This window comes from Cyanistes caeruleus, chromosome 20 (assembly GCF_971803275.1).
Source record: "Cyanistes caeruleus chromosome 20, bCyaCae1.hap1.1, whole genome shotgun sequence".
NCBI lineage: Eukaryota > Metazoa > Chordata > Aves > Passeriformes > Paridae > Cyanistes > Cyanistes caeruleus.
In genome coordinates, this window is record NC_141720.1 from 10,441,252 (window position 1) to 10,583,900 (window position 142,649).

At 44.2% G+C, this 142,649-nt stretch overlaps 5 protein-coding genes, 2 long non-coding RNA genes and 1 pseudogene across 19 annotated transcripts; 4 read left to right on the forward strand and 4 right to left on the reverse strand.

Annotated features, from left to right (window-relative positions):
- Positions 1–1,032: 1,032 nt before the first annotated feature.
- LOC111937139 (glycosyltransferase family 92 protein BAH-4-like) lies at positions 1,033–4,855 on the forward strand. The gene is made up of 2 exons (XM_086858560.1): positions 1,033–1,116; positions 1,973–4,855. Exon 2 carries the CDS (start codon positions 2,283–2,285, stop codon positions 3,060–3,062), a length of 780 nt encoding a protein of 259 aa, XP_086714686.1. The 5' UTR covers positions 1,033–1,116; positions 1,973–2,282; the 3' UTR covers positions 3,063–4,855.
- FBXW2 (F-box and WD repeat domain containing 2) lies at positions 1,926–15,078 on the reverse strand. 6 transcript variants are annotated; one of them, XM_023938424.2, is made up of 7 exons: positions 14,743–15,078; positions 12,662–13,079; positions 11,490–11,684; positions 10,567–10,700; positions 9,879–9,965; positions 9,105–9,204; positions 1,926–7,222 (listed from the first exon to the last, which is right to left on the reverse strand). In XM_023938424.2, exons 1-7 carry the CDS (start codon positions 15,076–15,078, stop codon positions 7,131–7,133), a joined length of 1,362 nt encoding a protein of 453 aa, XP_023794192.1. In that variant the 3' UTR covers positions 1,926–7,130. The 6 variants fall into 6 exon arrangements, with proteins under 6 accessions (XP_023794192.1, XP_086714680.1, XP_086714679.1 ...); XM_086858554.1 differs by having other exon boundaries at positions 9,035–9,204; positions 12,662–13,171; positions 14,411–15,048; XM_086858553.1 differs by having other exon boundaries at positions 9,035–9,204; positions 14,671–15,047.
- Positions 15,079–15,123: 45 nt separating this feature from the next.
- On the forward strand, positions 15,124–15,809 carry LOC111937143 (uncharacterized). Its single transcript, XR_015278269.1, has 2 exons — positions 15,124–15,257; positions 15,491–15,809. It is a non-coding gene; the product is annotated as an uncharacterized LOC111937143 (long non-coding RNA).
- A 786-nt stretch (positions 15,810–16,595) lies between these two features.
- On the reverse strand, positions 16,596–54,110 carry GARNL3 (GTPase activating Rap/RanGAP domain like 3). The gene is made up of 29 exons (XM_023938420.2): positions 53,767–54,110; positions 51,479–51,548; positions 50,085–50,159; positions 48,397–48,496; positions 47,855–47,973; positions 47,106–47,170; positions 44,610–44,673; positions 44,336–44,362; positions 43,873–43,948; positions 43,187–43,285; positions 42,556–42,659; positions 41,290–41,398; positions 39,913–39,958; positions 37,401–37,507; positions 36,449–36,570; positions 35,688–35,792; positions 32,667–32,741; positions 31,625–31,736; positions 30,782–30,880; positions 29,740–29,856; positions 28,888–29,060; positions 28,424–28,582; positions 26,557–26,623; positions 25,830–25,937; positions 25,290–25,408; positions 24,930–25,065; positions 23,687–23,896; positions 23,270–23,381; positions 16,596–22,537 (listed from the first exon to the last, which is right to left on the reverse strand). The coding sequence occupies exons 1-29, from the start codon at positions 53,820–53,822 to the stop codon at positions 22,381–22,383; spliced, it is 2,988 nt and encodes a 995-aa protein (XP_023794188.2). The 5' UTR covers positions 53,823–54,110; the 3' UTR covers positions 16,596–22,380.
- Positions 54,111–55,070: 960 nt separating this feature from the next.
- LOC111937160 (uncharacterized) lies at positions 55,071–59,295 on the forward strand. The gene is made up of 4 exons (XR_002868464.2): positions 55,071–56,347; positions 56,436–56,760; positions 56,839–56,880; positions 56,975–59,295. It is a non-coding gene; the product is annotated as an uncharacterized LOC111937160 (long non-coding RNA).
- A 29,279-nt stretch (positions 59,296–88,574) lies between these two features.
- LOC111944904 (uncharacterized) lies at positions 88,575–92,636 on the reverse strand. The gene is made up of 8 exons (XM_086858533.1): positions 92,107–92,636; positions 91,746–91,810; positions 91,363–91,629; positions 90,202–90,392; positions 89,996–90,118; positions 89,613–89,727; positions 89,303–89,440; positions 88,575–88,925 (listed from the first exon to the last, which is right to left on the reverse strand). The coding sequence occupies exons 1-8, from the start codon at positions 92,222–92,224 to the stop codon at positions 88,911–88,913; spliced, it is 1,032 nt and encodes a 343-aa protein (XP_086714659.1). The 5' UTR covers positions 92,225–92,636; the 3' UTR covers positions 88,575–88,910.
- A 3,879-nt stretch (positions 92,637–96,515) lies between these two features.
- LOC111922548 (serine/threonine-protein kinase pim-1-like) lies at positions 96,516–113,535 on the reverse strand. 8 transcript variants are annotated; one of them, XM_086858542.1, is made up of 9 exons: positions 112,812–112,901; positions 112,638–112,744; positions 112,376–112,426; positions 111,314–111,673; positions 110,488–110,664; positions 110,084–110,231; positions 109,675–109,894; positions 109,000–109,134; positions 100,582–100,794 (listed from the first exon to the last, which is right to left on the reverse strand). In XM_086858542.1, the coding sequence occupies exons 2-4, from the start codon at positions 112,659–112,661 to the stop codon at positions 111,368–111,370; spliced, it is 381 nt and encodes a 126-aa protein (XP_086714668.1). In that variant the 5' UTR covers positions 112,662–112,744; positions 112,812–112,901; the 3' UTR covers positions 100,582–100,794; positions 109,000–109,134; positions 109,675–109,894; positions 110,084–110,231; positions 110,488–110,664; positions 111,314–111,367. The 8 variants fall into 8 exon arrangements, with proteins under 8 accessions (XP_086714662.1, XP_086714661.1, XP_086714668.1 ...); XM_086858536.1 differs by lacking the exon at positions 100,582–100,794 and adding an exon at positions 96,516–96,836 and having other exon boundaries at positions 109,675–109,852; positions 112,638–113,376; XM_086858535.1 differs by lacking the exon at positions 100,582–100,794 and adding an exon at positions 96,516–96,836 and having other exon boundaries at positions 112,638–113,376.
- LOC147649748 (endogenous retrovirus group 3 member 1 Env polyprotein-like) lies at positions 107,101–108,726 on the forward strand (annotated as a pseudogene).
- Positions 113,536–142,649: the final 29,114 nt, after the last annotated feature.

Sequence of the window (142,649 nt, forward strand, 5' to 3'; positions counted from 1 at the left end):
GAATGCTTGGGGGAAACCTGTACTTTAGAACATTTCATAAAAAGACTTAAAATGTTTGAGTTGTTTTCAGTCACAAATCTCCAGCGGGAAGTTGTATGGCAATAGCAGACTCTTACTATGTATTTGAAGTTCTGCTCTCAATTTTAAGGATTTATGGGGAGGACTCTCCATATTCAGAGATAGAAGATTCAGTATATTCAGAGATAGAAGATTCAGTGATTTCTGCTACTCCTTTTCTGCTTTGTGCCTAGTGTGATGTAGTGAGATTTTTGGTGCCCCTATGACTCTTGTCTGAAAAAAAGTTATTGGGAGCTATCAAAGGCTACTGTAAATCACATCAGCCTTGGCATATGGGACATTCTCAAGGGTGTATTGTGACTGTGGTTCTCTCTAGTTCACTTTTTCATGAAAGAGCAATTGTGAAAATATTGTACATTATTTTGAAGGCATGGGTAATTATTTTTCGCCTGCTAGAAACATTTTCGTCATCTTGTGCAATAACATCAGTTCATTCCATGCTGGCATTTTACTTCACGCTTCCTGCTGGCAGTTGGCTCTCTTCTACCAATCCAGTTTTCTGATCCAGTTTTCTGATGTGAATTTGATTAATCTGGGACACTTTTTCCCCAAGAATCTGTGGTACAAGCAGGCATTTGAGAAGACTTGCTGTCACTTTTCTGTTTATGGATCATACCTGAATACCTAAAGATGAATTTGTAGAGAAAACTTTCATCTAGGTTCCACTTGCAGAAATGAGTGCTTCAGAGTGCCATAAATTCCACCCACTCAGGCATTAACACTTGGGGCACAAGTGCTGCTGAAGACTTCAGTCATCCTACCTGTTCCTGCAGCAGCAGGAGTTGTAAGCCGTAACCCCCAAATCATGCCAGGAGCTCAGCCAGCATTAATGCAGTGTGAGGAGGCCCAGATCTCTCATAAGCATTAATATGAGATAACCTTTCCTGTAACTCCTGCCATGTACATGGCTACGTAGGGTAAAGTGGCTAATTGAGACTGAGTTTTATACCTGCATAGGTTTCACCTGCCTTCTGCTGGATTGTATGAACTGACTTTCTTCTGTGTGTATGGTCTCATCTGTGGTGATCTGCAAGTTAGGTAACTCATAAATTAGTGATTATATCTGGATCATCATATGTAATCCCCATGTAGCATGCTTATTATGAACTTGATTAATTCTATATACTTTTAATTTATCTGTCTCTAGCCTGTCTGTGAGAAGTCTGGTTGAATTTGGTTTTTTTTAAATGTAATTTACATACACACTGTGTAGGTGGAAAAAAAGAAAAGCTTTAATTACTAAATTCTAATTTAATTAGAATTACTGTCTAGTTATTAAATTGGATATTCTAAAATTTAGATTATTAAAAAAAATACTCCTTGTATTGCTATATATAGGTCTCTTATGTTATTCTGCAGAACCCTCCACTGTACAGAAACTGCTCCACACATCTGACAAATAGAGGACTGTCACATACAGTATCCTACGTATGGGATACTGATTCTGTGACTGATTTTTCATAACAGCACAGTCTCTGAGTAAGTCAGTGCACCATGATAGAGACTTGCCACACGCTTGTTTTGTGAAATTCTTTCACAATTCTTTGAATTGTGAAATTCTTGAGCAATGATCATGGGTCAGTATTATCGTGTCATACATTGTCTTTTCTTTTCTGCAGATGCGGCAGCATAAAGTACAAGGACAAAGAAATTTACATGCACATTTAGATACATACATAATGTTGTGTGCTGGGAAAAAAACTTACTTTGCTGCTGCTGTGTGCATTATTACTTTAACTTCAATGCTTGCAGTTTATCTGAGGTTACAGGGACTTTCCCATCAGCCAAAAGTAATTCAAGAAGGCAGAAGATGTAGAGGGAATATTGCCAATAGCACAATAACAGCATTAAAAGATAACAAAACTTTTATTATATCCCCATACTTTGATGACAGAGAAAGCAAAGTCACTCGTCTGATTGGGATTGTTCACCATGAAGAGGTAGAACAACTGTACTGCTGGTTCTGCTGTCAGCCCAATGGAAAGATATATGTATCAAAAGCAAAAATTGATGTTCATTCTGATAGATTTGGATTCCCTTATGGTGCAGCAGATATAATTTGTTTGGAACCTGAAAACTGTGATCCAACACATGTATCAATTCATCAGTCTCCACATGGAAATATCAATCAGCTGCCAAGGTTTGAAATTAAAAACCGCAAGGCTGAGACCTTTTCTGTTGACTTCACTGTGTGCATTTCTGCCATGTTTGGAAACTACAACAATGTCTTGCAGTTTATACAGAGTATGGAAATGTACAAGATTCTTGGAGTACAGAAAGTGGTGATCTATAAGAACAACTGCAGCCATCTGATGGAGAAAGTCTTGAAGTTCTATATAGAAGAAGGAACTGTTGAGATAATTCCCTGGCCAATAAACTCACACCTCAGGGTTTCTTCTGAATGGCACTTCATGGAAGATGGAACACACATTGGCTACTATGGACAAATTACAGCTCTGAATGACTGTATATACCGTAACATGGAAAGGAGCAAGTTTGTGGTCCTTAATGATGCTGATGAAATAATTCTTCCCCTTAAACACCCAAACTGGAAAACAATGATGAACAGTCTTCAGGAACAAAACCCAGGGACTAGCGTTTTCCTCTTTGAGAACCATATCTTCCCAGAAACCGTATCATCTCGTATGTTCAATATTTCATCTTGGAATACTGTGCCAGGTGTTAACATACTACAGCATGTATACAGAGAGCCTGACAGGAAAGATGTAATCAATCCCAGGAAAATGATAGTTGATCCACGAAAGGTGATTCAGACTTCAGTCCATTCTGTCCTACGTTCTTATGGGAAAAGTGCGAATGTTCCCATGGATGTTGCCCTCATTTATCACTGTCGGAAGGCCCTTCAAAGCGACCTTCCCAGAGAATCTCTCATCAGGGATACAACACTGTGGAGATATAACTCATCATTAATCATGAATGTTAACAAGGTGTTATCTCAAACCATGCTGCGAGCTCAAAAGTGAAACCTTGGTTATAAGGAGTGAAAGTGGAGTGCTACCTGTATTGTGGGAAGACAGAGGATATCCTTTAAAGATCATATTAAATTGATTTCCCCACAGAGTTTACATTTTGCTGCAATTATTTAGGGAATCTATAGCAAAGCCATGAATCATTTAATGATATTACAGATCAATGTAGATTGCAGTATTTCTTCTGGCAAATGTACAATTTGTTTTCACTTAAAACAATAATAAAAATCAGTATCTGTCAACTGATTCAAATAATGCAGGGCAGTTTTCAACCTATATACAAAAAGCACAAATACAGTAATTTGATTAAAGGTAGCATTGCTTAATTCTTGCAGTTTGTATGTCACTGGGTACCAAATTTGTATGCATCAATTTGAGTAAAAGGTAGACAAATAATTGAGCACAATATTCCTTTCAGTTGTAAAAAAATTACCCCCTTATGTTCTTGGAAATAGTGTATGTTAAAGACGTGATGGATTGTAACACTAAACACAGCTGTTGAAGTTTTGCTGATAAAAAATGTTTTGTTCAACTGGGCTTTGCAGAGATGTAACATTGAGAAGAGTGATCACACCTGTTATGAATTACTAAAGCGTTAAGTGCTGAGTTGTGTTGGAAAGCTTTTAATAGAGGCAAGGGATACAGATTGATATTAAATATGATACTTTTGTGGACTTTAAACAACCTATTTCGAGGAGGGAAAAATAGATGGCCAAACAACTTTTATGAAACTTAATAGTTTGTTGGGTTTTTTCCCGGCACCTTGAAGCCTCATAGGAAAATGTTTCATGAAATTTAGACACAAGATGGATTTTAGTCCTTTATGTGATGGGTAAGTTAAATTATATTGTTTCCTTCATAGGCATTAAGGATACAGACGCTGCATTTTTTCCAACCTCTATCTGGAAATACTGCTAAATAGTGACTTTTGCTGAAGGGTTGGATGGAAAACAAAGCAAACCATAAAAACCATTTGCTCACTTCTGTTTTCACAGTTTCAGTTTCATAATTTCAGTTTCTGTTTGATAAACCCCCAGAACTACATGCATTGCATATGTTGTGGTGATATAATTAGAATCTTCCTACTGAAGGCACATCTGAAGGCAGCAATAGCCTGACACTGGTGTCTGACAGAGAGAAGAGCATGTCTGAGCAAGTATGCTTTTTAAAATTTCTAGATTAATGTCATGCTTTCATTCCTTTATCTACTTGGTAGTGGCACGTACCTGTGCTCTTAAGGAGCTCTGTCACTAGTGGATTAGCATCATTAGCGGATGTCCAAAAGAACTTTTACTGTGCTTCACAGTGACTGCAGCATCTCCCAGTCTATATCAACAAACTTGCAGCTATATTACTATCTGAAATGCCTGCTGCTGTCAGTCACACAATCTTGTGTAGCAACAGGTCCATTTAGAATTTCAGACTTGTTATTTAAAAGGGGCATCTGAAAGTCCAAGTCCCTGTTTACAGCATGGTGTGCTCAGGACTTTGGGAAGTCTGGGCAACGTGTTTCAGTCTTAAACTAACTTCACTGTGGAGAATTTCTCTTGTAAGAACACTGACCATTGTCTTGCTGCATGATGCTGAAATGAGTCTCACATTGTTTTCTTCATAGCTTACTAGCTGGAGACAGTAGCAGTGCTTCCCCATCCCATGCCCACCACCTTCCCTTTCCCCACTATTCTTTCTGGAAGGCCCAGCTTGGGTCTCAGTTTCTCAGCCATCTTGTGCTCCACCTCTCTGTGGACTTTGCATGATTAAGGTCACTAATAAAAGTAGTTAATCAAGTTTTCCTGTTTTACTGATTTGGAAACAAGGACATTTCTGTCACACCTCTGTTTAATCTTTCAAGTTAATGCAGTTCTGTATAGGTGGCTCCTTCAGAAGAAGCTGAGTTACTGCACACATAACAATACTGTTGCATTACTCCTACATTAAGAATGATGAGAACTGGGTTTCAAGACAAGTTATTGAAAACTTTCTTTTTCACGGAAGCTTTTTTCACTTTGTAGCGAGACAACAAAAGCTCGCTTTTGCTAGCTCATCATTTACACCCCACACAGTGCAGTTTGAAATGAGAGTTATGAATTTGGCTTCTGGTTGATAAAATCCTTGAGTACAGACAAGATTTTTTCAAAGTAAATTGGTATGCATAAACTGAGTGCTTAAGAGTCTGGCCTTGTATTTAAGAGACTGCTCCACTTGTGCCTTCATGCAACTCCTACAGCATTGCTCAAATTACTGATTCTTGCATATGAAAACTCCCCTTCATTGGTATAATTCATACTACATACATTTGGGAATCTTGGCCTTGATTCAATATTAAGTATGAAATCAGGTCTCCTTGAATAGTGTGAAGAAAAAAGTCACACCAGTAATGCTACTAGATAGTTTTGTCTTTTCAAGGGGAGCTAGTCTTCATGAAAACTCATGCTCTCAAGTTGTGTAAAAAAAATTGACAGGGAAGGGGAGGGGAGGGGAAGGGGAGGGGAGGGGAGGGGAGGGGAAGGGAAGGGAAGGGAAGGGAAGGGAAGGGAAGGGAAGGGAAGGGAAGGGAAGGGAAGGGAAGGGAAGGGAAGGGAAGGGAAGGGAAGGGAAGGGAAGGGAAGGGAAGGGAAGGGAAGGGAAGGGAAGGGAAGGGAAGGGAAGGGAAGGGAAGGGAAGGGAAGGGAAGGGAAGGGAAGGGAAGGGAAGGGAAGGGAAGGGAAGGGAAGGGAAGGGAAGGGAAGGGAAGGGAAGGGAAGGGAAGGGAAGGGAAGGGATCAACCTAAAGCATTTCTAAAGCATGTGATGTAACAGCTTTTAAGTACATGTCAAATAGCACAAAAGTACATGGACAAGTATTTGCTACTCAACAATTATCATCAGATCATCATCAGATGATCAATAAGACTTTTTTCTACCCTTGTGCTTTTCTTCAGACTCTTGATTTGTTTTTTCTCCAGGCATGTGGCATTCTGTCATTTGCCCCTGCTTTTCAACTCTAGATGTAGCAACTGTTTTTAATACATTATATTAACTGCAACTTTTGGAGAAAGTGAGTGGCTGGTAGACATCATCTAATGTAAGAAAGCGACTCTCTGTAAAGACTGAAAATCACCTTCCCCTTCATGTGAACTAAATTATGTTTTAACACAAACTCTAGGAAATAAGGACTATAAAATACCAATCAAGCCATTCTGAGTTCCTGTTAGCAAGGATGACAAATATGTCAGAGGTTCTCCAATCACAAGCTCTATCAGATAGATGAAAATGTGCATCACTCTTGCTGAGGACAGATTGTACTGACATATTCCTGAACTTGAATGATCAGGTATCTGATCCTATTTAAAGGAGTCATTTAATTCTTCTGTTTTAAAGGTTTTTAAACCTACCATATGGAAAAACATTTTGAAGAGAATGATTCTGGAGAGAGAAAGAGTTTGCTATTTTCTCTTTTTTGTTAAGCCACCATGCACTGTAACCACTATTTGCTGTTACACGTACAAAAGCCTATGGTTCTAAAATACTAGCTTCACCTTCTGTTTCAACAACAAAAAAAAAGGTCCGAAGTCAGGTCAAGCACAACTTGATTTCAGACTTGATAGCAGATTTGAATGGTTTAAACATTACAAGCTATACTTCAGAGCCCAAATAGGTATATTTAAACATGAATATAGACAAAAATTTGTGGTGAATACTGATAGCATGCTGCATTGCATTATGTCCGAAACAACCCACTCCCAAATGCCCAAATAAAAGTAAATGATTGTGCATTGCATGATGATACCATTGGGTGTGCAACTTTGGTTCATGCAAAGTCTTGTTTTATGGACACACTGCCGATAGGCCATATATTCCTGAAGATTCTGTATGTGTGAGCTTTTCAGCCATGTTCTTTCCATAACACCAAATGGATACTATGGTCTGGCATACTGGTGGCAAAAACCAAGCCCGTATCATTTTGGCCATTTAGTCCATTTAACCAAGACATTTCACCAGCCAAAAAGCTTGAACCTCTCTTTGACTTTCTATATTCTGGCAAAGGCCAGCGGCTTATCAGTTTTTCTGTCCTCAAGTCCATTATATACAGGTATCTGTTGTCAAACAGTAGAGCAAATATCTCTCCAAAGCCCAGCAATGACACATTTGAGAAGTCTGGAGGTTTGATAACCCTAGAAGACAAGAAAATGGTATTAGAATCTCCCTTAAAATTTAGTCATGAGCTTGAATTACTAAATTAAATCCTGTGTGTCTACAGAAAATGTGTCTAAACTCATCATTCTGAAATACTTTAGAAAGAACTGGATGCAAATCTTTCAAATTAAGCAACTGAACACTTAGCTACAATCAGGTCTGTGGTTTCAGTTCTGACTTTGTGCTTTCAGGACAGACCCATCTGAATATAAGTAAAGGCTAAGGTTTGAAAAGGATTATTCTGCAGAGCACAAGAAAAATATTTCCACATACAAACAAAAGAGCAAATCTACTTGTGTTTTACAGTAAATTTCCATATGGATTTCATGCCTCAATATCTTTACACTAAGAGGTAAATGCTGTTACTATTCTTTTGATCACTCTTCTAAAATGCAAAGTGAAGCATAGACATGCCTTGTTGTGATAAGCAGGTTAGATAAATCATCCTTGTCCTTAGAGTTCTGTTTTACTGATGTTTTATGTTAAATTAAGCATGGGGAGAAATTGAAGTATTTTTTAGTTCCCCAACACCTTTATGATGTCTTCCCTTAATAAGTAAAATTTGGAACAGAAACTGAAGACTTGAGTCTTCCACAACTGCCTGCATGTTTGATCATAGCATTACATAAAGCAAAGAACTGAGGCACAGAAATGTGTGGGGATGAAAATGTTCTCAACAGTAAGAGACCATCTTTTGTTTCGAAAGATGGGAGGGTAAACTAAGAGGTGAAATTACTCAGTTATTCTTACTGATACTTCTGAAGATCTTTCAAATATCCACAAATATTCAGGCTATTTGAATTAGAGTCTGCTAGCGGTTCTAAAATGCATTTTTTTCTTTAGTAAGTTACTGTCTTTGATGCCACCATTTCCTACTCATACAGCCTGATTCTTTCCTGTGGAAATTGAATGCCATCATGTTTATGTCATACTATATTAGGAACAGAGATAGTGATGACATAGACTCTCTAGCCTTAGCTGCAGAAGAGAGCACTTTTTGTTCTTCCAAATCTTTTTTTAATAGTCAGTTCTGAGAAGGTCCGAAAAGGTAAACCTCCAATTGGCCATCAAACCAACACATCACCATCATTGGACAGTCAAGAACAATACCCCTTGACAGTTGCTTGCAAGTAAACAACAAGGCAACAAACAACACCTGCAAAGGTTGTTTTCCTTCTCTAAGGACTGTTTGGACTCCTTCTTATGATTTCTCAGGCCAGAGTGAGAAAATTGTGTACTTGACTTTCCCATAGGCTCAAGATAGTGCCTGAAGCCTAAAAATCTCTTACTTGACCACTGTCAGTCCCCACATGTTTGGTCCCTTACTGCAGTCTGATAGATTTCACTATCATTCCACAGCATTAGCAGATCAATAGTGCTATAAGGAAAAATAGTCTTTTTAATTTCTTGTCCCATCAAAGGACTCCCAGAAATGCCTGCTTGGTTCTCTGTCCAGCAGTCCATGGTAACATTAGCTCTGGGTCACTACATTTTCACATTCACAACTACAGTTTTGCAGTCTGTGTAAGTCTATACTGAAACACTTCAGCTTACAGAATGAAAATATGGAAGACAATTAGCATGTGGCCAGAAACCAAAACAGCAGTGAAACGATTCATATTATCAGATGGCAAAATTAGAATTAAAACTGCTCAGTATGTGTAAAGCAAGATGTTTACAGAATTTTTATCAAGATTCTTTTGGTCTACATATAAAGTAAGTTACTGAAACTACTATGATCTACTTCTTACTCATTTAATGAAGACTGAATCCTAAACTGAATGGTTTACCTGAGAATATCATAGCTGGCAAAGTCCCACTGGTATAATCCTAGTGCTGAACTGCACACTATGTATTTACCATCAAAGTGCAGTCTGGGCTGTAGGGAGATGCTTCGGTCTTCAGAAACAGACAGTGTTCTTAAGCACTTGCAGTTTATTTCCCTTCCAATAGGCCAAATCTACAATTAAAACACAGTTTAAGGCCATAAAAAATTCACATTATAAACTGTTACATAAGTAGAGCAAGCCTTGCAGTCCCTTTTTAATAAAACAATAATAAATAGTAATAATAATAAAAAATAATAGGTAAATGCGTGCATAAGTTTTTTTCAGAAATATCTCTTTCAGGTAGGAACATCAATTCTTCAACTGACTTGTCTTACAGTATTGGTACAGCACGTGTTGTTTCTAGCCTAAAAAACCAGTGAAAATTTAAAATTTTAAAGAATGGGGGGGGGGGGGGGAAATCAACCATCCAATTGGGACAGAAATGTGTTTCAGTTACAAAGCACTTCTATAGCCACAAACTTACAGCACTCTCCCACCCCGAAGTCCCCAACAGTAACAGTATTTGCAGTTACCTGCCTCACTGTCAAGTTAGCACAATAAGCATGACCTGAAAGCACTGATTCTTTACATTACCATTCTTGTAGAGCTATCATTTAAAACCAAATGCTAAGGCACGCATTGAAAAATTAGTTTCCAATGAGTTTCATGTTCTGCACGCAGCCTCTAAAGCAGGAAATGTGGGGAAAAACTAAAGCCTTCTATTATTAGTAAACTGCAGCAAAATACTCAAGGTTTTTGTTTCTCAATGTACCAAAATAATATATGCATGATATATGGTACATACCTTGATTTCATACTTATCTGCACTTAGGAGAATATAATCCCCAGGACTATGCATAAGTGATTTGACTTTGCACTTCTGCAAAACGACCTATAATTGAAGGATGGTAATGATTTATGTTGACGCTGTTAAATAAACAAATTTTCATTTGTATTTTTCACTTCACTGACCACCTGCATAGTGTACGCATGTATAAAGGCAGTACAAATAGTTTTGGCAACTGAAGGAAAACTACAGTTTACACTCCTCTTGCTCCTACTAGTGACAACTTACTGTATTAATAAGGAAACATACATATTTCACCTGTACAGTCACACCCCCCCACATTTCAAGTTCTGAAATAAACAGAAGAAAAATATTGTTTCATGCTCAGATTTTTGTTATCAAGCTCATTAGATTTTTTTACATAATTTTTAAAGCTGTATTCTTTCAGAACCAGTTTTTATTCAGGCTTTGAATCAAAAGGTTGCTTTCTAATATTATCCCAGCTGCTTTGGAATTGAAGTATCTTCAATGGTCTGAAAGGTTTAATTACAGCTTAAATATTTTTTCTGTTGAAATGTTTTTTGCAGTATTTTCAGATGTTTTTCAGATTCTAAACCTAGTTGCAGGGTTAGGAAATAAAAATTTAGAATGCTACAAATTTAGTGTAAATAAGTGTGTGAGATTAATTATAAATCAATATTCCCACCTTAGTGACCCATTCTGTGTGTCCAGTAAGGGTATTCAGGCACGTTCCTGTTGATAAGGCCCATACTTTCACAGTGAAGTCTGCAGAGCCACTGACCAGAATATCAAGTTCATCATTGTAATCCACACTAAAAACTTCAAGCAAAAATGGAACTAAATAAGGAATACCAGTCTCTAAGAATGCATTTTTCTGTGAGACACTAGTAGCCTCTGTATGAATTTAGTTGCTTCTCAATTCATATGCAACTATATCTTTAATTGTTCTTGAACTGTATACATGAATTGTTACTCTGGATGCCTAAATTTACATTGCAAAATTACTGGGGTTTTTTGCCTAAATTAAGAGCATGTATATATATCAGTGGTTCCTTTATGGCTGAATTATGACAAAGTGCAACTTAAGCTAGCTCCTATTTCCAGAGTTTTAGTAAGACGATTCCACAGGATTAGTACATTTTATAAATACAAGGGAAAAAAACTAAGCTGAGCTGAGGATATTTCTAAGTACACAACAAAGAATTTAATAATGAGGGCAATACAAATACATATTCCCAGGTCCTATTTTACTCTTTGCTTTAAGCTCATGTCCAGTCTGGGAATAGAAAGAATGGCCATGATCATGTATGCCTTAGCTACCTAACATTTGCATTTCTTTGAGACTTGAAGCTACTGAAATAGCCATGGCATTTATTGTTACTTACATGCACTTGCAAAACACTACATGGCTAAGTTTTGGCATATTCAAGGACAAGTGTATATCTGTTCTGGTCATTTCCTCTGTCAAGAAGAACTGTGACTCAGGCGACAGAGAACAGAGGCTGAACAAACAGAAAAAGCAAGTGTGCAAAAGCTAACTTATATTTTGTTTGATGATGATGTACGTCACTTCACTGGTGAAATTACAATTTTTAAATTTTCACCTACCTGCACCAGTATGTCCTCTAAAATGCTGTGTCTTTGCCCCAGAGCTCCATTCCCAGCAGGCTACTGTGTTATCGAAAGATCCCGTTACAAGCTTTTGTTCATCAAACTTCACTGCAGCACAAGTGTGTGTCTGGATACCATATATGCACTGACCTGTGCTTACATCCCACAGTTTTGCAGACAAGTCATCTGATCCTAGAATATAAAAGAACAGGATAATTGGAAGATTGGTAGGTTCTAGCACTACCTCTGATTGACAGTGTCTACTGAAACAGAAGCATGGAAGCTTCACGTAATACATCACTCTCAGGTTTGCAGAACCACTGACCATACTGCAAGCTTTAGTTTCTTTCAGGAAGGAAAGGGGTCCACCAAATCTTGAAACCAGGCCCCATATCCTGCCACTTTCTTTTCTCTACCTGAAGGTCCTCTTTTAAAAACTGCTAGCTTTGGAGAGCAAAATAAAACCCTGTACTATTTACACCCACTTCTTCTCCTGGGGATTTCAGTACAAAAGCTGTCAGACAAGTTTTGACAATGCTGTTTTCTGTGTATAACATTCACTGTTGAGTAGGTAAGTGAAACACTGGCTCGATTCTAGTTGTTGGCTTCTAATAAGCATCCTAAATCTAGTTTTACAGCGCTTCATAAAGCACTTACATTAAGAACTGGAAGTGCTTACAGCCTTGTTTCCAGGAAGAAGATACAACTTTTTCTTCCACACTTTGGGAGACTGAAATTCTCTCACAACCCAAAGTCTTTTTATTTGAAAGCTATCATCTAAGAGGATAGCTAACATATCTGTACTTCTCAAATGGGCTTAATTATAGTAACAGCATGATCAAAATCACAGAGAAATCTGGATTGGAAGGGCCCTTAAAAATCATTTCATTCCAACCACCCTGCCATGGGCAGAAACAATGATGCCTGCTGTTACTATTTCTTTATCCAACAAAGACATCAGTCTCCTTGTGTTCTTATTAAAGTGACTAATGAGTTTATTAGTACACCAGGTGTTTCAGAAATTGAAAAAATAAGTAATTTTGAATCATCATCTATAGTCACACTATGAAAACAATCTGTCTGGTAAAAGAAAAGTATATTGTCTTTAATCTTGAGGGGGAAGAGAAAACAAAGAATTTTATGACTCCCAAGTTGTCTGTCCTTCCTACCTGTACACAGAAGTCCATCTTTATAGTAAAGTGCATATACTCTGGCACTGTGTCCAATTAAAGAGGATGTCTCAAAGGCTTCGTGGTCCTTCAGTTGCTTCATCCTTAAAATAGCTTTTAGGTAAACCTTCTTCCAATGTAGAGGATCCTGAACAGAGTCGTCTATCTGCCAACCCAAATTCTTACAAGCAGTCTGCCACACCTCTGTACAGGCACTTATAACCTTGTTCCACTGCTTAGAGACGAGGCAACATGTGAGTAAGGTCTGAGGATCAAGCCATTTTAACAGATAAAAACTAAGTTCCAATGGAAGAAGTTTGAGGAAGTCCCTCTTGAGGAGAATCTCTAGATTATTGGAGAGGTGCCTGAGCTGGACTGCTCCACTCAAGCTAATCAGGTGATCCAGAGTTTCATTTTTCTGCAAGTCCGTCAGAGAAAGAAATGCAATAGAAATGTTATCAAGCCATGCTTCAAAGTCCTTTTTCTCCATAAGGTTATGGAAAAATTTACCTGTGATACATCAAAATACTGTATTAGTTCCGTTCAGAAAATAAGGTATGAATCACATCTTTATTACTGGTACATAAGTATTCCAAATGGCATGTTAACACATAGATTTAAGTGACTAAACGCATTTTAAAATATCCTTTAGGTCAGGACTAAGCATTTGCATGCACCCTGAACTATCATTTGTCCTACAGCAGACTTACAAGTAAATTGCACATAGCTAGTGAATGTTAGCATTCATTATGAATGTTTATATATTTCTTGTTTTAGATTAACACTTTCAGATTCTGAGTCCAATAAGGTAGGGGTTAATTTAAGTTTTAAACCTATTACAACAAATAAACACAGTCTTAAGAGTTTACCCATGGATAATTCTGATAAAAGGAAAAAACCAAAGCACATAAGCAGTGATAAGCTAGTTACTAACATAATTTACTCATATCTTTGTCCTGAACTATGTTAAATACAAAGCAGGTAACTAGTTAGTTTTTAAAAAAAAACTATAAAAGAGATGTCTGACACACTGTGCTGGAGGATACGTTAGTTGTCTTTCTTTTTGGCCCATGTAAAGACCTGAGCTTGTGCATCAGTTTTGATGTGTCTGCACCACTTTGACCTAAATGCATAAAAAAGTCCTCTTTTGTTTTTTTTTTTCCTTTCCTATTTTCTCAGTTTATTTCCACTGAGACTTAACTGTGAAATTGAATACCACCTCCTGAACTACATCCTGTATGCACCAATACTATCCTATGACATCTCAAGTTCCTCCAGAGCTCTGGGACTACTGATTAACAACATAGACATCTAACAAATGTTTATCAAATTTAAGAAACATTTAAAATTTACAACAGTTAAACGATGTAACAGTTAAAATAAAACAAAATTTAACAAACAGTTAAAAAATAATATTTATTTATTTTCTCTGGAAAGTCTAATTCATTAGACGACTGTCTTAATTTCACAGCACTCCCAAACTTTAAGAATTGAGGTACCTGAGTGAGACTCAATAGTATGTTTAGTTCCATACAGACATTTTACCATTGTAGAATAAGATCTCAGAGTACACCTCTTAAGAGTACATAGGAGTACAAAAAAGTACAGTCGTCTCTGTAAAAGGCTGCATATAGCATGCAATTGTTGGTAAAACACACAAGAAGATTCTGGATGTCAAATGCACAAAAGCAGCTGCTCCTGTTAAGTCACAAGTTCATTACAGTAGCTTTTACTGGAGACAGCACTTACCAGCTTTCCTCAGCACATACGGCAGTGAATACAGTTGCTGTTCAAACAGGCATGTGTTCTCTTTAAAATAAGTGAAAAATTCTAATAGGGCGGCTACGAATAAGAACTCCGTAAGCCCCAAGGCGTTTGTTGTGTTCAATACGTGAAACTAATACTGAAATTAGGGGCTGCTGTGAGGCTGCTGAAACCGATGCTCGAGCCTCTTTTCCAGGTGTTACGCAGCCAGCCCCATCCGCTCCCCCCGCCCGCTCCCAATATACCTCCACACGCAAAAAGCACAGCGAGGACCGCAGACTCAGCGCCGCTGCTGCCGACAGTTCCGCGTCGCTCACCTCAGGTAGCAGCCCGGCGCGGGGTGTCCGTCGGCGGGCAGTCGCCAAGGCTTGCGCGGACTCCCGGAGCCCAGCATGGCAGGGTGCTTCCCTGCGGCCATCGCTCCCACCGCAGGACCGGCTCTCAGCACTTCCGCAGCCCGCACCACAATCTGCGGGCACCCGCGACAGAAGGGTCACCTTCAAGACGAGACTAGGCCACTCGACCACCCGGTACTGAAGGGAGGGGAGGGCTGGGCCGAGCCCACGCCGGGCGAACCGCCGGCACTGGAGAGAAGGCGCTCCCCCACCCGACGCTCTTAGGATTAGGCGGCTTCCGGCGCATCCGAACGTCATCAGTCCCCGCCGCCCTGCTCCCGCCGCCCGGCGCTGCCCCGAGAGGCGGCCCCGTGGAGGAGAGGAGAGGCGGCCCCGTGGAGAGGTGCGTGGACGTTTCCCCTCAGGCGAGACATGGCTTCTGAGGAATCTAGGTACCTGCTGGTTCACGCCGCTTCCGACTCATACCCGAGGTTTTGGCAAGTTCTGTTTGTTAAGAATATTCTTGTAATTATTATGATGAAAAATGCACTAGCGTTTATCATACTGACTTAAAATCACGTGTTCTCTCTCCTTCTGGAAGAGGTACGGTGTTAGTAAAATCACGCACAAATCTAACGTGAAAACCGCATCCCCTTTACTTGATTAATTTACACATAATTTACTTTTTCCTACTTAACTTGCATTTATTCTCTTCACCTTGTAATTGCAGGGTTTGCCTTTGTCTGGGGTCCAGCTCCATGGTTGCTGATACCTGAAGTCTCCTTACTTAAAGAGAGAGGCATAGTGAACCCTGCTTGTGTGTTAACGAACTGGGTTATGGTCTTCTTAGGAACCCATCGAATTTCAGGATGTTATAGTAAGCACCATTAATTACTCTTTATTTCTTCAGTTCCTGTGTTTTTTTTAACCTGGTGTACTGACTGTAATGGCCACATGAAAATATTAATTGTATTGGGGCCAGTATCTTTTTCTAAGATGTAAAATAAAACCCAATTTTATAAATAAATAAATATAATTTCCTTGCTGCACTCTACCTTTTCCTTATGGTGTACGTTACAGTGAAGAAGTGCACAATGCAGCCTGGGTAATGTTAGTTTCAGACTGCAGTGCTTGATGTTTGTGTGGCTGTTTTTTCTGGGATGCCTGACCCCAGAATTAAGTCTTAATCCCAAATGGAGATGAATTTTTGGCTTTCATGGATTTAAGGTTTTTTTCCTATTGTCAGGTGGCTAGGAATACATTTAAATCACAAGAAAGGTTGTAGCTCTTACAAGAGAATATCTTTGATACTTCAGAAAAGATGATTGGTTTTTCAAAAGGAATTGCAAGGTCTTGGAGACAGTAAGAATACACTTTACCAGAAAGGGAGAAAAACTGTTTTGTAGTGTTAGTTTACAGAGTAAAGATCTCCAACTGAAGCAGGTCTCTGAAAGTCTAAAAGATGCCTGGAAATGCAAACCAATGCTAGATTATGGCTTTTGTCAAAAATGGGTAAAGCTTAAGACACAAACAGCAATCTCATAGTTATGATACAGCACTTCAGAAAATTCAAATGGAAAAAGCAGTCCTCTGTGCTACATCTACATCCTGTCTTTTTGATTTCTTGTCTTTTTACTTTCCAAATTTCAATGTCATTAGTCCTGTGTGTGTGAAAGAAACGGTTGGGTCAAATTTATAGTTTATTACAGATGAAGGAATAACTCATGTTTCCTCTTCACAAATGTGATAAATAGCACTTAAAACAGTTTCAGATGTGATAGGACTGTTTCTGCTTGCATGTTATATCTAAAATACAAACCATACGTGCTATCATATGACATAAAAAATAATGGTAATACACCAGCATTTAATCTGATTACCATCACCAGTGATTAAGTCTTTGATCACAAATGTAGCAACAGTCTTAACAATATGCCGTTATTAAATTACAAAGCAGTCTGCTACCATTCAAAGACAATTAAACTGACATTCCAGATTGGTAACACTCCGCATAAATCTTTAAATAACATTTTCCATTCAACCAGGTAAATACATAATAGAGCTATAAATAAATTTGCAGAAAATTATCTCCATTTTCTCTTCAAGCCACGTGCTAGTACCACAATTTCCACCAGCAAATAGGAGTCAGTTACAGTCAGCAACAAAGTGAAGCAGCTAAGCAGTATACAGGCTGGTGAAGTTGCTGTGCTCAACTAAGACAAGTAAAAATACTTTCTAACCTGCATGCAAGTACAGCTGTTCACTGCATAATCTCTTGAGCCATCCCATATTGTTAATATTAGGTTCCCAGGGTATAATTTAGTCCTTCACAAAACCAGATTAAGCCTGAGAAAACAGTGCTTTAACAGAATAAGCAAGCACTGTGCATATGAACCATGATATTGAATTGTTAACGAGAACAGTGTGATACTCATTGCCATACACAGAAGGCAACAGAAATTATTCTGCAATACCTTATCACTTGCTGATGGGATTTTTCCTTCCCCTGCCTTTTGTGATCCCATTACTTTAAGTTCATTTATATATAACTCAGGATTTTTAATCCCTGAAAATTTATGGTAGAAATTACAAATATATATACCTATATATGTATATATATTGAAAACCAAATCCATATGAAAAGGGCTATATATTTCAAATGCAGACTTAAGTTAACGGCTCTGGAAAAGCCACTACATCTGCAAGTACAAGTTACAGACCCACATTTTTATGAAAACATTTGAGCTAGCCATTACTGGTTAAATATACATAGTATGGCAGAAAATATATGTCAGGAGTAGCAACCTTAACCATATGTAATTAGTTAGGCAATAATGTTACTCAATCCCTGCCCTCTTAAGCACTGTTTAAATATTAATTCAGTTGACTGTCACAGTACTAAAAAAATCCAATTGGAATCTATCAATTACAAGTACTTGCACATTTACAGAAATAATCACATGAAGGCAGAGAACAAACCTGTTATTCATTCCAGGTGTGTACCTGTGTGTATGTTATGCATTGAAAAACAAAAGCAAACAAAAATAAACAGAACCCCCAGCCAACCAAATCCCTCCTCCAAAACCTGAAAAAAAAAAATCCCAACCAACAAAATCCCTCCCATGCCGCCAGCCTCAAGAAACCACACCAACCAAAACAAACAAGAATCCATGCCACACCCCCAAACCAGTAAAGGACTATAACTAGAACAGGCCTTCTTTACAAAACAGGAAACTGAATGTATGTGTGCATTCACTGAACCTAGAGAGCAGTTCTCTTGCTACCATGAATAGCCATAGCGCTTTCAAATTGCATGTGAGTCTTTATTTCTTATTGGAAGGAAGTACTTTGTTACTTTCAAACACATATAAAATATGTAAGTGTACTGCATTGTCACTAGGATAAGAAACTGGACAAAAATGACTCTTAGCCTGTACTAGTTTCTAAAGCCCAAACTGAGCTTTAGGGAGCTTGGGAACGGTTCATCAAAGCCTTAGCCTTAAGGGCTCCATATTGTGTGTGTGTGAGTATGTGAAAGAATTAACTTAGCTCATGTGGGGTTCTTGAGTCTAGTCACACTTCAGAGTTGTGGTGATGGTTTATATGCATGCTGTAATTCAAATGCAGGACAAAGATGAGTAGCTCAAAATGTTTCATACCCATTTTGAAATGGTGGTGCATGGGTGTGTGTATTGGACTAGATGATAACACAATGCTCCCCTCTACCCTCAACTATTTTGTGATTTCATGCATCATTATCTATGCTGGTGAGAATGCACAAGTACAATCTAAATTAAGTGCCTGTACAGTCTAATGGTTGCACCATGGTAAATGACAGTGGTGACACATACTATTTAGACAGAAGGAGTTAAGAGGCCTACCACTGCCAACAAATCCAGTACATTAGGATAGAAAGTATTTATTGCAGAAACTTAGCCAAGAGTCTAGAACAGGCCTTCAGTTAAACTTAGCTTGATAGCAAGTGTTCAATCTGGTAACAATTCTTCCTTCACAGAAACAATTCCTTCCATCCATCTGTAGCAATATTTTTCAGTTTTCCTATTAAAACAATACCCATCTTACTAGTTGTAGATTCAAAGGTTATCTTTTCTCCTAACCATGAGCTGGTCAGCCAGCATCAAGAATGCAGCCTACAGGCAGCTTTAACATCCAGTGTGAAAGGAGAAAGGGTTCTGCCTACAGTGGACACAGCTACAATTTGTGCCTAAGACTACTTTTTAAGTTTTAGAGAGTATATGCATGCACATGCTGGAAAAACAGAGGGAAAACAACATGGTTCCAAGTCCGGAGAGAACAACACTATAGCAATCCCAGCAGCCTTCTGAGAAGCCTTGTCATCTTACACCAGTCTTAAGGAGAGGTTCTTCAGATGCGTAAGAACTTTGCCTTTTATAAATGATGCACAAGAGCTTATGTATCAGTATCACCAATGGTCTCTAGATTTTAATTAGCAGTCTGAATGGTAAGGATGATCTTTTGAGAGAAACAATGGCTAGAAGCTAGTTCTCACATGAAAAGACACAGAAATCATGGTGGTCTAATCAGACTATTAAAAACTCAGTGAAGCCATATCCTTGTACAATAGAGGTTTCTCCTGTTACACCAGCAGTTTCGCATGATTGTGTTGGTATTTGTTCTTTTGATACAGTGTGATAAAGATCTTTGCAGAATTTGGTTCCTGTGGCTTGTGTCAAATAAAATTGGAATATTATTTCCATTTTCTCTACCTTCTACCTATATTCTGGGCTGCACTCATACAGTAAGTAGGTAGTAAACTACATATACATGACTTTAAAGCCTCAGCTACCATCTCTAAGTGTATAACTCAAACTAGATGTTGTATTCCTCTGTAGTTCTTTTGCCACATTAGGTATTATCTTTCTACAACACTCTTGATTAAGTAAAGAAGCAAAAACTCAAGAAGTCAAAGCCTTGTTAAGGGACTTACTGGAAACATTAAGAATTAAGACATTAATTTTTTTCCATATTTCAGCTCCTTCCTGTCCTATATGAGTAATGGTCTGTTAAGGTCTGGCTGTCCCTAGTGTGACCTGCTTAACAGCTTTTACCTGACCCGTTAAGTCTAGCTATAGCATAAAAGCAGGTGGGAGGTGGGTGGGATGCAGTTGCTGGGTTTCTCTCTTCAAATGATACCAACATCCTGTTCCAGGTATGTACCACAAAGCCAGTAAGATCTGGTTTTGTCTAGTTTCAGTAATCCAGTTTCTGTACTCCTTATAGTTAATTTGCTAGATGTCATCATTGCTGTAACTACAGGCATACCTTCAAAGGTTCTTTCTCTCTCCCCACTCCCCTCCATTCCACCCCCCAACAGTCTCTTATTTCATGGTAATACTTTACAGCCACTGCTTCACTTATGATTCAAGAAAATAACTCCTGCTTTATAGCCCTTTCTTCAATAATCATGTTTATGATATAATGCAAATGCTGTATCTATATGCATTCTGACTACCATCATAGCCAGTAATCAAGCTTTCTGTCAAGCTCATTCTTGCTCTCCCTAGCGCTCCATCTCTAAGGCTAGTCTTTCAGGATACCTAAGTATGTATTTGCTCAGGTTCTTCAAAACAAGTTTTAAAATCTCCATATATTGCTTCAACTGTTATCAAACAATGGTTAATCATTTTAAATCATGCTATAACAGCACAGGTGAACATCTGCAGTATATTTAAAATCCAAAATTCTAACAGGATAAAGCAAATTAAAAGTTAAAATTTTAACTGAAGCCCCAGTTAAACACGCTGGTACAATCTTCAAAAATAGCCACAAACCAGAAATCAAGTACTACATTGAGAAAGCTGTTCATAGAAAAAGCTGGTTCTTTTCCTTTCTAAAAATAAGTGCCAGCAGTGACCCTAGAAGTAGATTCAGTGGATTCAGAAGTGTTTACAACTTCCTGGAAAATAAGTACCACATGATACTTTCTTATTGATTATTTTTTTAAACCTTAACTGTCTAAATAAATACGGATAGGGTAAAATAGCACAATCACTGGAAACAACATTCTCAAAAAATAATTACAAGTTTTTGCAAAGACTTGAATCTGGTACTTCCTTTTAGATGCTTATTAAGGTTCACCCCAAACATCTATGAGTGCAAAACCCACTAAAGTAGTAATAGCCTGCTGCTCCTAGACTAATTACTGTTGAAAATATTGCTTGTTGTGTTGATTAGCCACCCCAGTTGAGTGTAAGAAATTATGCTTCCAGGTAAGACCTTGCATATTTTCAAGTGAAGCAATTCAGCCATTATATACAATAAACTAAGAAAAAAATCACTTTGCAAAACCAGTTTTACATTCAGACTGACGGCAGCAAAAGGCACACATCTGCAAAATGATCATACTTGAACAAAAGTGAAATCATGACATACAAGTGGTATTATGAAATAAAATCAAGCATACAGAAGTATTTCTGCAGATGGAACAAGAAACACTTGTTAGTAAAGCTAAAAATGTCCTATATACAAAGGCTTTCATGAAAAAACACCAAAACCAAACAAAATCTTAGCAAAGGTGTTCTACAGGAAAGGGTAAAAAAAAAATCAAACCTTAAATATAAATCCCTGTCCTTTAACACTAAGAGACAAGATGACTATTTCATCATAGAAGACTAGCTTATTAGCAGTGAAATTTGAGTCTGCATCCAATTACAAAAATACAACTATCTGAAATAGTGACTTATACTGTTGGTGCAAGTGCAGACAACAGCTAATGATGATGTCTGCATAAGAATCTTTTTGTAGTCAAAGACAATTAGGTTTAGCTCTTCTGCCTGTAATGGAAAAATCTGCAGATGCACTACAGTAAGAGTTTTTCAGCAGATGGACTGGGGTTTTTGTTTTGGCATTTTTTGTTTGTTTGTGGGTTTTTTATTTTTTTTTTAATTTCCAATTTTCGAGAAACATTCTGAAAGTTTGTGTTTCCTATAGAAAGTTTCTCTGCTCATGGATTCTTTATGCCAGAAGAGTTTTCTAAAGGTTCAGAAGGTTCTCTAAAAATGAGCAAAGGAAACACCATCTTCATATCTCACCTGATTCTTCAGTAAACATACCACAGATGCATCAGTTTAGGGACTGACTGCACTGCTTAAAATAAACTCACTTGCAAGCCTTTTGTTGTTGTTGTTTTCTTTTGTTTTTTAAAGACCAAAAGAATTAAAGTAGTGATCTATGTTATAAAATTCCTCTTCCAACATGACATACACTGTTGTAAAATAACTCATGAATAGTAATTACAGCAATTAACTTTGCTGCGTGTCATTTAGGTAAATCAAATTAATAAGCAGCTTAGAACAAGTAATACTTTTTGTTTACTTCAGTTTCAGCCTAAATTTCTCATTGATTACCTATTGTTAGAATGCCACGAAAAGTAATGCTTCATTAACTGAGAAAACATACCTATGTCAAAGATAAAAGCATCACCAAATCAGGCTGTGCTAACCAGAACAAGGGTTCTATAAGGATATATCACCAGTACTTCCAGCCACATTTTACCACCAGAAGCAGTGTTTGTGACATTGCCATAGAGCTTACAGAGTTGTAAGAAAATGTGTAGTAAGGGAGGTTTTAAAAGTGTCTTCATTTTAAGTCAACGATGTCTTCATCATATAAAGAAATCAGCTGAAATGGATAGTTAGGTGGTGAGCTCTCCTCCCTGTTTGCTAAAGTATCAGGATCTGAACTAGTGGAAAGATGACGTCTTTCAGAATAGCCTTCAAACGAGCTTGAGATTATCCTGCAAAGAGGAAGACAAAAGTTACTAAAAAAAAAATACACAGATCAGGGCAGGAAGGAGAAATGGCTACTTCTAGATTCAATCAAGTTATCCTAAAGACAGACACAGACATTACAACTGAGTTTCTTCCTGTTTTACTCTACAAAAAATAATCAAAAGGCAGTATTAATGAAGCCCCTCACCCAAATAATTTCCAAATAGGGAAATATCAAACATAGTTTTACACTGCAAGAGTTTAGTTTTGCTTTGTTACTCTCAGTCTCCTGCATCTTGCAGGTATTCTGTATTCTGCCAGTATTCTGTGTAAACATAGGTTATGGAAACAGTGAAAACAAGAGAATGGCACTGCAGTCAGTGCCAAACAGACAAATACTGTGGTATTTTTTCACAAAATTTATTCTGAAAATAGCAACACAAGAGCATACAAAGAAAACAGCAAAAGAGTCTGCACAGTGCAGCTGCAGAAGTCCAAATCTTTGTAACAGGTTCAGCTGCAGCAGGTCCTCTCAAAATGCCATTTAGTCCTGCCTTGCTCATTAACATGTCTTTAGCAAAAAGTGTAATTGTTTCAGTACTTACAGTATTCATTTACTCTAACAAACACAGTAGCATGAAATGCACATAGATATACAAAGGTCTCAGTCAGTCTCATGCCAACTGAGATATACATGAGCAATCAATTCTGAAATTTATTTGCAGTCTAACTTAGCCTTTTCTCTAAAGTATATTTACCTGTCACTACTAGATGATCTTATGGCTCCCTGCTTGGGGTCTGACTGTCTTCGAAAAACCGTTTTTAGCTTCTGTGCACTTTCTGTCTTGGGTATAGGCTCATCCAAGAGGCCTCAATAAAGGAATAAAAGACTTAATACTTTCAACAGAAAACAAAGCATTCATGAAAATGTTAAGGTATTCGTTGCTGGTTTCCATTATTAACTATTTATATCTGGCTTAGAATATGGCCATCTTATACATGATCAGACAATGGCTATACTATTTGCAAATAATGCTTCCTCACTGTTTCCTTTTCTTATTTTAATTATTTATGAATACTAGCTGCATGTTACAGACCTACCTGTGTCGGTACAAAGATTAGAAAGTATATGCTTGACAACTGATAAATAACACTGAGGAATGAGGAGAGTTTACCCAGCAATTCTTTACGTGTCCTGCTTGCAATTTCTTTAATTTCCATACGAGATAAAGATCGTGACTGCATAACTGGAAGAGAAGTAATGCTACTTGATGTTGTAGTAGCGATGACCTTGGGAACCAAAGGTGACTTCAGAGGTCGTTCAATGCTTCGCCCAACCAGATTGCTGAGAGGTATTTTGTACAGGTTTTTGCATGGAATTTCACCTGAAACACAGAAAGAAGAAAGAATATTACACTTGCATGATGGAATCAGTTCTTAATAATTCCAAAAGAAAAGTTATAAAGACAAGCTATACTTGTTCAGCTGCGCACTTCTTAACTGAAACTACAAAGATCTTTCTTGCTCTAGAGATCTTTCAATACAAGTAAGCTAGGAGAAGGAAGAAATACAATCAATTTGACTTAGAGAGAAAAAGAAGATTGACTCTTGGCAACATGATGAATCAGGAGAGGAACCAGGAAGTAAATTTATATGATTTGCGCCTGACTATTACATGGCACACTGTTCCCATGTTTTTTTATACACTGCAAACATACTGGACCCTGGATTCCAAGTGGTTTAAATTATGATTCCTCCTCTTAGGTAACACAAAATACCACGTTTTCGTAATTCATAGAAAAAAAACAAACCAAAATCCCAAACTTGCTATCAAATAGTACTGCCTTTAAGAAATTTGTGACTACCTTCTCCTTTTCCTTTCTGCAAATAGTAAAGCAGCAGTTTTGAGGAAGAAAGGTGTACACACATCTTGCATTATCTAGTTCCCTTCTTTCTGCTTTATTGTTACACTGTAGACTGACTGTTCACAGATGTTGTTACACTAAATTATCTGTGCAGAGTTTTTCAAGGCTTCTTACTTTCGTTTTGCAAAAGAGCTTCAGTGGTCTAAGCTTTTCTTAAATGAAAAGAATACCATAGGTGAAATGTCAAGCTTTCTCACAATTTTATGCCCCTTTTTGCATTATTACTTGTGGTCACATTGCCAAAGACTCATCAAGCTACCGAGGCTTAATTCCTCCCTTCCTACAGAAATTATTTCTTCAAAACAATGCTATCATATATTCAGAAAAGATACTACTGTCAAAAGCTCAGCCAAGTGCTTTATATGTGTGGAAAATAGAAAATTTCTTATCATCCACACTTTCAGGTAGGAACTCACATATCTTTACCATCTTTACTGAAGATCAGCCACACCGAGATGTGATAGGTGTTGGAACAATTAGAGATCACATATACCTTCTAGAGAAGGAAGAGGAAGTTCTGGCTTTTCGTAAGCTGTCGGTGTTTGAGGAGAGCTCTTTGAACTCATTTCCTTAGAGCTGCTGTCAGATGATCCACTTACTGCAGCAGTAGCTTTAAAATAAATATCTGACTGAAATGACAAATAACCCATCATTAGTCAGTGAGAATTTCTTAGCTATTTTCTGATTCTCTTTGTCCTTGATATAAACCAGGAGCACACAGATGAACAATTATTGCAGATAAAGTAGCACATATTTCAGTTTTGTTTGTTGCGTTTTTAGCGGCAGCAACTTTTTATGTTAATTAGATCCAAACACATCACAGAAATAGTCAAACATGATTTTTCCGTCTTACCCTTGATGCTACAAGCTGAAGCTCAGGCACAACTGCTGTGTGGACTAAGTTCCCATTCACCACTAATCGGATCTCAATGGAATCAGTAGTGAAGGCAAGAACATAAGGGAAAGCACAGACTGCAACGAAATAGAAGTTATTTGCAAGGAAGAATGGTTAAAGAAAAAGTTTCTTGGATGCTCCCTGAAAACTGTTCTTGACCTCTTCCATTCATAATCATCTTCCATTCCTATGAAAAGTGTTGTCCAACATACTCATGTACACCAAGCTACATCGAGCCTGAAGAAATTTCATTGTCATGCCTGGCAGAATGTAGAGTGAAAGGAAAACGAAAAACACAAAAAAGAGGGAAAAAGTACAGCAAAGGATGAACTTGCTACCAAGGCTCCACTTTTCAAAATTATCATATTCAGAAACTTAAGTCAAATGGCATCATGAATATAACATGCTTATTCCCAGAATACTGTAATTCCACCAAGAGCCAAGTGCAGGCACAAATGGTAATGATAAAACGTCTACTAAAAAGGGATGTTTTCTTACCAACAGCATAAGGAACTTGATTCCAGCTGAAGTGGAAGTCATAAGCTGATGGCTGGACCAGTGGAGAACCTCCACTGAAAGGAAATACCTTTCTGTATTGACAAACATCTATAACAAAATAGAAAAAAGAAGCATCCATCACTTTACACTGTAAGCAACCACCACCCATTTTATAGGGAGATTTTGCAGAAGGGTAGACATTACACACACAATCAAACATTCATGTCAAAGTCCCTCTATAGCCGAACAGTTAAGCAAAATTTGCTTTCTCTGTCAGCACACTGGAAAGACCAAAATAAAAGACCTATGTTTTAATAAGGTGTCATATTTCACAAAGTATTACTGTTTCAACAGTTATCAGGTCCCTAACTTGTCTATAGATAGAGGAACAGGCAAGAAAAATTCAGAAAGCAGTGTCTGCAGAATTGTACCTCCCCACCCTTCAAGTAGCCATATGTTCATGTAATTTACATTCTTTGAAGACTCTAATGCACATGGTCATTACAGTCACCAAGACTTCATGAATCATATAACCTGCACATCCATAAAACAGCTGATGTGACTAAAATACTCAAATTTCTAATTTTTCCAATATGCATTTAAGTTCCAAAGAATGTATTAGGCAAACTCTCCATGAACCACTAAAATTTATTTTCAGATACAATGAAAGAAGACCTACATATGCAGACTGACCTATTACCGTTTCTGGCCTTTTCTAAACACTTACAGTTATAACACAAAAGCAGACCAGCTTCACCATCTTCATATACATCAATTGCTGCAACAAAATTAACCTGCAATGATAACGGAAAAGATTAACAAACAGACAGAGGATACTGTGGTCATTACAACTGGGTTGTGACTAACAAGCAATACAATCAGCTGGGGAACTGCACAACCACAGGTAAAAGAAAAAAAAAAAAAGGAAAAAGAAATAGCCTCTTTTGTGATGTAATTTTCATGCTGTTCTCAAGATGAAAATTAGTTTCTTTTGTATTTCATTCTGTACAGTACTGAACATTCATAACTACACCACAGTGTAAAGAAATAAAAACATAACTTATTTAGAAATACAAATTTTGGGAAATAGGATGGTTTCAGAAAGCTGTGAATCAACATGGTATGTTAAAGATAACAATTATTTTCAAAAAGTGATCTTCAAATGCACATCATGACTAGCAAAAAGATCAGTACACCAATTACTGGCTCAAAGCCACTAACATTTACACAAGTCAACAGGAATGCACCTAAGGATTACTGAACAGTCTGAATTTACAAATTGAGAAGCAATGCTAGTTAAACCACAGTATATTTTACATAGATTAGGCTACATAAATTCACTTAATTCAACTTTGGTTTTGTCTTTTACATTTAGATTAAAACCAAAACAAAACAGCCATAAAAAGTAGGATATCTGTTCAGAAAATGAGACCGTATTAGTAAAATACATAAGGTTACATTAGGCAAATGCTTCCCAAACCATCTCCTTGGACAGGGAGAGGGCTGAGAGACTGATTCCATGAATCAACAGTTCTTTGACGTTCTTTGATTTAAGATTACTGTGCAGATCAAGAACTGTTAAGCAAACCTGAAAGTTTACACATCCATACCAAATGCATTTTGACCCATCTTCTGTAGTGACTGAAACCCATTGCTGCTCTGTTGTCCAGAGAAATAAGCAGGCAACCCATTTCAACATCATAAAAATCACTAGCTCAGCTCATCTCTCCATCCCCATTCATCGTACTTCTCCATCCCCATTCTTTACTTCTAGCTCCTCCTCATTCAGATTAAGATTGATTCCCAGGGCTGTGGAGAAGTTTACATTTGATCAACCATGCCAGGAGCACCTCTTCATCACCAGATCCAATAAAAGTACAAACGATTTAAAAAGAAAATAACTTATTAAGAACTAACAAATGAAAAAAGTAGGCCCTTACCTCATTAACAACAACAACAGATTAACTGTGCAAAATCTTCCTTTTTTCTTTTTTTTTGTTCTAAAAATACATGTCCACATCCCTATTTAGAAACTATCCTTTTCTGGAGCAGGAAATACTGGAATTTTTTTTCTGGAAACCAAGACATTTATCTAAATCCCAACTCTATATCCTAGACAGCTAGATTCAGTTATTAGCTGACTGGACAGCAGTTTCTTAAATATAATTATAAGCTATATGTAAATATTTTAGCTACAAATAGGCAAATCTGAGTAAGATACTGGTGGTCAACCACTGAAGTTATTTTGATGCAGTTTTTTAAACAATAAAACATTGATACCACAAAAATAAAGCAAAAAGCTAACTACTGGCTAAGAAGAAAAAAATATATTTGACAACAACACTCCTGAGCCTGAAACACAGGCTTTCTCCCAATGTTATATCTTATAACTACTTCTCTTGGGAGCTATTATTATGTATCTCAAAAGGAACAAATGTCTCAGAGTGCCCTAAGCGGTTGTAGAAGTAAAAAGCAACACACATGAGCATCTCCACTAACTACACTCCTAAAAGGCCAGCACAGCATGCACTGAGTCTGCAACAAACTATGTTCAGTGGGTATCTGCAAAAAATGTTTCAATGATGAAAACTTACCCTGTTTGTTTCAACATGATGGAATCTATAGGACTCCCCTGTACTCTCATTGACTAAATCGAACTGATGCCGATATGCTACACAGATCATATTGTCACTGTCTCCAGTAGGTCCATCCACCAGCGTCATAACCACCGGAGGGTCAGAAAGGCATATTTCCTATAATGTAAATAATAGAATTTCTCTCTTTTTCAAGTTCCTACTCGGAGTGCTGCAGGTTCTCCATGATTTTAAATATATGTTTTCTAAGCACAGAAGCATAACAAAGAACAAGCAGAAACAATTATAAAAAAATCGGAAAGTTTTATTTAGCATATATATGATTGAACTCTACCATACTTTTATTTGTCTGTTCTGTTCTGGTTCAGGAAGATGATAATGCATACTCTGCCTTCCCTGCACCCCCCACTCTAGCTGAGTGCTGCTCAGTGTGTTAAGATAATTAGTAACTAGATTACACATACCCGGATGTACTGGAACTCCTCTACTGGAGATTCAGGAGATGATAGCAGAGAGGTGCTGGTTAAAGTGTTGTGTGAATTATATTTCTTTGTGACGAGAAGTAGTTTGTTCCGAATAGCCACAACAATCCTCAGTTCGCTTCCATGGTGAGTATTAATGGCATACAAATGGCAGCCTGAGGAAATAATGTTCTAGACTCTAAGTGGTTGGGGTAGGGTCTGATTTTTTTGTTCTGTATTTGTATGATGAGTAGTACAACAGGAGTCTGATGGATGACTTGGCAACACAGAATTAAAAACTCCTCAATAGGTTTACATCGACTTCTAGGAAAAGACAAAAGCCTATGACTCTTGAAAACTACTTTTACCCTTAATCCTAAATGCATGGGTTATCACTATTCTGCAAGTTCCAGCTTTTCAAAGGACCTTGCTTCTCAAAACTAGGAAACATTTTTTTTCTACAAAATAAATGGCAACACCCAGACTAATCTAAGCACTACTATTTAATGGGGGATTTGCCAGTGTTCCTCCAATTTAGAGTGTGCTTTATTTCAGTCTAATATTCCCTCAAAATTCTTCTCTTAGCTCCCAACCCTGAAGTCCTATTTTTCTCTAAAGCTTCTCATCATCAGCAGTTGCCAAGTAACATGTGTTTTTCACAACATTCAAAAACGTCACGCTGGACTCTACAAGAGTAGTTTTCTAATATAAGCTTGATAAAGTTTGAATTGACTGTCCAGAGAAAATACTAAAGGGGAACACCTACACCTGCCTAAAGAGAGCTAATAACCCCCTGGCAACTACCAGCATCAAAGCACAGTGGATGTTTTTAACACAAAAGGATAACAATATCACCTTTTGTTCTCTCCAGTTTATTTTCTCTGCAGTCATATTTGCTTCTTATAATTTTTTTAGTCTCTAAATCTTTTTGGACATCACTGAGTCTGAAGACAAGGATACGAGAGTCTTTCCCTGACAAATGGAGAGAACCAAGAAAAAAGAAGTTAAAAAAAGAATGTGGTAGTTTGAAATTAATACTTCCAACGAGAAGTAGCACCTTACAAACAGAGCAAAAGTAAACAAAACGTAACAGCTGTCTGGGGAGAGAAGACTTATGAACTCTTTAGGATTAACAATTCTAGTAACCAACCCCTTCAGTACAGTAGCCAAGTTTCTCATTAGGTGGTGCTGCACCAAAGCATGATCTGAGAGCTTCCGAACAGTCAAATGCACAATATTTTGCAAATATATAAAATCTTGGAAAATAACAAAAATACAATAGATATAAACTGCAGAGCAAGAGTGAAAGGGTTAACTTTAAGAGCTGGAACCATCCAGATAAGCTACCGATAACTGGATCCTTAACAGAATTTGAACCCTTCAGGATACAGAAGGATTTTCTCTAGAAATTTCACAAACTAAATTGATACAAGTACACTTCCCAGATCTTCAAAAATGTCACCCATTCTCAAGGTGTCTTGAGAGAACTGCAAATGGCTCTCACATAGTTTGAGCTAGTTCTGTAAGATCTCAAGGTGAATTTCATCAGATGCAATCAAATTGGGAAACTCCCAGTGATACAGAAGATACCACGTTTTACCCAAAGCTTGGATAAACAACTTCAGCAAATACTGAGGAAACAGACAGGGTGAAAAACAATAAACCAAGCATATCTGTAATGTTTTCCTGAGTTATATATAAAGATCCTATTCTTGCTTTGTATATGTTCTCTTTATGAAACTCAATCACAGACTACTGGGTAAAAAACTACCTCACTAAAAATATGCACATTTTATGCACATTTAATCCTTCTAAATGAGACACAATTGTCATGAGCCATACATACCCAGCAACAGCCGGAGTCATGCAAGAATCCAAGAACAGGGACCTCTCCTACCTTTGTCTGTTCGGGCAATCAAAAGATCCAGAGCTTCCAACACATTCATCTGCTTTATTTGGAGAGTTTTATCAAATACTTGCACTGACGGTTGACCATCTAAAAAAGAAATACATATGTATTCAAAATCCTACTAAAACTTGCTAGATGCTGGTTTTGAACCATTTCTTTCTTCTAATTAAAGTCTTGGGTTTTTTTCTTCCAAAAATGAAGAGAAAAAAACTCAGAAAGAACAGCACAAAGCTCCTACATGTGCCACAGCATCATAGTCAGTACTTCCTCACAGGAGAGTTTTATTATTGTCATGAATCAGATTAAGTGGCTGAAATCTAAAAGTGATATTCCTTTGGCAAGTTTGAGAATTATGACCAAGAACTAACTTCATTCCCTCAGTTCCACTGGCTTACGTAGCACACAGAGGATAATAAGGGGTCAGAGTAGCACTATCATTGCTAAGGGAAGAAGTAGGATTTCATTGTCACATAAGCCCTTGCCTTCATGCTCACTATTATCAAGGGCTAAGAAAACCAGACAAGCCATTTAGATACTTCTTGAACCTGGATGCAACCTCGTACGGCTTTTCAGATGGTCAAGAAAACAATATCTGAAATAAGAAAATATTCAGAAATCTGCATTAACACTAGCTCCCCAATATGGCTTGATTCTAATGCAGAATGAATTTCTGCAACAAGGTTACATAAATGTAATAAATTTACCTGGATTAGTAACTATGCCCCTACATAAAGATTTACTAATACCTGAACAGAATTTATGAACACACATTTTTAAGAAAATGGTCAGATACATAAAAATTGACACAAAAACACTAGATCATTTACTAACCATCTATTAACAAGATGCCAGCATCTGTAGAAACCAGCAAGGACTGGCCCCAAGAATCTGCACAGACAACCTCATGAGGAAAATTACTGCAGAAAGACTGAGATTCCCAAGGCTATGAAGTAACATAAGGGATACATATTAAGTACACTAAAAAATACAGATCATACAGACACAGAATGTCATGGACAATGGCAATAACATGTAAATGCTTTTGGCAGGACACATTTCCAAAGAGTATATTGTTGGAATTTGAAATATCAAAATTGAATTAATTTTCTTGCAGAGGACTTTCTGCATCAATTCTGGTTTGGAGACTAGTAAGTGTAAGACACATACTTGAAATGCTAGAATTAAAACACATGCAGCTGAAACTCAGTGCAACCCTCATGCAGTAAGTTTTTTCATTTAAAAAACCAAAACCTATATACTTAAAATGTATGTACCACTATGCATATGCATTTTGCTTACATTTTATGGTTCGGTTTGTGATGTTTAGTGACTAGCACATGGTAGTTAAAACTGCCTTTCTGCCAAATTTTTCTTCCACCCTGTGTTCTCTGTACTTACCTCCCAGAGCCTGCCCCTCCTCTCCCAATTTATATATTAGTTGGAATCTCTGTAATTCTAGAAGCACTTTTGAAGCTTCTGTATATAAAACACATGCAGAAGAGTGCAGCTGGGATATTTCACACCCTAATGACTTCAAACAAAATCCAATATTACAGGAAATGAAAACACAACTGAATCTTGTTTTAAATGTCCTGAAATTAAAATAAAAGATGACTGCATATGGAAGATGTCACTTTCATTGAATTTTTTCAGGTTAATAAAAATGGACATAAAAATGTCCACATTTGCTTTAACTTGAGAAGTGCTTCTGCCCCCAGGCTCATCCTTTATTAATCTAATAGTGACTGCAGAATCACTTTGACACTGTACCTTTTATCTTTTCTGCTGCAGCATCTAATTACAGAAGTAAATAAATAGATACCATACTAGATAATGTTTCATGTTTCATAACTTCTCTGGCAGTTTCACTCACCTCCTTTTTACAAAAGCTTGTGGTTGCCAAGTTAGCTGTGGTATCCCCTTTCACAGTGGTTTTCAATTTCAATGCCTAATACAAACAGATGTTTTATTTAAACTGAGTTTTTGTCAGCAATACCCAAACTAATGACTATATAAAAAGGACAATGTAGGACTAGAAAGCAATTTTAGTTTGGAATTCCTATGCCATTTTAAGTAATGAAAAAAAAAGCAGAATTCTGTATCCTCAACGACATCAGCATAAACCACTAGATGGTTACTAGGATCTTCTAGTAACCATCTAGTAACAGATGGTTACTAGATGGATCTTTACAGCCAAAGCATATGTTGGCTGTTTCTTGTTTAGTTTTTTTTTCCTGTTTGCTTGCTTTCTAAATGGCAACTCAGAAGAGTCACACATAGTAACAGAGAAAAATCTCCACCTAAAACTATGTACACAGTTTACTTTATAATCTAGCCAGATAGAGGATCCTCTTGTCAATTATACAAACTGACCTTTTATTTGCAAAACTTCCTAACAAACACTAAGGCAAACCATATATATATGTCTGTCTCTACATACCACCAGGCATCCCAAGGACAGACTGTCACTGGCTCACAAATAGTTCAGTTAGACGTAACTAGAAGCAAACTCTTTTGAAACAGCCAAAGACTCCAGAGAAATATCATATATACAGTTTCATTGACTTACACAGTAAGTCTGTTAGTGTAGCCTATATTCGTTTATTGCTAGCTTTCATAGCAGTATTCCTAGAAGAATGTGATACATGGCATTTTCACAGCATTCCTTAATGCAAAGTCTAGAACTAACCTAAACAAGCTTACTGCCCTAGAGTTTGCCTACCATCAAGCATGGCTCTCTGTGAAGTGGCAGTAAATACCTGCATGCATCACTTGCAAATTTGCTCTAAGCATGGTTGTCAGAGATGCACAAAATACTTCATTATATGAACATTTAAATTCCATCTCACCAGTCAGAAGAGATCATCTTGACAATAAATAAATTATTCAAATACACTGCTGAATCAGTCATCAGTGAATTTTGTCGACCATCTAAAAGAGTCAGTTGGCTATAACTAAAGGGGAAATATGTTCCTAGTTTGGTAAGAATGATTGAGATACTTGGAAGGTATCTTGAAATATGGTCAAGCCTACAGTTTGTAACTTAGAGGAAAGATCTTTTAGGGAAGGGAAATAGTTAAAAGAATCTCCAAGAAAAACACTAACAGGTATCTGCAAATTTATAACCCATGTAATAGGTTTCCCTTTGATGAAGACCATATTTAGGATGGAAGTCTTGTTTGACAAATGGGTCCCAGCTAGATAACTAGACTTGGGTGTCTTATCAGCACTTAATCTAGGGGAGGTGGAAGGGGCGTTAGCCTGTTTTTCTTTACTTCTGTAAAATACACATTGGAATAAATCATCAGTTAATTTTATCTGAATATTCCCCATTCGGCTTTCATTTTTTTCTCCAATGCCTGCCTAAAGTGACTAGTTATTTCAAGGTGACTGGGGAAAGGATAGGAAAAGCACAGAGGAGATTTTGCAGCTCTGCCAATGAAAGCTTCAATAGCCCTGAGATTTTTTTGGAACCAGCTCTCAACTGCCTAGCTCCATTTTCTACCTTTAACCACATCTAGAACTTCTCAGACTCTTCTATTCTTTAACTTACTAAAAGAAAAAAAAGGGAGAGAAGAGAATTGTAGCAGTGTGTTTTTTTGAGGTTTTTTTGGTAGGTTGGTTGGGTTTTGGCTTTTAGTTTGTTTGCAGTGGGTTTTTTTTGTTTTTTGATTTGTTTTGTTTTGGCTTTGTTTTTGCTCTGTTAACTCCTTCTGAGTTAAATCAGCTCAGGAAAGAAGTATTCTTAAGATAAGCTGCAGATCTATGAGACCAGTCTGGATCAAGAAGAAACAGGTGAGAAAGGACAGGGGAACTGATGAGCATAGGCACTTGTCATCAGCTGGGTGATGGTGGGATGCTGAGGCTCCACACCTTCAAAGCTGCTATTGTGATTTCAGCTCTAGACTTTAGCAAGGCTGTGTGAGTGAAAACAGTTCATCAGGGCAATACGGAAGAAAGAGAGACTGAGCTCCATTTGAGCTCTCTTTGGGTTTTAATTCAGCTCTTGCGTCCCAGAGACTCCAGCAATGGAAGCTCCTGGAGTCAGGGACAACTGCCCTTTTATACACTGAAGGTCAAGGCAAGGCAAAGGGAGCAATCAGTGAGAAACACTGAAACTATGTGAACTGAAAGGCATGCTGGACAGGAGGCCTCTTTACCTCGCTGCACCTGTAGAGGTGACCAGCCAGGGTCTCTCCCACAAAGTGAGGGTGACAAGCTATATCTTAAAGGCTCTCTTCCCTCCAGGGAAGAATGGCCACATCACTGGCTAGATCCCCAGCCACTACAGGCACTGTTGGCTTTTTTTGGCTGCAGTGAACTGTCAGATCAAAGCAGACTAATCTAAGTCATTCTCTCAGAATCAAAAAGTTAATAAGCCCATAGAAGATTGCAGTCCACATTTGGTATGTTTGAAGATGGGTGGCAAACTGTGATTTAACAGACAGACCATCAAAATTTCCTCCTGACTAAAGAAGTCTAAGCACTTTCTAAGAAATTCAATCTTAAAAAAACATATGGAGAAAATCCATGAAAGATTATGTTTTTCCAAAGCACAGAAAAAGACCCAGCACTCTTCTGCTTGGAGAAAGCATCTGCTGCATGAAGCAGGGAAAGACCTTTCAGGTTTCATCCCAAGGTACAATTTTTATAATCTTCATTTAAGTCATGTAAAATATAAATATTTGTACATGTATATCTCAGGCGTTACAGATAAATACTTCTATTCATATTTTATTTTAATGTAACTTAAAATAATGCAATACTACAAAACTATTTCTGATCACAGAAAACTGCATTAAATCACAACATAACTGTAAGCTAATCAAAGTCTAACAAAAGGAGTGACACAGTCTTTGTAAACATAGCTGCATACCTTCTAAACTGCTCCTACCTGACCAAGCCGAACAAACTCTGCTTGTCGAGCTTCCTCTTTTTTCCGTGTTGATTTTGGGGACTCTGGTAACACATCACTGAAGGATCTTCTATTAAGCATGTTCTAAAACAGAAAATGTTTCTTTCTAACTGCATAGCTTCTCATGGAAGAGAAACTGCAACTTTTCCAATCCTTGAGTGCTTTACATTACAACTTGTCATAGTCTACCACAGTCATGTTGTGTATCATCATACCACATGAATATCTGACATGAATATATGAAAAGGAAAGATTAAGCAGTTTAAACAATGGTGGAAAAATAGCACCTTGTTTGTTTTAGAAGTACTGACCATATTATTAGTTAAGAATTACCTTAAGAGGAAGTCTTCATCATCTAAATAAATAAAGTTACCTCACAGCTACCCGGGGTAAGAATCATCCAAATTTACACATAACAGAACAAATGCAGATTTTATGGTGATAAGACTAATGCCTGTATTTGCAGTATCTAAATTCCCTATTCCCTTGCCACAGGTATGCTTACACAAAGTATGACATTTTTATGCTTCTCCTCACACCTGGCAAAGAATCCTGTCCAGAAAGGACTCTCTGTTAGCTTTCATATAACTGTAAATTAAGTTATATGACAATCTGTATTTAGCTTAGCCATATGCAATTCAGTGCTCGTTAGGATTACAGTCCTTAAAAGTAACAGAACATTCAAGCTGCTAGTTAGAACAGGACACCACATATGAGGGATGCAGAAACTTCTGACTTACATTTCCCTTGTGCAGGTCAGGCATCATGTCTTGGTACAAAGAGCGGATCAGCATGTCTAGAGTGCGTTGACGTTTCTGAGAAAATGTTGGTGTTTCCAAGGTGGCCTTTTCACCATTTATTACTAAAAGATTATGGAAAAAAGATATATTATGTAAATGAACTTCAACCATCTCCACTGACTCTAGTTTGCCTCTGTACCAAACATCTGCTCTGCCCTTATTAATTTAGAATTGCCTCCTTTTTGCCTTTTTAAAGTGAATAACTTTCCCTTAAGTTAAAGGAGAAAAATTAGTAATAGAGGAATTCCACAAGACATCAGAATAAATACCTAACTAATAAAAAAACTAAAGGCAAACTGCCAGTCTATTTAAGTACTAAACAATTGAAATGGGCAAAATGATCTATCAAGCTCCTGTCAGGTCTAATAGTAATCAACATGATCAATTCTCAATGATTTCTTTCTTGCTGATTCAGAAGGGCAAATACAGGTCAATGAAAACTGGAACTGAATGATTACAGAATTAAAAAGTGTGGCATAGGTGTCCTTCAGCACCTTTAAAAACAGATTCAGAAAAGCTGCTATTTTCAGGTATTCAGAGCTACTCAACACCTTCTATTACTAAATAATGAACACCATTATAAGTTACTTCAGATCTCCCAAGCCCTTTACAAAAACGCAAAGCTAAATATGACCGCACATTCTGCAAATGCAAAAGTCAGCCTCTGTCTAGTAGCCTAAGAAAAGAAATTTTTTTGTTAATATGACTGTAACGGTTGATTGACAGTTTGATGGAACTGAGATCTCACTTATGCTAGAAATTTAAAAAGAATAATTTTGTATAAATCAGCAGAATACACAAGAAAATGTGTATACATTTTTAGCATCATGAAATTTAATCTTTTAGCAAAATTATTAAAAGAGTGTTTCTAGCAAAACAAAAACTGACTTACATTTCACCAACACAAAATCCCTGAATTCCTGGTGATTTGTAAATACAGGTGGGGATGGAAGGGGAGGCCCAAAGAGAGGAACACTTTCTTCTGAAAATATTTTCAGCCTATTGAAAATACAAATCTTTATCTACATTAAAAGTCACATTCAAACCATACCTTTTTTATAGATATTATTCAGAACCAAAGAAAAAGAATGGAAGCTATTATTTGGGTATGTCTTACATAAGAATTTCAAAGGGTCTAACAAAAAGGGTTCCCTTGGAATTACTCAACAGAGGAAAATTATGTTTCTTTTACACAAACCAACACTAGGACACAGAATTAGAACAGAACTTTGCAGTTCTACGCATGCAGCAATAGTTTTAGTGGCACTAGAAAATACTGTCCTGTTCAAAAAAGTCGTAAAAGGACAGGTTTTCATCTACAAAATATGCTCTCCTTACAGATTTCCACTTCAGCTATGCATTCACCACATGCATGAAATATTTGATTCTTTCTAAGTAACAGTGGCTTATGACATATGAATCTGTAGCTTGGGAACAGCAAACTCATTTTCACTGAGGAAGACAGAGTCAGAATAACTTCCATGACAGCTGGACCTGCTGAGATCTTTTGATCCATAAGGAATCCAGCATAGCAATAATGAATAGCTGATACAAAACCCATGCCTATTTGTTCATCAGGGAATATCTTCTTTAAGATAAGTAATCATTCTTGGCTATTTCAAGTGATAGTTTGCTGACAAAAGTCTTCCAAGTGGCACGTGCAGATGACAGGTAACAGCAAGTTAAGTGACAAAGTTATAGAATCAACCCTGCCACTTTAGAAAGCAGCCAGAACTTGTTTTCTCAAAAAACCAGCAGCGACTGACTGATATTGAGTCTAATGGATTAATATGCTTTCATATGGTCTTTTTTCCTGAAAGCTTAGAAACTGCATACAATATGAAATGTAGTACTACATTTGCATGAAAATTGATCATCCCAATATTTGTTTCACATATTTGAGGCAGAGTTTCATAGATGCCCTATGTCTATGTCATTACATCCAGGTAAAAAAGCAGTAATTTATAACTACAAAAGGCGTGAAATGTTCCTTGACTAGATTAGAATGAATTATGACAGGGAAAGCCATAACAAACCTGACTAAAACAACAGATTTATTGAGTGATGTAAAATATAAAGGCATTCTAAGCAGAAATTCAGTGTCAGACCTCATAGTGGCACTGCATTTCAAACAAGGAAAATTTGTCTCAAAAGCCTACAGCATCCCCTGTCTCTTTTGACTGGAATTTTGGCCGCTTGGAAGACTGTCTTCACACACATACGAAAGTAAGAGAAGGAATGAGCTGTATTCAGGCCTACAATGAAAACACAGAAGGAAACATAATTGGGCCAAGCTGAAATATAATGTTCTAAGGTTTTCAGATAGGAAAAAAATACGTGATATGGACTATGGCAAGATGTGTCAAGACTGGCAGAATGAAGCAACTAAGATAAGATGGACTGATCTAGTAAAAGCAGCCAGTTACTTAAGGTAAGACAGACAAATTTATCTTATTTACTGCAACTTATTTCATTCCCCATATAAACAGCAATATAAAAAGCATTTTACCATGGCTAACCCATCTACTATTAATTTACAATCAGGACAACAATCACTTCTTAAAGTGTAATGAGGGATGTATGCCCAGGTTTCTGTCCCAAAGCAAGAAGAAAAAGAAAGAAGTAACTGCATTTTTACTGCACGTTGGAATCATTAACATGTTCTATGTTTCTCACAAACCTGGGAATGCTGAAAAGCAGAAGCTATGAGGACAATCAATTTAAACAAATTTGCAAGAGAAAGCTCACAAGATCTTGAAGCAAAATAAAATGATTCCTTTGCTTAACTGCATTACAGACATTTTCCAAAAGAAACCTTAACTATAAATAGGAGGCAAGGGAAAAAAACCCACATACACAAACTGAAGTATCACTCTTCTCTGGAGTTAAGAGTTAATGGCACACTGGAGAAACACAGTAATACGTAAAATTCCGGCAGGTTTTCAGTACATGATGTTCAACTATACAAATACTCTATAAAAATCCCTAAAAATGAACTAGTTTGCTCAGATACAGCCAAACTGTGATTTGTAAGGACTTGTAGTCCGTGGCTATCACAACATCACATACATTAATTAACTTCCATCATCCACGTAGTTTACTATGTCATTGATCTCACCAGGTCTGAAAGTTCCAAGTGTATTTTTCATCATTTTTTATATTTAATCTAAAAACCAATTTTGGGTTTCCTCTTGGCTTATGCCTGTTCCAGAATTTAATTTTTCTTTTGGTTAGAAACATGCTATATATAGCCAGTTTAGTGACATATGCATGCAGGTCCATATTGCTCTTCAGTTTCTAAAGTGGACCTGTCCAGAAAGTTTTCCAATTGACAAAATGTTTTCTCATATTCTCTAAACCATCAGTAATTCATTGTGAAATTATTTGTTACAATCAGCACCTACCTGTAACTATCATTCTGCTTATTGTATCTCACTAAAGCAAAAATATCTGCCATATAGTTAAGGAAGTTAATCCAGTTCTAATCAAGCTGACATGTATTTTACTAAACTTTTCCTGCAGTACATTAATAAAGGTAAAATATACTAAGCAAGTCAAAGCAAATATATAAACAATTATACACTATATAGATTTTACTGTTTATAAAGAAATCCCTATATTAAAATTTTGTTGTTTGATCAACAGTTCTAAAAATCAAGCTACTACCACAGACACAATATAAGACATAGTATAGAAGTTTGTTTTATTTGTATTTGATATATTTGTGATTAAAAATTATTTCAGTTGATAAAGCAGTACTGATACTGAACTTTGTTTATACCAAAGCTTCCAGTGAAGAAAAGACTCCAATTAAATAATTTAGCCAACAGAATTTTAAGAAAATTGAGAAAATTATTTAAAGTGCAAGTTTACTAAGGTTGATGCTCTACCAAAAGAGTTACATTGATGTGGCAAACAACTCTTCTTAGTATTTAGGTTACTTTGACATGTAAAGATTTTTATTTTTTCAATCTTTATTCATTTTTATTCACCCCTAGCAAATGGGTTCTAAGAACATTTAGTCTGCCTGAGAACTAGGTGTAGAAGTCTTAAGCGTTGTGATAACTTTTTAAAACTCAGCAACAGAGTATAGCTCGAAATTAGAGTTTTCTTCTTTTCACCCATTTTTCCCTCATTCCATTCCATCTCGTCTAACAGATGCCTGATCGAGATCTACTATCTACTGATAACTACTTGTGTGACCCCATGATAATTCCAAGGGATTTCCCACTGGTTTTTGGAATCATACAGTCTTCAAAATGTTTTCAACCAGAACTCTGAAAAACACAGGCTATTAAAAAACTGGAGAATATATGGTTAATGTTCTGAAAAATTTGATAAATACTGATCAAAAATACATAAATATTTAAAATAAACAACATCTAAACATTGAAAGGCAGTACTGAGTAAAATACCAAAATTTAATGCTAAAATAATTTACATAACGGAGAGAAATAAATTAATAAGTATTTTTTTTTAAAAGATATAAAATTAAATTAGTGAAATGATACAAATAAATGCTTTCAATAAAAACATGATTTAAAACTCACATTCTTGCTTTTAGCTTATTTTCTAAGGGATTTAACAAATACTGTTTGATGTTCAGGACTTGGAAACTCATAGTCAAGCAGCCAAAAGTGAAGACTGCAAGAATGCAACTGTCTTTGTAAAATAATTTTCACTTCCATAAACAGCATGCAGGGAGGACTTAGGGCAGAATTAAAAGTAATATTGATCTTAAAAAAAAAAGAAATCATTAGAAAATGTCAGGAAAAAGATACGTGTAAAATGAGAGCGAATCATGGATGGCTTGAATGCTGGAGAAGACTCTTCACCTTCCTGAAATATGATAGTGACAATGTCATTTCCAATATGTCGCTTCCTTTCTACCTGGAAAAAAAAAGGAAAAGAAAAAAGGGAAAAAGAAAGAAAAGGCAAAAAAAAAAAGAGACAGACACAGTGAGTTACAAGACATAAATAAGTATTTTAGCAATTCTGTGACAGAATAGTAAAACAGTATTCCTAAACTGCAAACAGAAAAATTACAGTCAGTATGACAGAGGGCAATATAAAATCATTACTTAAGTATAAGCAAGTAAACCTAGAAACAACATGGTGCACACAAGGCAGGTTCTAGAAGAACAGATACTGCGTATGTTTAGAAACGCACTCATAGTTTCCATAATTAATATTCACAAATCAGGCATGGAAGCCCGAGCATTCCAAAAAAGCTAATCTACTGCTTGAAATGAAAGGACAAAAGATTCTGGTGCTAAGTTATTATCTAAAAAAAATATCCTGGTTGGACTCCATTTTCTTCGGTGATCTTGTCATCAGCCCAAGCAAAAAGCACAAGAAAACTGACACAGGAACAGGAAAAGTAAATTTTAATTATATCATTTAACTATATTACTGTAAGAATGCACAGCAAATAATAAATCAAGTAATTTGTAAGTAATTTTGGTAAATCATTATGGATGCACGATGTATGGTAAACAAATGCGCCTATAAGGTATTTTTAAAATCATAGATACAAAAAAAGCCTTCAGCAATGAATGACAGCACATTTGAACAAGAACCCATCAGGTTAATCCATAAGAGTGTGACAGCACTTCTTTACAGTTACCAACATTAACATGCTCACAAGGGGAATTTCTTTCAGGCTACACTAATTACTACTCAAGCAAGAGTTATGTGTTACACATGTGAATATTCCTACAATTCACACAAACAGCTAATTTCCAGTTTTTCTAAAATCTTTGAGGTAGTAATTATAGCAGTGAAGCTCTGAACACCACACTTAATCACTTGTTAGTGAAGCAATTTAGATCTTCTTCACAAGTATCTTTTGTACCTTAATGGAGATGATAGGATGCATTATTTCTAACAATCATGAAATTTTCAGCATTAGGTAGAATACTGAGGAAAAATCTCAAGGCTTACATTTCTAAAATATTAGCAGACAAGAAATCCTTTATTTCTTATTAAGTTTTAGACTTTGTGATTTAACAAATAAATAGGAAAATAAGAAAGAGAGAACCATGTACCTGCTGCTTGTTCTCTCTAGAATATGGTAGCATGGTGGAAACATGGAACATAATTTCATGACCTTGAAAAACTGTATAGATGGAACAGGTTCCAGTTGTATCATCTGCAAGGGAAGCCAACATTTTAAGGAGGAGCATGTCCTCTACGTTTTCTGAAGATGGAAAGATATTCAAGTCCTTCTACCAAATCTTCTTCAGTTATCCTTTTTGGTCTGATCCATTTTAGAAAATGTCCACACTGCATGCTTCATGTGAGTCCAAATCCAAGTTTGCAAATAATCTGCATATTCACACTTAAAACCTACGACGACTTTCACCTACCCTCCTGAAATCACACGGGTCTTCAACCCACAATGTCCTACTATCATGAAGCAAGTAACATGTCAAGCTATTGCTCACCTCATTTCATCTTAAAATGAGACTGTTCACCTTGATAACACATGTCATAACTGCATTCCATACCAGTGACTAAAGCTGACCTGACTCTTTCCTGGTGAAGCAGAGCATTTAGTACACATATGAGGAAGTCTATTTGGGGATTGTTTCTTAACTATGATAGATATATATGCAATAAAAAGAAACATTTAGAATGCAACTCCACCCCCATTTATTGCTTCAGATGAATTCTTACTTTTAGTGTCCAGTCCTCCTCTGTAGCCTGACCAGCCTTTCAAAGTAATTGTGTCGCCCAAGAGATGCAAAAATCGTTGAAAACTTTCACTTCCAGTTTCTACATGTGGGAGGGAGAAATGTGACCAAAAAAGCATACACATACTAATAGAACATGTTTTTAAAATAAGCAAAATAAGGAAATGGGTCCTGCTTCCAGGACACAAGTTTCAGCTGAATTAGTTTCCTTTCATGTCTTCAAGCCTACTGCCTTTCCAGAAACAGCATCCTAACCTTGCAGAATAGGCATCATCACGTGACATTAAACAGTGACCTCTTTTGCTAACACCAATGCTGTTCAAGTGCATAGGAGAATGTGATTGTGCTGTAAAAGAGTGAAAGACTTACAAGCAGTGATTTAATGAGTTGCCTCCTTCAACTGCATCTTTTTTCTAAATGTTATGTCTCTCAGACTATTTCTAGAGGAGAGATTTCACTGTCTTTCAAGCTGTACCAGTAGGCTTTGTACAGCAACTTCTTACAGAATTAGAAGGCCCTGTGCTACAATTTTTCACCCAACATATGAAACCAAACAAAACAACTCTTCATATAACCACTTCCTCCTGCCTTGTTTCCGGCTCTAGGCACCATCTTCCTTTTTTGTTTATTCAGATGAATACAGTAATTAAGGAGAAGGTGAAAACTCACCATTACTGAACATTTCATCATCTGTAAGCTGACCATCCTTAGCATAAAGGACTCCAAATTTAAAATTCACAGATCCCTGTGAAATAAAACCAAATATTATATGATAAACAGACAATGAAACAGAGGACCTAAAAATTTGTTTCCTCTAAAGACTTTTATATATGTATCTTTGTACACATTCTACACATCAGAACATACACTTTATACCATCTCCTATATACCATCTCCTAATACCTAATAATTTACCCTTAAACTTTTATAGTATAGCATAAATTATTCATCTAAGTTGATGATCTATTATTATGAGATATTACGTTGGTGCTCAAAGTTATTTTTGATGTCATGTTCTAAAAACATTAATTTTTACTGTAATTAGCAATTGATTTCAAAGTCATCATAAGCATGTCAAAGCTGTATTCACTGGACAGGTCTGTGAGCTAGAAGTGCTGAAGTTTATACTTACTTCTTGCTCTTCAAGAACCAATAAATCCTGTAAGCAAAAACAGTATCTTTAGCACACTTGTATTAAAGATTCTACAAGGATGATAGTTTTGTGTTTTTAAGTTTTGATTTGAAATTGACAGTTCAATAGAAAAAGACAGTTTAAGTACTACTACACATAATCATCATTATTAGCCGCTATTGGAAGAAACAAACTAGTAGTATTTATACTTAATTACTTCTATTTCCAGAAAATAATAAAGGAAAAGAACCAAACAAAAAAAGTCACCTCCGACCTTTTGTATCTCAGGATGAAAAATTTCTCTTGGGCTCTTCTCAAATTTATCAAGACTCATAGCACTGAAACACAAATGAAATAGTGCTTTATAGAAGGGCAAGTACACATTTCAATGCTGAACCACCAACTGATTGCAGTAACAACTGGCTACAAAATGAATTGTTCCAAGAACCTCTGTTAAATGGAATGTTTTGTGGACCTGCCGTTTCTTTCCCAAAACACTAACTTCCAACACTTCCTAAACTTCTTTTGTATTTTAAAAACAGAAATTAGGAAGACCCCCCATGTGGAGATCAGTTTTAAGTCTATTTATTTATAAAGCACAGAGCTCTACTATATCACCCTTCACTTTGGCTTTAAACATAATCACCATAAGCATTTTAGGAGGGCTCAATAACCAAAGCTAATTTTTAAGTTCTCTCTCTTCTTAAATAATTCAAGGCAAGTCAAATGAAAAATGAGAAGTCCAGCATCAAATTCATACAGCAATGATTCACAGGCAGAAAAGATATTCACATAAAAAGCAGGATCAACTGCCTCAATAAACAGAAGTATCTAATTCATAGCATTTTTTTCTTAACTTATACTTCTGCATTTAACATTCTCTCTATGCCCCTTTCCGTCCATCCCCAAGCATTAAAGAACTGTGTGGTATGTCATGGAACGCCAAATGCAATCTGCCTGGGGCACAGCGAACTAACACAGAGGTGAAATCTTTCTACTGTTGCTTGTGTTAGATCACAGCGCAGAGATTATTTTCTTTAGTTCCTTTTGAAAAGTACTAAAACCTTCCAAAGAATTTAGAAAAAGGACATTTATTACTGCAACTAAGATTCTTTAAGACAGTCTTTATCTAGATTCACACCAGGTGTAAACAGGTTGAGATGTCAAAGGACTATCAACTAGGCCTGAGGGATGCGACAAGGACTGTAAAAGCAAAAAAAATAGTCAGGGAAGAGTTTTCAGTCCAAGCTGAAGCAGGCAAAAGGAGATGACTTTTATGCAATTGACTGCATGTGACACACACCCTGAGAGAAACAAAGTCTGAAACAAGCCTTCCATCTTCCTCTGTAGAGTACTGGAGCATCACAGGGTGCTAGAAACAGGTCAGGGTGTTCTAGCTACAGAGTTACAGCCCTAGGTAACAGATGACAGTTTCTGCACCATGGGATGCCTGACAAGGTAAACACTTGTGGGGGGAGTGGAGAGAGAGGCTGGGTTGGAAAGGGATGTTAGGAAGAGTGACTTCAGTGACTGGTGGGCAGACATGGAAAATCAGGTACTTACGCAGGTCGAGAATACAGTACAATTAGGAACACTATTCAAGCCAAAACAGTAGGAGTTCAAAGAGAGCACTTAGCTCAACTTGAAGAAGAAGATGAAAGGTATCTTAAGTGTTTTCAACCCACTATCTTGACGCTCCAAAACAGAGCCCCAGCCCAGGAAATCAGATTTAAGAAGTGAGACTCAAAGGCCTGATAGCCTCTCAGGTAAATTCAGTAGTCTGGGACTTCTCATAAATCTTGTGCAGTAGCAGGAACATCCAGATCTGTTGGTAGTGACTTCACACCAAAACACATGGTCTGCATCCAGAATTCTCCTTTCACACAGGCACTGACAGTGTTAACCGATGTCCCGGTTTCAATCAAACAAGAGATATTTGTTCCTACTCTATACAGATTACAGGTTTTAAAAACCTGCAAAACACACAGTTATCTGGTACACACCATTTGTTTAGCAAAAGACACTTTTAATGGGTTCCTAGAGAAGCTAAAACCCTTACAGAAGATCCATTAAATGACACTGTCAGAGAGGAATTTAAGAAAACACACCACATAATAAGATTGAAAAACTGCAGATTAAATTTTAATTAATGCTTTGAAAATCAGTGCTCTGACATTTCAGCTGATGAAATTGTTCAAAGAAATAGAGACAGTGTTGGGTTTGCTCACTTTATATTCTCTTCTACCACAAAAGAGGCAGGGCAGAGTACAATCATGCTCATACAAACTCTACATGAGAGTAGGAATTTTCATGGCTTCACTGTGAATTATACACCTGTAGTGTGTAGTAAGACCCAGATGAAGACAATCAGCTAAAGAAATAATTCTTGGCATCTTGACTGCTTGCTTCCTTCCTGCTAGGGCCACATAATAACCAACAGTGAAAACCTACTATTCCTTACCTCTTTTTATTGTCTAATTTTAAAAAATATTTCTTCTCTATCACTGCAGTTCCACTTAGTACCTGTTTTCCAATTGAAAATTGTCCCTCTGCTGAAGAAAAAGTGCTAAGAAATTTCTCCACATTAAAAGTTTTCACTTTGCCTGTCCAAGAACAGGCTTTAAAACCACTTTTTGCTGCCTCCAATGATTAAGACTTGCAAAACTGTTTTTATAGATTTATCATGAAAACCACAGAACATAAGCTCTGAATTACAGGAAAAGGTATACAGATAAATATCTAAACTGATAACTTATTTGTAAATACATACCTTAATATAGATTTCACTGATAATGTTTTTGTGGGACTGTAAGGGAGACATATTTTCTGAGTACCCTGTAAACAAGAAAAGCTAGGATATGCTACAGGACATACCAACTTTTTCTGCATAATCAAACAGGAATATTAATAAAAAACAATTAAGTTTAAAAAAGAAGAAAAAAGGTAATTTTACTTAGCTACATTTACTGATTAGATTTATTACTTAGATTTATTATTACAATTTTTACGTTGATATATTCACTGATTTAGAGGAAAAAAAGTCATGGGTGTTGCAAAGAAAAGAAAAGCAAACCATGCATGTCTACAGTAGAGCTGCTTGTATAAAAGACTGTCATGGTACACACCATGTCATGGAAAAAAAGTGAAACCAGTTTCAGACCTGCCTATTTTCTTACCATTGTACAAGAAAATCCTAAAAGCAGTATAAAGTCATTGACTAAACTGATCATAGGATGTGATCAAGAACAATTTAGGCATCATTTCTAAAAAAAAAAGCATTTTGTTAGAACAATTAGAAAAGATCTGACATTACAGATTCCTGTCAAAAAGTTTAGTGTAACATTATCTGCAAATTTAGTTTAATTTTATCTACTATGGTAGAATTATATGCTCTTATTATATAAGATGAAAATATGTAACAAATACTGGAATTCTAGAGAAAGAAGAAAAAGCATATGATAAACATATCCAAAACAAACAAAAAAAAGTCAGAACAGCAGTTAAATATTTGTTTCTTACTGTTTTTCTCCAAAGTATTGAATGATATTGAGGAATGCGCTGATTATTTTGGTCAGACAGTACAACAGACAGGAAGAAAGGGTTCTTCTCTGCATCTGTACCTATATAATTCTGATGAACTGTTGGGAGAAAAACAAGTAGTACTATCAGTCATAAGGAAGACACACCCATCCACTCGTGTGCAGAATCAAAGAGACACTAGTCTATACATAAAAATATACCATTGTATTAATAAATAACTACGTATTTATATATAGATGTGTAAAAAAAACACCCCAAGAGATAAGTACAGCTTTTAAAGCCAATCAGGATTTCAAAACATCCGTTTTTGGTAGCAGGGGTTTCATTCCTTACAGAAACCCATCCTCAGTTTTCAGGTTAAAAACACACGAAACAAGGACTTGTTTCATGTACAAGACATTAAAAAATGTTTTAATACTAAATTAACACCATACCTTTTCCATATTGAAATAATAACAATTCAAAACTACATTGCATTTTCATTGGTCTGAATTCCAATCCATCCGCAAAAAAATAATTACCTTTCCCTAAAAAATACTTGAAGTACCATCTTGTATGATACTCTGGGTTTTCCAAATGCACATCTGTTCTGTGCCATGTACCTGGAGCATAGTCTGTATTCTGAAATAGAATTGGGAGACTGTTACATTAAATGCCAAGGGAAAAAAAGAGGATAAAATATAGGCAAAAACAAATAAAGACTGGCTGATTCACTTGAAATTTTAGCTGTAAACTAGTTTTTAAAAAGCAAGGATTTTTCTGAAGTCAGTTGGTGTGTAGCTGAAATAAAGATTTCTCCCTCTCATTTACCCTTTGTTGTAATTTCTCCCTAAGTACTTAAGTCCTAAAATGTCATTGAAAAGGAGGTCTTTCAATGTAGAATTTGAAGACAAACATTTTTAAAACTTAAATAAATTAATGCTTTCTGGTTTCATTTTCTCAGTTATTCCCAAATTAATCCTCAAAGTCTCCTTGCTTAACTAAAGCATGCCTTGGAAGTTCTTCAGTGCTGTTTCTCATAAATTAAGGTAAATTCCCAAGCATCCCTCAAGTCCTTTCCCACTATGAATTAACATGCGAAGAAAAAGCCATTCTCCATAATCATTCACCCTGTGGTCATTCATCACCCACTCTATGAATCTTTCTGCGATACGAGCTAATCGGCTTTTAAGCTGCATGAAACTGAGCTAAAAAGACAGAGAACCAAACATGACCCCCACATAGAATCAGTGCAGAATAGTCAGACTGCTTTCAACTGTAGAGAAACATTTTAACAGAGTAAAAGCAGAATATTTTAGTAAAAGCCTGTCTGCACAAGCCAGCCTTTAGTCCAGGCAACAATATTAAAGGCAGTGTCCTTGAAACTCTACTGGAGCAGTGAGAATAAAGAAAAACAACAGCCTTGTGTATTAAGAAAAGCATGCAAAACAATATGTATTAACCAATAGTAACTTGCTAAGCCTGTGGACTCTGTCAAACCCTATAAAAGTGTGCTAAAGATAGAAATAAACAACGTTCGCCATACTACTGTGAAGACTCGTGAATAGTCTGAGCAGTTTCTCAGTAGTCAACTCTGCAGCCAGTGCTGATGCAAGCAGATGATCAGTAACAGTTTGCTGTTACTATTAGTTTAATACACAGCTTACCAAGATCTTACAAGTATTTCTAGAATATAAGGTCTTCTTTTTTCCAATATTAAGATGGTATTTACAGGTGAAAAAGTTTTGCCAAGGAAGATAAAACATGAAGTGGAAACCTAAGTGTCACTGGAGTGGTTGCAGGAACACACTGTGAGTTTAGCAGAAAGAAAGATGAAGAGAATGACTCTCTGAGGCTCTGCTCAACTTCTTTCTCTCTTATTTGAAGATAAGCATAGCCGTGAGAAGACAGCTAAGGGTCAAAAAAATGAAACAAAACCTCATCACGCCAAGGAGCTAACTTTAAAGCACAGAGGTCAGCTTGGACATCATAGTACCAACAGGACAGCATATATACACAGTGATGAACTAGAGACTGGGAAGTGTCATTCAGAGGTGTTTTTCTCCTAACACAATCAAGTGAGCAAAAATGTTACTAAAACGAAACAAAATGCCAGAATTTTCAAAGTCCTCTTCCTTAGTAAATGACTGCAAAGGCATCTTTCATAGGTGAAAAATAACTGAATATGAATAATTTTTTCAGCATTCTATGAGCATTTTCGGGCACTTACCTCACCAGAGGAGCCATTTTCCACACGGAACCGTCCAGCTCTTTGAATGGCTCCATCAGCATCACTAGATATAAGCTATAAGAGAGTTTAACATAGAGGTTCCATTTCCAAAAATAGCATATGATCAGCAATCAAAGCTTACTACCATTTCTTTTTGTTCCAGGCATCCTGAGTCCCCACAGAGAAGAGATCAGTCTAGCTATTACTAATTTGACTGAAGATTTTGAATGACCCCGCAAGAACTCTAACCAGGCATGAATGACATGCTACTGTGGAAAACATGTAGCAAGAGAAGTTAAGTATTCAACTTAACCTTTAAACATCTGTACTCCAAAAACAACACACTTTCATAAAATGCTAGCAGAATTTTTAAGAAAAACAACCAAGAAACAAGAACATTTGTGTGAGCTTATTGTCAATTTATAATTATAAATAACTTTTTCTTTTCCAGCAAAAGACTCTAAGTACTAGGAATGAAAGAGCCTCTTACCAGAAAACAGTTTACTTGACCTTTTGGATTAAAACACCACAGCTTTTATGTGGAATGTATGGAAAGAAAAGATACCTGGTGTTCCCACAGTGCAACTTCCAGCAACTAGGACACCAATTTACACCCAATTAACACACACATTAATAAATATACTACCCAAGACCTTTAAATTTACAACTATAGCTAGTAGAATACTTGTGATTTCCTCCCACAGTAATAGAGCTGGAGCTCATTTTCTTAACTCCTCCCCCCTTCTGCTATCCTACAGTAAATTTGTGTAATTTCATTATGACCTTGTAATCAGAATGACACTGTTTTAACTGCTGACATATTTTCCCAGTGGAGAAGAAATTTATATATGAGAAAAAAGAAGTGCCAACTTAATTGTTGAATTTCAAGAAAATACAGAATAACTGATAGATTCTAGGGAACTGTTTTCAAAATCCTAATTCTGACTAGTTCATTTAGTTTTAAGCCCTCTCCCACTATCATGGGTCATGTACATATCAAATTATATACACATGTATGTACACACATGGGCATGTATACAATTTATAACTTAAATAATTGCAAGTATATCAGTAAATACTACCCTAATTTTTTGCCATCTTCATATTCTAAGAGGAAGAAAGGCTCAATTTCCATCTGGAGGTAAACACAGTATTTATATAACACTTCCTTTCCTGTTACAATTAAATATTAATTAATAAGGTAGTAAAAAGATCTGCTCTCACAGGTCTGATGTATATCTATTCAGAAACCGCTTTATATAGCTTACAACTCTCAAGTCCAGCTAAGAAAGCACATTTTCCAAACTAGATCAAATTCTTTTACTTGGAAATGAAAAGGATTAGAGCTCTGCATTATAAGCTGATAAACTGAAGGACAGGCTATGTTCACTTACAAGCTCCACAGATCCATAATGCTTTCTGCTAAACTCTCCGCGTCTGCAACCCAGATCTTCAGAGACAGAGCTGGAATAGAAACACTTCATCAGTGTACACAAGTCAACTAGCCTTACATTTCCCACAGTGCTATACCCTGCCGTTAAAAAAATATCATTTCTGCTGAGCAAGGTTCACAGCATATAAACTCACTGCTGCAGGGAACCCTTCTTACAGCACGCACAATCTCTAGCAGCCATTGCAGTCTGGCTTTCACATTACTCCTAAAGGAAATGTCCGTGCCCTGACTGGAAGCAAAAGCTATGATTAAGTTAAATACTTAGGCATGATGCAATCAGAGTTCCAAAGCGGGTGGTGGCTCATAACTGTGTTCAAAATGTAAACTTAATGTCTCAAAGAGAACAACTGCACTGTACAACTCAGTAAGACCACACATAGTAGGTTGCTACTGGCTTTTTCAGTAATTTTTTAGCCTACACACAACAAGAAACAAAATCAGTACTTTAATTTTAGAGCATAAGGAAATAACAAGCATTTCAGAGGTTTCCCTCCACCACCTTAACAAAGACAGAAAAGCGATTCTAGAATGTGAAGTCCAAAATCCACCTGCATTACCAACCTCATACCATTGTATCACTTTACGCACCACCTCTTCACAAACTGCATTCCAAAAATTTGAAGACACGGATTGTCTTCAAATTATTTGTCTTATTCTTTGTCTTATTATTGTCTTTGTCTTGCCACAAACCACACCCTTTAGTATCAAAAGTATTTTTCTGACAGCACTCTCAATAAGTAAAAAAACCAGGAGTATATGTGAGCTAATGATTAAAACAAGACTGCTTTAATATCAATATTCTCATTCACGTCCCAAATTCAAACTACCTAAAACATACCTACCCTTCAAACACACTAGCAGTCCTTTTAAAAATCAGAATTATACTAAAGAGCTAATATCTGCTTTTACTCAACCTAACTACTTTATATCGCACATCACCTGTTTCATATCTTGTAAATAAAGCAGAATCTTACACCAACATAAATGCTATAGAGACAACCTCTTAAAAATTAGGCATCTTAGCTTCATTTTAGGCACAGGTAAGATTCACATTATCACGCTACTTTGCATCAGTGCATATACTCCCTAATGAATTCTTGCCTGCATACCTCTTTGTATCTCCATTCTTGGTTACCATCAAGATTTGTACTCAACTCTCTCACATATCACATCTGCTAATTTAAAAAATACACTGTGATTAAAATCAACTGTTCATATGAATTTTCTTCATTGAATTACATCCTTCCTCAGTCCTGATCTATATAAGAAAAATGGCTGTTCGAATTATGACAATTTTAGTGTTTTTATCCTATTAAGATGAAATGCCAGCACTAAAGAGGTTAGTTCATCAGTGCCTCAGATGGGCTCAGTAGTTTAAAATTTACTTACATTGTGAAGTATTTAAATACAGATGCGCCTTTACTCACATGAATATAACTAACCAACTTGCATGCATTTGTACAGCATCTACACAGTATACTCCACCTCCCTTTCCCATTTCTCTGGAAATGACAGATGCAGTCGTATAAATGAACAGTAATAATGAAGAGGAGAGAGGACTACCTTCCCCCCGTTTCAACAGAAGCTCCTACTAAACTGTGCTGAAAGCTGAACAACGAAGCACAATCAAATGCATTTGCTAATCTAAATGTAGACATTTTTAGGATCCTAGTGTCAAATCACAAGTTTTGTCTTTCAGAAGTTCGACATTGGAAAACACTTTGCCTGGGGGTCGGGAGAGTAGTGGCAGAAGGGGGTGAGTTTGCACCTGTGTGATCAGAAGGATATAGCCTGCGTGCTCCCTTGGGCTTGCCATTCTCCTTAGCATCTACATGTTTACTTGTCAGTGTCGGTCAATCTATTTTCATTTAAGAAAGTCACAAGCACTAACGCAGCCAGCAATCGTGTAATTGCAGTGATATCCCAGCGCTATCTGCTTGCACGAGCACAAGGCTGAATACGCTGCGAAACCGACTCCGAAGCCGCTCGTCCGACTCCGCCCACACCACCTGCAGCAGCCCGAGGGAGACGGCTGCAGCTCGGGGGTCCTGCTGCTCCGCTAGCCCGAGGACCAGCCGCCCCACACCACAGCAGCGTCCAGCGCCGCTCGCCCGGGCGGACCCTCCAGTCCCCGGTCCGTAGAAGCAAAGCACCGCCTTCCTCTCCGCCATCGCCGGTCGGCAGCGCGCCGCGCCCCCCCCACCCGAGCTCAGCCCCCTCCTCCGGTACCGCTGAGTGAGGCCGAGGAACCGGGTGGATGCCCCTTCCGCGCTGCTCAGCTCCATGCGGGCGGCCAGACGGAGACTTCACCCCTCCAGCGTTGCTCCCGCGGCTCCGTCCCGAGCGGCAGAGATGCCGGCAGCTGTCCGCGTACATCCCGCTACCCCGGCGCACGGCCCCCGCGTCCGCCCCGGGCCGCCAACCACTCATATGCCGCGTCGGCCGCTGCGCCGCCGGCAGGGCCCGCCGGGAGTTGTAGTCTCGGGCTGAGAGCCGGCTGCCCTCCGCCGCCGGGAGCTGCAGTCCCGCGAGGGGAGCGAACGGGTCCTTCGCCCCTACGCCCCTGTGCCAGTACCGCCCCTCCGGAATGTCGGCTTTATAAACGCCAAGGTAAAACATCGTTCCAGACGAGAGTTTTACATGGAAAGTAAATACTATTCGATATGCCCGCAAGTAGCAGAAACTAGTCAGTTCCAAGACAGCCAAGAGGATAGGTCAGATTTGCTGCGGAATGCTGCTCTCAAATCCAGATTGAGAGGATTGATGAGTTTGTCTTTACAAACAAGCTATGGGTCTGCTGATAAGATGCAGCTATCAGTGAGAGACAACAGAAACAATGGCATAGATTCCACTGAAAGATGAAAGAAGCACTGAAAGAGCGCCATGAATTCCACGAGAGTTAAGAATTAAGAAGGGATTATGCATTGGGGGTGGAGGGGGGGGGAAGGTACCCCAGGTGTCAGGCGTTCCGGGAAGCCTGTACCTCTCAAGTACGTCAGCCTATGGGGAAAGAGAGAAGGGACGTACGGCCTAGAATTAGGATAAAAAGGAGGCTGCACCCTCCAAAAATTTGAGAGACCCCAGGGGAATGCCCCATGGCCTCTCCCTTTATTCAAATAAAGTAAAAGGATTCCTCTGTCTCCTTTTTGGACATAAACCTCTGGTCTTTGTGGATTGATTTTCCTGACAAGATGACACACCACAATGATTCATTTACACTTACATGACTGAAAGTTAGCTTGCGTGGTGACTCACAGGCCAGATGAAATGCAAAGGACTACAAGACACATCTACACAGCATTGTACTTGGTACTGAGAAAAGCCAGTCATCAGAGTTTTTCAAAAATCTATCATAATAATAAACATATTACCTAGAAGTACAGCGTCCATTTAAGGGCCCCCTAAGGCTTTTCACAACCACAGGAGACTCAAGGACCCAGGCACACTTAGGGAGAGGGTAGGTAGCCAACTTGTTGAGATTTGGCCCATGTGCCACTAAACTCATCCGTTGATTTTGGATTTCTTTCTTGTAGCTAAGAAGACTGAGAGGCTAACCAGCCATCATGGCACTTTCCAAGGCAGACTTATTTCAGGTCCAACATGGATTCATGTCGCTGGTCATCCAAAAGATAAGTTGGGGGCCACGGCTTGGAAATGGGATGATAGTAGGGTAGTGGGTTGGAAATTACTGGGACAGGTTTAAAAATTAGTGGAGGGGAAACGGATGTCCTTTAAGGGGTCTCTTAGGACAGCTAAAGGGAGTGGCTCTACTTTTGATTGCTGGTGTAGGGTATGCAGTGCAGAACAGTTCCAGTCTGTACTGTCCAGTCTGTGTTGTGTTGTCTGGTATGCTGTGTTGTCTAGTATGTCTTTGGGATCCCTTGGATCAGATATCTCTGCCTTTTCCCCTGGAGGGCCTTATCACAAGCATTGACCATCATTTCTAGATTCTTGAACATTCGCGTTTCTCGGCACTGCGCTGATATAGTTTGTTCTTTTTTGAAATCCTCTACCTATCTTCGAATGGGTACAAGTCCTTATCCACTGTAATGAAACATTGCGGTATATAACTGCCCAGTCTCTGAGTCTCTTCTCAGAAGCATCGAGTCGGACATCTTTTGAGGCCTCATTCCTGGCTCTGTCACCATCCATCCTTTCCAGCTGTGCATTGTAACATCCTGGGGCTTGGAAGATTGAATGGATATGAGGAGCATTCTAAATGTAGAATGTAGATCTTGATCATTGTGACCAACAGTTCTTTTAACAGGTCACTGTTGAAATCTTTTCTTTGGCTCCTTAGAGCCTCCTCCATCCACCATTGCCATACCATTGGCCATCTCTTTTGGCGTTGTCTTGGTCCTTTGCCATTATTCTTCTTGCTGGGATCTTTTTTTATCACACTTCTGTCATACTGCTTGTGGCATAATATGTTGTTTGTGTTTAGCCTGGAACTGCTCTGCCCTGTGGGACAGATGGGGGGGTAGTTGGAGTAGAAAGAAGACTTTACAGGTAACGTTTTGTTTTGCTTAGCCACCTGAGCCACATCTCAGATGGAGTGACCGTGGCCAGTCCGTGCAGAAGGCAGGCAGAGACAGCAGAAGCAGTACAGAGGTGTCTTGCAGTTTTCTAGTCATTTGTCTTACTTCACGCTGTTGTGAGATTCTAGGCAGTTTGCTTTGAGAAATGTGAACTTTGGAAAGGTTAAACTTTCCCTGTGCAGCTGAGTGACTTTGACAAATCTTTTTGCAGAGGGATAGGAACCCAGTAAACCTGATACGAACGCAGGAGGCCAGAGGAATATGGCAACAAGGTGGGTCGGCACCCCAAGTCCGAGCTGCAGCCTGACTTTCTTGTTTCTATGTTTCCCTTTTCATTCACCTTTTCATTTCATTTTGAAGATGAAAAGCATTCAGCACAGCCAGGTATCAGCACTGGGGGAGACCATGACCGGATGAATACTGGCAGCCAAGATGAGTATAGTTTCCAGCACAGATTCAAATGCTACCAAAGTTGTTGTAGTAGCAATGAAACTATAGCCTTTGGCGTTTTTTTGTGTTTTACAGGTGGCCTGCAGCATTTAAACTGCCAGTCCAATATGACCAAGACTCTTCCAGAAGGATGTCACATCCAAGCAGTTTTGGACGGAAACTACCTCAGCCACACTTTTGGACCCTGAGTTGCTACACTCCTTTCCATTTTGTTTTGCCCCTTCTCCCTGGGCAGGTCAGTCGTTGTTTGGCTTTTCAGGGGAAGCCTAAATGGTGGCTATGTTACAGCATTTTTCTTTGTCCCGATTTCTAGGAAGCAAAGCTGGATATCTGCAGTCAAGATCAAGCAGGCAAGGTGAGCAGTGACAGGTGGAGATAGTGAGTTATTATTGCTTGGGTGCCACATTGTGGTGCAATTCTCAATATCCATTGCTGTTTGTGTGTTTTAGGCAGCCCACTGATATTACGCTGAGGCCCCCTCACCGACCTGCCAACAGACCTAGTTTGCTTCTCTTGTGAGCCCCAGGAAGTATTACAGGAGTCTGTGATGAAGTTTTGGCCTTTTCCACGTGCAGGTGCTGTCAGGGTAGCCTTTAAGAATGACCAAGGGGTTGCGGTGAGTCGGGGATGTTGGGAGGAGGAGTGAGGGTCCACTCAAGTTTCAGCAGTGCCACATCACCGTGTGCCCTGCGCAGGCGTGCTCTGCGACGATGGCATCTGGCTCCCAGTGTGGCCGAAGTGTGTGGACCCAGGATATGGGTGTTTTCAGGAGACCGTGAGTAGCAGAATTGTCAAGTTTTGGCTGATGTGCTGCTAAGATCACACACTGACGTTCAAAACAGAATGTCATCTTTATTGTATCAATGAAAGATTTATTATATCTTTTGTATCAAAAAAATATTTATTATATCTTTATTGTAGTGAGAGTATTGTATTGAGACAGCATCCTGGTGACAGCAGGGACTCGCCAGACAGCGAGGTGGCCTTCCTTGGCACCCCATGTGGATTCTCACTCCTGGGCTTCTGAAAGATAAGTCGAAGGCTTTGACCCACAGAGGGGGATGAAAGCGGGGTGCCGGGTCAGGACTCGTGGCCAGGGATTTTTGAGTCAGCTTTGGGGACGGGGCAGTCCCAGCTGTGGCCCCTTAGGCCACATCAAGGGAAAGCCTCACTTTGGCTCACAATGCTGAGGTACGCAGGACAGAGCAGTCCTGGGGTGTGTCGTGTCACTCGTTTGTTGTACCTTCTGTGTCTTTTGTGCCTCTCGTGTCATCTGTGTGTTGCCGAAGGCTTTCTAGGGGCTTACAGGAAACCCTGGCGTCACTCTTAGCATCTCTGATCTCTGTGTTCCTCTGCCCGGTGCCGAGGCCATCAAAGCTTTGGCTCGGGAGCTCTCAGAGGCCTCGGAATCGCATCACTCTTTAGAAGCATCCGATCAGATGTCTTTTAGAGGTCTTGTTCTGAGCTGCGTCAACAGCTGTGCCCCACAAGGATCCATTGTTGCAGATTAGGACTTGTACGAATGTAAAGATGAGTGGAAGATTGTGGCCATAAAGATTTTCGGGCATCCATCTTGGCAGTTCTTGGACTAAGTCGTTCTGTTGGCATCTTCTTCCTCCGGGGTTCTACAAGCCTCATTGGCTTGCAGTCTTTCTCACTTGGGTCTTCTCGTTCCACATTCTCTCAGTCCTTGTGGCCATTCTTCTAGCCCAGAGTTTTGTCTCCCTGTTGTGTCCCCCTGTCTGTTGTCTTGTGTGTCACGGGTGTCTGGGTGTATTTGGCCCAGAGCTGCTCTGCCCTGCTGCCCAGCCTGGCTGTAGGTGTGAAAGGACAAGTCCGAGGCCCGTGTAATTTGAAATTTGGAATGTAGGCTGTAGTTGTAGTCTGGATGGTATTCCTAGATTGACACAAGATGTCTGGAGCTGTGAAGTTATCCTGCAGCACTTTGACTTTTGTCCTAGCTTTCTTTCAGATGCGGATGGATTAAATTTGTGGCAGAGACCCCCATCCCAAATGAGGATGTACCCCCAAGAATGTCAGTCACAGGTTTTGACTGCTGCCAATCCCTGGTGTTGTTTCGGGGTTTCTTCCCAGGTTTTTGTTTCTTTAGGTGTTGGGTTTTTTGTTGCCTCACTCATGTTATTTTCTTATTGTCTGTGGTGCTCCACACGCCACTGTGCCCCACTAGATTCTTATATCCTGTTCTCTGTCCCTATTCTTTTATAATTTGTCTCTTTTGTGCTGCCCATCCCAGCTTTGTTTGTTTTCCTTTTCCCCTCGTTGTATTTGGTGTTTCTATTCAGGGTTTTTTGCCTCACTCATGTTCCTTTTTTTATTCTTGGTTGCCATATTGTGCTCCCAGTTCCACTGGTTCCCACTGGATCCTTGTGTCTCATTCTCTGTCCTTGTTCTGTTTTAATCCCCCTCCATTGTGCTGCCCCTCTTTTTTTTTTTTCCTCCTTCATCTTTCAGCCTGTTCTTTCTTTTCTTCCTGTGTCCTCTCTGCTGCCACTCCCTCTTTCTGCCTCTAGCCTGTGCCTGGGGTTTTGGGGGAGGGATTTCTGGGACCTGCCCCCCTTTTCTTGTTGCAGCAGAGCTCCGTTTTGGGAGGGGGTCTAGACCTAGAAGGGCTTCCAATAAAGCAAGGTGCTGCTGTCCAGGGCAGTCGGAGTTGTTCTGTGCCTTCTTTGGGGGTGAGAAGCAAAGGCTGAGCGGGACGGGGTGGAGACTGGGGGGCTCCCATGTCACTTCGGGCACGCCGAGGACCCCACCACACGCTGCGCTGCGCTGGAGGAGCAAGGTGAGCAGGGAATGGGGAGGGCTCGTGCTGGTAACCCTTCCCCAGAGGGGACCCCAAGCTGCCAGGAAATTCCTAGAGAGGGCTGGGTGCAGAATACAAAAACCTATTGAGTTTTTCTGGTTTGTATGTTAGTTATTGGCAAGGAATAGGAATTTATGTCTAAATTCCTTTGGAAAGAAGCCCTCTCTCTGTCCACTCCATTGTTATGATTTTATAATGTCAGTAACAGAAATGGGTTTTGTTTTTACATATATTACTTACATGTGTGATAAATGTAACTTTGGAAATCTTAAAAACGAGTTTCACTTAATAAATTATAAAAATAATTTAATATAAACAAAAGACAATTAGGAGACAAAAGAAATAAAGCAAAGGGTTAAAACGGCCGGGTGCCCTGGTGGGTTACCAGGAACACACCTGGTATCTCAGGAGTGTCCTTTTTATCCCATCTTTGCTGTGAGAGGTTAATGCATATTCAAGCATGTCCCCTCCCTGGTTCCACCTTCTTGGATCATGCTGCAGATGGTCACTTGTTGATAACAGCCTGGGCCCCTCATCCTTCCCCTGAGGGCAGCTGGTCTTCATATCTTCTGCTGATAACAGTTTGGGCTCTATTGTTCTGATAACAGCTTGGGCCCCACTGTCCTTGCCCTCTGGGGTTTCCTTGCCTTGTACCTAGGAAATTCTTTTAAACTTAAGACTTGTTAGCATAGCTAAAAAGTATTTAATATATAATATTCATCTGCGAAAGCCAATATCACAATACAAATTTATAACAAACCCCTCCTCTTCTTTTTTTATAAATCATTTGGCTTGAGCAATAATTCTTGTATTCTAGCTTCTAGCACTCGTTCATTTTTTATTTTTTTTTTTGTGCCATTCCAGATGTAGCCAATTTTGAGTCTGTAGGCATTACTACTATTTGCATGCCTTGCACTACTTTGGTGATTAGCCAAATTAAACAGGGGATTAAACAAGGAAGAAATATTAAACCAGCTGTAGCACTGCTACAAGAAGAAACTTAGCTTCTTCTACTACTCTATCCCCAATGTATTATCCCACCAGTTAGTGGTCATTACTGATTTTCATTTTTGGACTGGCACATGGGCCATTTTTCTGATTTCTTTGGCGATATCTAGAACGGCATTTTTATTGTCATTGAAAACAACAATCTTATGTATTAATTTTCTCACAGAACACCCCTTCTTTTATCCAATAAATAGTCTAAAGCCAGCTTATTTTGATATATTGCCACTGGCTTTCATCACTGACTGGCTATTAATTCTATAGCTCCAGCTGTTTCACTGGTTATGATTTCTACAACAACTTGGAGTTTCATAATGCAAAAATTGGGGTTCGATATCTCCAACTTCCATCTTGTGCCCAAGAATGTTTCTAATATGTGTTCAGGGGCTATTTCTCATCTCCCCATTTTTGAGGTACTCAAACTATTCCCTTTTATTTCTTTTTAGGACCTCAAAAACCAACACCCCCAACTAATTTCTGTCTTGTCCTGACAAAAAGAAAAATCCTAGCTGAATCATTCTCAGAGTACAATTCCCCTTCCATTGCGAAGGGAGCTTTGGGTATGCCCTTTTTTCACATATCCCAAAATAAGACATCTGGTGCTTTCTAATAGTCATTTTTCTGTTGATTTTTATTTCACCAAAATTTGACTATTTCCAGAGTAAGGATTTTTCCCTGTACTTTTACACTGGAAGAATCTGGTTCTATTACTATGTACACATTTTTTTTTCTTTTACTTTCCTTTGGGTCTAATACCGAGTTGGTTTCTCTGGAACTTACTATGTACAAGTTTTATTACCAGCTTTATACTTTTTACTAGGAGTATTTCTCACTTCATGAAGAAGTTTTCTCCATTTAATTGCTGTTTGAGCTTTGCTTACATGTCCTGAGTGAGGTTAATACAGGTCTAGGTTACTGTGTTGGCTTTATCTTTTCACTTACCATTTGCTCTCTTACCAAATCTTGGTTATTTCTCCTGGCAACAACTGTGAAGAAAATCCATCTTTTTCTCTTTTTTTTTTTTTTTTTTTTTTTTTTTTTTTGGCAGTTGTTTTCTAATCTGTTACTACTTGTTCCTAGATTTTCTGTGGTCTAATATTTTCCCTTATGCATACAGGTACTTAATTTGGATGGGTTATAACAGTGATTATCGATACTGGTGTGGGTAATAAGAAAGAAACCCCGGTGTCATTCCATGTAAAGCTTTTGATAGCATTTGTAACATGGCTTTGCTGGTGTCCCAGAAGGGAGAAGGATAAGTGACAGAAGAAGGAATAATAGGGGTCCAGTATGGCTTACACCCCCACCAATCCTGCCTATGAGGTTACAGCTCACAGCAGGTGTTTATATTCTTCTCGGTGGCGAGTTGTAGTGGTCAGTCTGGTCTTGCCCCCTCTTTCCTTGTCACTTCCTCTTTTGTAATTTCCAAGCAAATTTCTTTTGACACCTTTTAACAGCAGTTTCCCACCGTTCCTCAGGTACTTCCCACTCAACAAGCACTAGTAATTTCCCATCTGTAAAAAAGAGTTATCATTTAAGTTATTCTTAATAGATTTGACACCTAACACTTCCTGCAATGAGAGGCTTAACTTTGTGGACCACAATACCTATTATTCTCTAATTTAAACACTTATATTTAATCCAGATAGCATGTCCCGTATTGGGATGATTTAGACAATGTGTATGATGTGGCACTGATGGAAGTTGTGGTTCTCCCCCCTCCTTTATACAAATCACAGGCAAAAGTAAAAATATACGAGGATTTCCCAACCAAAACAGCCCCAGTCCTCCTGTTTGGAGTGGGAGTTTTCCTCCCCAAGGTGGATATTGAAAGTGTCCCAGAACTTGTCCAGGCAGGACTTGAAACTACTGATACAGGCTTGGTCTTACTTCCCAGTTAGGCGTGATTCTTAACTCATTCCTTGGATCATTTGGATTGTTTCAGTTCATTACCGCCGGTCTCTGCTCAAGAGTACATTTGGTATCACTGGGTTTGGGTGTTACAGTCCAGTCCTCAGCTCTTTTGATCTTATTGGTGTGAATCCAACTTCACTCTTTGGTCCAGATTGCAGCTTCTCTGCCTTATCAGTAGTACCTGAAAACAATTTCTTAATAACACAGGGAGAATGAAAACGTCACATCAAAATTTTCCATCAGTATTCTTTAAAATCCTTGGGTTAAGCGAAATTTAACAGTTAACATAGGAGCCGATCTCTTTCTGTGCGTTCAGATTAGTTAAACAAGAAAGGCTAGGTTAGTTTTGGCTTCAAATAAATTACATTCATTACCTTTTTTACCTTTTGGTTACTATTTACTTGTTTAGCTTCACAAACTTCTTTTTATCGGTTTCTTAGAACAAACCCCTTCCTTTTAACAACAAGAGTAAAAGAAATAGAAGAAAAAAATAAGAGAGAAAAAAAAGATCCTATTTCAAGAAATTAAACACCTTGATGAGGTTTTCAGAACCTAACGAGCAAGATTACTTTTGCTTTGGTCTCATCATCCACCGGTCTGTTTCTCGGCTTTTGTTCCGTTCCTTTCCCATTCACAGCAGTTTTTCAGGCTATCTCTCTCCCCCACCCCTGCTGCCGCAGCTCTGGGCCGAGCAGGCTGTTTCAGCCGCTCGCTCTGCAGGGGCCCACTGGCGTCCTTGCCAGTCACTTACGTGCTGACCCTGGGACAAAGCTGGTGTCCCCTCTTTCCCTGCTGTGCCGTCCCTTCACACAAAGGACTGGCATTTTCAAACACACTCAGCTCCCACCACAGCCGAGGGGCAGAGCCCAGAGTCCACAGTGCTCTGGTCTGGGGCTCCTCTGCTGAGCCAGCTCGCTCTTCAGCGGCAAACCTCACCCAGCACCGCTGCAGGGCCGGCGAGCACTCCCAGCACCCCGCACCCCTGGAGACCCCGGCACAGACAGGGCGGGTCCCGCTCCAGCAGCGCCACTCACGAACCGCGCTCTGCACCCTTCACATCGGGTGGGAGAGGACCAGGAGCCGCCACACCGGGCCCTGCTGTTCGCCACTCACAGGGACCGGGTCCTGCTACAGCCGCTTTACATAAAAGCAATAAAACAACACCTAAACCTAGCAACTCTTAACCCAGCGCTCCAGATGCTCCTAACATCTCCTATTGCGGGCACAATTCTCACCTCTAATCGCGCTTGAAAGTTTTTCTCCCCCCAAGCCAGTGCTCACTCTTCGGAGCCAACAAGACACTTCTCGCTCTCTTTCTAAAAATCTTTACATCTTTAATGAAAGGAAACGCAAACCTCTCTCTTTCTCTTTGCCACTATTATCTCGCCACTCTTTACACCACATCCCTCCAGAATCTCTACTACACAAATTACTTTGCTTCAGAATCAACAACAAATTCTAACACCTCCTTTTGGGGACGCTCCCCAAAGCCATCAAAGGCGCTAGACACAGAGACCAGTCAGCTAGCTAGCTACTTTTACCAACTAAAACAAACTTGAAATTTCTATTTCTACTGCCTTGAACAGATCTTCAGTCAAGCTAGAAATGAAGACACAGACATCATTCTTCTCTAAGTTTTCTTCTACAGGTACAAAGGAGTCTATCTTCACACAGCTGCTTAATGTGAATAATCTCTAGTGTAACTTTTCTCATGACAAGATAGGTCAGGTCTTTTATTCTTACAGGCATTTAGATACATTGACAAGTTTCTGACAATACCTTTATGTTTCAACAGTACTTGCAGTTTATATACTATGAACAATCTATAGAAAGAACCAGTCTTACAATTGTTTTCGAACTCTTCTTTCACAAAATAAGACTCATCTCTAAATTAACACATTTACTTATTAAAATAGACCAAGTTTAGAGTCTCCACAATCCTCTTCTTAATTCGAAACACCAACAATCTTAATTTTAATCTTTTAACTGGGTCCACTTCTGCTTCTGTAATAAGCACAGCTGCAAAACAACACAAGCACTCCTAGAGACATGTGCACTTTCTTGGCAAATTCAAAAGAACAAGAAATCATGGCAGTTCTGAGCCTGATCTTCAGCTAAACACACTATCACAATAACTCTTTAGCAATCATCAGAGAGATGATCAACATTTCATATTGTGAAAAGAGACAAAATAATTTTCAGCAGCAGTAAAAAGATTTACAACAATCCACAGGATTTTGCTTTTAGGCTGACACCAGGTTCTGCTGTTAAGAATCATGGGCTGTGCCCATCACAAACAACATTAGGGTTAACAGCTCTAACACTTATTGACAACCTGATAAGTTTTCACCTCAAGAAGTGACTACTATGCAAATTACTGTAACTTGCCTTTAAAATTATAATCAACCACAAAATTCTACGATATTCACTAAAGTAAAGAAATTGGAAGGCATACTAAGAAATGGGTTTGTTTCTCTACAAAATAAATATTGCAGTCACTCAAGAAAAAAACAAACAGAGCTCACTTCTTTTCCATTTTCTCCCAGGATGCATACTCTTCCTGAAATCTCAAATTTTAAGCACCGACACAACTTATTGCTGCAGAAGACCACAGCACCATCATACACGGAATTCTCTCAGAACCCGATAAAAACAAAGGCTTGAAACTTGCAGCTCCCTTGGTTTGGAGCTGATACCATACGCCAGTACTGCTCCATATCTCGCTCACACATCTGGCTAAGAAAAAGCTCTCTGAGACAGTTTGACACCAGTCCTTACTCTCGATATCACAGAACTTAATGTGCCCGAGGTCTAGTAAGACCCCAGCATAGAAAACCTGGGTCCCAGAGGGACTCACCCAGCTCTCTCACCATTGGGCATGTTCCCGGCCTGTTTCACAGCTTCAGGAAGTTCCAGGAGTCACTGAGAGCTCCTCCGATCCCCCTGTGCCTGGAGCAGGGAACCCGAACCAGCATCTGTGGTTCAATCCAGCCTGCCCACAGCTGCCTAAACACAGCTCTGCGGCTTGAGACCTCCAAAATAAGTTTAAACAATCCAGGGACACCAAGACTTAGAAGGCCCCTGCCCTCACTTTACTCAAAAGGGATGAGCTGAACTCATCCCCTCAGGGCACCCTCCATGCCCTGATCTTATCAGGGCCGGAGCTCCAGGAGTTCTCTTGCACTCCTGAGGCTGACCTGCCCCTCTGCCCCAATAGCTCGGCAGGGAGTAGCCCTGGGAGCACCATCTCCCAGGAAAACCTTTCACCGCCACCACAGCGGGGCAAAGAAAACTTCTAAAAAAACCCCCAAAAAAACCAAAAACCAAACAACTTCAAACACTGAATCACATACCAGCTCACCAAAACGACCCCTCCCGTGCAAGCAGCTCTTGTTGCCCAGGGGGGAGGAAAGGCACGGAGGGACCATCACCACTAAAGATAACCTTGGCTTTGCTCTGAGAGCAGAGCTGCTATCCCGCTGAGAACAGATTTGATAAAATACCCCCGCGGCCCCTGGGCTACAAGCCCCAGTTCTGGTTTGCCACCCCGGGGCTCCAGGACAGGAGCTCGCAGGGAGGAAGCGAATCCCTCCATGTGTCCCCACCATGATCCAGTCCCTGTGGAAGCATCGACCCGTGTTCACTCTTACTCCAACACAGCACAGAAAACCTTTCCTCTTTAACAACACAATTCCAAAAAAAAAACCCCACAAACTTCAATGCAACAATCACACCTATTTACGCATTCTCACATCTGTTCATTCAACTCCACCCAGTCACAGCAAGACAATAAGGTGCTCTTCCCTTGTTAATATCCGCCCATGGGCACTGTAATATGTCAAATATCCCAAGTTTCTTGGATTATTCCTCAATTTGGCAGTTTTAAGTCCAAATTTGTTGGATTTAATTCTCAACTTGACAAAGTTTTACAGAATACACATTTTACTCTGTTTTCCCAGTGGATTGTGCCAGGAAAACCTTGGGCTCCCTTTCCCGAGGGGCTCACCCCTCCCCTGAGACCCAGTCCCAGTAACCCCGGGGGTATCTTGCAACCCCCGCTTCCCGCTCCCCCAAAGATTACTTACAATCCGTCTTCTTCTTTGGGTCTTCGTGCACAAGAATTATGGAGCAAAAATACCACGGTTTTATGGAGCCTTTTTTCCACTTTCCTTTGCTTTATTTCTCCCCTTCTTGTCCTTGGGTTTTTGACCTGCAGCTGCTTGGCCCACGCTAGGAGAAACAGAATGGGATCTGCTGAACTCAGCAGGGGCGCGCCTGTTTCCCCGTTCTGGATCTCCGGTGGTCCTAGAGGTGAGGTGCTTATCCCGGACGAGCCCCCAAAAATTCTTAAAAACGAGTTTCACTTAATGTAATAAAGAATTGGATGAATAAAAATTCGAAAGAAAAGGTTTAAATAAAGTATGTGTAGTTATAACTGATGAAAATATGGAACGAGGAATTCTCCTCCAGGTCGAGGTAGAATTCCTCTTCCAAAGTTACAAATTGCAAAAGAACCCCCCCCCAGATAACAAACCTCGGCAGGCACATCAACTCGGAGGAAAGAACAGGACAAAGACCATCATAGAGACAAAAGAACTAGCCTGAAAGTCTACCTCCGGACCTAGGCAACGCCCAGCCGACTTCGGCCAGAGACAATCAAGCGAAACAAAAGGGACGAGCCTCAGGAAAATGGTCGTTGCCAGAATTGAACACCACACCCGCCAAACCTATGCTAGAGTAACTCAATCAAGAAGGACAAAGAAGAAACAACTCCTCCGAGATATCCATCGGCACTAGCCCGGATCCCTCGACTCTGCTGTGATGAAATATGTTAAAATACATACAGACTCACTTTGCATTTGAGGAGACTCTGCCCAGACACTTACTGACTCAATCTTCTAGGCCAGGAAATCCATTCACCTGACAATCAGGGACACTTGGTGAATGGAAGCTGATTGGAATTCTAGCCTGGGGACATAAAATCCCTATAAAAACCCAGGCCAGAGAACCCTCAGACGTGGATTTGGGAACACCTATACCTTGCGTATAGACCCTGTCCACCCAGCGCTGCGCTGTTCATTTATTGTGGTTTTTCCTCGCTGTTTTGCTGTTTTGTTAATTTATAATAAATTTATCTTTTTTATCTTTAATCTGCCGTTGCATTTATAACACTTAATAAATTATAAAAATAATTTAATATAAACAAAAGACAATTAGGAGACAAAAGAAATAAAGCAAAGGGTTAAAACGGCCGGGTGCCCTGGTGGGTTACCAGGAACACACCTGGTATCTCAGGAGTGTCCTTTTTATCCCATCTTTGCTGTGAGAGGTTAATGCATATTCAAGCATGTCCCCTCCCTGGTTCCACCTTCTTGGATCATGCTGCAGATGGTCACTTGTTGATAACAGCCTGGGCCCCTCATCCTTCCCCTGAGGGCAGCTGGTCTTCATATCTTCTGCTGATAACAGTTTGGGCTCTATTGTTCTGATAACAGCTTGGGCCCCACTGTCCTTGCCCTCTGGGGTTTCCTTGCCTTGTACCTAGGAAATTCTTTTAAACTTAAGACTTGTTAGCATAGCTAAAAAGTATTTAATATATAATATTCATCTGCGAAAGCCAATATCACAATACAAATTTATAACAGAAAAAATTCGTGAAAGAAGAAATAAGTATATAACTGTATTTATAACAATGTAGACCACATAAAAATATAGTGTGGCCTAAAGATTCCTCCCCAGACCCAGCAGTAACTACCTATTCAGGCGATAACGACCCTAAGCGATGCTTATCAGCCTGAGAGAAAGAGCAGAACACGGGCCGTCAGGCTAGACAATGAGAGGAGCCCAGCTGAGATACTCACTGGCTCCACATCGAATCTGGATACCCCACCCTATAAGCCACGACCGAAAAAGCAATCTAACTAAACAATGAGAGGAGCCCAGCTGAGATACCCATCTGCTCCACACTGGACCTGGACACTTCTCCCTGAGAGTCCAACCAAAGATACAATCAGGAAGCAATCAGAACTTTTACATACAAAAAGACTCTGCCCAGTTGTCTATTGATTCAGTTCGACGGTTCCAGGAAATCCATTCAACCAACCATCTAGACTCTTTGTGGAACAGTGACTGCTCGGAGTTTAGCCTCAGGACACAAAATCCCTATAAAAACCCTAGACAATCAACCCTCCGTGTGGATTTGGGTAAATCTGTACCTCTGGGTATAGACCCCTGTCCACCCAGCACTGCGCTGATCTTTTTTATTGTGTTTTTTTTCTCCCGTTTGTGATTGAAATTGTTTTATAATAAATCGCTGTCTATATTAATCATATTTTGCCGTTGCATTTATAACACATGTAAAATGTGAGTGTATAAAACACATCTATGCATAAATGGCATATTAAAATGTACTGACTGAAATTTATATGTATAAATTCCATAGAGATTAGGGTGTACTGCATACTAGTGCTGATTAAAGCTTTATATTTTTGTCATTCTGATGTGTTAGGTGAATGAATTTATAGAGTTTAAAAGAGAAAGAAATGTGTCTTGGTTCTAGAAGACAGGTGTCTGCTAGGGAGAGCAGGAGCCTCCCTTGGGATGAAAGAACGTAGACCCCCCTCCCTCCGAATTATTATAATTTTGAAATCAAGGGGCTTTCAGGCAGAGATCTGGGGATAGGAATAACAGTTCTTTACTAGTATAACCCGGCAAACAAGCAACAATAACTACAGCATTAACAAGAAAACAGAACCAGGGACCCCGTGACAGCTTTCTCGGCTGAGACGGGATGGAGGAGAGGCTTTGTTTTCACAAACCCCTCGGGTCGGCAGTCCCGGTGCTCCTGCAGGGCTCTGAGGAACAGTCAGCTGGAACAGCAGGGATGAGCTGAGATCCTGGGCTGGTGGATGAGGTGGATCAGCAGCTCCGCGGCGGTGCCTGGCACTGCCACACGTCCCGGCAGGACAGGGGGTGCGAGGCCACCAATAAAGAGGGAAGAAGGAGAAGAAGCAGCAGCTCCGTCTGGGTGATGGCGAAATTCCCTTCTCTCCACCGCAACAGCTCCGTGCCCCAAAGTGTCTTTCCCTGAAGCCTAAGAAAGCCCGCCAAACTGTCTCCACCCTCCTTTTTTCCTGGCCCCTTCCCACCCTGGGCCCGGCCACTCTTTGTCTTTTGTCAAGCACCCACCAAGTACCCACAGTTAGGTTTTCCTGAAACTAATGGGTAAAAATTTCACAGGCAAGCCAGAACTAAAAAAAACCCACCTAACCCCAAACATATATAAATATGAATATAAATTGATAAAAAGATACATTAAAAAATATTTAATTAACTATTTATGGTGAAGGGGCATTTTGTTTTTATTTGGTTAGAGGCAGGTCTTATAAATAAATAAATAATTTAGAAATGAAAATATACAAATCTATAATAAAGGTATAAATATAGGGAGATATATATCTATACACATAAAAAAGAAATAAATACAAGTAATATAAAGATATGTAAGTAGATTAATACTCAATATGAAAAATACATGCATATACTTAAATATAATATATTTTAATATATATTATGCATTACATATGTGTATAAATATAGAATATGAATATGATAAAAATAGATATTAAAATATTTAAATAAAGGGGGTTTTTGTTTTTTATTTGGTTAGAGGCAGGGCTTGTTAAGTTTGGGTTGGGGGTTTTTTGGGGATGTTGTGGTTTAAAAGCATTAACTAAAAAAATTACTAGAAAACTTACTAATTTCTTGTTGTGAGATATGGATTGGAAAAAGAGCAAAACAGGCTTAAAACTTAAAAGGAATAAATAAAGTTTATTAATAAAAACTACAAGGATAAGAAACCAGAATAAAACTTCCAGAAACTTTTTTCCCCCAGTACTTAATCATTCTCTTCTTCACATGACAACATAGAGACAAAAAAACTTGGTGGTTAAAACAGTTTCAATTTTGCTACAGTCTTTTCATCAGTCTTTGTAGGGAAAAAGAAGTCCTCTTCTAATTTATGGAGGTTTTTTTGCAAGAAAACTATTTTCTTCATGGCTTTTTATTTCTTTGATGCCAGCCACCTGGTGTTGGGTGTTAGGTGTCCTTCTTTTAGTTCTTTTAGTTACCTGTGGAATTTTTACCCATTAATTGCGGGGAAAACCTAACTGTGGGTACTTGGTAGATACTTGAAGAACACGAAGTGTTCGGCCAGGCCCAGGGTGGGAAGGGGCCAGGAAAAAAAGGGTGGGGACAGTTTGGCGGGCTTTCTTCAGCTTCAGAGAAAGACACTTTGGGGCACGGAGCTGTTGCGGTGGAGAGAAGGGAATTTTGCCATCACCCAGACGGAGCTGCTGCTTCTTCTCCTTCTTCCCTCTTTGTTGGTGGCCTTGCACCCTCTGTCCTGCCGGGACGTGTGGCAGTGCCAGGCACCGCCGCGGAGCTGCTGATCCACCTCATCCACCAGTCCAGGATCTCAGCTCGTCCCTGCTGTTCCAGCTCAGTGTTCCTCAGAGCCCTGCAGGAGCACCAGGACTGCCCACCCGAGGGGGTTTGTGAAACAAAGCTTCTTCTCCATCCCTTCCCATCTTAGCTGAGAAAGCTCTCACGGGGTCCCTGGTTCTGTTTTGCTGCTAACACTGTAGTTATTGTTGTTTGTTTGCCTGGTTATACCAGTATAGAAGTTATTCCTATCCCCAGATCTCTGCCTGAAAGCCCCTTGATTTCAGAATTATAATAATTCAGAGGGAGGGGGTCTACATTCTTTCATTCCAAGGGAGGCTCCTGCCCTCCTTAGCAGACACCTGTCTTCTAAAACTGAGACAGATTTTGGCACCCAACATTGAGAGAAAAAGGGCAAAAAAGGAATAACAGTTCTTAAATAACCTAACTTTTGTGTGCTGGATTTAGAAACCTTGTTAGGTAGAACTATGTTGATTAGCTTACCCAGGTTCAGGGGGCATGTGGTCACGGCTATATTTCTTCCATTTGCTGCACCTTACTTAAATACAGGTCCTATAACTAAGGCTACTGTGGCTATTATCCAGTGTGTTTTGTGGGTTGATAAGGTGAGGAATTCATGGATGTTTAACGTCCTCTGGATGGCAGGCTCATGGATTCAGAGCTATCACACACTAACTGGATGGTTTTCAAGTTACTTTAATAATGGTACCTACCTACTGGGAGAAAAAGACAGCTGGGGAAATTTTCTCCCAACCTTTCACCCAGTTCCTTTGGTCTACCCCGCCAGTTTTCGAAGGGTTAAAATCTTCCCTGAATTCTAATGACATCATACAGTAGCTGGGGTTGCTGATAGGCCTGTTCTACTTAACATTCAGAGACAATGGGAAATTGATTGGGATAAGCACCCTGACACCTTCCCCAGAGACTGGGGGTGCTGCCCCAGAACCTGACACAGCCCTAGAGACTGGGGATGCTGCCCCAGAGCCTGCCCCTGCCCCACAGCCAACCTCAGAAATGAACCACCCAGAGTGGGTGGGGGTTCTGGTGAAGGAGATGCATGAGATGGGCCAGATGCTAAATAAGTGCATTTCCTCAGCTGCTGAGAAACCCTCCCCCTGCCTCAAAGAGGGAGAGTCTGATGGTGCAGCAGTGGAACCCACAGACGTTACAACCATCCAGGTTCTAGCTGAACCACAAGGGCAGTCACAGCCAGCAGCAGTTGCCCCTGTGGAAATGAGGAAGTCTAAGATGAAATCACCCTGTTGATAAGGATAAGAAAGGAGGGCCCTCACAACCCACAGGGGAGCCAGAAGTTGAAATCATTACAGAGTCTCTGACATATGGCTGTCTCTGTAATTTGCAAAAAGACATTGTGAGGCGGGGGCTTGAGCCTTATACAACCTGATTACTTCGGGTCTGGGACCTTATGGGTACAGGCGTGCAGCTGGATGGTGGCGAGGCAAGGAATGTGGGACCCTTGACCCAGGACTCAGGTGTGAATCAGATATTTGTCAGGGAGCCACGGCCCCTTTCCCTCTGGGAGCGGCTTTTGATGAGTGTAAGAGAGAGGTTTGTCCACAGAGAGAGAATGGAAGAGCACTATCATGTAAGGGAATGGAAAACCATTGAGGAAGGGATCCAACAGCTGAGGGAAGTGGCGATATTAGAGGTCCTTTTTGGGAGGGGTGGACAGCATGATAATAACCCCGACAAAGTCAGGTGCACTGGGCAGATGTTGTGGAGTCTGGCAAATCTAGGGGCCACGTGAATACACCAGCTTCATTGCGACGATTAATGCTGATAACAACCGAGAGACGGTGGGTTCTGTTGCTACCAAGCTTAGAAATTTCAAGAGTATGGTCCATGGCCCGCAGCACGCTTGGTTTTCTGCTGTGATTAAGGAACTCAAAGAGGAGATGAGGGAAATGAGGGAAGAGATGAGGAAGAGCAGTTCCCATATGGCACCAGTGCAGGTCACAAGCCCAAAACTCCAAACCCAATGTCCCCCAGCTAGAGAGAGAGGCAACACCTCACGAGCTGAGCTGTGGTTCTTTCTACGTGACCGTGGGGAAGACATGGCAAAGTGGGATGGGAAACCCACTTCTGCCCTGGCAGCACGAGTGCGTCAACTCAGGAAGGGAACCATTAACCAGAAAGGTTCCACTAAAGTGAAGGTAGCCTCAACCTCCCGTGACCAAACTGCCAGATATTACAGAAAAGAGGATGACCCTCTTGAAGGAACCTCTAGCATGTATGCCCAGGGAGGAGAGGATGACCAGTGCTACAGGGGCCCTGCCTCTAGCCAGGAAGAGGCACAGGAAAACCAGAACGGTGTAAATCCGATGGCCTGGCACATCAGAGCCACAAAAATACGAAGCTTTAGTTGATACTGGTGCACAGTGTACCCTAATGCCATCAGGACATGTGGGGGCAGAACCTGTTTCCATTGCTGGGGTGACAGGGGGATCACAGCAGTTGACTCTGTTGGAAGCCGAGGTGAGCCTGACTGGAAAGAGTGGCAGAAACATCCCATTGTGACTGGCCCAGAGGCCCCGTGTATTCTGGACATAGACTTCCTTCAGAATGGCTATTACAAAGACCCAAAGGGACTCAGGTGGGCTTTTGGAATAGCTGCTGTGGAGGCAGAGAACATTAAGTAATTGAACACCTTGCCTGGACTATCAGAGAACCCATCTGCAGTAGGACTCCTGAAAGTGGAAGAACAGTGAGTACCAATTGCCACCTCGACGGTGCACCACCGGCAGTATAGGACAAATCGAGATGCTGTGATCCCCATCCACAAGATGATCCGAGAACTAGAGAGTCAAGGGGTGGTCAGCAAAACCCACTCACCCTTCAACAGCTCTATTGGCCTGTGCGTAAATCTGAAGGAGATTGGAGATTGACTGTGGACTATGGTCCACTGAATGATGTAACTCCACCTCTGAATGCTGCTGTGCCGGACATGCTGGAGTTCCATTATGAGCTGGAGTCCAAGGCAGCGAAGTGGTATGCCACTATTGACATTGCCAATGCATTTTTCTCCATTCCCCTGGCAGCAGAATGCAGGCCTCAGTTTGCCTTCATGTGGAGGGGAGTGCAGTACACCTGGAACTGACTGCTCTAGGGGTGGAAGCACAGCCCCACCATCTGCCATGGACTGATACAGGCTGCCGTGGAAAAAGGTGAGGCTCCAGAACATCTGCAGTACATTGATAACATCATTGTGTGGGGGAACACGAAATGGAAGTATTTGAGAAAGGAGAAAAGATCATCCAGATTCTGCTAGAAGCTGGCTTTGCCCTCAAGAAGAACAAAGTCAAAGCACCTGCTTGAGAGATCCAGTTCCTGGGGGTGAAGTGGCAAGATGGACGGCGTCAGATTCCCACTGAGATCGTCAATAAGATCACTGCAATGTCTCCACCCACCAGCAAGAAGGAAACACAAGTTTTCCTAGGCACCATAGGTTTTTGGAGGATGCACATTCCTGAGTACAGCCAGATCATGAGCCTTCTCTACCTGGTTACCAGAAAAAAGAATGATTTCCACTGGGGCCCTGAGCAGCAGCAAGCCTTTGCCCAAATCAAGTCAGAAATTGCTCATACAGTAGCCCTTAGCCCTGTCAAGACAGTCAGAATAGGACCAGACGTGAAGAACGTGCTCTACTCTGCAGCCAGGAGCAATGGCTTGTCCTGGAGCCTTTGGCAGAAAGTGCCTGGGGAGACTCAAGGCCGACCACTGGGATTCTGGAGCCGAAGCTACAGAGGGTCCAAAGCCAACTACACTCCCACGGAGAAGGAAATCTTAGCTGCCTATGAAGGAGTCCAAGCTGCCTCAGAAGTGATTGGCACAGAAGCACAACTCCTCCTGGCACCCGGACTACTGGTGCTGGGGTGGATGTTTAAAGGAAAGGTTCCTGCTACCCACCACGCGACCGACTCTACATGGAGCAAGTGGATTGCCCTCATCACACAGTGTGCCCATATTGTAAACCCAAATTGCCCTGGGATTTTGGAGATAATTACAAACTGGCCGGAAAGTGAAAACTTTGGTCTCACTGATGAAGAGGAGCAGGAACAAGTGACACGGGCTGAAGAAGCTCCACCGTACAACCAACTGCCAGCAGAAGAAATATGCTATGCTTTAGTTCACTGATGGTTCCTGTCGCATTGTAGGGATGAACCAGAAGTGGAAAGCAGCCGTATGGAGCCCCACACAGCAGGTTGCAGAGGTCACTGAAGGAGAAGGTGGATCAAGCCAACTTGCTGAACTCAAAGCTGTTCAACTGGCCCTGGACATTGCTGAAAGAGAGAAGTGGCCGAAGCTCTGCCTCTACACTGATTCAAGGATGGTAGCCAATACTTTGTGGGGATGTGGGCTGGAAAGGTGGAAAAGGGCCAATTGGCAGCGTAGGGGAAAACCAATCTGGGCTGCTGATGAGTGGAAAGACATCGCCACCAGGGTAGAGAAACTGTCTGTGAGGGTCCGTCATGTAGATGCCCATGTCCCCAAGAGTAGGGCTAATGAAGAGCACCGAAACAATGAGCAGGTGGATCAGGCTGCAAAAATGTCAAAGACTTAGCAAGTCTGGAAACACAAGGGAGAATTGTTCCAAGCTTGATGAACCTATGATACCTCAGGCCACCAGGATAGAGATGCCACCTATAAGTGGCACGAGACCGAGGGGTGGATCTAACCATGGACAGCATTTCTCAGGTTATCCATGACTGTGAGACGTGTGCCACGATCAAACAGGCCAAGCGGTTGAAGCTGCTATGGTATGGTGGGCGTTGGTCCAAATATAGGTATGAGGAATCCTGGCAGATTGACTACCTCACACTGCCCCAAACTCGCCAAGGCAAGCACTATGTGCTCACAATGGTAGAAGCCACCACTGGATGGTTGGAAACCTACCCTGTGCCTCATGCTACAGCCTGTAACACCATCCTGAGACTTGAAAAGCAGGTCCTTTGGAGGCATGGCACCCCTGAGAGGATTGAGTCAGACAATGGGACTCATTTCAAGAACAGCCTTATAAACACCTGGGCTAGGGAACATGGCATTGAGTGGCTGTACCATATCCCCTACTGTTACCGCCGAAGATCAATAGATCACGTGGACACACGTCGAGGTGTGGTGCAAGAAAGAGCAGCGTTTATTTTTCCTCCCAGGATTTATAGGCTTCTGACCACGGCCAGGGATTGGATGGTCAGTGTAATAAAGAATTGGGTAAATAAAAATTCGGAATAAGAGGTTTAAATAAAGTATGTGTAATTATAACTAATGAAAATATGGAATAAGGAATTCTCCTCCGGGTCGAGGTAGAATTCCTTTTCCAAAGTCACGGATTGCAAAAGAACCCCCCCAGATAACAAGCTTCAGCAGACTCATCAACTCGAAGGAAAGGACAGGACACAGGCCATCATAGAAACAAAAGAACTAGCCTGAAAGTCTACCTCCAGATAAAGGCAACGCCCGGCCGATTTCGGCCGGAGACCATCAAGCAAGACAAAAGGGACGAGCCCCAGGAAAATGATCGTTGCCAGAATTGAACACCACACCCGCCAAACCCATACTACAGAAACTCAATCAAGAAAGACAAAGAAGAGACTACTCCTCCGAGATATCCATCGGCGCTAGCCCGGATCCCTCGATTCTGCTGTGATGAAATATGTTAAAATACATACAGACTCACTTTGCATTTGAGGAGACTCTGCCCGGACACTTACAGATTCAATGTTCTAGGCCAGGAAATCCATTCACCCGACAATCAGGGACACTTGGTGAATGGAAACTGGTTGGAATTCTAGCCTGGGGACATAAAATCCCTATAAAAACCCAGGCCAGAGAACCCTCAGACGTGGATTTGGGAACACCTATACCTTGCGTATAGACCCTGTCCACCCAGCGCTGCGCTGTCCATTTATTATGGTTTTTCCTCGCTGTTCGTTGCTTTATTAATTTATAATAAATTTATCTTTGTTAATCTTTAATCTGCCGTTGCATTTATAACAGATTGGTGCCGTGACTCGGATCGGAAGAAACTGTGGGAGAATCTCGCTGTCCAGGGGGGTACCCCCGCTGATTTCAGCGGCCTGGGGAGCAGAGACCCTCCACAGTTCGCTCCGATTGCCGAACCAAATTTAGGCTGAGGAAAAAACCATAATAAAGAGGAAACGGATCCAGAGAGCTCGGGAAGGCGGGGAGCCTTCGGGAAAGCCGCGGCTTGGTAGCTCATAAAAAGTCATATGTGCACGAAGACGCCCTCGCAGGAAATTGCTGTAAGTACTGTGAGGTTGAGCGGGTGATCGGGCGAGTTTGTGAGAGACGTGACCTGGTCACGAAGCGAGTGTGGACTTCAAGGCCGCGTTTCCATCCTCCCGCGAGGGAATTGGCCGGCCGCGAAGGAAGCGATTCTGTGTGAAAGGGTCTCTCTTTCCTTACTCGTAAAGCCTGAGGCTAAAGGGAGTCTCAGGGGACCGATCAAAAGGGGGCTGAGAGAGGAAGGGACGTCCAGTCGAGCTCTGGAACTGGTAAACTCTCTCAGCCAAAAGATTTAGAAAGTCGAAAACACCGAGAAAACCCCGGTACAGCTAACCGAGAGGTAAGTATTGGTGCGATCTAGGACTTTCGGAAGCGAAAAAAAGAAAGACGAACACAACGCAGAGCAGGTAAGAATCGTAGGAAAATGGGACAGAGAAAAAGTAGAGTGCAAAAACTAGATAACGAGAAAAGCCCATCAGAGGAATCAAAACAAATGCTAGACATCCCACCGGAGAGTCCTTTAGGGTGGATGTTGAGAAATTGGGAAAGTTGTCCCGAAAAACGAGGGAAATCCAAGGCAAAAATGATTTATTACTGTGCCGAGATTTGGGGAGGACAGGAATTAAGAAACTGTCTCACTTGGCCAGTATTGGGGACATTTGATAAATGGACGTGCAGAGAATTACTCGCACACATAGAGAAAAAGGTCTCGTCAGACGCTGAGGAGAAAGAATATGCCAAACTCTGGTTAAATACCAAAGTACGGCTGTTTCCAGTGAAACAGAAAAACGAACATAAAACAGAGACCTGGGAACCCCTGGATCACTTACCCCCTCCGTACCGCGGGCCAGTAGAGCCTCCGGTGATGGACCAAGTAGTACCATCAGCACCCGAGGGTTCCATGGGGCAACTGGCAGAAGCACGCTCCCCTCAACCACCGGGAGTAGTGCCGGAAACCCTCACTACCCCCCCACCTGCAGAAAACCCAGCCACCGCACCCTCTTTGGAGTCGGTGTTGGCGCAAGGATGGGGCTTACCCCCTCCACAAATCCCGGTCCGGCCACCACAGCTGGGACCACCGAAAGTATCAGAAGGGAAGCCTCTGAGTCACTTAGCTGCGGCAGACATCCCGCCAGCAATGAGGGGAAAACCTCCCGCAAACTCCAGTTCCCCTCCTGCAAGCAGGACTCGGTGGAAATCAAAAATAGGGAATGGAGAATGGGGAGAGACAGAAAATGGGCATCGAATGTTCCCTCTCAGGGAAGTGCCAACCGCCCCCGGAATAATTGGATTTGTAAACGTGCCCCTTAATTCAGGGGATGTACGAGCATTCAAAAAAGAAATGGGGCGACTGCTAGATGACCCATTTGGAGTGGCCGAAAAATTAGACGATTTTCTAGGGAGTAGTATTTACACCTACGAAGATCTCATGGCCATCCTGAGATCCCTGTTTAGCCAGGAGGAGAGAGAAATGATTAAGCAGGCGGGCATCAGGGATTGGGAAAGGCGGCACCCGCAGGGAACACCCGGTGACCAAAAGTGGCCGAGTGTGAGCCCGAGTTGGAGCGCCCAGACCGAGGAAGGAAGAAGAAGCATGATGGATTTAAGGAATATCATCGTGCAAGGAATAAGAGAGGCGGTCCCCAGAGGACAGAACATTAGCAAAGTATTTGGGGAATGTCAGGGAAAGGAGGAATCCCCTACCGAATGGTTAGAAAGGTTGCGGAGAAGTCTGCAGATTTACTCCGGGACTGATCCCAGTTCCCCGGTGGGGGAGGTCCTGCTTAAAACGCAGTTTGTGGCTAAATCATGGGAGGACATTAGGAAGAAACTTGAGAAAATTGATGGATGGCAGGAGAAGAGTCTCCAAGAGCTTCTAAGGGAAGCTCAGAAGGTTTATATGAGGAGAGAAGACGAAAAACAGAAACTTCAAGCCAAAATATTAGTGGCTGCAGTAAAAGAAGTTCAAAAACACGAACAGAAACAGGGTAAACAGATACCTAAAAAACAAAAAGGATCTCAAAAGGAGGAAACTCCTCCTCGAAAGGATCCTCCAGAGTGTTTCTACTGTAAGAAAGTAGGACACATGAAAAGGGATTGCAGGAAACGAATAAAAGATGAACAAATATTTAAAGAAGATTAGGGAAGTCTTGGGCTCTTTCAAATGGGGACAGTAACAGCAAAAGAGCCCTTGATAAAATTGAAGGTAGGTCCCCACCGCCAGGAAATGAGTTTCCTGGTTGATACCGGGGCTGAGAGAAGCACCCTGCAGAAGTTACCTATAGGGTGTGAAATGAGTAAAGAAAAAGTAATTGTAATTGGCGCAAAAGGAGATCCATTTAAAGTCTCGGTAATCAAGGAGGTGGAAATCGAGTCAGAAAATAAGATATGTTTAGGAAATTTGTTGCTTGTGGAAGAAGCAGACTACAATCTATTGGGGAGAGATATGACCATAGCTTTAGGAATAAATATCATTGTGAAAAATTCGGAGTTAGTAGTAAAGGTGTTGCATTTGACTTCAAAAGATGAAAAAGAAATTGACCCCCGAGTATGGCACTCAAAAGGGGAAGTGGGAAAATTAGATATTGCTCCCATCAAAATTGAAATTGAAAATCCAGAGAATCCGATAAGGATCCGACAATACCCCATCCCAGCCGAAGGGAGGAAGGGTTTGAAATTAATAATTGACGAGCTGCTTAAAGGAGGCACGCTCGAGCCCTGCATGTCCCCACATAACACCCCCATCCTGGCAGTAAAGAAAGCCGATGGAAACTTCCGATTGGTTCAGGACTTGAGAGCTGTAAATGCTAGAACCCGAACCAGGTTTCCGGTGGTAGCAAATCCTTACACTCTACTAAACAGACTCTCACCAGAGGATGTATGGTATAGTGTAATTGATTTAAAGGATGCATTCTGGACATGTCCTTTGGATGAAGGGAGTAGGAATTTTTTCGCTTTCCAGTGGGAGGACCCAGATACCAATCGAAATCAGCAATTGCGGTGGACGGTCCTTCCACAAGGATTCGTCGAATCTCCGAACTTGTTCGGACAAGCCTTAGAGCAACTACTCACTCAATTCACTCCAGAGGAGGGGACAAAACTATTACAATATGTAGACGATTTGCTAATCGCCGGAATCACGGAAGAGCAGGTGAAGAAATGCACCATTTCCCTGCTGAATTTTCTGGGACAAAAAGGGTTGAAAGTATCTAAATCCAAGCTGCAATTCACAGAGCCCGAAGTAAAATATCTTGGACATTGGATATCACAAGGGAAAAAGAAATTAGATCCCGAGAGGGTGGTGGGAATTCTTGAACTTCCTGCCCCACAAACCAAGAGACAAATTAGGCAATTTTTAGGGCTCATGGGATATTGCAGACAGTGGATTGAAGGATACAGCGAAAAGGTGAAATTTCTGTATGAAAGGCTAAATACAGATCGATTAAAATGGACAGGGCAAGACGAAATTAAATTTCAGGAACTAAAGAATGCCCTCGTCACTGCTCCAGTTCTAACATTACCAGACATCAGTAAAGAGTTTCAACTGTTTGTCGATATAAGTGGACAAACAGCACAGGGAGTTTTGACCCAGGAATGGGCAGAAAAGAAGAAACCCATAGGGTTTTTGTCCAAAATCCTAGATCCAGTCAGTCGGGGCTGGCCTACGTGTCTGCAAGCAATTGTGGCAGTAGCACTGTTGGTTGGGGAAGCCAAAAAGGTAACGTTTGGAGCTCCCCTGATAGTTTATACTCCACATGATGTAAGAAACATCTTACAACAAAAAGCAGAGAAATGGTTGACCGATTCAAGGCTTCTGAAATATGAAGCCATGTTAATCAGCTCGCCAGGACTGGAATTAAGGACAACCTCTGCACAAAACCCTGCGCAATTTTTGTATGGGGAACCAACGGGAAAGCTACTACACAATTGTATTGAGGCAGTGGAATTACAGACTAAAGTAAGACCCGATCTGGAGGATCAGGAATTGGAAGGAGGAGAAAAATGGTTTATCGATGGTTCCTCGAGAATGATAGAGGGAAAACGTAAATCAGGATATGCCATCATAAACGGTATAACAGGACAGACTGTAGAATCGAGTCCCCTAAAAGCAAATTGGTCAGCACAGGCATGTGAACTCTTTGCTCTCCTAAAAGCCCTCAAAGGCTTGAAGGGAAAAAGGGGAACCATCTATACCGATTCAAGGTATGCATTTGGGATAGTGCATACCTTCGGGAAAATTTGGGAAGAAAGGGGTCTGATCAACACTAAAGGAAAAGGATTGGTACATGAGGAAATAATTAGACAAATTTTAGAAGCGGTCAGGGAGCCACTGGAGATATCTGTGGTTCATGTAAAAGGACACCAGACCGGACAACAATTCCATACAAGGGGAAACAATTTAGCGGATAAAGAGGCGAAAAGAGCGGCATTGTTGACCGTAAGTATTTCTGAGCTAGTCCCAAGGGAACCTCCAGAGGTTTCAGTGCTTCCTTCGGAAAAGGAGCAGGAAGACTTCAAAAAGGTAGGGGGACATTTCAAAGAGGGTAAATGATGGTTACCTGACGGGAGGGAGTTGGTCCCGAAGGGGATAGCAAAAGGAATACTCAAAAGACTACATGCACAAACCCATTGGGGAACCAGGGCATTGGCTGAACAATTTTTAAAATTCTTCGGGTGTAAAGGAATCTTCGAGCTCGCAAAACAAGAGGTACAGGGATGTGTGATATGCCAAAAGGTAAACAGAGCGAATTTTCGGCAAACCAATTGGGGAGGTCGGCCAATCTCATATCGACCATTTGAAAGAATCCAAGTGGATTTCACAGAATTACCGAGAATTGGCAGAAATAAATATTTGTTAGTTATAGTAGATAAATTGACACATTGGGTAGAGGCCTTTCCCAGAGCTAAGGCTACGGCCCAAACAGTGTCTAAAATTCTACTGGAAGAAATAATTCCTAGATATAGTATTGTAGACCATATTGATTCGGACCAGGGCACACATTTCACCTCAAAAATTATCAAACAGTTGTCCGATGCATTAGGGATCAGATGGCAATATCATACTCCTTGGCACCCTCAGAGCTCGGGGCAAGTGGAAAGGATGAATCAGACGTTAAAATCACAAATATCCAAATTGACAATTGAAACAAAAATGTCCTGGGTCAAATGTCTCCCCTTGGCATTGCTGAATATAAGAACCATGCCGAACTCAGAAACAGGACTGTCCCCCTTTGAAATGTTGTATGGAATGCCGTACAAGCATGGTATGCCGGTTGAACATCCTCAAACAGAGGATGTGCAACTCCAACCTTATCTCATTTCTATAAATAAAAACTTACAGGAGTTAAGGAGAAGAGGATTGATTCCTCAGAGCAGCACGTTGGGATTTCCGATCCACCAAATTCAACCAGGGGACAAAGTACTGATCAAAGGGTGGAAAGAGCAACCCCTCAGTCCTCACTGGGAAGGACCATTCCTCGTCCTCCTGACTACAGACACCGCGGTTCGTACGGCTGAAAAGGGCTGGACACACTCTTCCCGAGTGAAGAAAGTTTCGGTTCACGATTCCCCCGAGTGGAAAATTGTAACCCCTCCGGGAGAATTGAAAATCAGGCTTCAGCGGAACAACAAATGAGCAGCGAAGACAAGATAAGTTGCAACAATTTTGAATGTTATTGTTTTCCTTTTGTACATTTTAAGTGTGCATATTGTAAACAAACGTGGGTGACTCATTGTTTGGGAGGGCAAAAACCAAGAGGGTTGTGTGCCGCGTGTTACAAAGAGGAATTAGAACAGACCAACCTTTTTCTAGCACTTGCTACCCGGGTGGGTATCTTGGAACTCGACTCTCCGGAGTGGTTCCGATTTTTTCAAAAGGGATTACGAGGCCATTTGGACTGTAAAGCGGAACCTCTAATAATCGAGTGCCGCCGAAACGTAAAAGTACCGTGCAGGAGCGGCACGATCAAGGCATCTCGGTGGGCAACCTTTAAAAGGAGGTTTGCCGTCAGGACGTCAAGGGCCCCTGAAGACAGTCCTTGCTGCTGAGAAGATGGTTATCCCCGCCGTATGTTCCTGTACGGGCGGAGGGAATGGCAGAGGGATGCGATTGTGGGGAATCCTGACGATCCTGAACCTAGCCATGTGCTGGACCGAGAGAATGGGCCCCGAGGCGCCTCCAGGGACGACCTCCCTGGGGAAGTGTGAGCAGTGCCAAACTGACACACGAACCGAGCCATTGATCACTTGCCCTCCGGAATTGCACGCAGGAGAATGTTGGGCAAATAGTACCCAAATGGACCTGTGTAAGCTGGAAGGGAAAATTTGGTGCTCCACCCCGGGGATAGGTACTGGAAAAAGGCAACCCCATATCACAGGGGAAAAAGAGGTCCAAGCGACCCATCTACGAAGTAAGAGAGACATAGGAGGGGTTTCCCCAATCTCGGTCTGCGGGCAGTGTAATAAAACTGTCTGGATTGGAGGAAAGGAGCAGTCGACGTTCATTGCGTATCACAGAGTCAACCCCTTGTGTTACAATAAAGCAAACTTAAAATATTGTACCATGGGGGGGAAATTGTACTGGGAAAGGAGGAACCTGAAACACGAAACGAAAGCGTCATTCAGTAATGAACCGATAGTTTTGGATTTACTGAAAAATGACGATGACAGAGTGTGTCTACAGTTTGATCAGGTGATCTGTTTTGCAAAAGACGAGGATGGTTCAGACCCTGAAAATAAAATAAAACAATTGACTCTTGAACTAAAGAGGCAGGAAATGGAAAATAAGAGAAAAAGACTCGAACAAGAGAGGTTAAACTCTCTCAGTGAGCAATACGAACAATTAGAAAAACAATACGATAATTGGAAGCTACCTAGCCCTAATCAGAATCTATTTATAGATCTGATGCAGGAAATAGCTACCGAATTAGGATTGACTAATTGTTGGATATGTGGCGGCCTGAAATCAGCCGAAAGATGGCCATGGAAGGGAGAAGGACTAACCCCAGAACAATTACTTAAGTGGACAGGATTGAAATTATCCAAAACAACCCGGCGACCAGAGGGGTGGGTGATTGACAAAAGAATCATTGGAACTTTTTGTGTCAGTCGGGAAGGGAGTACACCGAGCTAGTTGGTTACACCCCATGTGTAAAAACTCTCTCGGTAAATTCAGATAAAAAGACAAAAATTTGGCAGCTGGAATCACCCGAGGGCTATTGGAGCCAATCTCAGGAAAATAATTGCGAATGGATAGATCTAATTGGTTTATGTTGGAACAAACAGGACGGGGCGAATCCCTTCCATGCCTTTCTCGGCCTGAGGGAATATTGGGAGGACCCGGCAAAACTTAACAGAGATTGGAAGGCACCGGATGGGATTTACTGGATATGCGGAAAGAAAGCATACAGTGAATTGCCCAGAAATTGGAAGGGGTCATGCACACTCGGAATAATTCGGCCTTTTTTCTTTACATTACCTAAAGATGAAAGCAGGTCTTTAGGTGCTCCCCTCTTTGAAACTCTAGCCCGACAAAAGAGGGAATTGAAACGGGAGCTACCAATAGCCGGAGGTAACCACAAATGGAAGGGGGAGGAATGGCCCGCCGAAAGGATCATACAATATTATGGACCGGCAACATGGGCAAATGATGGCAGCTGGGGATACAGGACCCCAATCTACCTCCTCAATCGGCTCATTAGGTTACAGGCTGTGGTAGAAGTTGTTTCAAACCACACTTCAGAAGCCCTGGAACTCCTAGCAAAACAACATTCCCAGATGAGAGCCTTTGTCTACCAAAACAGACTCGCTCTCGACTATTTGCTAGCTGAGGAGGGAGGAGTGTGTGGCAGATATAACGAGTCAGAGTGTTGCATGGAAATAGATGACTTCGGAGAAACTATAAAGGGTCTAGCTGCTGAAATAAAGAAAGTAGCCCATGTACCCGTCCAGAAATGGAATTCGATTTTACAAGCCTCTTGGTGGGATCAAATTTTTGGGCAAGGGGCATGGTGGAAAAAGCTAGTATTCTTTATAGGATGTTCTATTGCCGGAGTCATCTTTCTACCCTGCCTGATTCCTTGTCTGATCAGACTGATACATTCTGTCGTTCAAGGAATGCAGATTGCCTCTCTCCCAATAGACCCAGAAAAGGCACAAGGAAACGCTACCCTTCTTTCAAAAATCATGAAGTTAGAAGAAGAAAAAGAGAGTAGAAATGCGGTTAAAGCATTGAGGGAATTTGAAAACAAACATATGTTGTCCCCAGAAAATGTAGAAGAGTTAGACAAAGAGGAAAACGACATTATCTAACCTGATATTCCTCTGAAAAAGTATGAAAACACGAATTTTTAATGTGATCAAATTATTAGGTGGGGGACTGTAATAAAGAATTGGGTAAATAAAAATTCGGAATAAGAGGTTTAAATAAAGTATGTGTAATTATAACTAATGAAAATATGGAATAAGGAATTCTCCTCCGGGTCGAGGTAGAATTCCTTTTCCAAAGTCACGGATTGCAAAAGAACCCCCCCAGATAACAAGCTTCAGCAGACTCATCAACTCGGAGGAAAGGACAGGACACAGGCCATCATAGAAACAAAAGAACTAGCCTGAAAGTCTACCTCCAGATAAAGGCAACGCCCGGCCGATTTCGGCCGGAGACCATCAAGCAAGACAAAAGGGACGAGCCCCAGGAAAATGATCGTTGCCAGAATTGAACACCACACCCGCCAAACCCATACTACAGAAACTCAATCAAGAAGGACAAAGAAGAGACTACTCCTCCGAGATATCCATCGGCGCTAGCCCGGATCCCTCGATTCTGCTGTGATGAAATATGTTAAAATACATACAGACTCACTTTGCATTTGAGGAGACTCTGCCCGGACACTTACAGATTCAATGTTCTAGGCCAGGAAATCCATTCACCCGACAATCAGGGACACTTGGTGAATGGAAACTGGTTGGAATTCTAGCCTGGGGACATAAAATCCCTATAAAAACCCAGGCCAGAGAACCCTCAGACGTGGATTTGGGAACACCTATACCTTGCGTATAGACCCTGTCCACCCAGCGCTGCGCTGTCCATTTATTATGGTTTTTCCTCGCTGTTCGTTGCTTTATTAATTTATAATAAATTTATCTTTGTTAATCTTTAATCTGCCGTTGCATTTATAACAGTCAGGATAACACTTTCTCACTGCACTGGCCATGAGAGATGCCCATCACAAGACGTGTAGCAGAAAGAATGTACACATATCTATGTTTACAGTTACTGTCCTGGGAAAGTCTTTAGAAAACTATGTTAGCAAGCTCAGAAGCTGAGTTTTCAGGGCGACACCCTACCATGCACCCACTGCTGGAAAAGTTGAACGGTGCAATGGCCTGCTTAAAACCAGCTTGAAGGCACTGGGTGGGGGAACTTCCAAGAACTGGGAGATTAATTTAGCAAAAGCCACGTGGTTGGTGAACACCAGAGGTTCCACTAACCGAGCAGGCCCTGCCCAATCTGAGCCCTTTAGAATGACAGATGGAGATAAGGTTCCAGTGGTACATATGAGAGGTATGCTGGGAAAAACTGTTCGGGTTAATTCTGCCTCCAGCAAAGACAGTCCAATCTGTGGGGTTGTCTCTGCTCAGGGACCGGGTTGCACCTGGTGGGTGATGCAAAAGGATGGAGAGACCTGGTGCATACCTCAAGGGGACCTCGTTTTAGGGTAAACTACCTATGACACTGTGCTTGTATCTGTATCTGTATGTACATATGTATATAGTTAAAGTAGTGTGTGTTTGTGTATAATTTAAAGGTTTAATATTTGATGTAACATTTTGGTATGGGAAAAAATTTGGGGTGGATAATGTTGGGGGTTAGATGTCCTTTTTTTTTAATTCTGGCTTGCCCGTAGAATCTTTTCCCATTAGTTGTGGGGACAACCTAACTGTGGGTACTTGGTGGGTGCTTGACAAAAGACAAAGAGTGGCCGGGCCCAGGGTGGGAAGGGGCCAGGAAAAAAGGAGGGTGGAGACAGTTTGGTGGGCTTTCTTAGGCTTCAGAGAAAGACACTTTGGGGCACGGAGCTGTTGCGGTGGAGAGAAGGGAATTTCGCCATCACCCAGACGGAGCTGCTGCTTCTTCTCCTTCTTCCCTCTTTATTGGTGGCCTTGCACCCTCTGTCCTGCCGGGACGTGTGGCAGTGCCAGGCACCGCTGCGGAGCTGCTGATCCACCTCATCCACCAGCCCAGGATCTCAGCTCATCCCTGCTGTTCCAGCTGACTGTTCCTCAGAGCCCTGCAGGAGCACCGGGACTGCCCACCTGAGGGGGTTTGTGAAGCAAAGCCTCTCCTCCATCCCTTCCCGTCTCAGCCGAGAAAGCTGTCACGGGGTCCCTGGTTCTGTTTTGTTGCTAACACTGTAGTTATTGTTTGTTTGCCTGGTTATACACACTAGTAAAGAACTGTTATTCCTATCCCCAGATCTCTGCCTGAAAGCCCCTTGATTTCAGAATTATAATAATTTAGAGGGAGGGGGTCTACGTTCTTTCATTCCAAGGGAGGCTCCTGCCCTCCTTAGCAGACACCTGTCTTCTAAAACTGAGGCACAGGATGTATTTGTTCTGGAGCACATTTTTGAGCACAGAGAGGGACATGCTGACCACATCTTCATCTGCATCACCCAGCAGCTCAAGAAGGCTTTGAGATTGGCTGCATATAGGTCTGGCCTGTGTGGAACACAAGGCTGTGCTGGGAAGCCATGAACAGCTGCAGAGCAAACACCACCCTGGCACTGTGTAGTGGTCTAGATTTGCTAATTTTGTTTCCCGGTCAACACACCAAATAAACGTTGCGGTTTTAAAGCAGCAACTAAAAAAATCACTAGAAAACTTACTTATTTCTTGCTGTGAGATTTGGATTAGAACAAGAGCAAAAGAGGATTAAAACTTAAAAGGAATAAAGAAAGTTTATTATCAAAACTACAAGAATAAGAAAACCAAAATAAAACCTCCAGAAAACCCCTCCTTCCCTTACTACCCAACCATTCTCTTGTTTACATGACAACATAGCGACAAAAAAACTTGGAACTTTGGTGTTTACAACAGTTTCAATTTTTGCTAGTCTTTTCATCAGTCTTTGTAGAGAAACAGGAGTCTTCTTCTGCTAATCTATGGAGTTTCTCACAAGAAAACTATTTCTGTTATAGCTTTCTATTTCTCTGATGCCAGCTGCCCGGAAATCTGTCATCAGTCCTCTTCTCCCATTTCACATCACTCTGAGGTGTGTATGGGTCAATGAGTCTAGGGATGTCATTTTTAAGGATGAGTTATTCAAAGGCAAAAGTTCTCTTCATCTGTCTCTGTGAGCCTCCCTGGAAACAGAAGTTTTCTCTTTGCCTCTCAAGGCCCCAAATCTTCAACTATTACTTCTCCCCTCTGTTCCAGAACCTCACTGTATCACAATTACTCCAGCCTTTGCTCAAAATCTACACTTTGAACCACTCTATTCCTCCCAATATACTCTGTCATGAATTAAAGGAGCTTTTTTTCAGAACACTATTGTCTATCTCCATAGCTTTAACAGAAAAATATTTCAGCTTAATTAAAGCATCTCTTTATTCTCTCTTCCCCATCTAAAACTTAACTCTTTTCTTCACTATCTTTGATGGTTTTATGATGTCTTCTTCATGTTATCTTTCTCTTTCTCCTCCTTCTCTCTCTCTGGGAAAAAGGAGTAATCTGTCAGTCTCATCCAGGTAGTAAAAGAGTTAGTCTTGGAAAGCTGCAGATGTTCATGGTGTCAGGTTTCAGTTCAGCAGCAGAAACTGCAAACCAAGCCAGGCCGGCTGGCTCCGTTTCTCCCCCCCCCGCTTTCTGTGGCCTTGTCCAGCCTGGAGCGGGGGGGGAGGAGGCCGAGACAGAGCCTGTTACCTCGTCAGAAGCTGGAAACCAAAGAGAAAAAAAGAGCCTTGGCTTTACATTTTAAGGTGGTGTTCACAAGTTGATCTCACTTCTCAATAGTTAAAACCGCCACCAATTCTCAGAAATGAGCAATAATTGATCACAAGAAAAAACTCCCATCAGCCTCTCACAGCTTCAACTTCCTCACAGCTCCTGAACATATCTTAAAAGTAAAGTCACCCCATGACACACTGCAACCCCGCCCTGCTGCTGCTGGGCCCAGAGGCCAAAGGCCTGTCCCAAAGCACTCAGGCAGGTGAGGCAGGAGAGCTGGGAGCAGCTGCCTCAGCTCCTAAAGCCCAGCCAGACCAAGGGACTTCTTTCCCCAGCACAGCTTCAGCTGCTGCCCCATTCTCACCATCAAGGGATACTTGCTGAGCACCATAAGGCCTCTGAATGCCAGGCGATGCCTCAGCTTGCACTTTCTTTGCAGGTGCCTTGACATGATCTCCAGGATGCTGTGACTACATTCACGCAAATCCAGGCAATCCAGGACCTGAAAGGCACAGGGCAGTGAGAGGGGACCCAGCCGGCAGGAGCCTGGAAGTGAGCAGGGCTGGGCCCAGGCAGCAGCACAGGGCACGGACACCGTCCCAGGCAGCTGGGGCTATGCAAGGGGACAGGGCTGGCAGGCAGCTCAGCAAGGTAGTGCTGACCATCAGGCTCACCTCCACAAGGAATGCCAGGAAGTGCAGATCCCAGAGCGGGTCCTCTCTGCTGAGCAGCCGGAGCAGGCGGAGTGCAATCCCAGAACACAAAGAGAGGGAGGCACTGTGCATCTCCCTATCAGAGGGAAAAGGCACAAAGACCCTGAGTTGGAGGGGCAAGAGACCGTGACTGATTCACAGAGATCTGGTCTTTCCTCACCACACTGAAGGGGATGGGGGTGCTTTGGGGGGAGGCACCTTCTGGGCACCCTCAGCCAGCATTTTCCAGTCTGCTTGGCCATCCCTCAGTGACAAGGCCCTCTGTCCCAGGACCACAGGGAATGTGTGAGGCAACCCAAGCACAGGGCACTATTTCAGAGGCAGCGGCAAGAAGGGGGCCTCACCTGGCCTGCAGACCCATGGCATAGTTCTGGGTGTCAGCACAGAGCAGCATGTCCCAGCCACACTTGCATTGCATTTCCATGACCAGTCGGAAGAGCAGAGCCTTCATGGCCTGCACTGCAAACCTGTGTGCAGAGTAAAGCCCAGGTCACATTGGGTGCACTGGTGCTGGTCACAAAGGCATTGGGAAGGACAGGAGGACTGGCACCTGTTGGGTTTTCTGGGAAGGCAGTATTCCTCCTGGCATGCTCTCCAGAAGATGTCAACTTCCACTGGTGGCATCTGCTGGGTGGTGATGACAACATGGAACAGCAGAACCACAAACAGGCGGGCGGAATAAAGGATCACCACCTCGTGGCATTCAGGCACTTGGATAATCATCCAGAGCACCAGAGTTGCCTGCAAAAGAAGCACCCAAAGACAGCGCTCAGAGCCAAGGTGTCCATGGGGCAGGGCCCAATAGGAGACACAGGGGGAGCAGCAGGCCTGCCCCTAGCTCAGCGCCTGAGGCAGGGAGAGGATGGAGAGCGGCTGGAGAAGCAACGTCTGGGTGATCAAAGGCCAGCTCCAGGAACTCACAGCCAGAGCAAAAACATCCTTGTTGTCTCCATCAGAGGTGCATATGCTGTGCAGAGGCCAATCCTCCATCACACAGAGCAGTGTTGGCAGCACTTTCTCTACTGTTGGTCGCGACAAGCCTATGGCTCTCCACATCATTTCAGCAGCTCTGTGGGATCAGAGCTCTGTGTCAGGGGTGTCTCAGTCACAGCACCATGCCCTACACAGCTGTGGGGTCCCAGATGACAGAGCCCCGGTGCCCTGAGGGGCAGGGAGGGAGCATTGGCAGCAGCCTCAGGAAACAGAGGGGCCCGAGGCTCCTGGACCTCTCTGCCTGTTAGGCAGACCCCATTGGAAAGGCTGTGCAGGGTGATGGGCCCTAAAGGCTGGTGAGCCCTGAGCTCTCAAGGCACGTGGAGATGTCACATGATGGGGCACAATGCAGGAGGGTTAGCACCACATTGACAAGGTGTTCTTCAGCCAGCCTTATAATGTCAATTTGCTGCCTGGCATCCACAGTGACATGGGACATGATACTCTGGTGAATGCTCTGTACAATAGTTAGCACCTGGAGGAGGCATGGGGAAGACATGGAGTGCTGTCCAAGGCAGCAACTTCCCCAGCTTCCCCCAAGAAGTGCTTCCCTTCCTGCCACATTGTGCTGGCCTCAAAGGCTGAGGGAGCCCTGTGGATGTGGCTTGAGGGGACACATGATCCTGGGAGGCCTCCTGTTCTGGCCCCAGGCTGGGTACCTGCTGCTCTAAAGAAACACCCCTCTTTCAAAAAAATACATATTAGGTGCATGACTCACTGTGGGAGGGGGCGCACTGTCAGTATTCGCAATGCTCTGAGTCTCTCTGGAGTTTGGAATGGCCACGTCCCCAGTCACTGCCATGTCAGAGTTTGCCCTGTCATCACTCAGTGCAGTGTCAGAGTCTTCTGGGTGCTCAGCTGAATCTGGGCTGACATCAGGCTCTGCCTGGAGCTCGGTCAGCCAGGAGTCAGGCTCAGCTGCGCCCTCAGTTGCTGCTGTGGTGTTGTTCTTTCTATGCCGAATGCGCAGGAACTTCTGGAACCTCTGCAAGGAGAACGAAGAACAGGGAGGAGAAGCATGTTCCATGGAGTGCTCCAAGCTCCACTGCTGGGCTGAGCAGTGCCAGCAGACACAGCCCAGGTGGGGATGGCTGCAGGTACCTGTGCTGCTCTGCGGAAGCGGCCACGGGCAGGGTCCTGCTCTTGTGTCCCGTCTATGGCTGCATCTGGCAAAGAGCAGCCAGAGCTGAGGGGCTGTGGGAGAGGCCGGAGAACACAGCCCAGCCCTGCACTCTCCAGGCAGAGACAGCCCTGGGGTGGCTCAGGGGATGGAGCACAGCCAATGCTGGGGTCAGCCCCAGCCCCTCTTCTGTCCTGTCCATGGGCATGTCCACAGGGGATGAGATGATGGGATGGGATGGGATGGGATGGGATGGGATGGGATGGGATGGGATGGGATGGGATGGGATGGGGCCTAGCTGGCTTGCAGCCATCAGCCCTGTGGCCCAGCTGTGGCACTCACCATCCTGCAGTGGCTGGAACTGCTCCAGCTCTTCAGGCGGTTGTGCTGGGGCAGTTCCAGGGCCTTTCTTTTCTTTCCCCCTGAACACTTTGAACAGGCTGAGGAATCTGCCCGCCATGACACAATCTGGCCTTGAGGGCACCTTCTAGAGAGATGCCTTGGGAAATCTCTGAGTCAGCAACTCATGCAGTTGTGCCTGGAAGGCACCTGCAACAGAGAAGGCTCAGAAAGGCTACAGGACAGCAAGTCCTACAGTCTGGTCTCATGGGCTCCTGCCACAATGACAGGATCTTAAATGATTCAGGTGACCAAATACCATGAACTGGCCTGGATGGCACAGGCCACAGGGATTGGAGATGCCTTGGGAAAGCTCCAGGTCACCAAGTCACACAGTCTGACCATGAGGTCAGCTGCAGGAATAATGCTTCAGAAAAGCTTTGGGTCAGACACAAATGAGTGCGCTGTGCGGGGGCTCCTCACAGCACCACTCTGGTGCGTCCTGTCCCGTCGCGTGCACTGAGCACTGTGGTGTGGTCCTGTCACCGCCAGCTCCTATGTCACCACGTGTCACCAAGGGCCCTCTGACACCCTGTCCATTTCCATCCCATGGTGACCATGTGTCACAAAGGGCCCTTGCACACACTACCACGCACCCTGGTTCTGCCCCCATCCCCCCCAAAGTGGCCCAGGTTGGAAGGAATCCCTTGCCCAAGGTGTCTAAGACAGCCTGACAGGATCTTTAGGAACAGCTCAGACCATCAGCAAATGCTGCCCTGCTCTGTGGGCTCAGGGCAGCAGAAAGAGCCCCCAGGGCTGCCGACGCAGCCACAGCAGGAAGGGCACAGGGCCTTGCACAGAAGCTGGCATGGCCTCCTTGGGACACGTCCCGGCTGCTGGCCATTCTAAACTCACAGGTGTGACACAGACAAGGAACGTGTGGGTCAAGGCATGAATGCTGCTCCGAGCCCTGGGGCCCAGCCAGCACTAAAATCAGCAGGTGTGGCAGAGTCCCCACCAATACAGATCTGCCATCTCCCAAGCCCTCTCAATGCTGGTGCTCATCTCCTGCCCCAGAGACCTATGCCCCTGGGGGGCTTCTGTGCCACAGGGCAGCCAAAGCCCATGTGCACTGGGGGCTGTGCTCCTTCCTGCAGGGGTCTTGGCTGCAGCTTCTAGAGCTACTGCTGGCCACTCTTGCTATCTGTCAGACGATGTTGCTCCTTCCTGGAATGATGCTTTCCATGGAAGGGGTTTGCAGTAGCACGAAAACACCATCAGCTGCTGAGTTTCCTAGGATGGTTAGATTGTAAGGAGGCACTGTCATGTTTCAGTCTGATCTTCTCTCTGTTTTTCTGGGAGAAACATTAGCCCAGTCTCTGATGTTCAAGGCTCCAGTTGCTGCGTGTCTGTCTTTGTGCAGCTGATGCAAGGCTAACATTTCCTGCAGACACAAAGAGTCCTGCCTGAACAGTCACAGAGCTACATCTATTTCTAATTTTAACTTTTTTACATTTTTCCATAGCCTGCTGACTGTTTTCAAGGTTTTCTCCCTATTTTCTCCCTCGTGCACATTCTCCAGAAATTGTGCTTTTACATCCTTTTGCATTTATTAAATTTACCTGCAATGACCAGTCAATCAAAACCCTGGGAAAACTTGAACTTTGGGTTGAACTAGGGCAAAATATTTATCTCCCACATCTGAAGCCATGAACTGCCAAGTACTGTCCCCACTGTCATACCCTGTCCCCTGGAGGTCTGCTGATGCCATTTCAAAGGGGTTGCCAATGATAACAAGTTTGAATATTTTTGTGGTTTCCACATTGGCGTTAAAATCCTTGACTAGAAAAATCACATGTCAAAATTTCTAGGATTCTTACATACCAAAGCTGTCATCTTCACCCTGGATTTTAGTATGTCTGAACAGTCAGACAAAGTTTTAGTTTTAGACATTACAGAAAAAGTCCCTGGTGTTTGGCTATACCTTTACATCAGCATATAGTCCTGATGATTACTTTAGGCAGAAGCAGCAAACGCAAGAATGAGCCAAACAAGCTATTCCTGTGTTCTTACATCCTGCACAGCAGTAACTGGGAATTCAGGAATGGATTCAGGAGGCAATGGGTGCACAGGGAGCCACAAAGACTTTGGGATGCTGAAATGGACCAGCCTGGTGCCTGTGCCTGGGATGCACTGGGCTGAGCTCCAACTGGATGATCTAACAATGGTTGAATGGAAACACCATGGGCCACTGGAGACTCCTACTCCTAGTTCTGTGAGCTACAATATTCACCTGTAACCAGATGATTTTTTCATCTTTGCTTGAAATCCAGGAGAGGAAAAAGTCAACATGGAAAAGTGTTCTTCCAATTCTAGTGACAGTTGTGCCTGCACACCAGCTGTGCCCATGGCAGGGTGGTTGGAGACTGAATGATGTTTATGATACTTTGCAACATAATGTGCTCCGGGATTCTGTGATTCCCCAAATGGGGAGCAAAACTGAGCCGTGTAAGTCCCTGCTTTTTTTCAGCGCATGCTGTATCTTCCTTTGTTCCAAGCAAGTCCAGGGTTTAGTTTCAGAGCTGACGCATCTGTCATTAAGATGCCTTCACAGAAGAGAGGGAGGGCAGGTATAGCACAGGGCTCGTACCCCATCAGAGTCTCTCTCTCACGATGGCTCCAATGCTGCTGCCTTGGGACACCTGAATGTGGAAGGCGAGCCTGCCCTCAAGCACAGCCATCCAAGTCAGTCAGGGGCACAGGCTGCAGCTGAAGCTGCCAAGCATTTACCTGTGAGTCTGGCAAGTCAAGAGAAAGCCATCGTGGCCAATTCTGCTGAAGCTTTTTGCCAAACCAAAGGCAACTGTGCCCACAGCCTCCCCCTGTTTGGCACCTGGCTGCTGCGGATGCCTCACTGTGCAGGTGCCGACGTTGGGGCTGCTGCTGTTCCTGGGCACACTCTGCTGCTGTTTCTGTGGGCTCCAGAGCCCCTTGGGCAGCAGCGACTCGGCAGCCCTGCTAGAGGAGACATCGCCGCCCTCCCCATGGTGGCAGCAGCTCTGTGGGCCCCGAGCTCTGTGTAAGGGATACCTCGGTCACAGCACCGTGTCCTGGGCAGCCGCGAGGGCCTGGGTTGGTGGCCAGCCCTGCCTCTGCCCACTGCCCCTTCTTGGAGGCACCCAGTGGCCGTGGCCTGGCAGCACCACCCTGCCCTCCATGTCCCCAGCCAGCCTAGCCTGGGCACCTTGGGCTGTCCCCACCCTCCTGGAGGGTGGTGTCCCAGCCTCGAGGGCTTCTACTGCAGGGCTGGGAGATATTTTGGGGAAGTGCCAGATCAGCCGGGTGTCAGGAGCAAGGTGGCTGCCCGGGGGCTGCTTATGCCCTCTGACACCCAGTCCCTCAGGTCTTCCCACCACCCTGGCCCCTCAGGGGCCTCCTGTCCCCTTGGAGCCTCCAGCCTTCACACATCCCCCTCACGCTGTTATAAATTTGTATTGTGATATTGGCTTTCGCAGATGAATATATATATTAAATACTTTTTAGCTATGCTAACAAGTCTTAAGTTTAAAAGAATTTCCTAGGTACAAGGCAAGGAAACCCCAGAGGGCAAGGACACTGGGGCCCAAGTTGTTATCAGGAGAACAATAAAAGCCAAACTGTTATCAGCAGAAGATATGAAGACCAGCTGCCCTCAGGGGAAGGATGAGGGGCCCAGGCTGTTATCAACAAGTGACCATCTGCAGCAAAAAGGAAACCAAACTCCAAAATATGCTGACCAGCAGAAAATAACATGATCCAAGAAGGTGGAACCAGGGAGGGGACATGCTTGAATATGCACTAACCTCTCACAGCAAAGATGGGATAAAAGGAGTGTTCCTGAGATACCAGGGGTGTTCCTGGCAACCCGCCAGGGCACCCGGCCGTTTTAACCCTTTGCTTTATTTCTTTTGTCTCCTAATTGTCTTTTGTTTATATTAAATTATTTTTATAATTTATTAAGTGAATCTCGTTTTTAAGAACGCCTTCCCACGGTTTTGTCCCATCTGGGTCTCCACAGCCCCTCATCCATTTACAGCCTCCCAGAGCCCTATTCCCTCAGCGTCTCCCCCAGCGTGGCCCGGCAGCAGCGCCTCAGCCCCACAGGAGCTCCAGATGGGCTGGATCAAGAGGCACCTGGGAGGCCTCAGCAATCCAGGCAGCAACACACGGGCAGGAGGATACAGATAGTGGTGCTTCCTGGCTGGGACAGGGCTTGTGCCTTCAGCAGAACCACCAAAGGCCAAGGGTTTCTGGAAATTTTCCCTGCACCACTGCACGCCCCAGCAGCTCGCTGAGCACAACCACCCTTTTCCCCCTCTTCCCCTATGCCCTGTGCACCCTGGGCAGCAAAAGAAAGGTCTTGGGACTCAGTGTATTATAACATATGCTATATTATTTACATACTAAAGAAAAACGAAAAGAAGAAAAGAACAATCTTTAAGAAACAAAAATCCCTGCTGGCTCAGGTGGCCCCAGCAGACAGAGCCTGCCAGATCAGTTCCCAGCAGAGCTCCAGCAGCGCAGCCAGCCGAGGCCCAACAGACGAGGCCGTGTCCTCCATGCCCTGTGGAGCTGATCTTGCAGGTTCTCGAAGACAGAATATCGAGCCCTCTCTACTGCCTGGACGATGCAAAACGTTTGAATTGCCAGATTTCCGATGGCAGGGCTGGTGTCATGAACCATGTTCTTAAGGGCTGGAAGAGAGACAAACAGAGCCATGGTCAGATCCCAGAGCTGCAGGGGCCCACGGAGAGCCCCCTGCCAGGGCCATCCCAGACAGCTCTTGCCATGGCCAGCAGGGAGCAGGGACCAAGGGGATCAGCACGAAGCTGCTGGCCACGAATGCCCCACGTGAAATCTTGGTGTGTTCTGCCCACGCTGCCCTTCATCCACACATTGAGCAGAGCCCTTTGCAGCCAGGACAGGACTTGCAGCTCCCCTCAGGCAGCTCCGCTGACAGCCCACTGCCCTCACTCACATTTGTAAATGAGCTGCAGCTCTTCCTTCTGTCATGAATAAAATCTCTCAAGAAATCCACCCTGGTTAAAATACTGTGTTTAGTTATGTACAGTTAATGTTCTTATCCCATTTGTAAACCTTGTACCCCTTGTTTACTCCGATGGTTAATAGTAATGTTAATTACTTATCGGTTTCTGAAGTGTTTTAAAGGTTCTTATGACACATTCCTCTATCCCTTTCCCCTTACTTCCTTGCTACTATGTAACAAAGCAGCTCCCATGGGGGCTGGGTCACACTAACAAAAGCAACCCATTAGAAAGGTATGCCAGAGAAGTTGCGCCCAGGGACGCTGTGCCACACTAGAACAAAGAAAGTCCCATGAAGCTGTACAACTGAGTAATATGCAAACTAAGGCATACAGGACACCAAAACAACGAGCTAACAGAGGAATAAAAGGCCAAGGAAACGTATTCTAGCAAGCTATGATGAAAGATCATCTCCCTGCATCACCTAAGCCTGCTTAGAAACCATCTTCCTGCATCACCATGACCTAAGAGGACTGGAAAGGACTGACCCCTCTAGACAATGAGCAAGAGCAACAGGCCTCTTGGCTACTCTCATGATGACGGAAGCCTCAGCTCTGCAGTGTGTGCTGCAAAGCTGAATTGTGCCTCCTCCTTCGAGCTGCCAGTGTGGGAACGGCCAATGGTGCAAACAACTCCTCGCCCCCCCCCCCACCCCAAGAGCTGAATCGTAATAAAGGCATCAAATGGCAGTCTTGTCTTCTGGCCAATTTCTTTCACTTCTGCCCCCTCAGGAACCGCCCGGCTATCCCTGGGAACACAGAGCCTGTCAGGGTCCCAGCAGCACAGCTCCCTGCCAGCGGCGCTGCCAGCCCTGTGCTCACACGGCCTCCCGCCCCGGCAGGGCTCAGCCCGGGCCCTTGCCGCACCCTGACTCAGCCCAAGGGCACGGCTGCCAGAGGCCGACAGCAGCAGCCCCGAGGGCAGCCGGGGCTCCAGGGCGCCGGGCCCGGGTGCCGCTGCCGGGGCAGCAGCCGGGGCTGGGGCCGAGTTGTGGTGAGGCCGGGAGGGAGCCCCGGTTCGTGGCTCACCGATGAACCTGATGGCCGCCTCTTGCAGGGGCTCCTGTGGGCTCTGCAGGTATGGCAGGGCCCGGTGCAGGTGCTCGGCCGCTCGGCTCTCGTTCTGTGCCAGCTGGAGAGAGCGGCAGGAGGGAAGGGCTAGTGCGAGCTCTGCCCCTCGGTCGGGCACTGCCTGCGGCCAGCCCCGGCCTCCCGTGCCCGCCCAGGCCTGAGGCCCGGCCAGCAGCCGCTGGCGCCGGGCTCTGGAGGGGGCAGAGGGCCGGCTGCTGCCCGGGGAGCCGCGGTGCCGCCCCGCCCCGCAGCCCCAGTGGGTCGGGGCTCCATCAGCTAGTTGTGCTAGTATAAAAGTCTTGGAGCTAACCCTTACCAATCCATAAGCGACCAAAAATTCTATTGAGAACAACCAGATACAACTAGTAACAAATGAAAAGCCCCTGATAGAATATATTAGATTTGTGAGCAAAGAGCGTATAGTGAATTACCTTAAATGTGGAAAGGAATCTGTACCTTAGGAGTTATACAACCCTCCTTCTTCATTCTACCGAGGTCCAGGAGCAATATGTTATCTATTGAATCAGTTCATAAGACTACAAGCAGTAGTTAACATTGTTTCAAACCATACCTCTACTGCCCTAAAGTTGCTGGCCAAGCACCATTCACAAATGCGAGCATGAGTAGATCAAAACAGAATGGCCATGGACTATCTGTTAACTGAAGAAGGGGGACTTTGTAGGTTTAACGAATCTGAATGTTGTGTGGAAATAAATGATCATGAAGAAGCCATCACGAAAATTGCTGAAGAAATTAAGAGTAGCACATGTACCAGTTCAAAAATGGAATTCTATTCTGAAGACTGATTGGTGAGATAACCTTTTTAAAGTACTTAGTGAAAAAAGTTAAAATTTATGATATTGTGTTTTACATTAAGATTATTGTTTCTACCTTGTATGAGTCTATGCCTTATTAGACTAATCCATTCAGTAATTCAAGGAATACTGAACGAAAAGTAATTATAATAGCTCAAAAAAATGTTAACCAAATTTGAGAGTGCAAAAAACTTGATGCAGCACAAGAAATGTTAAAAAAATTGGAAATAAAGTGAATGTAAAAAACCAGATTATTGAGAATATAAAAAAATACTAAGATTCAAGTTGTTTTTTTTTAAAAGCATGAATCAATGTGATCAAAAAGAGAAATGGGGAATTGTAGTAAATGGAATTGATTTGTGCTAACTAAATAGTAACTGTTAATAAAGTTATTATTAGAAGCAATCAAAAGAATCAGTGTTACAAGGCAGATGCACCCCTTTACAGATGTTACATGTTAAAATTGAAGTACAGGATGTAGTTTGGAAGATAAATGATGTCCCAAGATGAAAATGGCCTTGAGATGGACAAAATTAGAATGACTTTAGGCATTGAGCCTAAAAATCAGTTAATATAAGACTAATTAGTAGAGTAACATAACACAACACTTAGTAAGCACGTGCAAACCTATAAGGTTATCCAAAGGACAACAAGGAAGAGGAGAGGCCTTTGCCAAAAGACCACCAAAAGAAGACTGGAGACCCCGTAACGACAAGTGAGGCCTGTGCCATGAAGAATAGTGACGCAAATCAGAAATAGCAGGAAACTTACAGGAAACAATGAATACATATTAATGAATATGTATAAGCATACAGTATATAAGTTTAAAGTACTTTGTTTTGTATATGAGCCAGGGTAAGAAACCCCCTCCATACCCTAGGTGGTTTTGTACATGAGGTGGGGTAACAAGCCCTCCCCGTACCCCGGTTGGTTTTGCTTATGCTTTAATCATACTTAATTACTAGCAGATTATATATATATATAAATTGTAATTTTTTGCTAAATTATATTCTTTTACTAAAGAATATTATTGGTATTCGTTTATACCAAATTACTACTCAATTTACTAAATTGTATTCATTTTTAATTAAGCTGCCCAAGGGACTTAGTTGTCAAAATTCTAATTTCATTTATAACAAGGGGATTCACAGATCTCATCCTGCTGGAAGGATGAGGAAAAGGGAGTGGGAACTCAGCAGTGAGGACAGCTGAGGGCTAGAGAGCAGCTCTGAATGACACTAAAATCCCACTGGACCTTTGAAACATTGCTGTTCTTTAGCCAGTGATGACAGGGTGAGTCCCTGAGCCTGGGGCTTGGCCTTCCTCATGGTGAGGGGCATCAGGGAAGGCTGCAGTGTGATGGAGATTGTGATGGGCTGGGAACTCACTGGGGGAAAGGAGGGAACAGTTGTGAAGTAAAAGGCAGGTGGGGGAGAGAACTGTTCAGAGAAGGGCTGAGCTACAGCTTGAGCAAGATGAAAAATGTCATTTGGGGTCATCCCAGACTGATTTCATTTCAGAAGTTATTGAACAAGTTTATTTTTGGGGGATGTCATGTTTTCCCATGGAGCTGGACACTGTGCAGACTTGAGCTGCACTGCCGAAATGCTCAAGTCTCTGCTAGAGGTCACACTGTTTCTTCTTTGGCTGATCCCAGCCCGGTGCTGAGCCCAGCAGAGCCCTGGCAGAGCCCAGAGCAGCCTCAGCATCCGCAGAGCCCGGCTGCAAGGAGAGAAACCAGAAACCGCCCGTCAGCTGAAGACTCCTGTCCCCTTGTCCCAGCCACCCATGGTGCCCAGGCCATACTGGCCGTGCTCAGAGCTGGGTCCAAAGCTGCCCATCACTGCTGCCTTTGGCAGCAGAGCAGGAGGGCAGGACATGTGCCCAGCCTGCAGCCAGCCACGGCAGATCCAGCCCCTCAGCAGCTGCCCAGAGCGGGATGCTCCTGTGCCCGCTGCCATCTCCCAAAAGCTCTTGTCCCAACCATGCCAAGGAGATGAGGACCCACTGTAGAGGAATGGTTAGAGAGCAAAGGTCATATTCCCATGCAGCAGTTAGCTGGGAGAGAATTAGACAATGGAGTACAGGTGGTGTGAGATGTTGCAAAGTCAGGAAGACCTGAGTGGTAACTGTTAACTGAGAACAGGATGCTGTGATCAGAAGAGTGTGAATTCAGCATAGATGAGCGATCACAGGAATGTGGAATTAGGTGGAGTTGACCTTAAATGAAATATCCAATAATGAGCTTGCTTTTGCACTATGCACGAGCCTAATTATTGATGCTATATAAGTGGTTTTAGAGTTACCAGTAAATGAGACTTGCTGATCATTCATATTGAGTGCTGCATTTTCTCCCGCCGAACTCGTCAAATGGCACCCGAACAACAGGGACCTTTGGGACCTTTGGGACCCTAGAGACCTTTGGGACCTTTGGAACCTTAAAAAGGAGTCGGAGTTGGCCAAGGGAGTCGGCAACAGGGGACGGGTCCTTTGCAGCAAGGACGGCGAAAAGCAACAGCTATGCCATGTTCCAGGCAACCTCACAGGAGAGTCCTGATCACACAGCAATGGTGCCGCGCCCCAGGCGACCTCAGAGGAGAGTCCTGCCGTAACGTGCTGCTGAAACCTTGTAGGGGCTGCAACAGCGCTGACGGTAAGATGGAAAGGTAAGCAGCATTTTTTACCTGCTTTTTAGAAAAGCGACAGGTTAAAGATTTTGATTTGCGCAAGGAGCTTCCTGGACTTCTTGCTTATGGGTATGCTCAGGATTGTTTTCAGAATCCCCATACAGTCCATGAATTAAGTGAGTGGCGAAAATTTGGAGATAAATTGTGGGAAGCTACTTTAGATGATGATAAAACTGCTAAAAAATTGGGAAAACTGTGGCGGACAGTTCATAATGTTCTTTTGCAGTATCAGGCTGAACAGGCAGCTGCCACACAGGCATCTGCAGCTATGTCAAAAAACAGATTATTAGAGGGAATTAATGAGTGTCCACTGCCACCCGCCACGAATACAGTAATTTTGATCCCCCCCACGCAGTCACTGACCCCTGCTGCAGCTGCTAATTCTTTTGTGTTGTCTCAAATTCCTTCACCTACTACCCTTGATTCTGGAACGGAGCCTTCGGCACTGTTACCATCCTCCCCTATGGGAAATAAATCTGTCTCTGGGGTAGGGCGTGAGTTAGGTGAGGCTATTGCACGGGAAAGAAGGGAGACATGGGCTACGTTGGCACGGAATATTTTGCAAGAGGGAGATCAGGAAATAGCAGATGTACTGGAAGTAGCATGTCCCGTAACCTTTGCACTGATGCAAGGGGGAGGAATACAAGCTCAAATTACAGCTTTAGATTGGAAATGGTTATCACAGTTGAGATCTACAGTCAGTCAGTTTGGAGTGACCAGTGAACCGGTTAGACAGATGATTAATTATTTGTGGGGTACACAGATTTTGTTGCCTGCAGATTGTAAGAGTATTATGAAATTGATTCTTAGTCAGCATCAGCAGTTGTTTAATGCACACTGGCAAGCTTATTGTCAAGAAAGTGTAAATGTGCAAAGACAGGCAGGTGATCCACTGCATGGGCTAACTTTGGAAGAACTTATGGGATTAGGAGCATATAGTCAAGTGGAAGCACAAGCTATTTTGGGACCAGATAAATTGAGAGAAGGAATGCGGTTAGTGTGAGCTGTGTTTGATCGGATTAAGGAGCCAGGAGGTATTCCATCTTATATGGGTATTAAACAAGGGTGAGATGAGCCATTTGGAGCATTTATTGATAAAGCAGCTACAGCTATAGAACGAGCAGGTGTTCCTGAACATATGAGGGGAGCATTATTAAAACAATGTGCATTACAAAATTGTAATCCAGCAACCAGGTCAGTTTTAAATTCCCTAAATGCTAACTGGACTATTGAAGAGGCATTAGAGAGGATGTCTAATATACCAGTGGGCTCACAGGCAATGTTAGTCCAGGCAATTAAAGAACTACGGCAAGGGTTAGAAAAGCAGGCTGCATCTAATCAGAGTCAGGTTTTAGCAGCTCTTGCACCCCTACAAGCGGCTACAACCAACAATGGCAGGATTCCAGCCTCCCGATTCAAATGTTTTAGCTGTGGCAACCTTGGACATATTCGGAAGGAATGTACTGTACCCTCTGTTTGGGGCAATCAGTGTCGGTCCAATACCCACGCTGATATTGTCTGCCGCCGGAGACTGGAAATGGGAAGGTCAGCGCGAGAAGCCGCCGCACCAGGACACAAATAGCAGCTGCCGGAACATCAGTGCAACTTCCCTCCAACCTGCCACAGCAGGGAGCCTCGGCCTGGACCTGGCAGCCTCAATGACTGTGGATTTATTGACATCACAGCCCTACAAGATTCCCACAGGAATTATTGGACCACTGATAATAAATGGAAAAGCTATGGGTGCAATAGTGTTGGGACGTTCATCTGCTAGTTTAATGGGACTGTTTATTTTACCTTGAATAATTGATGTGGACTATTCTGGTGAAATATATATCATGGCATATACACTGGCACCACCAGCCAGAATTGATAAGGGACAGCAAATTGCACAATTGGTGCCGCTGCCACAATATACCCATCAATTGACACCATAGAAAAATCAGTCATGGGGTACGGGTGGATTTGGTTCTACAGGAGGACTTATATTACTTACTCTGGACTGAAACACTCGACCCAAGTGAACAGTTGTTCTCAATTATAACAGAGAATCCCACCAATTAGAAGGACTATTGGATACTGGGGCGGACTCAAGTATTGTTGCTCCACAATATTGGCCCCAGGAATGGCCTATGTTGCCTAGTATGGTTACTGTTACAGAGGTGGGAGGCTTAACTTTAGCAAAAAGGTCTCCACAAATCCAGCTTCAATTAGATGGGAAGGTCATCAGCTCTATTTTGTCAATTGTTCCATTACCAGACAAGGTTCAATGTCTAATTGGACGAGATATTTCATCACAACTTGGCGTTATTTTGACCAATGAGCACCCTTTAGAATAGAGGCCATTCTTTGGACTTTCCCACTCCCACTTAAATGGATAATTCAGGAACCAGTATGGGTTGAACAGTGGCCTTTAAAAAGGGAAAGTCTGCAACAAGCTCATCAATTAGTGCTGGAACAATATCAACAAGGACATTTAAAGTTGTCAACAAGTCCTTGGAATACTCCTATTTTTGTTATTAAAAAGAAATCTGAGAAATATCGATTGCTGCATGACTTACATACAGTAAATGAACAAATGGAGCCAATGGGGGCACTACAACCTGCTTTGCCCAATCCTGCAATGCTACCAAAAGATTGGCCCTTGTTAATAATTGATTTAAAGGACTGTTTTTTCACTATCTCACTGCATGAACAGGACACTTGCAGATTTGCTTTTACCTTGCCTTCATTAAATAGAGCAGAACCAGACAAGAGATTTGAACGGACAGTTTTACCACAGGGTATGCATAATTCTCCTACCTTGTGCCAGCTTGATGTTGATAATACTTTGCAGCCACTACGTGTTCGATGGCCTACAACTATTATTTATCATTATATGGACAACATTCTTTTTGCTCAGTCACAACCTTTTGCAGATAAACAAGTTAAGGACATTCAAACACAACTACTTCAGAATGGACTGGTTGTTGCACCTGAGAAAATACAGCTGTCATCCCCATGGAAATATCTCGGGTGGACTTTAACTGAGCAGTATGTTGCCCCTCAGAAACTGTCACTTAACATGTCACTTCATACTGTTCATGATGCTCAGCGATTGCTAGGAGATTTACAATGTATTAAACCTGTTGTGGGTATTCCTAATGAACTTTTACAATCCTTACGACCTTTGTTAAAAGGTACTGATCCTACAGCACCTATACAGGTCACCAGTGAACAAGAAGCTCTCAATAAAATAATGGGCTGTATCCAGACAGGTGTTGTTCGTAGGCGAGATCCAGACTTGGACATTAATCTTACTGTATGGTTTGGATCTCAACATCTCATTGGTGCCCTGACACAGCAACAAAAGAAAACAGGGGAAATATGGGTATTAGAGTGGTTGTTGCCACCACTACAACAGAGACATACCTTAATTCAAAAAATTGAAATTTTAGCAAATTTGATAAAACAAGGGCGGAAGCGATTGTGGCAAATTATAGGTGCAGATCCAGCTGAAATTCAGATACCAGTAAAAAAGGACACTTTAGACTGGTATTTCATTCACAGCTCCATATTGCAAGAAGCATTTCTTGACAACAGCAGTGTAGTCAGTACTGAGGAAGTGCCTCGAATACCACTACGATGGATAGGTCAGCAGAATTGGATTGAAAAGCCCAAACGATCATTTGTGCCATTAGCAGGAGCATCAACTGTGTTCACTGATGCTGGAAAGAAATCTCGTACAGCTGCTGCTACACGGCAAAATTCAGAAGGACAATGGAATCATCATATTATTCCAGCTCGAAAGGAGGACACATTACAAACTCTGGAATTAGTTGCTGTTGTTTGGGTTTTGGTGCAGTTTAAGGGTCTTGTTAATGTGGTAACTGATTCTTTATATGTTGCAGGAGTGAGTGAACATATTGAAAATGCAGACATTAAGGAAGTAAAAAATCCTCGTTTATATGAACTGTTTTTGCAACTTCAAGGAGCAGTGAAGTTGAGGACTGCTGCCTTTGCTATTATCCATATTCGTAGCCACAAATGGGATGTGGGTTTAGGAGAAGGAAATGCTAGGGCAGATCGATTGGTTTCATTGTCACAAAATAGTCCTGTCCCACCACAGACATTAGCTAGAGAAGCTCATGCCATCTTTCATCAAAATGCAAAAGGTCTCCATCAGGAGTTTCAGATACCTTTAGAGGAGGCTCGGGCTATTGTCAAAGCATGTCCTATTTGTAGTTTTCATAATCAAGGCAGTGGATTGGGTCTTGGGGTAAACCCTAGAGGACTACAGGCTAATGAATTGTGGCAAATGGATATTACCAATGTTGCAGAATTTGGGAGAGTTAAGTATGTACATGTCACCATCGATACTTATAGTCATTACATCTGGGCCACAGCTCAATCTGGTGAGAAAGCATGGAATGTTGAGCGACATTTAGTAAGTTGTTTTGCAGCCATGGGAGTTCCACGTTCTATTAAAACAGACAATGGACCTGCTTATTGTAGTAGTAGAATTAAGCAGGTGATGCAATCATGGGGAATCAAACACATAACAGGGATTCCACATTCCCCCACAAGTCAGGCAATAGTAGAACGAGCTAATGGTACCTTAAAGCAATATCTGAACAAATTTAGGGAGATCAAAGATCCACAAGAACGATTATTGCATTGTTTATTTGTTTTAAATTTTCTGTGTATTTTTGGAAACAGTAATTTGCCTGCAGGAATACGTCATAGTGCACCTGAAGCAGAGAAAACTCGAAGTCCAATATGGGTTTGCTATAAGGATCCAAAAATGGGTCTGTGGGGAGGTCCCAGCAAGGTACTGTATTGGGGATGTGGTTATCTTTGTGTGCCTACCCCCACAGGGTCTGTCTGGGTGCCGAGCCGATGGACTAAACCTGCTGATCCCAGTAATTCACCTTCAGCTGATCCAGAAAATTTAGCAGATACTTCTCGCTCTCTACCATCAACATAGAGATGGGATCTGATGAACTCTCACATGAAAATCTTGTGTACAGTACCAAATTGTGAATGTTACATTTGTAAAGTGTGTAAAGAAAAGTGGTGGATACATTCTAAGTGGGGCTGATCCCCAAGAGGGATTTGTACAGAGTGTTACAACTTTGAAAGAAATTTGACTGAGATTGCATTACAGGAAGGTGTGCAAACAGGACAATTTGAGAAAGGATCTGATAGATGGTGGGAGATTTTTGCTTTTGGGATAAATCCAGAAAATTATTGTTATCATCCTAATACCCCTTTACCATATATTATTGAAATAACCACAATACGTTGTCGCAAGACACTGACACAGGTGAGGTGTGATATCCCAGGGGTACAAAAATAAAAATTGGGAGCAATTCTTAAAACGGCAGTCTCAAGAAAAGGGGTCTTTCCCTGAAAGTTATCCCTGCTGCCGAGAAGATGGAACACCCTGTGGTTCGAAGCAACCAAATCAACGGGCGAGGCAGAGGGGTAAAAGAAAAAGGAAGCAAGATCTCACATGGGATCCAGCCAAGATGCTGGTTGAACTGCCACAGTCCTTTTAAAGTCCTTAAAGGACTATCTCTGATCAGGTCATTGTTGTGGTTTACCATGATAAAGGGAAATGAAGGGTTTTTGATTGACATGGATGAGAGACAAAATATGTGGGTAACGTGGGCTAATCAAACTGGACAGGATAATACTTGCCTTTCAATGGCTACCCCTTTGGATCCTTTTCGAACTTGTTTAGTGGGCGCACCTTTAGATGATTCACTCAATGCCACAATGTTTAAAAACTGGACAAAGAATTGGAAAACACCCAAGGAAGCAAACAAAACATTATGTGAAATTCCATCAGGTAAATTCATGATCAATATCTGTGACACAGGTTTAATTCCAGCAAATCCCATTGGTGCTCAAAATTGGTACATTGCTACAGGTTTAAATGTTACTGTGTCAGAACCACAAGGGTTAAGACTGTTAGGTTCAGCCCCTAGCAATTACTGTTTAACTTCTGTCAATTGGGCTAGGAGCAATCATGCAAAAAAGTCTCATGGGCCAAATGGTACAAATGTTTCTCCAGCAAATTTGCTATATTTGCAAAATAATGATGCATACTGTGGCGATTGGTCTTGTAAAGTAAATTCTAGCAGTACATCTCTACAATTACCACCTGGTATTTTTCTAATCTGTGGAGATCGTGCATGGCAAGGATTGCCAGCAAACATTTATGGAGGGCCTTGTTATTTTGGGAAATTGACATTGTTTGCACCCACTATACAGCAACTATTAGGAGCCAATAGAACCAGGTTATGAACAAAGAGAAGTGTGTTTCAATTGGGACCAGAATGCAAAGATTAGGTTGAACTTTGGGAATGTCCTACAGTAATTGTGTCATCTATTTTTACACCTGGAGTATCTAGTGCTCAAGCCTTAACACAGTTACGACGACTGGCATGTTGGACAGGAAAACAGTTTAACATTACATCAAAGGTTTTGTCTGATTTGCTTTTGGATATGAACAGTGTTAGGCATGCTGTACTGCAGAATAGAGCTGCTATTGATTTTTTGCTATTAGCACAGGGCCATGGCTGTGAAGACTTTGATGGGATGTGTTGCATGAATCTTTCTGACCATTCAGTGTCTATTTATGCTCGTCTTCAACAACTACAGAGCAATATGAAAAAATTAACCATGGAAACAAATCCATTAGAGGAATTGTTTCAATCCCTAGGTCTCACAGGATGGTTAAAAAAATTTGGCACAAATGGCAATTGTTGTTCTATTGATCATTGTGATTGTGCTACTGTTTATTCCTTGCATACTGCAATGCTTGCAAAATATGGTAAAGAAGGCTACTTCTACAGTTTTGTTAGTACAAAAAGAAAACAGGGGAACTGTAGAGGAATGGCTAGAGAGCAAAGGTCATATTCCCATGCAGCAGTTAGCTGGGAGAGAATTAGACAATAGAGTACAGGTGGTGTGAGATGTTGCAAAGTCAGGAAGACTTGAGTGGTAACTGTTAACTGAGAACAGGATGCTGTGGTCAGAAGAATGTGAATTCAGCATAGATGAGCGATCACAGGAATGTGGAATTAGGTGGAGTTGACCTTAAATGAAATATCCAATAATGAGCTTGCTTTTGCACTATGCACGAGCCTAATTATTGATGCTATATAAGTGGTTTTAGAGTTACCAATAAATGAGACTTGCTGATCATTCATATTGAGTGCTGCATTTTCTCCCGCCGAACTTGTCAACCCACCTCACACCATCCACTGCCAGAAGAAAAGCTGGTCCCAAATGATGTCCTCAGTCTTCTCCAAGGACACGGCCCATCCACACCACAGCTGGTCCCAAGCACTTCCCAATCCAGACTGGACCCCACCTTGAATGCTTCCTTTAGAAAAACAAACAACAAATTAATGAAAATAGGTTACAGACAAAAAGGGGAAACAAGTAAAATGGTAAAATATACCTCTGTCAGGGGCTTGAGGAAGGCCCAACCCCTACATTCTAGGGAAACCCCACCCACAGGTCAGGGAAGCCCATGCTTTCTCCCTTCATCCTGCACTGTTGCCCAAAATCATGGTGATCCCAAAACAAAGAAGGGGAGTGGAGCAGCCCAAGCCCTTCCTTGCCTGCAAAGCAAAGCAGCCATGACCAGGTTCTGGAGTCCCACCTGTGCTCCTGCCATGGGGGTTTGTTTGTGTCAGGCTGGCTGCCCCAGCCCCAGCCAGGGGCACGGTGGGTGGTGGGGGCTGTTGGCAGGACCAGGATCCCATTTCATTTCGTAACCACCCCAGCCCACGCCCCAGCCCTGCCAAAAACCAGCTGGGCAGCCACTGAAGAATCAGCTGCATCCACCCCAGCAAAGGGGAAACCTTTGGTTCCCGGCCAATGCACAAATCTGGGAGCATTCCCCTGGGTCTGGACTTACCTGAAAATTTGCTGTGGAGCCTGGCTCTGAAGAAGGTGCCAGAATCAAAGTCCATCATCGCCAGCTGCTGGTGGCCAGGTGGAGGAAGAGGTTGTCATCCTTGCTGTTGTCCTCCATGTCTCCAGCAGCAGCAGCAGCAGCCCCACCTGGTACAGCTTCTCCAGGGGCTCCCTCTGCCCTGGGGTGACACCAGGCTGTCAGGGTTCTGCCCAGAGCCCGGCTATCAGTGAACAAGAACAAGCAAAATCAGCTCAGATGGTGGCCACCAGTGCTGGGCAGAGCAGCTCAGCTCCAGCACAAGGGCTGCGTGTTCCCATTTGATGACCCCAGTGCAGTGACACAGGCAGGACAAAAAAGTCTGGGTTTCTTTGCTGCTGATTGCCAGGGCATGTGTGGAACTGTAACTTACCAGGTCCCTGCATCACTGTGCCTGTGGCTCTCTCCCTTCTTCTATGGCAGATGAATATCCTGCATCCAGGGATCACAGAACAGGTCTTCTAATGAGGGCCTGTCCAAGTAGTGCAGGGATAAACACCGCCTGATCAGAACTTGGCAATCTGGGGAGAGAAACCACAAACCACTGGTCAGTTGGAGAAGGCACCTGTCTACTTTGCCCCACTATTCCTGTGCCCAGGCCACACTGGATGTGCTCAGAGCTGGGCCTAAACTTTCCCATCAATTCTTTGTTTTGGAGGAGAACAGGAAAGCAGGACATGTGCCAGCTCCTCAGCAGCTGCCAGAGCGGGATGCTCATGAGCCCTCTCCTGTCTCCCAACACTGGTGTTCCCCCCGTGCCCAGAGATGAGGATCCACCTTGGGAGAGCCGTTGTGGCAGCGGGAGCTGGGCCCAGCTGATGTTCCAGCCCCTCCTGAAAGGGTGCTTCCCGCAGACCATCTCATGCAGCAGGATGCCCAGGGACCAGACGGTTGCTGCCTCGCCATGGTACCACCCAAAGTCGTTCCATTCCGGGAGGCTGTATGACAGTGTTCCTATGGAATATGGATAGAGCTCATCAGGGGGATGCTGCTGCTCCCAGAGCCTGGCCCCAGCATCCCTGGGCATGTGGGGGCTGCCCCAGTGGCACACAGGGTGACCCGCTGCCCTCTCACCAGCACCTGGGACTTGTGTACAAACCCAGGGTTGGAAAAGAAGCCACTGCTGCTGGAAGAGGGCAGCAGAAACCCTGGCAAGGCCCAACCATGACACGCAAAAGAAAATACCCACTCAGTGCTGGGGAAAAACCATACCTACATTCTTCCTGCTGGCATTGCCCAAAAAATATTATGAACCAAGGCAAACCAGGGAAGCACAGCAGTCCAAGCCCATTCTCACCTGCACACCAAACCAGCTGGTACACAGGTCCTGGCTCCCTCTCTCTGCTACACCCACCCACTGGGGATTCTGTTAGGCTGACTGCCTCAGCCCCAGCCCTAGTCCTGGGAAGAGTGGTGGGCAAAAGCTGCCAGCAAGGCTGGAAGATGGCTCCCCACCCGGCCCTGCTCAAAAGAAACTCAGCTGAAGACTCAGTGCTGTTACTGGCAGTAAAAGGGAGAATCCCTGCTACCACACTTAGGTTGGGCCAGGAGATGTTGGGCCAGGAGATGCCAGGACTGGGAGCCTGCCCCTGTGTGGGCTCACCTGCAAATTGAGTGTAGGCTGTCTCCTGAAGGTAGGTGTCACAGCCAAAGTCAATCAGTTTTGCCTGGCCAGGTCAACCAGGATGGTCTCTGATTTGATGTCTTGGTGTAGGACCCTGCAGCTGGTGCAGTGCCGCACGGCCGCCAGCACCTGCCGGAACAGCTCCCGCGCCTCTTCCTCGGACAGGAACCTCCGTGCCTGAATGAAATGCTGCAGGTCCTCACGCCACTCTGGGCGATCCAACACCATCACGATGTGGTTGGGGAGCTCAAGCCACTCCAGCAGCTGCACAGCACTGGGGAAGCCTGTGGACACCTTGTCCAGCAGCACAATCTCCAGAGGTGCGCTGGTGCCATTGGGCTGCGGGAGGAGAACGGTGCCGTCAGTGGGGCTGAGGCTGTGCCAGGGCTCAGGAAGACCTCAGCCAGCCCGGGATGCTCTGCACCCTCCGCTGGCCCCATGCCCACTCTCCCTCCAGACGTCCCCGTGGCTCCCACCCTGCCGGGACTCGGCTCATCCCCTCCCGGCACGCCCCGGCTTCTGCCGCTGGTCCCGTTTGTTATGAATGCACTAGAGAGAGAGATATAAGGAAAGGTTTTATTAATTACAGCAAGCCAGCAATAAGCAAAAGTCGGCGCCAGGCGACAGGGGAGAAGGTAAAAATTTCTTCTCCGCGAAACTGCCGCGCTTCCCGCTTCCGTGTTTCTCCTTTTATGTGCCTCGGCTTCCGGGTTACGTGTCCTTTCTCCGGCGTCTCTGCGCATGAGTCTCTAGTTATTAGGGGGTCGTTTTCTGCTCTCTGGTGGTCGTGGGATGAAAGCTCCAAGTCTTCCTCAAACTTACTCTGCTGACCTTTTCTCACTGTTTTCCCTTTAAGGCTTATCTTGTCCTGGCATTCCAGGAATCTCTGCTAGGCTGTTAATTATTATGCGAGCCTCAGCGATTTAGCGGCCTTCAACTTCCTCCCGACTTTACATACAAAGCACAATTTTGCAAAGCATCATATCATATCTATATATTTAGGCGAACAAAAGAGTTTCTGTCTATTACACGCTCACTCACCAGCTCGCCCCAGTGCTGAACACGGTTCCGTGGCACCTTTTTGATGGCCACCTGCAAGCCAAAGGGAACAGTGGGCTGAGTGCGCCGCCATCCATGTCCAGCCCCATCCTCCTCCTCTGCCCCCTCCTCCTCCGTCCCCCCCTCCTCCTCCTTGTCTATCTTCTCCTCCTTCTCCTCCACCCTCCTCCTCCTCCTTGTCCTTCTCCTCCGCCCTGCTCCTCCTCCTCCAACTTCTCCGCCCGCCACCAGCCCCGCTGCTCACCGGGGCACCATCCAAGAGCCGCATGGCTGCGAAAACTCTGCTGAAATCGCCGTGCCCCAGCAGTGAACCCAGCCCGTAGCGCTCCTGCAGGGCCTCCCGCGCCTTCCCTGGGGGAGAGACACAGCCATCAGCGCTTGGCCCAGGGCCAGGAACGGCCCCCGAGTGCTCCCCGACCTCCCTGGGCTGGGCATCCGCAGACATTCGCTCTTTGGAACGCGACAGCAGTGGCTCGGGGCTAGCGGCCTCGCTGCCAAGTGGCGGAGCTCGGGCTGGGGAAGCTGCAGTGGAGGCAGCGGCAGCGACTGCGCCGCCTGTGTCCTCTGCGGGCCCTGGGAGGAGCTGGGGCCGAAGCAGGGAATGGGGCCAAGGTCGGGGACAGAACCAGAGCCTCTGTCGGGGCTGGAGCTGGGCTCGGGCCAGGTGGAGCCGAAGGGCAGCGATGCCTCCCCAGCCCCAGGCAGGCACTGATGCCCGCCCAGCAGTGTCAGCGCCAGCACAGCCGGAGCCAGGTGGAGGCGAGACTGCGGTGGGACACCTGGGGCCATGTCTGGAGCAGCCCCACCCAGGGAGTGGGCCGGGGGCATGGCCCGGCTGGGCACTGGGAGAGGGAGACTGGGAGAGGAGGGAACACTGGGAAAGGGAGACTGAGAGAGGGTGCGGGACCACGGGAGAGGGAGAGGAGAATCGACAGAGTCGACTAATTTGCTTTTTGTCTGCTGCCGCTGCTGCCGCTGCAACTGAAACACCGGGACCGTTTGTTCCCGTGTCCGTTTGTCCATTGCCCGCTCGACCCACCCCGAGCCCCGCGCTCCCTGGGCAGCCCCTGAGCCTGGCCAAACACGGGAACTTTGCCATGTTGAGCCAAGAGCCAGAGTCTTGACTCCTGCACAGGGGCACAGGAATGCCCTTGGCTGCTGCTGTGCCTTGTCCCTGCTGAGGGTCACACACTGTCTGAGCACATTCCCTGAATGCAGAATTTGTACCTGACCCAAGCACTGCACTTGTGTCTCCCTCATTGCTTTCCAAGTAAAACAGGGGAAGGCAAACTGGGTATAGCTCATGGTATTTTACACGGTCTAAAACTTGCCAAGTCTCCGATCTTAGGGGTGAGATCCATTTGGAATGAATGGGATGGAGAAACAGTGCAAGATGGAAAAGAGGAGAAAAAAAAGATTGAGGAAAACATCTTGGATTGTTGCTTTCCATTTTCATCTCATTTCTTAAAAGCTGTCTCAGTTTTCCCAGAATCTTCTCCACAGTCCTGTCTGTTCTTCCCAAAAACCTGTCCTAGAGAATGAGGTGCAAGTCCTGTCACAAGATGTGCCCCCAGCTGCAGCTTCTCTTGGCTTCCCACACTGTGAGCGCAGCACAACTCTTGCAGCAAAGCAGGACAAATATTTGAAGAGCTTGACAACTTGTTCTTTCTTTTCCTTGTGGACAGGGGAGTTGTGCCATTGGTAAGGTTTTCATTGTTACTCTTCTACCTGAAGAAAACATGATGAGGTACCAGGAATTGTTGGGGAATATAAGCCTGGCTGAATGTGGAGAAAGAATCTCCAGAGCCTGCAGCCAGCAGTGGAGAGCTAATCATTCCAACAGCCCCACGGACATCTTGAAAGTGATCTGGAACATGAAAATGGGCTGACAGAGGAATTTTGCTTCTGTGTTCAGTTTAGATGACTCTACATCTCTTGCAGTGGTAGAAATCAAGAGCACAATCAGTTGATGATAAGCACCAGAACATGATAAGCTGGACTTCTCAGTAGATGACAGAAAGAATGTGAAAAGGAGAAATGCAGGGAATGACTTGGTGAACTTCGTGTGTAAGAAGGTACATTTTTTCCGAATAATTCCCAATTCATTCCCTTTGCTTTTATCCTTTTAACAAGGCCAATTGCATCTCAGATTCCTCATGAAATGGGAACCCTGAGCTTGTGGAACTGCCTGAAAGATTCTCTGTTCTTTTTTCTTCTGCTGCTCGGAAGACACAATGAAGTGAGTTAGGAAGTTCTGGTTTTTCTTTCTCCTGGTGGGTTTTTTCATTTTATTTGCCACTCCAGAGGCAATTTCTGTGATGGCTTCTGTCAGTTAATTCTATTTCAGAAGCACCAACAATAGGGTTGTGTTTGGGTGCTGCAAATGTGGCCTGTGTGGCTTTAATTCCTCTCGACTTAGTGCTCAGGTACTTGTGAATATTTGGAGATCTGCTGATGAGTTCGGTGGGAGAAATGCAGCACTCAATATGAATGATCAGCAAGTCTCGTTTAGTGGTAACTCTAACACCACTTACATAGCATCAATAATTAGGCTCATACATAGTGCAAAAAGCAAGCTCATTATTGGATACTTCATTTAAGGTCAACTCCACCTAATTCTACATTCCTGTGATCGCTCATCTATGCTGAATTCACACTCTTCTGATCACAGCGTCCTGTTCTCAGTTAACAGTTATCACCAAGGCCTTCCTGACTTTGCAACATCTCACACCAACTGTACTCTATTGTCTAATTCTTTCCCAGCTAACTGCTGCATGGGAATATGACCTTTGCTCTCTAGCCATTCCTCTATAATCTGCTACTCATGAGGCCTTTTTAAAAAAAGTCCAAGTTGACTGTCACAAAATCACAGTGGGCAGCACTGACTGCAAGAAGCAATTGCAGTTTTGCAGATAAAATTCAGGTGGCAAGCAGAAGAGGGGCAAGAGCAGATGAGATCTACAATTGCCAAGGCAAAGGCACCAACAGCCTCCTGCTGTCACCTCAGGGTGAGTAAAACAGGGCTGAAAACAGCGCTGGAACCCGATCCTTTCTTCCTCTGAGGGCTGGCTGAGGGCAGCAGAGGCGGGCCCTGAGGAATCAGGGCTGTTTGTGGGGGATTGTTGCTGTAGTCCAGAATTGCCCTGGCAAAAGCCCTGGGAAGCCGAGGCAGGAGCAGGTGGGAAGGGCCGGCGCTGCTGCTGCTCGTGGCCGGGCCTGCGCCCGCTGCGCTGCGGCTGCTGCTGCTGCCAGAGCCGGGCGGGACTCGGGGACAGGGAATGGACACGGGGGGACAGCAAAGGCCTTGGGGGCTGCAGGGATGTTGGTGCTCGGGTCAGCGCCAGCACAGAGCTTCAGCCCGCAATGAACCCCGAGGGAAACGCTGGCGAAAGGCTCCATTCAGCCTTTCTTTACTCGGCGCTGTGAAGGGACCAAAGTAAAAGGAGAACGATCAGGGCCCGACCCCTTCTCCTTTGGGAGGAGCTCCTGGAGCTGTGAGGGGCTGTGAGGGGATGTGAGAGGTTCTGTGGGGCCATGAGGGGCTGTGAGGGGCCATGAGGAGCCTCAGCCCTGGCAGGAGGGGGTCCCACCATGTCCCCAGGGCAGGGTAGCCGTGAGGGGCTGCGAGTGCAGACGTGGCAGCAGAACAGGCTTGGGGCACCTCTGGGAGGGGATGAGACCCTTCCCCAGCTCCAAACCACACCAGACCCACCATTAACAGGATTTTCCATCTTTAGAATCCACTGGCAACTTGGAGTTGACTGTACAGTTTAATCCTGGTGGGAAAAGAAAGGGAATTTTCCCAGTGTGTGACATCCAGCCATTGCTATTAATGTCTAGGATTTAAAAGTCTTAACAATGGAAGGTAATACTAATAAATAATAATAACAACAAGAACAAGGAATAAAGCCCTGAATCCCAACAATCAGCTCAGAAACATGTTTTTTTTTGTAGTAATAGATTAGTACTAAATAAATAAATGAAAGAGATTTAATTTGTAATTCAGACAAAAGATGTTTCATCTTTTTTCAAGGTTCTGGTCCCTTTCCTCCAGGGTCATTTCCTTTACTCACCCACTTTCTAATTGTTAGAAGGAAGTTACGGGCACCAGAAAAGACAACAGCTCCTGTTTCAAAGGGAAGCAGCCACCACTCTAGTGAACCTGAATTGCCCCCAGGCACATGTGTGCACTTGAAGGGTGAGCAGGTGTTGGGGACAAGAGATCTCAAACTCCTTCTATGGTTATGAGAAACCCACAAGTGGCAAAGTATCATTGTGGGTCAACTCCTACTGAAATTCCATTCCCCCACACCCTCCAAATGGGCAATGCAGGGCTGGGGTCTGGCAGGGTTCAGATTTGAGTGACTTGTGCTCCCTGGCATGGAAGTGACCCTATGAACTCTTGTAATAATGGATTGTGGTATGTCTGCTGAAGGAGGAGGGGGAATCTCAGCAGACAGGAAAGTCTCTTCTTCTCCTTTCTCCCTGCAGAACCCCCTCTCCAAAGAGAAATGCTTGTGCTGGGTTTACATGGCACCCCTTCCCTCAGCCCAGTGTCTGACCCTCTGTGTGCTCTGCAGGAGCCAAAGCCAGAAGAGTCCGAATATCAGTCACCACATGGTCCCCACACAACAGGAGAAAGCACTGCTTGCAGTGGGGCTGCTGATGTGTGACCCATCCTGATTCCATCCACCCCACTCCTCTCAGCCACAGGCACCAGCAGGATCCCAGGAAAGCCACAGTGCTCTACTAGATGCCAGGAGCACTCCCTGCTGTGGCCTCTGGTATGCTGGGTGACCTCGTCGATGATGATCTCTGGCTGGTGATGGAATGTATGTATGGAGGCCCTGGACAGGAGGTTGTTTGAGACACGTGTGAGGCTGAAGGAGAGATGGCAGCTGTCAGTGGGGAGGGCAGGGACCCCACTTGTGAGTCCATTGCCTTGGACACCCTCAGCCACAAGATGTCTAAGAAGTCACACAAGGCTTTGGCACTCTCAGCCTTCTTTTCCCCAAGTTCCTGCTTTCTGTACATTTACCGTAGAGAACCTTAGTTTTTTCTAGAGCTAGAGCAAAGATCCCAGATGGAACAAGCCTTGCTGGTTTTAGTCAGAAGCGTCAGTGAACAAAAGTTGTGTTTCCTTTACTTTGGTCACATCTTTGTTCCTTCTCAGTGTTCAGGCTGGGCTGTGGGGGGGTCCTCATCTGCTGCATTTTCTGAGTTCCTCTTGGATCCTTTGAGCAATAGGCTGTGCCCTCTAAGGATCCTTTGTGCTCCTTGGTGACCCAGGAGAACCTTCCAGGCAGTTTTTGGGGGAGCTGCTGCTGTGATGTCACAGGAATGTTGCCGTGTCCTTGTGGTGTTCCCATTGCTGTGGGGCATAGAGGCCTCAGTGTCAGAGCAGCTCTGGGCACCTGCTCATTGCCTGAGGATCCTCCTGCCCGAGGCATTCTCAGCAGCCAGCCCAGCCCCTGATGGGTGTCCTTCTGTCCTTACAGGGGGACAGGCTGCAGATGTGTGCAGCACAGCCAAAACGATCCAGCAAGTGGTTGCTGCAGTTTGCACTCTGGACTCTGGACTTCTTATGGGTATTTTTTAACCCACTGGGCCCCTAAGTCGAGGATTTCCCCAGGTGCACCATATGTGCCTTTGAGATTGCTGTGGGCTTTCCATTCTTCCTTTGGAACAGAGGTGATTTTGAAAGAAAATTGCCATTAAGATGCCATTAATTTGGGAGAGTTCCTGGCAGCAGCTTCTTAAAAAGGGGGTTGTTTGTAGCCAGCAGGGTGTGCACAGCATTTGGAATGGAGCCTGGGGAGGTTTTGTTCCCCAAGATGAGAGTCTGTGGCAGTGGACCCTGGCATTCCCTCCATTTGCTGGTCCAGCCAAAAACTGGACACAGCCTTGTATTTTGTGCTGTTCTCTTGCTTGCTGTGTGATCCAAAAGGACTGTGGCACCAGGAGGGAAGTTGTGAAAGTAAAATGCTCTCCCTTGGCATTGGCTTGTTGTGTGGGATTTTCCAGGCAGCTTTTTCTCCTAACAGCATCTGGTTCAGGTGAAGGTGTCACAATCTGCTAACACAAGTGGGAGTCATGAGAGGTTCGTTTGATCTCATAGTGCAAAAAGGACACTGTCCTGGTTTGATTATGATGTTAAATTGTATCCCCATTCGTCCACCTAACCCAGACACCGGTTTTGTATTCTTAAAATTTCATCTAAGAGTTAAAGTGAGTGTTGAAGAAGCACTGAGTCTGTTATCAGAGACTGTACTTGCTCCCCCCGCATCAGGAGTTTTGACTACAGCACAGACAGACAACAAGACACAGATCGCCTTGGCTTTCCAACTAGCTGGAGCAGAGAGGTCTTCCTGGACTGTTTTCTTTCCCTTTTTCTGAAACTAATCGAACCTGCTCTGAAACTGGGGACTTGGGGGAGCACCAGGAGCTTGCACCCTTGGACTACCGGGAGCCCCGCCTGGGCAGTGGTATTTTCCAGCGCCAGAGGGACTGATAACAGAGCGAACATCCACAGGAAAGAGACCCTCTGAAGTTCGTCATCTCTTCGGAACAGTGAGAGGTTTTGTAATTTAATATCGTTCATTCTTGTGCTGGATAGTGCTGTGCCTGTGAAATAAACAGGTTTTTTCCACTTCTCTCAGAGAAACCTCTTTCCGAACCGGTTGGGGGGTGGGAGAAAAGGGCCACGTGGGTTTGCTTCCTGAGGGGAGCCCCCATTGGAGGTTTTCCCCCAAATTTGCCCTAAACCAGGACAGACACCAAGGGATTTCAGTTTAAATCACAACAGCAATAATGCGTCATTATTTTAGTGCCAGCAACATGGGTTATGTGATAGATGAGAAGGATAGAAAGAGAGAGAGAGAGAGAGGGATAAAGAGGCAAAGTGAAAAGAGGAAAAAGCGGGGGCGTTATAGCTACATTGGTTATAGCTACCAATGGATGAGAGTGGGTCGCCAGTGTCTTCCTCCATGGGGAGATCTCTCTCAAAGAAAGTTACTTGGAAAAGTCACTTTTATAGTCTGTTTCAAAGCAAGGGGAAGCTGGCCAAGAGGTGGGGAAACTCCCAGGCTATTGTGATGAGACCCCTTGCTCTGGGAAGCAGGTGTAAGGTACAGACCAGGCCGCTCCTTACAAACCCCTGCTCACCAGCAGGAATGAAGGCAGTCTTAAAAACGAGATTCACTTAATAAATTATAAAAATAATTTAATATAAACAAAAGACAATTAGGAGACAAAAGAAATAAAGCAAAGGGTTAAAACGGCTGGGTGCCCTGGCGGGTTGCCAGGAACACCCCTGGTATCTCAGGAACACTCCTTTTATCCCATCCTTGCTGTGAGAGGTTAATGCATATTCAAGCATGTCCCCTCCCTGGTTCCACCTTCTTGGATCATGTTATTTTCTGCTGGTCAGCATAATTTTTGCTGGTCATCATTATTCTAGCTGGTCAGCATTATTTTGGAGTTTGGTTTCCTTTTTGCTGCAGATGGTCACTTGTTGATAACAGCCTGGGCCCCTCATCCTTCCCCTGAGGGCAGCTGGTCTTCATATCTTCCGCTGATAACAACTTGGGCCCCAGTGTCCTTCCCTCTGAGGTTTCCTTGCCTTGTACCTAGGAAATTCTTTTAAACTTAAGACTTGTTAGCATAGCTAAAAAGTATTTAATATATAATATTCATCTGCAAAAGCCAATATCACAATACAAATTTTTAACAGCAGTGTATGGTGACAGCACCTCAAATACCTGCAAACAATCACCTGGCAAACTTCCACCTCAACCAGGCCAGAATCCCAGCACAAAGCCCCTTGGGATATTCAGGGTCTCAGTCTCTGTGTTTTAAATGGTTATGAGGCAAATGAGGGAAACGTTGGGCTGTCTCTTACAGGCCTCTGCCCATGTTTACAGTTTGAACACTCCATCTCTCCTATTTTCTCACAAATTAAAGGGGATATAGTCCATGTCCATGGCCTTACCAAAAGAACTTTCAGCCCCAATACTAAGGCATCTCCTCATTCTCCTTCCATCTGGGACTTGACTCCTTCTTTACTGACCTTGGTGTCTTCATGTTGTCTTCTACATGTCCTCACTCTGTCCTTTTCTCTCACCCAAGGGGAGGATCGAGGTCTGCAGGTCTCATCTGTGCACCGAAAGAGTTAATTCTCACCCAGGCCTGCAGATGGTCATGATGGTTTCTGCTGGGCAGTGGCCAAAGCAGTCACAGTGATGGATTTCAGGCCATGCTGGGGCTGTGACAAGATCTCAGGGGGCCCAGCCAGAACAGTCGTGGCCATTCTGGCCACATGGCTGGTCCCAGGCCCCTGCTTCCTTCAATTCCAGCTGCAGGCTGATGGGTTCCCCTCCCTGTGCCCAGCAGCTGCTGGGGCCGCACGGGATGTGGTGAAGGGGCCTGGCCCAGCCCAGAGCCGCTCCCGGGGCCTGGCGGAGCCCGGCTCGGTGCAGGCCAGGGTGGAGCAGGGCTGGCCTGACCCGCACCCAGTTAACTCTTCACAGCTGAAAGCAAGACAGATTTCCTGGGCTTGCCTGTCTTTAAAATGTGGATTTCACAGAGATAGATCCAGCTTCAAAGTGATTTAATAGCCTGACAATTCTCAGAGCCAGCCAGCTATTGGTTCTGCTAAGTGTGATAAACAGGCCAGGACACCAGCTCCTTTTAAAAAGGCCTTTATTAAACAGGGCAGCTCTGGGGCAGGGGCCCAAGGGGTTGTGCACACCGCCACTGCTCCCACTGGACACCGCAGAAGAGGAGGATCCATGCCACTAAAGCAGAGTTGGGCCCCCCTTCCTCACAGCAGTCCTTGGGAAGACTCCTTCATCTGGGCTCGTAGTCTAGGATGTCATCCCAGTCGAGTCTCCTCGAGGTTATGTCAGCCTCTGGGAAGAAGTCAGGGGACTCTTCTGGGTCTTCCTTGTTAGAAGGTGCTGGTTTTATTCCTTCCCTTTTGCATGGCTCGTTGTTTCGGGGTTTTTTTCCAGTCTGGGTGCGCCCCATAAGTCTCTGGTCTCTCTTGTTTGCATAAAAGTCCTTATGTCATCCTCCTCCTCAGGACGGTACAGCAACTCGGGGCAGGGATACAATGCTGCCATGTGGGAATCTAGGAGCAGTGGGGGCAGTGCCTGGCTGAACACAGAACAAGAAACACAGGGTACAGCAACTTGGGAGAGGGGGCAGGGCCTGGCTGAACAAGGAACAAGAAATATGGGGTACAGCAATTTACGACAGGGGTACAAGGTAAGTAAACCTGGGACAGGGGTACAAGGTAAGTAAGGGGTTTACAAACAGCAACTGTAACATATTATTCTTAACACTAAGCACAGAGGAAATTGGTTTTGCTGCTTAGCAGCCTCCTCCTAGAAAGATCATTTCTGTCTGTGGCTTCTTCCCTCCTCACAAATATCAACTAATACAAAACCAGCACAGACGTTCAGGGTGAAACAGGAAGCTGCACCTGCCCTGGTGCAGCTCAAGGCTGTGTCTCCTTGTCCTGCCCTCCAGCAGATCCACACTCGCAGCCTGCTTGGTGTCATCTGCCATTTGTGAGTGCTGGACTCGACCCCCTCAGCCAGACCCTCAGTGAAGATATTAACCAGGACTGGGCCCAGCACAGATCCCTGGGGATACCACCAGGGACTGGACACCAGCTGGATGCAGCACCATCCCCACCACTCTCTGGGCCCGGCCTCCAGCCAGTTCTGCAGCCAGCAAAGAGTGCTCCTGTCCAAGCCGTGGGCTGCAGCTTTTCCAGGGAATGCTGTGGCTCTCCGTGTCCAAGGCCTTGCTGAAGTCCAGCTAGACACATCCAGAGCCTTTCCCACACCCACCAGGCAGATCAGCTGGTTATAAAAAGAGATCAAGTTGGTCAGGCAGGACTTGTCCCTCCTAAAGCCACGCTGTCTGGGTCTGACCCCTGGGCCATCCTGGAGGTGCTGTCTGATGGCACTCAAGGGGATCTGTTCCAAAACCTCACCAGGCACCGAGCTCAGGCTGACAGGCCTGGACCTCCCCAGAGCCTCCTTCCAGCCCTTCTTAGAGATGGGCTCACACTGGCATCTCCAGTCCTCTGAGACCTCCCCAGTGAGCCAGGACTGATGAGGAGAAATGATGGAGAGTAGCTTGGGGAGCTCATCCACCAGCTCCCTCATCCCCCTAGCATGGATCCCATCCAATCCCATACACCTGTGAGCATCTGAGTGGCTCAGCAGGTCTCTGACTGCTTCTTCCTGGATTGCAGGGGGCTGTTCTGCGTCCTGTCCCCACCTACCAGCTCAGGAGAACACTTGTCCTGAGAAAAACCTGTCTTGATGTTGAAAAGTGAGGCAAAGAAGGTTTTGAGTACCTCAGCCTTTTCCTCATCTTTGTGAATCATATCCCCCCTGCTTGGGGGCTTGTCCGGGATAGCCACGCCCTGAAGAGGACCAGGGACGGGACAGCTGCCCACCCTATTGGGCCTCCGGGGGACAGCTGGCTATACCGGACCCAGAAGAACAGCCTGGGATGGACATCGTAGAAGAGCGCCGGATTGGGTAAGCCACCGGTGGCGGGAGTAGGAGGCGAGTGAGTGGATGTGTGAGCAAGACGGGGGCTGGCAGCTCAGACCCCCGGGGCGAGTGCGGACTGCCCAGTACCGCGGTTCCGGACTCCCGCGAGGGGGCCGGCCGGGAACGGCAGGAAGCGAAAGAGGCTCACTTGGGCCCAGAGAAACGAGTGAGGCGTCTCCTGGGGATAAAAGCCCCCCCTCTGAGTGCGCAGAGGGTACCTAAGAAGCGTGAGTGGCGCACATAGGGGTAGGCCCCTCTACTGAAAAGGGCTAAACGGCCTAGGCTGCTCCGGGCGTGTGGAAGGCCTAGGTGAGTGAGAGTCACACGCAGGCAATCTAGGTAACTCCCGGGGTGGTGTGGGGGGGTGCCTAGGTTAGGTATGAGTGAACACACCCCCCCTGCTTGGGTACTCAAGACGACCTGACCGGGGAATTGGAATTGGGGGTCCCCAGGCCCTACCGGCACCAGGCTGTCAGCGAAGGGCCCTCGCTTCCCAGGGTCTGTGACACAGGATGTGCTGAAAGGCTCTAGTTGTCGCGGCTCAGTCTCGGCTCAGGGGGTTCCTGAGAAGGGAGGTCGTTAACCTGCTGCCGGAGAGCACAGGGGCAGGTAGTCTGCGCGGGCGGGCGAGGCAGCTAGAGTAATACACTCACGCATCCCTTAGCCAAAGCCATTCCCTGGTGGGCGGAGCGGCTAGGAGGCAAGGGGGAATTCTCCCACCACTCACTTACAGTCAGCCCTCGCACAGAAGCTATTCTCACTGGGGAAGGGGGATAGTCAGGGAGCGGAGGGGCAGGGGGTTCCGGGGTGAGCCCTGCTGACCAAATCTTGTGGACGGCACTGAGACAGGGACGGGGGAAGGTCCCAGGAGTGTCTAGTGCTAGGGTCCCCTCGACGTCGACCCAGGAGTGCTCATAGTCTTCGCTGGCAAGGGGGTCAGGGAGGCGAGGCGCGAGGGGAACGGGATTGGGGTGTAGGGAGGGGCAAGCGGAACCTGCAAGCCCCGCTGGGACCTAACCCCCGGGGCAAGCGGAGACTGCAAGCCCCAGAAAATTCAAAGTGTGAGTGGAAGGCCGGCCGAGTGTAAGAAAGGGTGTGGATTCCTGTGTGAGAAGATTGAGTGTATTCCCTAGTGTGAAAGGAGAGAGTGAGTTCCTAGAGTGTAAGTGGATTTTTTGTTGAGGTTTGAAAAGTCAGTTGTCTGTCATTAGAAATTTTTAGTTGGAGTAGGAGAACCTTTATAAAGTTTAATTTAAGTAAGGGCCAGTTTTAAGGTTGCATTGCCTGTCAGTTCCAGTTTTGTTCGGGTAGAGGCACCGTAAGTTGTTTTTTTTTTAAGTGAAGGCCCGGAGATAGGAGGAGCAATGAGACAATGTTTAAGTAAGAGAGTAGGTCCCAAGGGGAATGAAGAGGCCACCAGAACAATTCCCCCGATAGCCCACTAGGGCAAATATTAAATTGCTGGGATGCACAAGAGGCCACCAAGGGCCTAGACCGGATCAAGATGATCCATTACTGTATAGAGGTCTGGCCCAAACTAGAGATGCAAGGACAGTGGCCTTGGTATGGTACTAAAGATCCTTGGATGTGCTCCCAACTGTACCAGCATCTGAAAACCAGAAGAGAAGCTGAGCCCAGAGAGAGTATCAGGCATTCTAGCCATACCTGCACCAAAAACAAAGAGGGGCATAAGAAAACTCTTAAGCCTTTATAGATACTGCAAACTATGGATGGAACAATATACCCAGAGCATCAAGTTTCTTTATGTAAAGCTAGTTGATTGTGAACCCATAAGGTAGACAGCTGAAGATGAAGCGCAATTAAATCAGCTGAAGGTTAAGCTGTCCTCAGCACCAGTTTTAAGCCTGCCTGACTTAAAGAAAGAATTTGATTTGTTTGTCAACTCTGAAGAAGGGACTGCATATGAGATTCTGACCCAGGAATGGGGAGGATGTCGTAAGCCCATAGCCTATCTATCCAAACTGCTGGACCTGGTAGCTCGTGGGTGGCCCACCTGCGTGCAATCAATAGCTGCTGCTGCCATTCTAATAGAAGAGGCCCAAAAGCTAACCCTACAGGGTAAGATCAGAGTCCACATGCCACATGATTTAAAAACAATCTTGAGCCAAAAGGCTCAGCAGTGGCTGACAGATGCCAGGATATTAAAATATGAAGTCATCCTAATGGATACTAGCAATTTGGAGCTAGTAACCTCCAAGGGCCTGAACCCGGCACAATTTTTGTCAGGGGAGCCTCTGCCTGAATTAGAACATGACTGCTTAGAATTGGTAAATCTCCAAACCAAAGTGAGGGAGGATCTGGGAAATGTACCCCTGCCCTTTGGGAAGGTACTATTTACTGATGGTTCCTCCAGGGTGGTGGAGGGGAAAAGATACTCAGGGTATGCAGTGGTCATAGAGGTAGGGGAAAGAAAACTAGAGGTCCTAGAAAAAGGGAGACTACCCCCCAGTTGGTCAGCTCAGTGCTGTGAGGTTCATGCTCTAAAGAGGGGTCTGGACTTGCTAGAGAGAGTAAAAGGAACCATCTATACAGATTCAAAGTATGCCTTTGGGATAGTCCATACCTTTGGTAAGATCTGGGAGGAGAGAGGCTACCTAAACTCCAAAGGGAAGAACCTGGCACATGAAGGGCTGATTAAATCAGTATTAGAGTCCTTGACCAAACCCACAGAGATTGCAGTGGTCCACACGAAGGGGCATCAGAAGGGAGACTCCTTAGAAAGCAGAGGGAACCGACTTGCTGACCAAGCAGCTAAAGAAGTGACCTTAGATCCAAAGGAATCAGTAAAAGTTTTTAAACTGGATGAGGTAATAACTGAAGAGGACGGAAAGAAGGAACCAATATTTACCAAGAAAGAGTGGGAAGTAATAAAAAAAAAATTAGAACTGTCTCAAGGAGAAAAAGGAGAATAGTTAACCTCAGATGGGCAAAAGTTTCTGAACAAGGCCTTAGCCTGGAAAATATTAAATGAGATACATGAACTGACTCATTGGAGAACCCAAGGGTTGTGTGATCATTTTCTGAGAGAAAACCTATACTTGGGAGCAACATCTAGCAAAGGCCACCTGGTTAGTCAACACCAGAGGTTCCACCAACCCAGCAGGTCCTGCCCAGTCTGAGTCTTTACATGTAGTAGACGGAGACAAAGTCCCAGTAGTACATGTCAGAGGTCTGCTAGGGAAGACAGTTTGGGTCAATTCTACCTTGGGCACAGACAAACCCATTTGTGGGGTTGTCTTTGCTCAAGGACCAGGTTGTACATGGTGGATAATGCAGAGAGATGGAACAACACGATGTGTACCTCAGGGAGACCTGATCATTGGGTAAAAGGTTACTGCCATTGTCTGTACCTTAAACCACACAGACATGAAACAGAAGGAAATGTGTAAGTGTTGAAGGTATGAGCAGGTGAAAGATGGTGTTTTGAGTGAGTAAAATGAGAGAGTGGAGAATCCTGCAGCTCTCCAGCATGGGGGGGTCTGGATTCAGTAGCTTGTTGTGGGGCTTGACACAGGGGCATGATGGATATACTGCTTGTATTTTTTGAGTAGAACAGAGGGGGTGGAAAGTCCTGGGTTGATTATGATGTTAAATTGTATCCCCATTCGTCCACCTAACTCAGACACAGGTTCTGTATTCTTAAAATTCCATCTGAGAGTAAAAGTGAGTGGAAAAGAAGCACCAAGTCTGTTATCAGAGACTGTACTTGCTTCCCCCGCATCAGGAGTTTTGACTACAGCACAGACAGACAACAAGACACAAATCGCCTTGGCTTTCCAACTAGCTGGAGCAGAGAGGTCTTCCTGGACTGTTTTCTTTCCCTTTTTCTGAAACAAATCGAACTTGCTCTGGACTGGGGACTCGGGGGAGCACCGGGAGCTTGCACCCATGGACTACCGGGAGCCCAGCCTGGGCAGCGGCATTTTCCAGCGCCAGAGGGACTGATAACAGAGTGAACATCCCCAGGAAAGAGACCCTCTGAAGTTTGTCATCTCTTCTGAAGGGCAAGAGGTTTTGTAATTTGGTATCATTCATTTTTGTGCTGGGTAGTGCTGTGCCTGTGAAATGAACGGGTTTTTTCCACTTCTCTCAGAGAAATCTCTTCCCGAACCGGTTGGGGGGTGGGGGGAAAAGAGCCACGTGGGTTTGCTTCCCGGGGGGAGCCCCCCTGGAAGTTTTCTCCCGAATTTGCCCTAAACCAGGATAAAGAGGCAGCCAGAAATAGACTGAGAGAGAAAGAATATAAACAAAGACTGCAGAACTCTGCTGAGTGAGTTAGTTTAAGAGATAGTGTTCTTAAAGTTCTTGTGGTTGTTGCTGTTAAATAGTTTGATGTTAGCAAAGTTGGTTGAATGAAAACCCCACCCATTAACTTCTCCTACAGAACATTCTCCAAAAAGGCAACTAAATTAAAGAAGAAGGTGGGAGAAGAAGGACCATACCATCTCTCCTGATCCCCATCTCTCCTGATCCTCCAAAAAAAAACCTAAGAGGCAAGACCGGGTGAGGCTAACAGGGAAGGTGAGCCATGAAGCTCCCTAAAACAAAACTAGCTCATACCGGTCTCTTAGGTGGACTGATGTTGGTCCAGCTGGTGAGCCTTGGGATGGGGGACAGTGGAGAAGCATGTACAAAGTGCTACTATCCCCTATATGATGGAGAGGATCTAGGATCACTGATGAGGGTCCACACAAACATCAATCCCACCTGTTTTGATCACACCAAATTGGAAACCTGTCAGGAGGAAGGAAAGACATATTGGATTACTAGAAATACTGCCTCATTTAGGCAACGTCTGCTTGGAGAATGCCCTGTAGGAGAATCCTGGCTCTGCTTTGAACAGGAGGGACTGAATGATGTAATAAAGGAAAAACAATTGAGGATAAAGAAAGGTGATCTGGATGAAACACGAGGTAAGAACCTATTCATTGACCTGATGGAGAAGAATCAGCAGAGAGTTAAACTTAACCAATTGTTGGGCATGTGGGAACACCCAGATGTCAGATATTTGGCCCTGGGAAGGGATCAGCCTGGCACCTTGAGACATTCTAAGGTGGAAATTAACTGAGCAGAAACCCCAGACAGGGAACAGGGGATGAGAACAATGGGATCTAAAAACAAGAGTGATTGGGGAAGAATGCATTAAAAGGACAGGGAAAAGATACAAAACCCCTGTGGGAAAAATGGCCTGCAAAAGATACCTGACTGTGAAAGACTCAGGTAGCAGGTGGATCCCCCAAGAACCAAACAGGTATTGGGCCACTGGGAGAAAGGAAAGGGGGTGTATTTATCATGAAGGGTACAAACTGCATGAGTGCGCAGAAAAAGGAATAAACCCTTTTTGGGGGTTAAGAGAACTCTCAAAATACTGGGAACATCCTACAGACACACAGGACACTTTCTGGAAGGCCCCTGAGTATTTATTTTGGATTTGTGGGAGCACTGCCTATACCCACCTCCCAGGGGATTGGGCAGGAAACTGCACAATAGGGATAATAAAGCCTGCTTTTTTCCTCCTACCTAAGAAATCAGGGTCATACTTGGGAGTCCCCTTGTATGATAACTTAAAAAAAAGGCAGTCGAAAGAGGAGGCATGTAATGGACCTAGGAAGCAATCAGAAATAGAAGGGGAAGATCTGGACCCCTGAAGAAATAATTAAGACATATGGACCGGCCACGTGGGCCCAGGATGGATCCTGGGGGTATCGTACCCCAGTCTATATGTTAAATCGAATCATCCATCTCCAGGCAGTATTAGAAGTGGTGTCAAACAGAACTGCCCTTGCTTTAGACCACATCAGCACACAATTGGCACAAACCAGGGCTGTAGTCTATCAGATTCGGCTGGCGGTGGACTACCTATTGGCAGATGAAGGAGGCATTTGTGGAAAGTTTAATTCCTCTGAATGTTGCCTGGAGATAGATGATAAGAGTGAGGTAATCAAAAACATCTCAAAAGAAATACGAAAGGTGGCTTATGTGGGCACCCAGGAATGGACTCCTCTGGTGAACTCAGACTGGTGGAATGACCTTTGGTCCTTCAAGGGAGAGTGGTGAAAAAAAGTAGTCTTTATTGCTGTCTGTGCATTTGCAAGTTTCTTGTTCCTACCCTGTTTACTCCCCTGCCTAATCAAGACAGTGACTACCACAGTACAAGCAAGCATCTAGATCCCTGAAATAAAAGATAAGAAGCAGGCCAGGATCATGTTAATGGAAACTCAAAGTCAGGATCGAGAGCACAAAACTGCCAGGGAAATATATGAGCAATATTGAGAATTAAGAGATAAATATTCCCAAGAGCCAGAAGTTAATGGTTGATGCGGGCTAGAGCCCGATCAAAATATAAGAGGGGGGATATTGTTAAGAATAATATGTTACAGTTGCTGTTTGTAAACTCCTTACTTACCTTGTACCCCTGTCCCAGGTTCACTTACCCTTGTACCCCTGTCGCAAATTGCTGTACCCCATATTTCTTGTTCCTTGTTCAGCCAGGCCCTGCTCCCTCTCCCAAGTTGCTATACCCTGTGTTTCTTGTTCTGTGTTCAGCCAGGCACTGCCCCGACTGCTCCTAGACTCCCACATGGCAACACTGTACCCCTGCCCCAAGTTGCTGTACAGCCCTGAGGAGGAAGATGACATAAGGACTTTTATGCAAACAAGAGAGACCAGAGACTTATGGGATGCACCCATACTGGAAAAAACCCCGGAACAACGAGCCACGCAAAAGGGAATGAATAAAACCAGCACCGTCTAACAAGGAAGACCCAGAGGAGTCCCCTGACTTCTATCCAGAGGCCAACGTAACCTCGAGGAGCCTCGACTGGGATGACAGCCTAGACTACGAGCCCTAAAGAAGGAGTCTTCCCGGGGACTCCCGTGAGGAAGGAAGGCCCAGCTCTGCTCTAGTGACAAAGCTGCACGGATCCTCCTCTTCTGCGGTGTCCAGTGGGAGCAGTGGCGATGTGCGCGACCCCTCAAGCCCCCACCCCGGAGCTGTCCTGCTTAATAAAGGCCTTTTTAAAAGGAGCTGGTCTCATGGCCCGTTTATAACATCTGTGAAATCACAGTAATGACAGCCCCAAATTGCCTCCTCTCTGTTACACCACAGCAATGTCAGGCCCAGCGTTCCACTGTCTAGGACACCATAGATGTGTGAGCTCCAATTTAATCCTCTCTGCGACACCACAAAAATGACAGCTCCAGTGTTACGCCCTCACAGATACAGCAGCAGTGCGAGCCCAAATTTCCCCCTCTCTGTGACACCAGAGCAGGGAGAGGCCTAATTCCCTCCTCTCTGTGACACCACAGCAATGTCAGAGCCAGTGTTACCCTATCTGTGACATCATAGCAGTGTGAGCTCCAAAGTGCTCCTCTCTGTGACACCACAGCAATGACAGGCCCAAATTTCCTCTTCTCCGTCACACCACAATAGCAGTGACAGCACCTATTTCTTCATCTCTTCCACCACAGAAGTGAGAGCCCCAAAGTTCCACTCGCTGTGACACCACAGCAGTCACACACCAAATTTCCTCCTTTCTCGGACTCCACGGCAGTGACAGCCCCACTCTTCCATTCCCTGTGACACCAGGGCAGTGACATGCCCAATTTCCTCCTCTCCGTGACTCCAGAGCAGGGAGAGCTCCAGAGTTCCTCTCTCTGTGACAACACAGCAGTGACAGCTCCAATGTTCCCCTCTCTGGGACACCAGAGCAGTGTGAGCCCCAAAGTTCCACTCTCTGGGACAGCAGTGCAGCCACAGCCCAAAATTGCTCCTGTCTGTGAAACGACAGCCATTTTAGGCCCAGGATTACTCTGTTGGAGACACCATAGCATTCACAGAACAACTTTACCCCTCTCTGTGGCACGAGAGCAGTGAGGGCCCAAATTTCCTCTTCTCTGGGACACCACAGCAATGTCAGAGCCACTGTTACCCTACCTGTGACATCATAGCAGTGTGAGCTCCAACGTGCTCCTCTCCATGACTGCACAGCAATGACAGGCCCAGTGTTTCCCTCTCTCAGACACCACAGCAGTGACAGCTCCAATATTCCCGTCTCCGTGACACCACAGCAGGGACAGCCAAAAAGTTGCCCTCTCTGTGAAACCAGAGAGGTGACAGCCAAAATTGCCTCCTCTCTGTCAAACCACACCAATGTCAGGCCCAGTGTTCCACTCTCTGACAACACATCAGAGACCACACGCTGTTTCTCTCTCTGTGACACCACAGCAGAGAGAGCCCCAAAGTTCCGCTCTCAATGACAGCAGTGCACTCCGAGTCCCAGTATTCCCCTGTCTGTAACATCACAGCTCTAACTACCTCCATTTCACTCTCTCGCTGAAACCACAGCAGTGACAGCCCGACTCTTCCCCTCTCTGTGGAATCACAGTAATGACAGCCCCAAATTGCCTCCTCTCTGTTACACCACAGCAATGTCAGGCCCAGCGTTCCACTGTCTAGGACACCATAGAAGTGTGAGCTCCAATTTAATCCTCTCTGGGACACCACAACAATGACAGCCCCAGTGTTACGCCCTCACTGATACAACAGCAGTGAGAGCCCAAATTTCCCCCTCTCTGTGACACCAGAGCAGGGAGAGGCCTAATTCCCTCCTCTCTGTGACACCACAGCAATGTCAGAGCCAGTGTAACCCTATCTGTGACATCATAGCAGTGTGAGCTCCAAAGCGCTCCTCTCCGTGACACCACAGCAATGACAGGCCCAAATTTCCTCTTCTCCGTCACACCACAATAGCATTGACAGCACCTATTTCTTCATCTCTTCCACCACAGAAGTGAGAGCCCCAAAGTTCCACTCGCTGTGACACCACAGCAGTCACACACCAAATTTCCTCCTTTCTCGGACTCCACGGCAGTGACAGCCCCACTCTTCCATTCCCTGTGACACCAGGGCAGTGACATGCCCAATTTCCTCCTCTCCGTGACTCCAGAGCAGGGAGAGCTCCAGAGTTCCTCTCTCTGTGACAACACAGCAGTGACAGCTCCAATGTTCCCCTCTCTGGGACACCAGAGCAGTGTGAGCCCCAAAGTTCCACTCTCTGGGACAGCAGTGCAGCCACAGCCCAAAATTGCTCCTGTCTGTGAAACGACAGCCATTTTAGGCCCAGGATTACCCTGTTGGAGACACCATAGCAGTTAGAGCCCAACTTTACCCCTCTCTGTGACACCAGAGCAGTGAGGGCCCAAATTTCCTCTTCTCTGGGACACCACAGCAATGTCAGAGCCACTGTTACCCTACCTGTGACATCATAGCAGTGTGAGCTCCAACGTGCTCCTCTCCATGACTGCACAGCAATGACAGGCCCAGTGTTTCCCTCTCTCAGACACCACAGCAGTGACAGCTCCAATATTCCCGTCTCCGTGACACCACAGCAGGGACAGCCAAAAAGTTGCCCTCTCTGTGAAACCAGAGAGGTGACAGCCAAAATTGCCTCCTCTCTGTCAAACCACACCAATGTCAGGCCCAGTGTTCCACTCTCTGACACCACAGCAGCGACAGCACCGCTGTTTCTCTCTCTGTGACACCACAGCAGTGAGAGCCCCAAAGTTCCGCTCTCGGTGACAGCAGTGCACTCCGAGTCCCAGTATTCCCCTGTCTGTAACATCACAGCTCTAACTACCTCCATTTCACTCTCTCGCTGAAACCACAGCAGTGACAGCCCGACTCTTCCCCTCTCTGTGGAATCACAGTAATGACAGCCCCAAATTGCCTCCTCTCTGTTACACCACAGCAATGTCAGGCCCAGCGTTCCACTGTCTAGGACACCATAGAAGTGTGAGCTCCAATTTAATCCTCTCCGTGACACCACAGCAATGACAGGCCCAAATTTCCTCTTCTCCGTCACACCACAATAGCAGTGACAGCTCCTATTTCTTCATCTCTTCCACCACAGAAGTGAGAGCCCCAAAGTTCCACTCGCTGTGACACCACAGCAGTCACACACCAAATTTCCTCCTTTCTCGGACTCCACGGCAGTGACAGCCCCACTCTTCCATTCCCTGTGACGCCAGGGCAGTGACATGCCCAATTTCCACCTCTCCGTGACTCCAGAGCAGGGAGAGCTCCAGAGTTCCTCTCTCTGTGACACCACAGCAGTGACAGCTCCAATGTTCCCCTCTCTGGGACACCAGAGCAGTGTGAGCCCCAAAGTTCCACTCTCTGGGACAGCAGTGCAGCCACAGCCCTAAATTGCTCCTGTCTGTGAAACGACAGCCATTTTAGGCCCAGGATTACCCTGTTGGAGACACCATAGCAGTTAGAGCCCAACTTTACCCCTCTCTGTGACACCAGAGCAGTGAGGGCCCAAATTTCCTCTTCTCTGGGACACCACAGCAATGTCAGAGCCACTGTTACCCTACCTGTGACATCATAGCAGTGTGAGCTCCAACGTGCTCCTCTCCATGACTGCACAGCAATGACAGGCCCAGTGTTTCCCTCTCTCAGACACCACAGCAGTGACAGCTCCAATATTCCCGTCTCCGTGACACCACAGCAGGGACAGCCAAAAAGTTGCCCTCTCTGTGAAACCAGAGAGGTGACAGCCAAAATTGCCTCCTCTCTGTCAAACCACACCAATGTCAGGCCCAGTGTTCCACTCTCTGACACCACAGCAGCGACAGCACCGCTGTTTCTCTCTCTGTGACACCACAGTAGTGAGAGCCCCAAAGTTCCGCTCTCGGTGACAGCAGTGCACTCCGAGTCCCAGTATTCCCCTGTCTGTAACATCACAGCTCTAACTACCTCCATTTCACTCTCTCGCTGAAACCACAGCAGTGACAGCCCGACTCTTCCCCTCTCTGTGGAATCACAGTAATGACAGCCCCAAATTGCCTCCTCTCTGTTACACCACAGCAATGTCAGGCCCAGAGTTCCACTGTCTAGGACACCATAGAAGTGTGAGCTCCAATTTAATCCTCTCTGGACACCACAACAATGACAGCCCCAGTGTTACGCCCTCACTGATACAACAGCAGTGAGAGCCCAAATTTCCCCCTCTCTGTGACACCAGAGCAGGGAGAGGCCTAATTCCCTCCTCTCTGTGACACCACAGCAATGTCAGAGCCAGTGTTACCCTATCTGTGACATCATAGCAGTGTGAGCTCCAAAGTGCTCCTCTCTGTGACACCACAGCAATGACAGGCCCAAATTTCCTCTTCTCCGTCACACCACAATAGCAGTGACAGCACCTATTTCTTCATCTCTTCCACCACAGAAGTGAGAGCCCCAAAGTTCCACTCGCTGTGACACCACAGCAGTCACACACCAAATTTCCTCCTTTCTCGGACTCCACGGCAGTGACAGCCCCACTCTTCCATTCCCTGTGACACCAGGGCAGTGACATGCCCAATTTCCTCCTCTCCGTGACTCCAGAGCAGGGAGAGCTCCAGAGTTCCTCTCTCTGTGACACCACAGCAGTGACAGCTCCAATGTTCCCCTCTCTGGGACACCAGAGCAGTGTGAGCCCCAAAGTTCCACTCTCTGGGACAGCAGTGCAGCCACAGCCCAAAATTGCTCCTGTCTGTGAAACGACAGCCATTTTAGGCCCAGGATTACCCTGTTGGAGACACCATAGCAGTTAGAGCCCAACTTTACCCCTCTCTGTGACACCAGAGCAGTGAGGGCCCAAATTTCCTCTTCTCTGGGACACCACAGCAATGTCAGAGCCACTGTTACCCTACCTGTGACATCATAGCAGTGTGAGCTCCAACGTGCTCCTCTCCATGACTGCACAGCAATGACAGGCCCAGTGTTTCCCTCTCTCAGACACCACAGCAGTGACAGCTCCAATATTCCCGTCTCCGTGACACCACAGCAGGGACAGCCAAAAAGTTGCCCTCTCTGTGAAACCAGAGAGGTGACAGCCAAAATTGCCTCCTCTCTGTCAAACCACACCAATGTCAGGCCCAGTGTTCCACTCTCTGACACCACAGCAGCGACAGCACCGCTGTTTCTCTCTCTGTGACACCACAGTAGTGAGAGCCCCAAAGTTCCGCTCTCGGTGACAGCAGTGCACTCCGAGTCCCAGTATTCCCCTGTCTGTAACATCACAGCTCTAACTACCTCCATTTCACTCTCTCGCTGAAACCACAGCAGTGACAGCCCGACTCTTCCCCTCTCTGTGGAATCACAGTAATGACAGCCCCAAATTGCCTCCTCTCTGTGACACCACAGCAATGTCAGAGCCAGTGTTACCCTATCTGTGACATCATAGCAGTGTGAGCTCCAAAGCGCTCCTCTCCGTGACACCACAGCAATGACAGGCCCAAATTTCCTCTTCTCCGTCACACCACAATAGCAGTGACAGCTCCTATTTCTTCATCTCTTCCACCACAGAAGTGAGAGCCCCAAAGTTCCACTCGCTGTGACACCACAGCAGTCACACACCAAATTTCCTCCTTTCTCGGACTCCACGGCAGTGACAGCCCCACTCTTCCATTCCCTGTGACGCCAGGGCAGTGACATGCCCAATTTCCTCCTCTCCGTGACTCCAGAGCAGGGAGAGCTCCAGAGTTCCTCTCTCTGTGACACCACAGCAGTGACAGCTCCAATGTTCCCCTCTCTGGGACACCAGAGCAGTGTGAGCCCCAAAGTTCCACTCTCTGGGACAGCAGTGCAGCCACAGCCCTAAATTGCTCCTGTCTGTGAAACGACAGCCATTTTAGGCCCAGGATTACCCTGTTGGAGACACCATAGCAGTTAGAGCCCAACTTTACCCCTCTCTGTGACACCAGAGCAGTGAGGGCCCAAATTTCCTCTTCTCTGGGACACCACAGCAATGTCAGAGCCACTGTTACCCTACCTGTGACATCATAGCAGTGTGAGCTCCAACGTGCTCCTCTCCATGACTGCACAGCAATGACAGGCCCAGTGTTTCCCTCTCTCAGACACCACAGCAGTGACAGCTCCAATATTCCCGTCTCCGTGACACCACAGCAGGGACAGCCAAAAAGTTGCCCTCTCTGTGAAACCAGAGAGGTGACAGCCAAAATTGCCTCCTCTCTGTCAAACCACACCAATGTCAGGCCCAGTGTTCCACTCTCTGACACCACAGCAGCGACAGCACCGCTGTTTCTCTCTCTGTGACACCACAGTAGTGAGAGCCCCAAAGTTCCGCTCTCGGTGACAGCAGTGCACTCCGAGTCCCAGTATTCCCCTGTCTGTAACATCACAGCTCTAACTACCTCCATTTCACTCTCTCGCTGAAACCACAGCAGTGACAGCCCGACTCTTCCCCTCTCTGTGGAATCACAGTAATGACAGCCCCAAATTGCCTCCTCTCTGTTACACCACAGCAATGTCAGGCCCAGAGTTCCACTGTCTAGGACACCATAGAAGTGTGAGCTCCAATTTAATCCTCTCTGGACACCACAACAATGACAGCCCCAGTGTTACGCCCTCACTGATACAACAGCAGTGAGAGCCCAAATTTCCCCCTCTCTGTGACACCAGAGCAGGGAGAGGCCTAATTCCCTCCTCTCTGTGACACCACAGCAATGTCAGAGCCAGTGTTACCCTATCTGTGACATCATAGCAGTGTGAGCTCCAAAGCGCTCCTCTCCGTGACACCACAGCAATGACAGGCCCAAATTTCCTCTTCTCCGTCACACCACAATAGCAGTGACAGCTCCTATTTCTTCATCTCTTCCACCACAGAAGTGAGAGCCCCAAAGTTCCACTCGCTGTGACACCACAGCAGTCACACACCAAATTTCCTCCTTTCTCGGACTCCACGGCAGTGACAGCCCCACTCTTCCATTCCCTGTGACACCAGGGCAGTGACATGCCCAATTTCCTCCTCTCCGTGACTCCAGAGCAGGGAGAGCTCCAGAGTTCCTCTCTCTGTGACAACACAGCAGTGACAGCTCCAATGTTCCCCTCTCTGGGACACCAGAGCAGTGTGAGCCCCAAAGTTCCACTCTCTGGGACAGCAGTGCAGCCACAGCCCAAAATTGCTCCTGTCTGTGAAACGACAGCCATTTTAGGCCCAGGATTACCCTGTTGGAGACACCATAGCAGTTAGAGCCCAACTTTACCCCTCTCTGTGACACCAGAGCAGTGAGGGCCCAAATTTCCTCTTCTCTGGGACACCACAGCAATGTCAGAGCCACTGTTACCCTACCTGTGACATCATAGCAGTGTGAGCTCCAACGTGCTCCTCTCCATGACTGCACAGCAATGACAGGCCCAGTGTTTCCCTCTCTCAGACACCACAGCAGTGACAGCTCCAATATTCCCATTTCCGTGACACCACAGCAGGGACAGCCAAAAAGTTGCCCTCTCTGTGAAACCAGAGAGGTGACAGCCAAAATTGCCTCCTCTCTGTCAAACCACACCAATGTCAGGCCCAGTGTTCCACTCTCTGACACCACAGCAGCGACAGCACCGCTGTTTCTCTCTCTGTGACACCACAGCAGTGAGAGCCCCAAAGTTCCGCTCTCGGTGACAGCAGTGCACTCCGAGTCCCAGTATTCCCCTGTCTGTAACATCACAGCTCTAACTACCTCCATTTCACTCTCTCGCTGAAACCACAGCAGTGACAGTTTGAGTCTTCCCCTCTCTGTGGAATCACAGTAATGACAGCCCCAAATTGCCTCCTCTCTGTTACACCACAGCAATGTCAGGCCCAGCGTTCCACTGTCTAGGACACCATAGAAGTGTGAGCTCCAATTTAATCCTCTCTGGGACACCACAACAATGACAGCCCCAGTGTTACGCCCTCACTGATACAACAGCAGTGAGAGCCCAAATTTCCCCCTCTCTGTGACACCAGAGCAGGGAGAGGCCTAATTCCCTCCTCTCTGTGACACCACAGCAATGTCAGAGCCAGTGTTACCCTATCTGTGACATCATAGCAGTGTGAGCTCCAAAGCGCTCCTCTCCGTGACACCACAGCAATGACAGGCCCAAATTTCCTCTTCTCCGTCACACCACAATAGCAGTGACAGCTCCTATTTCTTCATCTCTTCCACCACAGAAGTGAGAGCCCCAAAGTTCCACTCGCTGTGACACCACAGCAGTCACACACCAAATTTCCTCCTTTCTCGGACTCCACGGCAGTGACAGCCCCACTCTTCCATTCCCTGTGACACCAGGGCAGTGACATGCCCAATTTCCTCCTCTCCGTGACTCCAGAGCAGGGAGAGCTCCAGAGTTCCTCTCTCTGTGACACCACAGCAGTGACAGCTCCAATGTTCCCCTCTCTGGGACACCAGAGCAGTGTGAGCCCCAAAGTTCCACTCTCTGGGACAGCAGTGCAGCCACAGCCCAAAATTGCTCCTGTCTGTGAAACGACAGCCATTTTAGGCCCAGGATTACCCTGTTGGAGACACCATAGCAGTTAGAGCCCAACTTCACCCCTCTCTGTGACACCAGAGCAGTGAGGGCCCAAATTTCCTCTTCTCTGGGACACCACAGCAATGTCAGAGCCACTGTTACCCTACCTGTGACATCATAGCAGTGTGAGCTCCAACGTGCTCCTCTCCATGACTGCACAGCAATGACAGGCCCAGTGTTTCCCTCTCTCAGACACCACAGCAGTGACAGCTCCAATATTCCCGTCTCCGTGACACCACAGCAGGGACAGCCAAAAAGTTGCCCTCTCTGTGAAACCAGAGAGGTGACAGCCAAAATTGCCTCCTCTCTGTCAAACCACACCAATGTCAGGCCCAGTGTTCCACTCTCTGACACCACAGCAGCGACAGCACCGCTGTTTCTCTCTCTGTGACACCACAGTAGTGAGAGCCCCAAAGTTCCGCTCTCGGTGACAGCAGTGCACTCCGAGTCCCAGTATTCCCCTGTCTGAAACATCACAGCTCTAACTACCTCCATTTCACTCTCTCGCTGAAACCACAGCAGTGACAGCCCGACTCTTCCCCTCTCTGTGGAATCACAGTAATGACAGCCCCAAATTGCCTCCTCTCTGTTACACCACAGCAATGTCAGGCCCAGAGTTCCACTGTCTAGGACACCATAGAAGTGTGAGCTCCAATTTAATCCTCTCTGGACACCACAACAATGACAGCCCCAGTGTTACGCCCTCACTGATACAACAGCAGTGAGAGCCCAAATTTCCCCCTCTCTGTGACACCAGAGCAGGGAGAGGCCTAATTCCCTCCTCTCTGTGACACCACAGCAATGTCAGAGCCAGTGTTACCCTATCTGTGACATCATAGCAGTGTGAGCTCCAAAGCGCTCCTCTCCGTGACACCACAGCAATGACAGGCCCAAATTTCCTCTTCTCCGTCACACCACAATAGCAGTGACAGCTCCTATTTCTTCATCTCTTCCACCACAGAAGTGAGAGCCCCAAAGTTCCACTCGCTGTGACACCACAGCAGTCACACACCAAATTTCCTCCTTTCTCGGACTCCACGGCAGTGACAGCCCCACTCTTCCATTCCCTGTGACACCAGGGCAGTGACATGCCCAATTTCCTCCTCTCCGTGACTCCAGAGCAGGGAGAGCTCCAGAGTTCCTCTCTCTGTGACAACACAGCAGTGACAGCTCCAATGTTCCCCTCTCTGGGACACCAGAGCAGTGTGAGCCCCAAAGTTCCACTCTCTGGGACAGCAGTGCAGCCACAGCCCAAAATTGCTCCTGTCTGTGAAACGACAGCCATTTTAGGCCCAGGATTACCCTGTTGGAGACACCATAGCAGTTAGAGCCCAACTTTACCCCTCTCTGTGACACCAGAGCAGTGAGGGCCCAAATTTCCTCTTCTCTGGGACACCACAGCAATGTCAGAGCCACTGTTACCCTACCTGTGACATCATAGCAGTGTGAGCTCCAACGTGCTCCTCTCCATGACTGCACAGCAATGACAGGCCCAGTGTTTCCCTCTCTCAGACACCACAGCAGTGACAGCTCCAATATTCCCATCTCCGTGACACCACAGCAGGGACAGCCAAAAAGTTGCCCTCTCTGTGAAACCAGAGAGGTGACAGCCAAAATTGCCTCCTCTCTGTCAAACCACACCAATGTCAGGCCCAGTGTTCCACTCTCTGACACCACAGCAGCGACAGCACCGCTGTTTCTCTCTCTGTGACACCACAGCAGTGAGAGCCCCAAAGTTCCGCTCTTGGTGACAGCAGTGCACTCCGAGTCCCAGTATTCCCCTGTCTGTAACATCACAGCTCTAACTACCTCCATTTCACTCTCTCGCTGAAACCACAGCAGTGACAGTTTGACTCTTCCCCTCTCTGTGGAATCACAGTAATGACAGCCCCAAATTGCCTCCTCTCTGTTACACCACAGCAATGTCAGGCCCAGCGTTCCACTGTCTAGGACACCATAGAAGTGTGAGCTCCAATTTAATCCTCTCTGGGACACCACAACAATGACAGCCCCAGTGTTATGCCCTCACTGATACAACAGCAGTGAGAGCCCAAATTTCCCCCTCTCTGTGACACCAGAGCAGGGAGAGGCCTAATTCCCTCCTCTCTGTGACACCACAGCAATGTCAGAGCCAGTGTTACCCTATCTGTGACATCATAGCAGTGTGAGCTCCAAAGCGCTCCTCTCCGTGACACCACAGCAATGACAGGCCCAAATTTCCTCTTCTCCGTCACACCACAATAGCAGTGACAGCTCCTATTTCTTCATCTCTTCCACCACAGAAGTGAGAGCCCCAAAGTTCCACTCGCTGTGACACCACAGCAGTCACACACCAAATTTCCTCCTTTCTCGGACTCCACGGCAGTGACAGCCCCACTCTTCCATTCCCTGTGACACCAGGGCAGTGACATGCCCAATTTCCTCCTCTCCGTGACTCCAGAGCAGGGAGAGCTCCAGAGTTCCTCTCTCTGTGACAACACAGCAGTGACAGCTCCAATGTTCCCCTCTCTGGGACACCAGAGCAGTGTGAGCCCCAAAGTTCCACTCTCTGGGACAGCAGTGCAGCCACAGCCCAAAATTGCTCCTGTCTGTGAAACGACAGCCATTTTAGGCCCAGGATTACCCTGTTGGAGACACCATAGCAGTTAGAGCCCAACTTTACCCCTCTCTGTGACACCAGAGCAGTGAGGGCCCAAATTTCCTCTTCTCTGGGACACCACAGCAATGTCAGAGCCACTGTTACCCTACCTGTGACATCATAGCAGTGTGAGCTCCAACGTGCTCCTCTCCATGACTGCACAGCAATGACAGGCCCAGTGTTTCCCTCTCTCAGACACCACAGCAGTGACAGCTCCAATATTCCCATCTCCGTGACACCACAGCAGGGACAGCCAAAAAGTTGCCCTCTCTGTGAAACCAGAGAGGTGACAGCCAAAATTGCCTCCTCTCTGTCAAACCACACCAATGTCAGGCCCAGTGTTCCACTCTCTGACACCACAGCAGCGACAGCACCGCTGTTTCTCTCTCTGTGACACCACAGCAGTGAGAGCCCCAAAGTTCCGCTCTCGGTGACAGCAGTGCACTCCGAGTCCCAGTATTCCCCTGTCTGTAACATCACAGCTCTAACTACCTCCATTTCACTCTCTCGCTGAAACCACAGCAGTGACAGTTTGAGTCTTCCCCTCTCTGTGGAATCACAGTAATGACAGCCCCAAATTGCCTCCTCTCTGTTACACCACAGCAATGTCAGGCCCAGCGTTCCACTGTCTAGGACACCATAGAAGTGTGAGCTCCAATTTAATCCTCTCTGGGACACCACAACAATGACAGCCCCAGTGTTACGCCCTCACTGATACAACAGCAGTGAGAGCCCAAATTTCCCCCTCTCTGTGACACCAGAGCAGGGAGAGGCCTAATTCCCTCCTCTCTGTGACACCACAGCAATGTCAGAGCCAGTGTTACCCTATCTGTGACATCATAGCAGTGTGAGCTCCAAAGCGCTCCTCTCCGTGACACCACAGCAATGACAGGCCCAAATTTCCTCTTCTCCGTCACACCACAATAGCAGTGACAGCTCCTATTTCTTCATCTCTTCCACCACAGAAGTGAGAGCCCCAAAGTTCCACTCGCTGTGACACCACAGCAGTCACACACCAAATTTCCTCCTTTCTCGGACTCCACGGCAGTGACAGCCCCACTCTTCCATTCCCTGTGACACCAGGGCAGTGACATGCCCAATTTCCTCCTCTCCGTGACTCCAGAGCAGGGAGAGCTCCAGAGTTCCTCTCTCTGTGACACCACAGCAGTGACAGCTCCAATGTTCCCCTCTCTGGGACACCAGAGCAGTGTGAGCCCCAAAGTTCCACTCTCTGGGACAGCAGTGCAGCCACAGCCCAAAATTGCTCCTGTCTGTGAAACGACAGCCATTTTAGGCCCAGGATTACCCTGTTGGAGACACCATAGCAGTTAGAGCCCAACTTTACCCCTCTCTGTGACACCAGAGCAGTGAGGGCCCAAATTTCCTCTTCTCTGGGACACCACAGCAATGTCAGAGCCACTGTTACCCTACCTGTGACATCATAGCAGTGTGAGCTCCAACGTGCTCCTCTCCATGACTGCACAGCAATGACAGGCCCAGTGTTTCCCTCTCTCAGACACCACAGCAGTGACAGCTCCAATATTCCCGTCTCCGTGACACCACAGCAGGGACAGCCAAAAAGTTGCCCTCTCTGTGAAACCAGAGAGGTGACAGCCAAAATTGCCTCCTCTCTGTCAAACCACACCAATGTCAGGCCCAGTGTTCCACTCT

What these genes read in the sequence shown, in the direction of transcription:
- GARNL3 (XM_023938420.2), bottom strand. Translation starts at nt 53,822, where the DNA reads ATGGAGCTGAGCAGCGCGGAAGGGGCATCCACCCGGTTCCTCGGCCTC. An exon ending in CTGACCTGCACAAGGGAAAT is followed by an intron (nt 35,793 to 36,448) that starts GTAAGTCAGAAG and finishes TTTCTGTTTTAG; the next exon opens with AACATGCTTAATAGAAGATC. An exon ending in GATTGCCCGAACAGACAAAG is followed by an intron (nt 29,857 to 30,781) that starts GTAGGAGAGGTC and finishes TCCATTTGTCAG; the next exon opens with GGAAAGACTCTCGTATCCTT.
- LOC111937139 (XM_086858560.1), top strand. Translation starts at nt 2,283, where the DNA reads ATGTTTGGAAACTACAACAATGTCTTGCAGTTTATACAGAGTATGGAA.
- FBXW2 (XM_023938421.2), bottom strand. Translation starts at nt 15,078, where the DNA reads ATGACGTTCGGATGCGCCGGAAGCCGCCTAATCCTAAGAGCGTCGGGT. An exon ending in AGATGGACTTCTGTGTACAG is followed by an intron (nt 11,685 to 12,661) that starts GTAGGAAGGACA and finishes TTTATATTCTAG; the next exon opens with GATCAGATGACTTGTCTGCA. An exon ending in TAGAGGACATACTGGTGCAG is followed by an intron (nt 10,701 to 11,489) that starts GTAGGTGAAAAT and finishes TTTTGCTTGAAG; the next exon opens with TTTTTAGTGTGGATTACAAT.
- LOC111944904 (XM_086858533.1), bottom strand. Translation starts at nt 92,224, where the DNA reads ATGGCGGGCAGATTCCTCAGCCTGTTCAAAGTGTTCAGGGGGAAAGAA. An exon ending in ACAGTGCGCCCCCTCCCACA is followed by an intron (nt 90,393 to 91,362) that starts GTGAGTCATGCA and finishes CTTCTTTTGCAG; the next exon opens with GCAACTCTGGTGCTCTGGAT. An exon ending in CTTCCCAGAAAACCCAACAG is followed by an intron (nt 90,119 to 90,201) that starts GTGCCAGTCCTC and finishes CTCTGCACACAG; the next exon opens with GTTTGCAGTGCAGGCCATGA.
- LOC111922548 (XM_086858538.1), bottom strand. Translation starts at nt 113,416, where the DNA reads ATGGACAAACGGACACGGGAACAAACGGTCCCGGTGTTTCAGTTGCAG. An exon ending in CGGATGCCCAGCCCAGGGAG is followed by an intron (nt 112,745 to 112,811) that starts GTCGGGGAGCAC and finishes TCTCTCCCCCAG; the next exon opens with GGAAGGCGCGGGAGGCCCTG. An exon ending in TTCAGCACTGGGGCGAGCTG is followed by an intron (nt 112,070 to 112,375) that starts GTGAGTGAGCGT and finishes ACTCATGCGCAG; the next exon opens with AGACGCCGGAGAAAGGACAC.